The sequence below is a fragment of the Mixophyes fleayi genome, chromosome 12 (assembly GCF_038048845.1).
Source record: "Mixophyes fleayi isolate aMixFle1 chromosome 12, aMixFle1.hap1, whole genome shotgun sequence".
Classification (NCBI taxonomy): domain Eukaryota; kingdom Metazoa; phylum Chordata; class Amphibia; order Anura; family Limnodynastidae; genus Mixophyes; species Mixophyes fleayi.
Window position 1 is genome coordinate 60,014,618 of NC_134413.1, and position 144,179 is coordinate 60,158,796.

At 42.2% G+C, this 144,179-nt stretch overlaps 1 protein-coding gene across 3 annotated transcripts; it reads left to right on the forward strand.

The window, feature by feature from the left end:
- Nucleotides 1-11,817: 11,817 nt before the first annotated feature.
- Nucleotides 11,818-76,335, forward strand: LOC142109019 (uncharacterized). Of its 3 annotated transcripts, none has more exons than XM_075193009.1 (5): nucleotides 11,818-11,955; nucleotides 33,733-33,817; nucleotides 69,273-69,441; nucleotides 70,598-70,708; nucleotides 71,369-76,335. In XM_075193009.1, exons 2-5 carry the CDS (start codon nucleotides 33,749-33,751, stop codon nucleotides 72,295-72,297), a joined length of 1,278 nt encoding a protein of 425 aa, XP_075049110.1. In that variant the 5' UTR covers nucleotides 11,818-11,955; nucleotides 33,733-33,748; the 3' UTR covers nucleotides 72,298-76,335. The 3 variants fall into 3 exon arrangements, with proteins under 3 accessions (XP_075049110.1, XP_075049111.1, XP_075049112.1); XM_075193010.1 differs by having other exon boundaries at nucleotides 69,315-69,441; XM_075193011.1 differs by lacking the exon at nucleotides 33,733-33,817 and having other exon boundaries at nucleotides 69,315-69,441.
- Nucleotides 76,336-144,179: the final 67,844 nt, after the last annotated feature.

Genomic DNA, 144,179 nt, shown 5'->3' on the forward strand with positions numbered 1-144,179 from the left:
TTGTGCTCGTTGCCAGTAAAAATGTGGAGCATGAAGTTTAAACCAGGGTAACCCCAGGATGATAGGGTTAATGGACTGTGGAAGCACAAAAAAACTTATGGACTCGGAATGAAGCGCTCCTACCGCCATCTGGAGCGGAAGAGTAGAAAGAGAGATTGAGCCATTGGAGACTCTATTCCCATCAACTGCCGTGAGCATCAAATGTTGGGTCAATGGTATCGTATCGAGACAGAGTTCAGTCACTAACTTGGAGGAAATAAAGTTTCCTGCGGACCCCGAGTCCACAAAGGCCCAGGTGGGAAATGGGCCATTGGGGGAAACCAAGGTGACAGGCATCAAAAACTCCGATTCCTTCCGAGAGTAGGGAGAAAGGGACTGGGGTCCTAGGTTGACCTCCCTATTATTACCTAGGAGGTGGCGTTTTCCCGCCCTCTTGGGACAAACGGAGAGGAGATGACCTGGTTCACCACAATATAAACAGAGGCGGTTCCTCATTCGTCTTTCACGTTCCTCTAGAGAGAGACGGGAACGACCGATCTGCATGGGCTCCTCCAAGGGTGGAGTAGTAGGGATAACGTTGGGTGCCAACAGAGGGAAAGGTCGGCGAGTGCGATCCCGTTCGAGAGCCCGTTCCCTGTGACGAATGTCCACTTTGATACAGATGGATATGAGGTCGCCCAGGTTGGGAGGGAGGTCACGAGAGGCTAAATCATCCTTTATGCGATCATTAAGGCCTTGCCAGAAGGTAGCGATGAGAGCTTCATCGTTCCATCGGAGTTCGGCTGCTAGAGTCCTAAATTGTACCGCATAATGTCCTGCCGTAAGGGAACCTTGGCGTAACCCTAGGAGACTGGAGGCAGCGCAAGAAACTCTTCCGGGTTCGTCAAATACTTTTCGGAACCTCTCAATGAAGACCACCGAATTTTGAAGCACAGGATCATCCCGTTCCCAAAGAGGAGAAGCCCAGGCTAATGCCTGCCCGGAGTGGAGGGAGATCAAATAAGCCACTTTAGCTCTTTCCGAGGAGAAATTTTCGGGAGCCAATTCAAATTGAATAGAGCACTGGTTAAGGAAACCACGACACTTGAGTGGTTCGCCATCGTGTTTCTCAGGAGGAGGGATGCGGAGGCCTTTGGCGGTGCTAGAAGAGATGGTAGGAGCTGAGGCAGTGGAGGATGAAATGGTCGTGGAAAGAGTAGGTACCAAGGCTTGAAGAGAGTCCAGATGGGAGACAACTCCCTGAACACATTGCAGCGATTGTGCCAGATTGGATTCTTGCCGTTCCACTCTTTGACCCAGGTGCAGTAATAAATCGCGGGCCGAAGGTTCGTCCGGTCCACTCATGGCCAGAGTATTCTGTCACGACTTTCACTAGGAATATCACTGACTGGTGGTAGCGCAACTAAACTGAGAGGAGCGGAGTCTAACACACCACCGGTGTTCGCCAGGGACCCCCGCAAGGAGGTTTGGGCTTTGCTGCGTGTGATGCGCAGGTCGCGGTTCTCCCAGATAGTTACCTGTGCAGTGAATGGAGAGTAGTCAAACAGGCCGAGTCGAAACCAGAGGAGTGCAGTACAACGGAGAGAAGGCAAATCGTAGTCAGGAACAGTTCAAGGGTAAAAACCAGTGCGGGCAGCGAAGAACAAGGGATGATCCGGAAGAGAAGTCAAACTATAGCCAAGGAGTCAATACACAGGAGTAACACAGGAACAACAATGCTGGAGCTGGAAGAACCAATACTCTGGCACTAGACATGTATCAGAGTCTGATATATGTACCATAAGGTGCCTCCTGATTGGGTTAGGGAGATTTTGGCGGTTTAGACATGCTGGCTGCAGACAGGTGAGCAGAGATAGAGTTCTGCTGCTGGGCAACAGGACGTGGATTGCGGAGAGAAGGTGTCCGTCTCCGGCGCCTGTGGAGAGCGCGGAGACTGCACCTGACACCTGTATATTCAAGTTACAGTCATTGGGAATTCAACCATTTGCCATTTTTTAGCCCACGAGCATTTTCTTCAGTTCTAGCACGGTCCTCATCTATAGGAGCTCCGGCGTTGCTCTTGGGGTCACGGACCTGGATCTTGTGCTGAGCGGTGGACTGATAGAAGTGTGCCGATTCAAGTGCTTCCCGGCTCTTGCAGACCATTGTACGGGGTACACACTTGCGACCCAGGTCTGCATTACACACCGCTCATTGTGGACAGCGGGACATTCATTTGTCGTTTGAGCCGAGTGGCGGACTAACGGTAATTATTCATCCATTCATTACTTACCTATAATCTGAGGATCTTTTGACATTATCCCATTGGAGTGGCTATCTGTATTACAACTCAGGAATTCCATTGTTTATGACGTTTGGTGTGGCCACACCGCGATTTCTACTCCCTAAGGATTACGGTTCTTTGAGTCATTGGACGCATTTATTATCTAGTCACCCATAATCGTGACACATAAAATCACTAATGTATTTTATTGTCAACTGTGTTTGATTATTCTATTATCAGCAATATATACGTATATTTATATGTTTTGCAGCAACAGTTTCTAACTTATCTCGCTACTGCAGTTTTTATTTATCCACTGGCCAGTGATTTTTTTTTGATTATTGTTATGTTTTCATGAATAAACAGTTTTTAAGTACCCCACGGATTGATTAGCGAGTGGTGTGTGCGTTAGCAGTCAGCGCTGTAATTGTTTGAGGTTAGGTGATGTACTCAGCTTTATCCAAACAGAACGCTCACCACACTCCAGTACCAGTTACAGTAGCTCTGCAACGCTCGCACTTCTGCCTTACACCACTGACGCCACTTCTGGGTACAGTTTCGATGTTCTCTTCAATGTGTGACTGGCTTAGCTCTGATACTTGGGGGTAAATGTATTATCGTCCGGTTTTGTCAACTCGCGGGAGTTCGGCGAGTTGACAGCTTAAATTTAAAGCGGCGCTGCCTTGTAAAGGGAAGTTTCCCTTTACAAGGCAGCGCCGCTTTAAATTTAAACACAGAAGACGCCGAATTCGCGGGTATTGAAGAACCCGGAGCTTAATACATTTACCCCTTGAACTTAACTTTGGACTATCACTAAAATGACACCTGATTTGGGGAAATTGTAAACTAGCTAGGGCATTTCACCACAGGGCCTACAGATCCCATACCTCTTACAGGGGTGGCTTGTTGGTGGAGGGCACATGTTCCTTTTGGATGACATGCAAACAGCAAATCTAAACCTTTTCTGCTATCGAAATGATGTTCGAAACAAACCATCTTGCTTAAATGTTACTCTTTTAGGATTTTTATATATATTCTCTTTTATCCTTACACCCACATGTTGTGTAATGAGATGAATGAAGACACACACACACCAAGGTTTTTTTTTAAAACAACTTATATATTGTGTCAAGAGTAGAAATTGACAAAATTCTGAAAAAATACAAAATCAAATATTTACCTTAAAACAACAGTAAAAAAAATAATGATTAAAATAACGAAGGCCAATGTCTAAAATGGCCAGAAATTTTACGGGACACGAACAGCATCTCCAGCACTGACCTTTAATTTTTTAAGACATTCTGCACAAGTTTATTGTGTGTAATGCTCCGGTCCCGCAGATAGTACCTGTCTCGTTACCAGCATTCCATTCATCTGGAAACTGCCATGTCCCAGCATCAGACATTCTTCAGTTCATTCATTCAGCTATATTCAGATCTGTGCAGGTGCAAGCCTATTGCACTTGAGGACCTCCTTCCTTAGCACTTCTGGAGCACTATTTAAGCCTCCTGGATTCACCTGTCTGATGCCTGTTCTTCAAGCTCACTTCCTGCAGCCTGTGGTTCCGGTTCCTGTTCTCCTCATGGTTTGCCTGTGTTCCAGTCTGCTCTCAGTTCGTGGCCTGTGCTGAACCATCGCTGTTCCAGTACCTCTATTACCATCTCCAGTGTACTTCATCGTGACAGCCCCGGTTCTCTCATCACTACCACTCAGAGCCGCTATTCCACCTGTGACTCTTCAGCTGCTATCATGAGTTACCTTCGCTACTCCAGCCTGCTCTCAGTCTCTGGCTGTGTTGAACTATCGCTGCTCAAGTGTATGTCATCGTGACAGCTTCAGTTCTCTCATCGCTACCACACAGAGCCGCTACTATACCTGTGACTCATCAGCTGCTTCCACAAGTTACCTCCGCTGCTCTCAGTCTCTGGCCGTGTTGAACTATCGCTGCTCCAGTACTTCCATTACCATCTCTAGAGTACTTCAAAGTGACAGCCTCTATTCTCTCGTTGTTATACTGCAGAGCACCTATTCTCCTAGTGACTCATTGGCTGCTGACCATCAGCCTATATTATTGTTGTGTCTGTATCTATACCATTTGTCTGTGGACTCCATCATCTCCACCTGGCTCCCCCACATCCTTCTGCTGTACACTCACTCACGGGACCGCGACCTCCAGGTTTGGTGCAGCTAAGACCATACCTCCTTGCGGGGGTTCCTGGTGAAAACCACCTGCCTGTTAGACTCCACGCCAGTGGGTGGGCCTTGCCATGTTCAGCAGAGCCTAGGGATCGATTTCCTGTAAGCCAACCGTGACATTGTGTGTGCAAAGCATGGTATGTGTTGAAATTCACCAAGTCGTAATGCACACACAATGTTGGCTCCGTTATCAGCAATGAGTAATCCTGAGGAGAGTCTTAGCGTGGTGAGCCATTTTGCTATCACAATCCTGAGTTTTTCCCACAAGATTTTTTTTTTTGTGAAACCAGCGATACAGAGTAGCTGGTCTGTGAATGACCTGGCATTGAGTGCTAGGTCTAATATGCAGTAAGGATGAGGAGGATGGTGAAGCTACCGGCGCTGCTGCTGATGGCGATAAACCTACCCAGTAGGCTGTCATGGTCATATAGTATTTATTTTGACCAGGACTATCCACATATCCGTAGTTAAGTGGACTGTCGGTACAGTGGCATTTTCTAAGGACTGAATTACTTTTGCTTAGCCTCACAGTGCAGCTGAGGAATTGATGTTCTGGAGAAATTGAATTGAGATGGAATTTGAGAGAGTGGACACATGACCTCAACTAATCGTCTACAACTTGATGCATTGATGGTGGAAATTGGGTGCACATCCAATGCTACCATAGCTGTCATGGCTTTACTGATCTGCTGTGCAACAGAATGCGGACTGTCATACTTGTTTTCCTCTTGCAAATGCTTGCTTCATAGACAATTGTGTAAAATGCTTACTCGTCTTGCTCCCCTACTGTTTAGATTTCTCCTGCTCAGCAGCAGCTGTAGCATGGAAGGATGTATTGGCAATAATGGATTCATTAGAGGAGTTATTTGGATTTTCGATAATTGGATGCTGGACTATGAACTAATAATGAGGAGGAGGATGAAGTTGTTGACACCAGCGAGGATTGCAAGTATCTATCCATTCGGCTGGTAGATGATGCTGAGCTGCTTGCTACTATACACAATTTGCTACGTTTGGGAACTCAATTTGAATGAACTCGCTGTAAATGACGTAACAGGGTGGAGGTGCCTAGATGATCACCGTCCTTACCTCTACTTATTTTGGCTTGACAAAGGCTACAGAGGCCTGACAAATGTTAGCTGGCTTTGGATGAAAATATTTCCAAACACAAGATGTGTTTTTTCTGTTTTATGCTCTGGCATGATAATGTGCTCATCATGGGCATCTGCTGGTGGTAACACTGGTGGCTGACTACTTCAACACAATCATCATCATCCTCCTCATTATCTCATCCATGTACAACACATTCATTTTCAGATACACATTTATCCCCCTCATCCTCTTGCACATTTGCAACTTCCATAGTTTCTAAGGGTAAATTATCATCAACACTAATACTACTACTACCCATCCTCACATTTCCAAATTGTTGAGGAGTTTTGAAAGGAGGCTACTCTATTATTACAGTGTCTGAATATGAAACCTCAGACTTGCATATAGCACTCATGGATACCCTCCTTAGGCTCTCCGTAGGACTCTGTGAGTGCCCAAGTTTCTCTTCAACTTTAGTGTTATCTTCAAGCACTGATTTGGAGGTGTCAGTAACAGATGTACACTCTGAGCGTCAAGGTGGTGCATGTTGGGCACTCTGTTTTGGGATTTGTTTTCTAGTTTGTTTATCAGTACCATCAGTAGCAGGACCCCTACTAGCAAAAGGTGAACATATTCTGAGCCTTGTCTTGCCCCTGCGGTGGTGTATGGGATGTTAGCTATTTTCCTCTTTTTGGACAAATTACCATATTCACCAGAAAATTCCCTCTTAAACCTCCTCCTTACATCAAGAGCTGATGTTTTTTGAGACTGAATTTGACAAATAGTGTTTGGATTTTGAGGATGCTTTCATCAATTTTCTTCTCGCATTACCCTTTCTACTAGGTGCTGAAGCTCTAGGACTGATTTGTCACCACTCCATCGGTAGACACTCGCTGTCTCTGGGGAAATGGTGAGTTTACATTGCTAAGGAGACTGATACCCAGAGTCCCACCAAGGTGTTGGAGAGATGGCCAAGCAGCTGCACACAGGAAGACATATAGACCCACCTATCGGATCAGAGCCCCTGGCCCACTTTGGATTGTCAACTGTGGACTTTGTTGCCTAGAGTTTATGCCTGTGAGGACTCTGATTTGGGGAGTAACCTGCTGGGGACCTTTTTTTTTTACCAACACTGGTGAACTTACTGAAACTTGTTTATATTTGGTGGAGGAAGACGTTTCTCCTTGGGAAAGACGTTTCTCCTTGGGGAGCACTGTTGCACTTTGTGTGTATACTTTGTTTAAATAAAGAGGTTATTATTTCTTCCTTGCTTCCTTACCTGTGTGATCCGTGAACCTAGAGGGCCAGGTAGCTCGAATACTACGGTTCCAACGCCGGTGTCCTCACAAGTTGTATAGAATATTTCACTGCTGACAGGGGGCCAAAGTAGTGTCATGTCCGTCTTTAGTCCGGACATACCGCTCCTTACCTGTTAAGGCAAGCTTCTTAAGGCTTGGCTACCGCTACAAATCTTCAGCCTTCACCTGTCTTGCCCAAGTCACACATCAGGGTTTTAGCCGCACTTACCACATCCACCGCTGTCATATCACGGCTACCCAGGTCCCTTTGGTCGCCTGTAGCATTCCTGTCCATCACATCTTCATTTCAAAACAAACACATACTGTTTGTTCTGCTGCATGGGCATGGCCATCTTTGATGCAGTCAGATGATCATTCCTGACCCACCAGATTCAGCAGCTGTGATCACATAAACTGTGCAGCCAATAGTTGTTTGGAACACACTATTTAAACCTGCTGCTGAGATCTGTTCATTGCCAGAACAACACACTTCTCTCCTGAGGATAGTTCTTGGCTCCAACTTCCAGTTGTTTCTGCACTGGTCCTGATTATCCTGCGTTTACAAAGTAATCATCTTCTGTGAACGTCCTGCACTACTAACTAAACATCTCTTTACAATTATAACAAAAAATGATATACTGAATATACCTGCGCAGATCCACACAGATGCTGCCCTCCGCTGACCAACACACAACCCAACAAATGTGCTAGAATACAATAATGTGATAAAAACAAATTGCAAACAGAGATTGTGCTTCTGATAGAACAAATTTGTAGAAACAATTTGCACTTAAATGTGGATTATGTAGATGGAAGTTCATTTCTCACGTTCAAACACATCTGAATATCCGATTCGCAGAAATTTCTCCAAAATTGAATGTGAAAGAAGGAAAAACAAAATATCATAGCGTAACCAGTGCTAAAAAAAGAGATAACTTTCATATAAATACTCCCATTGCCATAAGTGCCTGTGAACAACAAAAATGTTTCACCACGTAATCCTCTGGTAACCCCTTAGGGGATTCAATTATATTCAATCAGTGGAGAATCAGCGCGGTATATTGCTATGATGTATTGCACTTGTAGAATCTTGCAAACAGCAAAGTAAAACAAATATATAACTCAGGCTCTCGATCGTTCTCAGTAGAGATGAGCGGGCTCGGATTGCGCTAATCCGAGCCCACCTGAACAGTGCGGATCCGACGGGATCCGAGCACTGTTCGGGTATTTCCGGCGGGCAAAAAAAATGAAACCGAGGCTATGACGTCCAAGTCTCGCGTCGGATCTCGCGAGGCTCGGATTGCACAAATTCCCCGCTTGCGGCCGCCATCTTCAGTCGGGCTCAGATCAGGGAAGAGGGAGGTCGTAGTTTGTAGTGGTGCTCCTGTGTCCTGTCACTCTGTCCTGCTTAATCCAGTGGTTACTTTGTCCTGTGCTCTTTCCTGCTGATCAGTCCAGTGGTGCTTTGTCCAGTGCTCTGTCCTGCTGAGTCCAGTGGTGCTGTGTCCTGTGCTCTGTCCTGCTAAGCCCATTGTTATTAAAAAATTATTAAAAAATTATACAAAAAAAAAATTATAAAAAAATTATACAAAATTAATTAAAAAAATAAATAAAAAAATTATACAAAAATAATTAAAAAAATAAATAAAAAAATTATACAAAAAGTATAAAAAAAATTCTCCTGCAATATATAAATACGTTCACTGTTCCTGCAGTCCAGAAATATTAGTACTGCAATATTTTACTACGTTCACTGTTTCTACAGTCCAAAAATATTAGTACTGCAATATATAAATACGTTCACTGTTCCTGCAGTCCAGAAATATTATTACTGCAATATTTTACTACGTTCACTGTTCCTGCAGTCCAGAAATATTAATACTGCAATATATAAATACGTTCACTGTTCCTGCAGTCAAGAAATATTAGTACTGCAATATTACACTACGTTTACTGTTCCTGCAGTCCAGAAATATTAGTACTGCAATATATAAATACGTTCACTGTTCCTGCAGTCCAGAAATATTAGTACCAGAGATTAAACTACGTTCACTGTTCCTGCAGTCCAGAAATATTAGTACCAGAGATTAAACTACGTTCACTGTTCCTGCAGTCCAGAAATATTAGTACCAGAGATTAAACTACATTCACTGTTCCTGCAGTCCAGAAATATTAGTACCACAGATTAAACTACGTTCACTGTTCCTGCAGTCCAGAAATATTAGTACCAGAGATTAAACTACGTTCACTGTTCCTGATTGGTTTGTTAAAGTGCGAATGTCCTATTTCAACAACATCATCCCAAGGACAATTCCATCTTGCACCTCTAGCAAACTCTTGCAAACTGCCATCCTGTCTGCCACTGCAGTGCCACTCCTAGATGGGCCACGTGTTTGTGTCGCCCACTTGTGTCGCTTAGCTTAGACATCCAGCTACCTCGGTGCAACCTTTTGGACTTAAAACAATATTGTGAGGTGTGAGGTGTTCAGAATAGACTGGAAATTAGTGGAAATGAATGTTATTGAGGTTAATAATAGTGTAGGAGTGAAAAAAAACCAAAAATATGGATTTTAGCACTTTTTATGCTTACTTTAAAAAAAAAAATCAGAACCCAAAACCCAAAATCAGAACCAAAACCTTTAGTGGGGTGTTTTAGCAAAACCAATCAGAACCCAAAACCTCAAGCTAATCAGAACCCAAAACCCCAAAAGTGGCCTGTGCACACCCCTAGTTCTCAGCACATAAGGTATAATATGCATGGGAGATAAATGATGTTCATAGTGTAAAACCTTCACAGACATTTATTTATAAATAAAATAACATGTATAAAATAATATGGAGAATATCCAAATAAAACGAACAGTCCTGGTATGACAAACACACGACAGTCCAGTGTAGATAGTAAAGGTGGACTCTTACCCAGCCTCCGTAATAATCAGGTATATAATAGAAACAACATATCTCAAGATGTAAAGTGAGATCGCCGGCTTTTGTTCTGTATAACCATCCGAACAGAGAAGGTAGAAAGCAGTCCACACGCCAGCTCATTCCATAGCCACACCCCCTTGCCGACGGAGACTAACAAACAAACACTTCCTAATAAGTAGCTCTGCGACCAATCACAGTTGCTTTAATTGGCCGCACCTAAAAATGATGAATGAAATATCCATTCATTCTTACTGCATGCAATATTATAATGATGCATCTCAATTACAAACGATACACAATGTTATAAATAAGAATGATTGTGTCAGATCCATATTTAATCCTTTCCTATACCATGTAAGCATTAAAACACGTTTCCTCAAATATATGGAAGTGTTTGTTTGTTAGTCTCCCTAAGCCATGACAAAGATGGTTATATCGAAACACAACGGAAAGGGGGTGTGGCTACGTCAAGAGCTGGTGTGGTGACTGCTTTCTACCTTCTGTCCGTGTCTGTCTGGACATGGACTTTTTTTTTTATTCAAAACATTTATTAGTGTGTTCTTAACGTCCACTGTACAGAACAGACATTTTTACAGTTGCTCCTGATTACAAACACATGTTTTAGCATGCATACTCAGCAGTCATAACTAGTATTCGAGACTTAGACTAGACCTCTAGCTGGAGCAAGCGATACGACAGAAAAACCACCCTACTACCGTGTGCGCCCGAGTTTGACTTGGACATGGCTGCACGAGAACGCCCTTACTGTGCATTGTCTACGTGCGTCCACCATTCCCTCCCCAAAATTATAGCCTGTAGTAAATGTCATTTGTGCTCAAAGCTGACTTGGACGTAGCTGCATTCTGTTGCGTATCGTCCGGTTCTGAACATGCGCAGCGTGATTTTTACGGATGATACACACAAAACTGGCAGATACGTTCCTTAATGACTCAGGCTCAGAAACTCCATACCAATAGTGCCATGGTTGAAATTGAGCCCATGGCTCAAGTGATGTGACACAGCAAAGTGGTCCACTGTACGACCAATTATTATATTACTTTTCTTATCTGTTAGAAGCTTTGTGATAATCTTTACCCAGTTAGTAGTAGCTGCGGTGCCATATTCAGATTAATAAATATTTTAATGGCTCAAATTCATTGGCAAGGGGTCTGACACTAGAAAATATTGTTTCTAGTGTCATCATGCCCAATACTGCTGTTTCTAGCGTTTTCTACCGTAGCAGTAGCATTCCATTTGTGTTCTAGTTTTTGGGAATGTATCATTTTTGCATACTCTGGGTAAACACATTTGGGAAGCCAGTAGCAAATGCACGTCAAATGCATTTGAATTTGAAATGTGTTTTTATTAGTGTTAGAAATGTAAATGCAATGCCAGTGTGTATGTGGCTTAAAGAGGGGACCATCATAACAAAAATATAATGATTAAAAAAAATCTAATAATTCTAAAACCAAAATACATTGCAAAGGCCAGTTATACATATTTTACACATCTTAAACATTTTATTTTTGACATTCCCTTAAAACTACTGTTCAGCTTCATAATGGTGGTTCCTTACTAGCAACGTGGAACTAACTAACTTACAGTAGCACATGGCAACCAGACATTTCCTTTATCTAACATGCACTAGAACGATGAAAACTGATTGCTATGAGATACTATATATCTGCATATTCTTAGCAAAAATCATTTTCTGTTTAATGCTTTTGCATAATGTATATTCAATGAGTATAAAAAAACATGTATCCAGTATAATGCAACGTTTACTGGTATAGATAAATTCATATTTTACGACTGCTGGTACAAAATCTTCTCAAAGCGCCGAGAAATCGTCTCATTCTTTTGGTCGTAAAATGGTACCAATAAAACAAGTACTGTTCCGTATTAAGCTCCACGGAGGTTCTGTTCTGTGTATTGCGTACTAAGTCGCAAGGCATACTGGGAACCGTAGTTCTCTCCTCATAGCACTTTAATAGTCTAAAACTACAAAGCCCAGAAGCTTCAGCTCTCTTTTCCCATGCCCTGACTCAGAGAACAGCTAGCTAGTCACTGGCAGAGATTACGTCCGCTTCCCCAACCTTCCTGCTTATCCCACCTTCTGGGTGCAGAGATCTGAAGACCCCTTGATGTATTGCTGAGCCGCACAAATTAATAAAACAGGTAGAGGGTATTGGGATTAAGAGGCTGACGTTTGTAGAATTTAGATGGTTCGTGTGATTCATGTTATAATGGGAGCTGATGTAGAATTAAATACATTGTACTACATATGGTGGAAACAATGGATTGCTGTTGTAGGATCACCGCTCGAGGGGGTTGGAAGAAATGTAAAACTGCAGGTGTGGGAGAGATATTGGCATTTAAGTGCATAATTTAAAGTGGGGTGTTTCACATTGCAAATAGGAGGCAGGTGCTAGACAGAAATACAATGTTTATGTAGTGTTGGTTTATTGGGAAATGTAGAAAAGGCAAGATAGAGAGTGTATATCCAGTAGTAAAAGCAGAGTAGGTGAGAGGTGCAGAATAGATGAATTCCAGGATAGGCGGTATTGGTGAGCAGGGACGGTAGAATGCAAAAAAGATGAAGGGGCACATTTATCATTAATCGGCAAAAGTGAGAAATAGTTATCAATCCTTATCACAAGGATAAGGATTGAACTATTTCTCACATTTATTAAAAAGGTAACACAGAAACAGCAGTTCCGAAAAACTGGTGTTTCTGTGATAGAAAAAAATCACACTTACCCCCCTCTTCGGATGCGCTGTCTCGGGATCTCCTCTTCGTTCCTCTTCTTCCTTCAAGTGCGCATGTGCAGTGCACATGCGCACAAAGTCCCCACTCTGTCTCTGCAGAGGGAGCGCGCTGAGTGACAGGGAGGGATCATGTGATCCCTCCACACATGCGCGGTACAGCTCTGCTCTTCGTAGCAGAGCTGACAGCAGTGGATGTCTTCAATTCGGATGATGTACGCCAGTACATTATCAAGACAAGTTTTTTTTCGGGACTTGTTAGATTGCGGCCAGAGCAGTCACCATTCTGTTGAATGGTGACTGCTCGCAAAAATGATCAGGAGTGCAAAGCAGCAGATATCCATGATATCTGCTGCGATGCACCTTTAATAAATTTGCGGAAGGCACATCGGGACTTTAATTCCACGGTAAGTGCACTACCGTGATTTGTTAAATATGCCCCGAAGGGAGGTGGGAAGAAATGCTGAATAGGTGAGTCGAGGATTGAGCAGGAATGTGAAATGAGTGATATTGATGATTGAGCAGCATAGGTTAGGGTTGAAGACAGATTGGGTATATGGGGAGAACAGAAAAGCAATTGTTTATAAAACGGGGTGTGGACTTGGAAGAACAGGTATACGGGCCTGAGCAGGGCCGGACTAGGACTAAAAATCAGCCCTGGCATTTAAAGCACACAGGCCCACCTCTGTTGATTAGCAGGAAAAAAAATGTGTGCCGCAGCGCAGTGGCAGTGCCGCCAAAGGTGTAGCTACATTATGTTGGGGGCGTGGTCAAAATGGTGCGTTGATACATACATTATAATAAAACATTACATTTATCAGACCCTCCCCATCCACATTACGCCACCCCCCCAGATACATTATGACACCCCCAGCCCACTGTACTTATCTATGCTTCTGATGCTGCTGACATTCCTGTAGAGTGAGCAGGGAAGCTCTTGGTCTCATGAGATTAATAAATCTCGTGAGACTTAGAGCTCCTCGGCTTGCTCTGCAGGCTGTGCCCTGTCCGGGACGGAGCACAGATCCTCCTGCTGACCAACTGGATTAAGGCTCGGGGGGCCCGGGCACTTAAGTCAGGGGGGCTCCTATGATGTAATTTGGCTATTAGACAAATTTTTGACAAATACAAAGGCAATACTGTGTGCACTACTGTTAGGTGCACACCGTTCTGCCTTAACAAGCAGTACAGTGTGAAGCAGGACATATCTCCCAACTGTCCTTGTAGTCAGACCAAATCCTCACTAAGTGGGACAGTCACCCACCAAATTCAGAACAGTTGGCAGACTGTCCTGGTCTCTCCTACCTGTCTTGTCATGGTCACCACTTGTGGCTGCTGGTGTCTTTAGATCAGTTGCTGCTTGTCTGGATCCTGGAATGTTGGATGCCCTATTTGGAGAAAAAAATGAGCAGTTGAAATTTAGCCCTGGTTTTAAATCAATATAGCATCCATGTTTTAAAATTAGGCCTCACTGCAGCCACAACATTAAAATACTAGTATTCACATTTGATAAATACATCTATTTCCCTCCAACTAGCCCTGACATTAAATAGTATTCCCATTTAATAAATAAAACTATTTCCCTCTCTCCAAAGCACCCCAGCATTAAATTAAAAATGCAATAACCCCATCTGAAATTGATAGGCCCCACTATTAAATTGCCCCCACCATCACCCCACAAATTGAATAGCACCCAATAATTAGCCCCCACCTGCAATTCCCTATTAGATTAACAGCCTACCTCCCATATTATATTAAGAGCTACCCATACACACATTATTGTCATACACCGGCCCTCACACACACACACACATTATGGTCATACGCCGGCCCACACACACATACTATAGTTATATTGTTACACACATACACACTATAATCATACCCTGTCACACACACACATACTATAGTTATACTGTTACACACATACACACTATAATCATAAAGGTCATTCTTTGGATATTTTTTTGGGGGGTTATTTTTTGGGTTATTTGTATTCATTGTCATTCAGAGCTTGATTTATATATTTTTTAACTTTGTCGATCCCTTTTTTTTGGCGCCTGTCAGTAAATTCTGTGTTATTTTTTGTTACACTATAATCATACCCTGTCACACAAATAGCTCCCCTGTCACACAAATAGCTCCCCTGTCACACATATAGGTCCCCTGTCACACATATAGATCCCCTGTCACTCATATAGATACCCTGTCACTTATATAGATCCCCTGTCACACATATAGATCCCCTGTCACACATATAGATCCCCTGTCACACATATAGATCCCCTGTCACACAAATAGCTCCCCTGTCACTCATATAGATCCCCTGTCACGCAAATAGCTCCCCTGTCACACATATATATATCCCCAGTCACACATATAGATCCCCTGTCACTCATATAGATCCCCTGTCACACAAATAGCTCCCCTGTCACACATATAGATCCCCTGTCACACATATAGATCCCCTGTCACTCATATAGATCCCCTGTCACTCATATAGATCCCCTGTCACACAAATAGCTCCCCTGTCACACAAATAGCTCCCCTGTCACACATATAGATCCCCTGTCACACATATAGATCCCCTATCACACAAATAGCTCCCCTGTCACACATATAGATCCCCTGTCACTCATATAGATCCCCTGTGCACATATAGCTCCCCTGTCACACATATATATATCCCCTGTCACATATATAGATCCCCTGTCACTCATATAGATCCCCTGTCACACATATAGATCCCCTGTCACTCATATAGCTCCCCTGTCACTTATATAGATCCCCTGTCACACATATAGATCCCCTGTCACTCATATAGCTCCCCTATCACTCATATAGATCCCCTGTCACTCATATAGATCCCCTGTCACACATATAGCTCCCCTGTCACTTATATAGCTCCCCTGTCACACAAATAGCTCCCCTGTCACACAAATAGCTCCCCTGTCACACAAATAGCTCCCCTGTCACTCATATAGCTCCCCTGTCACGCAAATAGCTCCCCTGTCACACATATATATATCCCCAGTCACACATATAGATCCCCTGTCACTCATATAGATCCCCTGTCACACAAATAGCTCCCCTGTCACACATATAGATCCCCTGTCACACATATAGATCCCCTGTCACTCATATAGCTCCCCTGTCACACAAATAGCTCCCCTGTCACACAAATAGCTCCCCTGTCACACATATAGATCCCCTGTCACTCATATAGATCCCCTGTCACACAAATAGCTCCCCTGTCACACATATAGATCCCCTGTCACTCATATAGATCCCCTGTACACATATAGCTCCCCTGTCACACATATATATATCCCCTGTCACACATATAGATCCCCTGTCACTCATATAGATCCCCTGTCACACATATAGATCCCCTGTCACTCATATAGCTCCCCTGTCACTTATATAGATCCCCTGTCACACATATAGATCCCCTGTCACTCATATAGCTCCCCTGTCACTTATATAGATCCCCTGTCACTCATATAGATCCCCTGTCACTCATATAGATCCCCTGTCACACATATAGCTCCCCTGTCACTTATATAGATCCCCTGTCACACATATAGATCCCCTGTCACACAAACTAACCCCCCCCCTCTTACCTTGTGCCCTCCACGGCGCGCTGTGTAGTCTCTCCTAACACATGGTGCTCGTCCCATGTGACATCTCCAGAGCCATTCATAGAAGAGAGGGGAGGAGTGGAGGCGCGGCCACACCAGGAAGTAAGTGTAGTGCCGACCCCACCGCTCAGCACACAGACTGTCATGCCGAATTTTGGCATGACAGTCTGTGTGCTGAGCGATGGGGCCGGCCAGCTAGTAACCGGCCCATCTGACCATCGGCCCTTCTGGCATTTGCCAGAAGTGCCAGATGGCCAGTCCGGCCCTGGGCCTGAGTCATCAAGGAGAGCAAAGCATAAAAAAGGAGTAACATTTGCACCTGGGCAAAACCATGTTGTATTGGAGGGGGAGGTAAATTTAAAATGTGGGGACAGATTTATAGTTGGGGTAGGACATGTCCTGGATGAGCTTTAAATTTCGGTGTTATAACAAGCTAGCAAGTATTTGTGTGCTATATGAAAAAACAGCAAGTATTTAACTTATGTGCAAAATAATAAACTAATTTTCACCCCTGTATTGTAACATGGTTTGTCCTAGAGAACATTTACTCCTTTTTTGCCTTAATGACTCAGGCCCGTAGTCTTTGAGGGGAGTAGCAAGAATGCATTATTTTGCAGCTGCCCTATCAATACAGACCTGTAAAATCCAGAATAACCAGGTGGAGCAGACTTTTTTTGGAATTAATAATTCAGATCATGTGGCAATGCAGGGATGTAGAATAGTTGACAGTACTACCAATGGGAACAGAAAAAAAGAGTGCTTTCGAGAATGTAGGAAGGGGTAAACATGATATCTAAGATATCCTGAGGGTACAATAAACAAGAACAAAGTGAAAATAAAGTATAGTAACGTAGAAGGAACACACACTTTTCATGACAATTTTTTTATTGAATACAACAATTGTAACCCAGTGACTGACCTATGATTTGGGCAAGACAGCAGGTAGTTTATAAATTCTGGTTATCAGCTAAAATGTTATATGCTGTTGGTGATAAATTATTTTAGTTAAGTGTAACAACTATATATACTTTCATTAAAAAATGCATGCATATAGAGAAAAAGGTTCTCTGTACAGATTGACATATACCTATGTTGTACAGAACATAATAGTTATTTTCTTGTTTTTATGAAATCAGTGGAGTTTATCGATGCATGACACTTCTACTTTGATACCTCCCAACATTTGAGTAGGTGGCCTTGGGACAAGGGGTGTGACCACATCACAATGGAGGGGTGTTATCTCCTCCCCTCTGTCGAATCTATATCAGATTGTCCACCTGTAAGTGTCAGTTTATCAGTTATGAGCTCATCAGCTGGAGAGAATTAAATACACTACATGGTTTGCGTGTGCAATTAGCTCTGCTTTATTAGTTACAAGTCCATATCTATATAGCAAAAATCACGTATTACAGAAAACTACGCCCCAAAAGGTTTTAACCACTCATGCTCCCTTTACACAGATGTTACTACATTCTCTCATTTTCACACAGGAATTCTCCCCAGGGGGAGTTGGCTTATCTCCTGTCTGCTATGTCCAAGGTCATAAGCACAGTCTCCTGCAAACAATGAATTACTCCTACAAACCAGCTGCATCTAATCTGTCGTTAAGCTATAACAAAACAAAAAGACAGTTGTCAGCGCTTATCCTTCACACTGCATATCTGTGAAATAATACCTCATGTTTTCATTTTGCTAGACACACATATTTTGATCAAAAGAGTTAAGCCTGCATCCCAACGTCAAGGGCACCTCATTATATGCAGGTCCTACACCAGGGGCGGATCTAGAAAACTATTGTACCCGGGGCGATTTAGTCCCCGCCCCCTTTTTAACATCTAAGGCTGCCGGTGGCTGCACAGTATGTGCAGGTCCGTTCGGCGGTGACAGGCAGGGAGAGTGTGCTGTCCGGCCGCTCTGAAACACAATCAGAGCGGCCGGGCAGCACACTGTCCCTGCCTGTCACCGCCGAACGGACCTGCACATACTGTGCTGCCGTCGGTAGCAAGTCTCTGCTGGGGGGGCGATTGCTCCGATCGCCCCCTTCCTGGATCCGCCACTGTCCTACACTGACCTATATGCTTTAAACGCCACTGAAATGCAGTTAAAATCAGATGCACTCACCTCCCAGGTACAGGGGTTTACATCTAGCAAGGGCTGGCTTGTGAGCCACACCCAAATGTGCCTTAAATAGGCTTAATGGACAGCTGCTATGACAAAAAGGCAATATTTTGAAACAAAACCAGAAAAAAAAACAAGCCCGCTCTTGGTATATCCCACATTATATATGGTACCAGCTGCTTGGCAATAATCTGTCTTTAAGCTATAACAGAACAAAATGGCTATAAGGCAACAAGATGGCATCAGCTTAGCATAATCACATTTCTCATTTCCCATCTTTTTATTCATTATTTACAGCCGTTAAAACAGATGTGGTAACTTTAATTTTTCTGGAAGAGAAACACTTGGCTTTACTACACTTGCTAATAAGCCACATCATCAGTTTTAGTAGTATATATAATAATAATAATGATTAGTAACAGTCCTTGAAGTACAACATGTATAAAACCTGATAACCATCCTCCTATACCCTTGAACCAATCGGCCAAGTACAGCCATGAAAACTATCCTTCTAGATAAGCATCTCCAGTGTACTCCTTTAAAAAATTTATATTTCATGTCTTAATTTTTTGTGTTTATCCAACATTTTCTCTGGATCATCTGCGTCACTAGTTAAAATTGTGCAACCCTGGGCTTCAATTTAAATATTTAGGGTCAGTCAGTACCCTCCAGACTAAGCTGTCAGGTAGTCCAATATTAACCTATTGTCTTGTGTAAATGTAAAGTGTTGGGCCACAATACTCACAAATACATTTCTGTATTGGGTGTAAACCCCTAGTCATGGGTTGCTCTTTTCTTTATTTGGTTGGGTTAAACTTTCATATTAGAATTTTTCTCATTATTTATAATGATCTCTACAATACTATAGGCATGAGTCTGGTTCTTCCAGACCTAGCTTTCCTTTCTAGACTAGTACACATCCACAGCCTACAGCAAAGGAACATAACATGCAATCAATATTCCTTCTTCTAATATCAATGAACACCACTCACTGGTCTCCCTTGGACCTTTAAAAAAACTTGTAAAATATATTGTGCTCAGACTTCCCTTGTTTGAAGATCTTGCAGTGGGATGCGTATATTCAGGTGTCATTTCCCTGTACTTCCTCTGCCATGGGAGTCGTCAATAAGACCTGGAAAGGACTCTTGTATCTGGGTTCAAGACTTTTCCTGACAAGCTTTTTCACGACCACCCAGTCCCCTGGTTGCAGTTTATGGGTACCTGCATCAAAATTAGGGCCTGGAATGGAAGAGATCACTTGACCATGTATTTAAGTTAGTTGTTTCTATAATAAAGCAACATAGTTCAACAAATCACCATGTACATGCTGTAGTTACTATGGAAAATAACAGCCTGTTCTGTGTGCTGTGCCAAACAGTATTTAATTTGGTGCTAAACCTGTGTCTTTCCTAGCAGTGTTTCTTACTGAGATCCATGGCAGGCCTGTTTCAGCCATTATTTTCTGCATTTTCAATTTGAGCACCATTAGGGCGCTCCACACATCCCGATCTTTTGGGGCTGTAAGGGGTGTGAAGGGCAGATATGATTCCCATGTCTTTTACTGAATTCCTGGAATCCTTGCCCCGTAAAGTGTGTCCCTCTGTCACTTGCAATGACCTCTGGTACCCCATATCAGCAGATTACCTCACTCGTAACTTTCTTGGCTACTGCTTTAGCATTTGCTTTCCTATACAGCCATGTCTCCAGCCAGTGACTAAAGAAGTCGACACAGACTAGCACATTCTCAAAGCCTGAGCATTTGGGAAGTTGTATAAAGTCTATCTGTATCTTCTTATAGGGATATTATTATAATTATCGTTTATTTGTTAGGCGCCACAAGGTATCCGCAGCGCCGTACATGGTACAAACAGTAGACTATACAGGGTAAAACAATACAGAACAATAAACACAAAGTACCAGAACTTCAGAAACTCCAGGCAGGCAAATACTGTAAAGACGGAGCGGAAGAACAGGTCTGGAGACAGGAGGGGAGAGGGCCCTGCTCATACGAGCTTACATCCTAAGGGAGGGTAGACAAAATCAGGCACAAGAGGGAGCCAGTGAAGCAAAGGGGAGAGAAAAAGGAGCCAGTGAGAAACAGAAGAGGTGAGAGGTTAAGTGGATGGTTGGTAGGCCTTAAGGAACAGGTGAGTTTTAAGTGCCCGCTTGAAGGAGCACAGATTGGGTGAGAGACGGATGGAGCGAGGGAGGTCGTTCCAGTGAAGGGGGGCAGCTCGGGAGAAGTCTTGTATTCTAGAGTGGGAAGAAGTAATCAGAGTGGAGGAGAGGCGGCAATCATTGGCTGAGCGCAGGGAGCGGGCGGGAGTGTGGATAGAGAGGGGGTTAGAGATATAAGGGGCAGTAGACTGGGAGAGAGCCTTGTAGGTGGTGGTGAGGAGTTTGAAAAGGATTCTGTAGGGGACGGGGAGCCAGTGTAAGGCAAGACAGAGAGGGGAGGCAGAGGAGGAGCGGCGTGTGAGGAAGATGAGTCTCGCAGCCGCATTAAGTATAGAGCGGAGGGGGGCAAGGTGGGAGCAGGGGAGGCCAGTAAGAAAGAGATTGCAGTAGTCGAGGCGGGAGATGATGAGAGCATGGATGACAGTTTTGTTGGCATCTTGAGAGAGGAAAGGACGGATGCGGGCAATGTTACGGAGTTGGAAGCGACAGGCTTGGGCAAGGGATTGAATGTGGGGGGCAAAAGAGAGAGAGGAGTCAAGAGTGACTCCTAGGCAGCGGAGTTGGGTGACAGAGGAGATAGTAGAGTTGTTAACAGTTATAGAGAGGTCATAGTGGGAAGGGCGTCTGGGTGGGGGAAAGACAATGAGTTCAGTTTTGGAGATGTTAATTTTAAGAAAGCGTGAAGACATCCAGGAGGAGATGGCTGAGAGGCAGTCAGTTACACGAGAGGAGGGAGGAGGAAAGATCAGGAGAAGAGAAGTAGAGTATCGTCAGCATATAGGTGATACTGAAGACCGAACGAAGAGATGAGAGCTCCAAGAGAGGAAGTATAGAGCGAAAAGAGTAAAGGGCCAAGAACAAAGCCCTGAGGGACTCCAACAGGGAGAGGGGAGGGGGTGGAGGAAGAACCAGACGTGGATACAGAGAAGGAGCGGTTAGCAAGGTATGAGGAGAACCAGGCATGAACAGAGCCAGAGAGGCCGAGAGACAGAAGAGTATGCAGCAGGAGGGGGTGGTCCACGGTGTCGAAGGCCGCGGAGAGGTCGAGGAGGATGAGTATGGAGTAGTGACCCTTGGATTTTGCAAGTCCCGGATACTGTGTCTGGGGTATGGTTTTCCATAGGACAGACTTACCCGGGTTATTCTATGCACAGATTAGGCATCCTGCCACTAGCGCCTGTGCTGCTTGGACAAACCCTGGTGCTATCCATAACCTGTTGGTGAGTACAACCATAGCATCTTTCCCCAGATGCACTTTCCCGTGTGCTATATTGGCCATAATGGGATAAAGTGCTTTTGGCAGACACAAATGCTGACCTTTACACCACTCTCCTTGCACTTCTCGTGCTCCATGTCTTGCCCAAGTCTTTTTCTCATTCTCTGTTGCTTGTCTCTGCATAAGTTGGAGTGTGGTACGGTCAAATTTGGGGTCAGGGGGTCACCATGTAAATAGACTCCCTTTGGGGTACCGGGGCTATAGCGGCTTCTCGTGCGGCCTGGTCTACCAGTCTATTTCCCTTAGCTTCGGGGGTAGTGTCTCTGTGTGTGTCTTCATCTTCATCACTCAGTTTGGAGGGCAGCTGGAATGCGGTGAACAGTGCCCTGGTATGTTCCGCATGTTGACTGGTTTGCTTGCTGAACCCATAAGTCCCTACTTTTCCATATAGGGCCATAATCATGCGCAATTCCAAACGCATAACTTGAATCAGTGTAAATGTTTACTTTTTGTCCTTTTGCATATATGCATGCAAATTTCAGGGCCTTTAATTCAGCTTCTTGTGCTGACATGTGACTTGGTAGAGTCTGTTGAATCACTATTTCTGTGTGTGTGGTTACAGCACACCCTGTATAAGAAACACCATCTATGTAGTAGCGTAAGATGTCTGCATGTGGTAGCGGTGTATCTTGAATGTCAGATAGAACCAAAGATCCTTGTCTCATTAGTTCTACACAATCATATTCAGAAAAATGTTGTGTTTGCATTTTTTCTTCCTGTTCAAGCTGGGATGGGATTCCCCCAAATCCCTAGGGGAACCCTGATATATACAGGTACTTCTCCCATCTTTTGAAACTTGCTGCAGTAAGGCAGCAGGATTCAACATTGTGCACCAATTAAGTGTAACGTTACAGGGAGTTAGCAGTGCTACTTCATATTTAGTAAGTCTGGCTGCTGAGAAGTGTATGGCATGTGGCACCATTAGGGTTACTGTGTGCCCTAGCACAATATCTGTACTTTTTACAAACACCATGGCCGCTGCAGCCACTGCTTGTATGACTGGGTCTAATTGTGCAGAGTAGTATGCAAGTGACCTTAGCTTGCAACCATGTATTTGTGTCAGTACTCCTTGTGCGTGTGCACTTACTTTATAACAAACTAATGTGAAAGGCTTGTCATAATCTGGCAAAGTCAGTGCTAGCGCTGAAGTTACTTCAGCTTAAAATTGGTCAAACATTTGGCTCAATGATCAGTTTCCCCGGCGCGGGAAGGTGAGAGGGAAGGAGGGAGGGAACCAACCAACATATAACTGAAAAGCAATGATGGTATTCACCAGGTAGGCCAGCCGGCGTACCTGTGTTTATTGAGAATACAATGTCTGGTATAAATATATCAATAAACACTATTACAAATAGTGTACACATGCAGATGGAAGGTAAATAAACGCAAAATCTTGAGAAGACAGAGTCTTAAACCAACAGTAAATCTCCTGTTGTTAAAGTCATACAATTTTGATCATGCACATGAGAGAAAGGAATCTACCTCGTTGGTAGTGATGCAAAGCAGCTGTTGTATAATATGCAGGAAATAAATCCTCTGTTCCATAGAGCTTCTTTGCTGAGGTGTATAAATAAAACCAAGGAAAAATGCAAACAAAAATAATAGACACGGAGACCTTGTAAAGTCCCGTGCAAAAAACATTTGGCTCTGCTCAGAGGAGAGTATAAATGGCTTGCTATCATCCAGAAGTGCTATTGCAGGAGCACAGATAATGGCTCTTAATGTCTTATGGCTTTTTTCATTTATGTACAAACATTGAATTCCCATCAATGCATTACCATATCCATGATACAAAGAGGTATTTACAGTATATGATGATTATAGCATAGTAAATAAGGGCAGTGAATGTCTTTACAACACTGATTGACTCAAAACTATTATGAGTATAAAAAATAAAAACCTTTTGTTATCTTCCATAATTTGAAATTACATTGCATTACTTTCTTTCATATAAAATGTGGTTAAAAAAAAAAGCAAAAACAAACCCAAACACTATTTCATATTCAACTATGTTAATCCATTTCTCCTTTTCTCTTTAAAAACATACCTTCTGACCTTCTACGACATACAGAAAAACCACCTAGTTCATGCATTTGCTATGCGAATACCCCATAAACTCTAATATCTCTTTCCAAAACAAGGTAATCATTACTCAGCAGAGTCTACGTTCTTTAAAATTCTTCATTAGTTTAGTTTATATTTATGTTTGTTGCGGCTGTAGACCAAAACATATTGCAAACTTCTATTCATTGGAAGTTGGATCAATGCAATCTGGATTGCCTAAAGGGTCTTTGTAGCTGGAGATCTTCTGTGTGTTAGGAACCCCAGCAGCCAGCACCACAAGACCCGGAGTCTACTCCGAAAGTCTGGTTTTCACTGTTGCCCCTAGTGGTGGGGACAGACTTGGCTGCAGACAAACGGAGGGTCGTGAGATGTGTACTGGCTGTGGAGAACCCAGGAACGGAGAGTAATGGCAGACCGTGTTTCCAGAGAACGGGCCGAGGTCAGGGGTCACTAGCAGAAAAGAATAGTCAAACACGCCAAAGGGTCAGGGTCACGAGCAGGTCAGAAGAATCCGTGGTACAGGCCAAAAGATCAGGGACACATGCAAGACGGCAAAATCCAGTAACAGGCAAGGGGTCATGCACGGGTAGTCAAAAATCCAAGGCAATACACCAGCTGAGGCACAGGAGCAGGCTAGGCACAGGATCACTGAGCTATAACCAGCAGGAAGGCTAAGCCCTCCCTGCCTAATAAACAAGCACTGGCCAATAGAAGCACCCGTGTAATCAGCCCTAGAGGCTGTCATAATTAATTTCATGTGCTAAATAGCGCGCGCGCCCGGCTGGACCTAATGCCAGGACGCGGTGCGGTCTTCATAGCGATGGCCGGGACGCAGGAAAGAGGGTCACGGCAGCTGGGCACCGCCGCGGCTCGTGACACTGTGAAGAAAAAAAACTTTTGCATAGAGATTAACATTTATTCACTAGGAATTACAGTAACCATCATGCTTGTCAGTATCAGTACACCATTATCAGGTAACCAGTAAACATTTTTGTGCAGTGAACAGCTGCTAAAAGCTTAACTGTGACGCTATGCATTTCATGCCATGATTTCCTGAAAGGGGCAGTCCCTAATCTCACAAACAGGGAATGGCAAAGTAATGAGACCTGGGCGTTCAAAGCCACTCCTTTGTCATCATCACCTAGTACAGCCCCCTTGAATAACACGAATATGTTTTCCGGGTTTACAAACATTCAATCTGTAATCTTGGTTCCAGGCATTCAGCCATTTGAAAGCAACACTGCTCCTCTCATAAATCAGAGTACTCTTGTTAGACACCTCACATTGTGTCTGTAAATCACTCAACATTTTATCAACAAAATCTCCCGTGACCAAATATTCACACATATTTCCAGATTCTGTGATTTCCATGTTGAAAGTAAAAATATATATTCATTTAAGCAAGTCTCCCTCACAGACATCATTTTCTTTCAGCCCTTTCTTTATGGGCATAACAAACCCTCCTGATTTCTGAGAACGTTCATCAGCGCCATTTTAACACAGATAAAAACAGCTTATAATATATCTGCATGTAAAAGCTCACTCCCACAATTCTCAAATTCAGAAACAAAATTATTTTGTTCAAATACAGAAACGGCTTGTTGGACCCCAGCCAGCTTTCTTCTGACACTAGTAATAATGTACATTATTTACAGTCTTGTCCGTCCACTGAATCATGCAGTGACGGACCAAACATTTCTACACTTGTTTTGCACCTCTTCAAAAGCTTACCATTATAAATGTACAACTTTTTCAACCTTGAAACATGTCTCTTTTAAAACAGTAAAGACAGACAAACGTATCTCCCTCACAACTCACATACAGAGAAGAAAAAATTAACTGTTATCTTCCAGCCTACTGATGTGGAACTACAAGTCCCTGTCACTCGCTGGGGTATCGGGCAGGTCACCCGACCCCCGGCAATCTTGCCTCTCTCCAGCGCTCTGCTTCGTCCCGGGCGCCGCCATCTTGGATTCGGCAGACCCGCGATTCATAAAACCTATGGCTGCCTTCTCATTGGACAGGCAATTGTGGCTCCAATTACAAAAGGCACCTCCTCTATACACTCAGTGCCTGTTCCTCAGTTGCCTTTTGGTGCCTAGATGTGGCTGCTCTCTATCCTGTCTAACTTGTCTGCAGAGCTGACGCTCCAACTAATACTTGCAGACCCATCCTATTGTCTACAGAGCTGACATTCCTTCAACTGTTCCAGTATTTCTTTTACCCTTCATCACTATTGACTGTCCCTTGTCTCCTGATTTCCCCAAAGGGTCTCGCTCAGTACTCTAGCAGGGGCCGCGACCTGCGAGCAGACTCAGCTAAGACCATACTGCTTTGTGGCGGTTCCTGATGAACACCGTCTACTCGTTAGACTCCGCACCCTGTTAGAGTTGCGCTAAACTGTACGATCCCTGGGATTCGCATTGTAAAGACCTGCTATCGCTTGAGACCGTGACTGTAGGAACAGGCCAAACTTTTCTTTACCATGTCGGATCCCAATGTGGAACTCTCGGCGAAAGACATGTTGCAGCATTTGCTCAGCCGAGTGGAGCAACAGGACGTGATTCAGCAGCAGCTTCTACAAGGATTTCAAAGCCTCGCTGCCCGCTTTGATTCTTTTCAAGTACCTCCGGTTGTCCAGGCAGCATATTCTCCGGAACCTGTCGCAGCTTTTCCCTACAATTCTACTTTGCGTATTCCCACTCCTTCTAAGTTCGATGGGGACCCCAAATTATGCTGGGGTTTCCTCAATCAATGTTCAATACAGTTTGAACACCAGCCACAGAACTTTCCCACTCAGCAGTCTAAGGTGGCTTATCTAATATCACTACTATTAGGCCAGGCTTTAGCCCGGGCTTCACCTCTTTGGGAACGCGATGATCCTCTCCTGGCTGATAGTGCTGCTTTCATAGCAGCATTTCGTAGAATATTTGATGAACCTGGAAGAGTCACCTCAGCAGCATCTAGCATCCTCCGCCTTCGTCAAGGTTCCCGCTCGGTGGCCCAATATGTCATCCAATTTCAAACGCTGTCATCCGAACTGCATTGGAACAATGATGCATTGGTGGCTACCTTTTGGCAGGGTCTATCTGACAAAATCAAGGATGCCTTGGCCTCACAGGAATTAACCTCTACACTTGAAGCCATGATTTTGCTTTGCAACAGGGTGGACTTTCACTTCCGTGAGAGATCTTTTGAGAAGGATGCTTCCCGGCGTACCCCGACTAGACTTGCACCTCACCTTTCCCATCCGATGCCGGTGGGTGAGCCCATGCAAATTAGGTGCTACCGCCTAACCCCGGAGGAACGTGACAGGAGACTCAAAAACAAACTGTGCCTATACTGCGCTGATCCAGGACATCTCCTGAACTCCTGATCCAAGAGACCGGGAAATGCAAGAACCTAACCTGCTCCGGAGAGGTCAGATTAGGGCTTTCCAAAACCTCTCCCTCCATTGAAACTCCCACGATCTGTTCCTTTCCTGTTCCCCTCCATGGGCCCTTCGGATCCATTCTTACCTCTGCCCTCCTGGATTCTGGAGCAGCTGGGAATTTTATTTCTTTTTCTTTGGTTTCACAGGCTTCCATACCAACCGTGCCTTTGGGGATCCCTGTTTCCATCACAGCCATAGATGGGTCCCAAATTGCTAATGGTACTGTGGAACTCCGTACCAAACCGATCGTCCTGCAAGTCGGAGCGCTTCATCGCGAAGAAATTACTTTCAATTTGCTCCCCTCTACCACGACTCCCATCATCTTGGGACTACCTTGGCTCCAGCGGCACTCCCCTCAGATAAATTGGTCTACTTCTCAGCTTCTCTCTTGGAGTCCTGTGTGCTTTCAGAAGTGTCTTACTCGAGTTCAACCTCTCCGAGCCATCTCTACTTTACCTAAATCCACGACTCTACCCGAACAATATCATTCCTTCTTGGATGTGTTTGATAAGGTTCACTCTGAACATCTGCCACCCCATCGTCCATGGGACTGTCCCATTGAGCTCCTGCCTGGGAAGATCCCTCCTCGAATTCGAGTATACCCACTATCATTACCTGAGACCTCCTCTATGTCAGAGTATGTTAAGGAGAACCTTCTACACGGTTTTATCAGACCTTCATCATCCCCTGCCGGAGCAGGCTTCTTCTTTGTGAGAAAAAAAAGACGGATCTTTGAGGCCATGCATTGACTATTGTGGATTGAATGCTATAATAATAAAAAAAAGTTATCCCATCCCACTCATCACTGAGCTCTTCGATCGTATCAAGGTTGCATCTGTCTTCACCAAACTGGACCTTAGAGGCGCCTATAATCTTATTCGGATCAGAGCTGGAGACAAGTGGAAGACAGCATTCAAAACACGTGATGGTCATTACGAATATCTTGTAATGCCTTTTGGTCTGTGCAACGCACCTGCTGTATTCCAAAGTTTCGTCAATGAAATATTCAGAGATTTGCTCTGTTTGTGTCGTCGTGTATTTGGACAATATTCTAATCTTCTCTCCAAACATCACATCCCATCGTCTCCACGTGGCAGAGGTCCTCTCCCGGCTACGCCAAAACCACTTGTTCTGTTAATTAGAGAAGTGCTCCTTCAAACTCGACCAAATACCGTTCTTGGGTTACATCATATCCGGATTTAGACTACAAATGGACCCAGACAAGGTGAAGGCAATCTTGGAATGGCCCCTTCCATTGGGCCTGAAACCTATCCAGCGATTCCTTGGCTTCACCAATTATTACAATTATCCTGGGATGCTCCACCATCGTAGCACCCATTATGGCCGTTACATGGAAGGGTTCAAACCCTAAATCCTGGCCATCAACAGCTGTGGAGGCCTTTGACGTCTTTAAAAGTGCCTCTGCTTCTGCACCTATCCTCAGGCAACCAGACTCCTCCTCCCCATTCTTTCTAGAGGTCGATGCTTCTAACATGGGCATTGGAGCAGTATTCTCTCAAAAATTCCCCAAGGTCAATTCCACCCTTGTGCCTTCTATTGAAGGAAGTTCCTTCCAGTAGAGAAGAATTATGCCATAGGGGATAAAGAGTTTCTGGCAATCAAAGTGGCCCTAACGGAATAGCGGTATCTTCTCGAAGGGGCAAGATACCCGGTTACAATCTTCACCGACCATAAGAATCTTCTATACCTCCAAACAGCACAATGCTTAAACCCCAGACAGGCACGCTGGTACTTGTTCTTTTCCCGCTTTGAGCTCCATATTACCTTCAAGCCTGGGAACAGGAATAAAAGAGCTGATGCTCTCTCCCGTGCGTTTCCTGCGCACGTGCTCTCTGAGGTTGAAACATCTCCTATCCTGGACCCTAAATGTCTGGTGTCTGCCACACAGCTCAAGTCTACTGTTTCTCCATCTGGGAAAACCTTTGTGTCTCCTGGACTTCGCCACAAGCTCTTGAAACACTACCACTCCACCATTTTCTCTGGTCACACGGGCATCCGTAAAACCACAGACTTAGTATCCAGAAATTACTGGTGGCCCAGTCTACACTCCGATATCAAGGACTTTGTCTCTTCCTGTAGTACTTGTACACAAAACAAGTCTTCACATCAACTTCCCGCCGGCCAACTGCTTCCTCTGCCGGTCCCTCAGGAACCTTGGACCCATATCAGTATGGACTTTATAACCGATCTTCCACCAAGCAAGAACTGTACAGTCATATGGGTCGTGGTTGATCATTTTTCTAAGATGGCCCACTTCATCCCACTTCCTGGTCTTCCTTCCTCTCCCATCTTAGCATCCCACTTTGTTAAGGAGATATTCCGTCTGCATGGCTGCCCTCTCGAAATAGTCTCAAATTCTGGAGGTCCCTCTGCAAACTATTAGGAATCAAGTTGAATCTATCCTCTGCCTACCACCCGCAATCCAACGGGCAGACTGAACAGGTGAACCAGGATTTAGAGACTTATCTCAGAATGTTCTCCTCTGCTAACCAGGGCAATTGGGTAGATCTCCTACCGTGGGCTGAATTTTCTCACAACAATACCTTTCATGAATCCACCTCTAAGGGGTAAATGTATCAAGCTGAGAGTTTTCCGGCGGGTTTGAAAAGTGGAGATGTTGCCTATAGCAACCAATCGGATTATAGCTATCATTTTGTAGAATGCACTAAATAAATGATAGCTAGAATCTGATTTTTCAAACCCGCCGGAAAACTCTCAGCTTGATACATTTACCCCTAAGTCACCCTTCCCTCCCACCCAACCAGGTTCCTGCAGCAAACCTACTGTACCGCAACTTTCTCTCCATATGGACTCCAGTAAGATCATGTCTCAAAAAGTCCTCTTGGCGCTATAAATTAGCTGCTGATAAGAGACGTCCGGTACTCCCTGTCTTCAAAGTTGGAGATCGGGTGTGGCTCTCTACCAAAAATATACGCCTCAAAGTTCCTTGCATGAAGCTGGCTCCACGGTTTATTGGTCCATACACCATCTCTCAAATCATCAATCCGGTTTGCTTCAGGTTACGCTTACCAACTTCTCTCCGTATTGTCAACTCTTTCCATGTTTCACTGTTGAAACCACTTAAGATCAATCGATTCTCTTCAGCGTCCTCTTCTATCGTTCCTAGAGCCCATCAAGAGGAGGAGTTTGAACTTAAACAAATTCTAGATTCCAAGTATTGTAAAGGCGGCCTGAAATACCTGGTAGACTGGAAGGGCTGCGGTCCTGAGGAGCGCTCCTGGGTTCGTGCTTCTGATGTTCACGTCCCTCGCCTGTTGGAGAAATTGAAAAAAAAATTCCTACGAAACCCCGCAGTAGACGTGCGGTGCCCGTTTTTAAAGGGGGGGGGTATTGTCACTCGCCGTGGTATCGGGCAGCTCACCGGACGCCCGTCAAACTTGCCTCTCTCTGGCTCTCCGCTTCGTCCCGGGCGCCGCCATCTTGGATTCGGGGCCAAGTACCTGCTATTCTACTTGTCTACAGAGCTTACGCTCCAACCAAGTACCTACTAACCTGCCAACTTGTCTTCAGAGCTTACGCTCCAACTAATACCTGGAGACCCATCCTCTTGTCTACAGAGCTGACGTTCCTTCAACTGTGTTGGTGTTTCTTCTACCCTTCATCACTATTGACTGTCCCTTGTCTCCTGATTTCTCCAAAGGATTTCGCTCATTACTCTAGCAGGGGCCGTGACCTGCAAGCAGACGCAGCTAAGACCATACTGCTTTGCGGCGGTTCTTGGTGAACGCCGTCTACTCATTAAGACTCCGCGCCCTGTTGGAGTTGCGCTAAACTGTACGAACCCTGGGATTCGCATCGTAAAGACCAGCTATTGCTTGAGACCGTGACAGTCCCAGCATTAGACTAAATACAAATTAGCTTCAACATTATTATCACTCGGCACTCTGGACATTTTTACTCTTGAAATATTGAAGTATTCTTGAACCTTTTTATCAATGTTACATACATTGCCATATAACAAAATACAGTCGTCCTTATCTCAACACACTGAAATCTTTTACACAGAATAAGGGAGGGGCGCATTTCACTCTTTCATCTGCGCAGCATCAAACATACATTTTTAGTACACAACCTACTTGATTCATTGTTTTAGTCATTATATCATTTAGCTTGTGATACATTTAGCCAATCCACATATATTGCAACTTTCCAGTCCTCAAACTATCTCTTGGGGTTTGGGCTCAATACCCCTTTTATTCTGTTCACATTGCCACTTGCAACACCCTAGTTTCTCCATTAACACATATCAATTCCTTCTTTGGCTATACCCGCTTTCTTGATAAATTACTTGCAGGCCTTCTACTCCCCACACATCCTAGAAATCTGGGCATCATTTCTATGGGGGGGTTGCTGTCATCTATCTGCTTACTGTCTATATTCCCCTATATTGACAGCACTTTTGAGTCTCAATAGTGGACATCCCGTTCTGTGGACACAATGGGGTGGATGTCTGATTCTTTGGACACCCTACACTGGATGTCCGGTTCTTTGGACTCCAGACACTAGATGCCCCTGTGCAGAATAGCCTGACAGTATCTGGGACGAAGGTCTGAAAACTCTTTCTAAACTTCTTGACAAAGTTCTGGGGATGGTGTTGGTGTATGACACATGCACTCAAAATTCACTCCTCTTTCAGCAATCTAATTACAATAAACAAATTGTTAGTAACTGTATAATTCTGAGACTTACAGATCCGCGTGCCTGATACCTTAGACGCACATGAGGAAGCTCTAAACAGAGGAGCTTGACGAGTAGAAAACTACTCACCCGGGTTATAGTCAGGGTCCTGTGTCCAGGGCGACCTCCAGTTCTCTCTGTCCTTGGCTCAGGTCAGCAGTCCCGGTGTGGACCTCCAATGCTGTCGAATCTAAATGAGATTGTTCACCTGTAAGTTTATCAGTTATGAGCTCATCAGCTGGAGAGAATTAAATACACTGCATGGTTTGCGTGTACAATTAGCTCTGCTTTATTAGTTACAAGTCCATATCTATATAGCAAAAATCACGTATTACAGAAAACTACGCCCCAAAAGGTTTTAACCACTCATGCTCCCTTTACACAGATGTTACTACATTCTCTCATTTTCACACAGGAATTCTCCCCAGGGGGAGTTGGCTTATCTCCTGTCTGCTATGTCCAAGGTTATAAGCACAGTCTCCTGCAAACAATGAATTACTCCTACAAACCAGCTGCATCTAATCTGTCTTTAAGCTATAACAGAACAAAATGGCTAAAGGCAACAAGATATCATCAGCTTAGCAAAATCACATTTCTCACCTCCAAACACCTCCATTGATGCAGAGGGCACCTGTGCAGAACGGCAGAGAGTGGGAGATGCAGCCTTACCTTACCACTTGCTGGACAAAGCTGTCCCAATAGGAATGGGCCCTCAAGTCAAGACTGTCCTGCCTAAATTGGGATGGTTGGGAGGTATGCCTTCACACATATTGGCATTTAGAATGGGATATCAGAGATTGATGTAAACATTGCATGTGGCAGTCCCCTAACTTCTGACTATGATGTCAATGACAGCCTTCCGTGCAGTGCTTTGTTTTCTGCACCATGATCTGTACCAAAAGCCTTCAAAGCTTTTCGTGGCGGCAGACGTACCTGTAACCCTAACATCATGTGATCATACATATCCAAGCTACTGCGAGATGGCAGCTTATGATTTCACAGGATGTTTCCCAAGAGCATAGTTAGCATGCCTCTGCTAGTACATGGACTACTCACTCGTAACAAAGACTCATGAATTTTCATAGTTTAGGTGGCACACTTCATGTTGACATGTAAAAAACTACATGGATGTAACAAACAGAAAACATATTTAATTTTGTGTGGTCTGTCCAGGTATCTTTTTAGTATCGAGTTGTCAACTTGAGGTGCCTTTTTTCAAGATCTTGAGAAAGGCCTCCATCCTGACTATGGTTTTACTGGACTACTATGAAGACCTTCCAAATTAGGTGTTCATACAGATACTGAATTGGCAGTAGGAGTAATAAGGGAATAATAAACCTGGCATGGTACCAATAAGAAAATACGTACTCTAAGCCACTTCCATAATGGTTTGTTGTGGAGCCACCCCAACTTCCCACACTTAATAACTTATGACTGTATTTTGTGATGAAAGCGGATTCTAATTGTTTATTAGTATCCTTTTTAATATTGGGTACGAGGAGGGTTTCCATATCCATCTTCCTGATCTCCTCATATGTTTTTTTTTAACTGATGAATATTCTTTAAAGACAACATATCTATCTTTTTGCCTATGTGGACATTTTAATATTTCCCTTTTTAGAAGAGAGCTGCTATAATTATGTCAAATATGAAGAGAATAAATATTTTAGAACCCATAAATTATTATATTATTCTGGGTGTATTGGACTTAAAACACAATGCTATGTTTATGTATTTTATTGTAATTCTTCTATTTTAAGGGTACATCTTGTCCTAATGGAGGAATGTAAGACGGGTTCAGGAGATGCTGTGGATGCCAAACAGATAACCATTGGTGAAATGGAGGTAACTCGGGTTATCTAACACAGGATTACTGATTACTTTGTAAAACTGTGAACTGATTGGGAGATGCCACAAGTGATATAAGATTGCTTCATCTATTGTTCACTCTAACAGCAATAAAAATACAAACATAATATACTAAAATTAATAGAGATTACCGGTTTTGATTCTGAGAAATCCAACAGATCCGAATTTTGGGGTTCTGAGCCATGATTCTAGTTGTTTAGCCAAATTGGGAACTGGAAATGAGGGAAAACGTAATTTCCGGTAAAATGACGGATCTCTTGAATTTTGGATCGATATCTGCTATATATAGCCCTCACTCCTGTTATCTGCTGCCATTTTAGAATGAATAGCATGTGGGTAGGATGTTTGCTGCAATTGTGTGCTCTTGAAGTGGGCTGTAGAGGCTTGGACAAGGTGAAACAGGCAATGTACAGTCATGGCAAAAGTTTTGAGAATCGCACAAATATTATTTTTCACAAAGTCTGCTGCCTCAGTTTTTATGATGGCAATTTGCATATACTCCAGAATGTCATGAAGAGTGATGAGATGAATTTCAATTAATTTCAAAATCCCTCTTTGTCATGACAATGAACTTTATCCCAAAAACATTTCCACTGCATTTCAGCCCTGTCACAAAAGGACCAGCTGACATCGGGTCAGTGATTCTCTCGTTAACACAGGTGAGAGTGTTGACGAGGACAAGGCTGCAGATCACTCTGACATGCTGATTGTTAGAATAACAGACTGGAAGCTTTAAAGGAGGGTGGTGCTTGAAATCATTGTTCTTCCTCTGTTAACCATGGTTAGCTGCAAGGAAACACGTGCAGTCTTCATTGCTTTGCACAAAAAGGGCTTCACAGACAAGGATATTGCTGGTAGTAAGATTGCACCTAAATCAACCATTTATCGGATTATCAAGAACTTCAAGGAGAGAGGTTCAGTAGTTATGAAGAAGGCTTCAGGATGCCCAAGAATGTCCAGCAAGTGCCAGGACTGTCATCTAAAGTTGATTCCGCTGCCGGATTGGGGCACCGCCAGTGCAGAGCTTGCTCAGGAATGGCAGCTGGCAGGTGTGAGTGCATCTGCACGCACAGTGAGGTGAAGACTTTTGGAGGATGGCCTGGTGTTAAGAAAGCCAGCAAAGAAGCCACTTCTCTCCAGGAAAAACATCAGGGACAGAGTGATATTCTGCAAAAGGTATAGGGATTGGACTGCTGAGGACTGGGGTAAAGTCATTTTCTCTGATGAATCCCCTTTCAGATTGTTTTGGGACATCTGGAAAAACGCTTGTCCGGAGAAGGAAAGGTGAGCACTACCATCAGTCTTATGTCATGCCAACAGTAAAGCATCCTGAGACCATGAGTTGCTTCTCAGCCAAGGGAGTGGGCTCACTCACTCACAATTTTGCCTAAGAACACAACCATGAATAAAGAATGGTACCAAAATATCTTCCAAGAGCAACTTCTCCCAACCATCCAAGAACAATTTGGCGATGAACAATGCCTTTTCTAGCATGATGGAGCACCTTGCCATAAGGCAAAAGTCATAACCAGGTGGCTCTGGGATCAAAACATCAAAATTTTGGGTCATGGCCAGAAAACTCCCCAGACCTTAATCCCATTGAGAACTTGTGGTTAATGCTCAAGAGGCGGGTGGACAAACAAAAACCCACAAATTCTGACAAACTCCAAGCATTGATTAGGCAAGAATAGGCGGCCATCAGTCAGTATGTGGCCCAGAAGTTGATTGAGCGCATGTCAGGGTGAATTGCAGAGGTCCTCAAAAAGAAGGGTCAACACTGCAAATATTGACTCTTTGCATAAACTTAATATAGTTGTCAATAAAAGCCTTTGACATTTATGAAATGCTTGTAATTTTACTTCAGTATACCATAGCAACATCTGAGAAAAAGGTCTAAAAACACTGAAGCAGCAAACTCTGTGAAAAACAATATTTGTGTCATTCTCAAAACTTTTGGCCATGACTGTAGACAAGTAATACTAGTCAAATAGAAGACTACATGACCATAACATCCCACAGGTGTATTGCCATCCGCAGCAGCAGTGCCTGTAGCAGCAGCATCATCATCATCCTTCTCCTCCTCATCCTTTCAGCATTGTAGTGCTAGAGCACAATGCCAGTTTATTCACTGGCAAGCTAATCTCTTTTACTGTCTACACAAAGAAACATGTCATTGTCAGTCTGTTGGAATAAACTCAAAAATGTCATAGCAAAATGGCTCACTCCGCTAAGATTCGCTTCAGAATTTCTCATTGCCAATAACGGAGTGAACTTGTGTGTGTGCATTACGACTGGTTGAATTTCAACGCGTACCATGCTTTGCACGCACAATAAGCTTGGTTGTTCATAACTGCTTAAAAAATAAGAAGTCGGTGCTGAAGATGCTGTTCGTGGCCCATAAAATTTCTGAGATTTTCGACATTCAGCGACCACATGTAAATCATTGCAGCAGCTGCAAAGAAAATGTTGTCTGCCATGCCACCAACTGAAGCAAACGTGAGGTCTCTTTGTATTCTGGGAGAAAAGAGAGCCAATTTGTAGCCTCTTATACGAACTAGTTACCCACACTCCAGTGTGTACTCTGAGGTCTTGAGCCATAAAGGCACACATATTGAGCGAAACGTTCATTTGTTTTAGAACGCGGGTAAGTCCCGTGTTCACATGCCTGAAGCCTTCAAGGAGCGGATTAGAAGATACGTGTGGTGATGACTGCGGGTGTAGGTTTACTCTGCTCTACTAGACAAGACACTGCAGGATACATACAATGTCTATATAGAATATTGGCTCTCAAAAGAACGCACACCAAAGAAAAAAATAAACCAATGAAAAACAATTAGACTGTTCTTAATGTTTACTGTACATAGCATACATTTTTAGAGTTGCTCCTGATTGCAAACACATGTTTTAGGATGCATACTCATCATAACAAGTATTCGGGACTTTAACTAGCTCTGTAGCTAATGCAAGAGATACGGTAGAAAACCAGCTCACTTCTGCATGTGTGAAGGTTGACTTGGATGTAGCTGCATGGGAACGCCTTAATATACATTGACTATGTGCATACGCCCATTCCCCTCCTTGTTCCCTCCTTGAACTCACATAGTGTAGTAAGTGTCCTTTGTGCTCCAAGACGACATGAACATGGCTGCGTTCCTTGGCGTATAGTCTGGGTTCTGGGCATGTGCAGAATGAATGTGCGGACTATGCACACAAAATCAGCTGATATGCTCCATAATGACACTCTGGCCCTGAGTATTTAGCATAGCCGGGAACATTGTGAGTGATCGTCGTAGGAGACTACTTCCCAAAAATGTATTGCAACGTGGCGTTCATCAAAATTAACTACATATTGTATGAGGAATACCATTGTTGCTGCCAATTACAAACAATCTGTAACGCTGGATTCTTGGGGGTATGGACTAATATTGTGTGTTAATGATTGACCTCTGTGATGAGGATTATGACATTGTCAACATTGAGGTAGACGACCACTGTTGGCCTAATGCCTATTGGTAAATTGTTAAAATCCCTACTTAATCTGGGTGGGTACGAAATCCTGATGGAAGAAATACCAACACTTGCCCTGCCAACATGAAAATGGTGACGGTAATGGCAACATTTCCATTTGTGCTACACTTAGAACATGTCGACAATGTGATTGGCGACAGTGACAATGCCGACCTTAAATGAGCAATGCCAGAGGCTGCCGTACTCTCCGGTACAAAATGGTGTTAAAATTATTTTTTTAAAAATTAAAATCGTAATAAAACACCTAAAAACTTGTGATGGCACAAAAAGGTTGAAAAAACAAAAACAAACCCTGAGAGCTCCCCAATCAGATTAACCATAGTGCTGCCAGCCTAGTGCTAGTACTAGCAAAATCGGGAGGACAATGTCCTTGCAGCCACCCAATTTTACTAGAATGAGCACTAGACTGTGCCAGTCGGAGCTGGTGGCACTATAGCAGTGGAAGGCCGGTCAGTATAGGGCTGGATTCCCTAGGGAGTTGGGGTTTGCAAAAAAAAAAAAAAAGAGCCCCCCCACTCCCGTAGCAACCAGTCCCTGGGTGGTTGGTGTGTGGTGATAAAAGTGTTAACATTTAGAAAGCCCCTGTTTTGAGTTGGTGCACTACAGGTTCCTGCAAGTTCAGGCTGCCATTAACAGTCTGGGCATGTTCATGCTTGTAGTACTACAAGCAGCAGCATATCTATGGCAGCCATGGCATGTAGTGCACCAACCTATGATTTAAATAAACCACACTACTTGTTTAAACCATAAAATTTATTTTCAGATAAATACTCCAATAATACTTAACAACATCTTCATCTGGAAACAGTTCAAATCTTGTAAGCTTTAATGGATCCAAATCTTGTACGATTTAAGCCCCAAAACAACTTCCAAAAGGTCCTGTAGCTGTCCCAAAAAAAAAAAGAGCCATAATAGTATTTCAAATGTGTTGTAAAAAATCTTATCTTGCAGCTTGAAGCAGCCAAAACACTTCTCTAGAATATTGGTGGCAACAAAACAAACAATAGAGACGACGCATAATGAAAATTTGAAATACGCAAGGTCTATTTATAACCTAGGGCGTCCCCACGCTGTCAGTTCAAGAAGCAACAACCAAAATGTTCTCTTTCGTGGGGGACCAAACAAATCAAGCACTTCAGCCACAAAACTGGAATTCTCTGCCGCTGAAGTTTGGTTTGTTTAAACTTTACATGTCATTTTTAATATATGGGTGGGTGAGGAGGCTCCATCTTGCATTATTTTACATTCTGGTCGTGGTTTATCGTTTTATTTAAAATGTCTATAGATACCGCTGCAATGCGTGTAATGAGCTTTGATTACTGCCTTTTTACATTCTGTTACACATGCTGTCTACTGTAGAAAATATTGTGTCCGTGGGCTCTCAACCACCATTTATGTTCTGGATCAGGCCCACCTATGTCTAATTTCTTTTCTAAAATGACCATCCTATCAGCCAGTGCTCTGCCACTATGTTTCTTAGGGATTGTATCTTTTGTTGAACTGTGATGTATTTGTGCTGCTGCTTTGTCACTAATTTAACCAGCCAGCTCGCTGCGGCTTTTAGCCAATAGTTGTGCAAATATTGACAGTTGTGAGGAGGTCGTTAGAAAATAGTGTAAATTAAAGTTAGTGATAAAAATACTAATGTAGAATCAAAAACATCTCAAAACTATTTTCCTGTTTTTCACAGTTTTTAATGAAATCCAGATTCAAAACCAAAACCTAAATGCGTTTATTGAAACCACATTAAGGGAGATCTGGGCATTATAATTCCCTTATCTCTGGACTTCTTAATGCGTTCTATAGCTTAGGGTGTTCTTGTTTGGTGATCTTAAGACAATAACTACTAAGGGGGCACCTTATTTAAAAAGGATACTCCCCTCTTTCAAACCAGTGTGCCCCTCTATCTCTAGGTCCCAAGATGGGGAGATCTGGGAATTGCAAAACTGCTCTCATCCTTGGCTCCTTAATGTTTCTGTAGTATAGGGTGTTATTGCCTGGTAATCACAAGATAATAACTACTAGATACCCATACCAATTGAAAGAGGTGACTCCCCTGAATTTTTTTTTTTTAAGCTAAAACGGGGGAGAACTGTGCCCTACTGCCCCCATCTCTCGACTTCTTAATTATTTCTGTAGTGTTGGGGGCAATTGTCTGGTGGTCACACAATCACCATACATTAACAAATAAAAGGGCACCTAACTTGAAAGAAGGGACCCCTCCTTTCAAACAAAGGTGCCTCTGAGATTCTGGGTGCCAGGATGGGGATATATGGCACTTTTAGTGCCATATCCAGTCCGCTAGCTCTTCGTTCTTTTTTTTCTAGACAGTGAGTCAGAAGGTGGGGCTTAATGATATTATTATGTGACATTGTGATTAGTTCCTTAAACCCCATTCCCTTCCCTGTCCACCAGCTGCAAATAATAGATATGGGGGTAGAGGTAAGTATAATTTTAACTTCTTTGAACCCCATGTGCGGTCAGGATCTCATGATGGCAATAGCTGGGGGTATTGTAAGGAAAAAAATATCTAATTAGTAAAAAAATTTGTTATAATTAAGAAAAAAAAACAAGACAAATCTGACTTTTTTTTTTAAACCACTTTTCATTTTTATTTTATTGAATCTGAAAGTACAGACTTCCAGTTCCAGTGTGCTTGTGCAAAGGGACCCTGCACTGGCCTATTGAGCGGTAAGATATCTCTTACTGGTCCCAGCCAGTATCGCCAGGAAACTGAACATCACTCAGCTGCGCCCGCAACCTTTTCTTGTTTAATTGGGCGATTAGAAGAAAATTTTCTATATCGCACAATATTGAGAAGAAGGGGGCTGTTATATTGACACACTTTTACTTTATTTTTTATAAGATGGCTGTATATGCTGTCATACATCTATGTCTGTATTATTTGTAAAATGTCTTAATTTGGTCCAGAAGTCCAGTCCAATACAAATACTGATTTTACACCACAATGTCTGTCTGCTTTTTTCCTAAAGGTTGTTTACCACATGAACTGCCAGCACCCTGGCAGTAGTGCAAGGGGGGAAAGGACAAAAAATAAGAAAATAGGAGGGGGGGGGGGGGAATACTGCACCAGTATAATTCACAGATTTGTATATCCTCATAATCATATAGATTTATCTTCCCTATTATGAAAGTAATATTCATTATATATTCATCATGGCAAAAACCTTGAAATAGCATTAAGTGAAATGTACGTTGGCATGTCTGTGGTATGTGACAACTTCTGAATAATATGTGAGATAGCAATGCACCGTAAAGATATAGAACAGGCCTGTCCAACCTGCGGCCCTCCAGATGTTGTGAAACTACAAGTCCCAGCATGCCCTTCCAGCTATCAACAGGTTGTCTACTGGCAAAGCATGCTGGGGCTTGTAGTTTAACAACATCTGGAGGGCCGCAGGTTGGATAGGCCTGATATAGAACCTTCAGTTTTAGGGAGAAAAATGGACCTTATGTAGGGACTTGGCAGCTAGGAGATACTGTTAGTTGACCTGGTTCAAGTAAGCTTTATTGATTACAACAACTACAGCTAGTATGTATATATGAATGATACTATGTCTGAAGCGCATGGCTTGGTATCCAGTGAAATATGAGATAAACAAATAATACATGAAGAAATTATATATATATATATATATATAGATAGATGGATAGATAACTGAGCCATAGGGACTCTTGGTGAATAAGAATCATAGCAAACAATGTCATGCAGCTTCAAGTTTCAGATGTATAGTTTGCGTACTGGAAATTAAAATCTCCACCAATCCAAACGGTGTTACAAATTCCACAAACTAGGTCCTTTTAATTGCTGCCAGGGAGCCAGAATATGTTGAAAACATTAAACTGTTTATTGCATTGAAAACACCGTCCAGGTGATGCAAAGTAAACACAGAGCAGGTAGTGAATAAACAGACTTCCATGTAGTGCAGAACAACAGGTAAATGATAATGGAAACAACTCAGTAGGAACTTAGTTGAAGCAAGATAAACAGCAGGAGCCAGGAATTCTCAGAAATTATAGGTTTGCAGCATGTCCAGGCAAAGGCAGATATCAGGTTTACCTTCAGATGACAAGGTACAGATGAGTGGTAAATAATTACAGAAAAGGAGGAACTGCCTAAAGACAAGGATTTCCACAGGAACAATTTTTTTTTTACCAAGGCAGTTAGTAACAAACATTAATGACCAGCAAAGGTAATTGGGAGAGGCAGGCATATATAGAAAACAATCAGGTGCGACTGATTAACTAGTGCAGCTAGTTAACTCCTGGTAGTGGGAAGAGAAAAGCAGAACAGCAGCACTCCTGGTGGTTCACAGGTACTGCAGGGTAAATACAATAATAAAGTCAATATTGTCCCAGAGGCAGGAGCTGCCGAGATGAAGCACCATCCTGAGGCAATACTGCAGAGGTTGCAAAGCAGATCCTGACACTGTGACAATGATGTTAAGAAGGAAAAAGAACCTAAGGCTAGCCACACACACTGTAGTAATGTAGCCAATATTGGGCCATTTTCACAATATAAAAGTGATTCAGAGAACAGCGCTCCTTGGTAACTTTAGGGGTAGGTGTGGGGATGCAGCCATGATAACTTGCGCAAGGTCGTTTATAACCTTCAATATGAAAATTAAATGATTGAAATCAGTTATGTGGGCGAAGGTGGGAAAGGGGTAGTGGTGAGGGCAGGGTTGGGGGGACGAGGTTCAGGGGTTTATGAGCCCTTTGGGTCATAACTAATCTATAGCCAGACCATGTGGAGCTCGGTGGTGTTAATATAACCACTTGATAACCAGTTTTGTTAAGAACATGTCAGATCAAAGGGTAAGTGGATACGTTTCTTGCCAGCCTTGAAGTTCATTTAAGGAAAGTGTGAGTGGTTTTTTAGTTCAAACTATCATTTTGTTAGAAGATGCTTGTTAGTTCCAAAGTCTTTAAATATTCTTTATCATTTCCTTGGTCCACGTGGCGTGTAAGATGGGAGAAAAGAAAAACATACATAGTGTAGCCCTATGATGTGCACTAGTTAAATTGAATACTCAAAGTACTTGCACAGATGTTTCTTTACAATCAATGTAGAGATGAGTCATGATTTCTTGTGGATGTTTCTTGTTACTTAGCAGTTGTTGAAGATCCGTATCAGCTAGGGCTATTTCTCGATGTTTGAACTAAGAAACCACTCCTAGGCACTCACAATTTCCTTAAATGAACTTCAGGGCTGGCAAGAAACTTACCCATTTTACCCTTTGATCTGACATTATATTAACAAAACTGTTTATTAAATGGTTACATTTTAACACCACCAAGTTGCACATGGTCTGGCTATAGATTAGTTACCACACAACGGGCTCATAAACCCCTGAACCTCGTGCCCTCAACCTTGCCCTCACCACAACCCCTTTCCCACCTTCACCTATGTACCAGATTTTAACCATTTAGTCCTCAATATCAAGCCCAAAGTGACATTTATGCCTATTACTGACTCAATCAAAATTGATTGAATGTGGTTGATAAATTACCATTTCTCTGGCAACCAATTGGAGGACACTGGAACATTGGTGTATTTAGTGGAGCCAGGAGTGAGCACTTTTTAATTCTTTGTATCAAAATCATAGCCCCTTTTAATTCTTTGTATCAAAATCATAGCCCCTTCTCTTTGCCCTGCATATCCCACAGCTGCCGGTACACAATTTTAGTTTTTTTAAAGTGCTCTTCAGTGTGGGCCATGTTTGGAGCTGCTCTAGCAGCTTTTCTTTTATATTTTTAATATTGGCCACATTGGCAGGTCTAGATAGAAGCGGTTTGAATGACCCAATACATCGCACAGCAAGGGTGGCTGTGTGATGCTGGAGCAGGGATCAGAGGTGCAGAGTCATGTCTCTGATGCTGCCTCCCTGCTCCCAATATTGGCAGTGACTGAACTGGTCACTGCCATCGCAGGTAGTGACTGGGGTCCTGTGTAGCAGATGCAGAGAGGCATTCCCTATACCACCACACAGGTATACTTTCTCCAAGCATTGTGCTTTAAGGGAGATTTTAATTAAAGCTGCTGTGAGGCTCCAGGGCTAGGGACTGTATTTTTTAGAAATTGGCAGTCATTTGTTAAACTGAGGCTTAGGACCAAAGCCATGTGTCTCAGAATGCCTGGCTTAAAATCCTAATCAATCCTATTGAAGGCCTTCTCTGCATCAGTAGAGAATAAGATAGATGGGATATCTTTCTATAAGGTAAGATGGATCAAAGTAATTACTTTGGTTGTGTTGTCATGAGTTCACGACCCACCTGATCATCATGTATTATGTTAGGGGAATAAATTTTAAGTGGTTAGCAATTAATTTTGCATAATGTTTAACATCTACATTCAAAAGTGAGATGGGCCTATAACTAGGACACGGGGAGGGATTATTCCCCTCTTTTGGGATAATATTAATGTTGGCTTTTAGCGATTATTTGAACAATTTTATCTAATCGGAAACTGCATTAAATGCCTGTAGAAGTAAAGGAACAAGCTTATCTTCAAAAGTTTTGTAATAGGAAATGGTACAACATCTGATCCCTGACTTTGACCAGAGGGAGATAAGGAGATGGCTTGCTCCAGTTCATGACTTTGGACCTGCAGGAGGTTTGATGTAGAGCAAAGTGTACTTTCTTCCAGATGGACTTTAGCCGAGATGTAAAGGCAAATGTCCCGGCATCACTGACAGAGGAAAGAGAATTCGCCTTAGGATGAAACCTGAGGTTACATAAGAACGGGGATATACCAGTTGCAAAATGACAAGAGTTGTTATACGCAAATTCCGCTCAAGGCAGGAGAGAGGACCAGTTGTCTTGAAACTTAGATACATAAATGCGTAAAAATTGGTCTAGAGTTTGGTTAGTTTTTTCTGTCTGGCCATTTGATTGTGGGTGGTACGCAGATGACAGGCTGACTTTGATTCCAAAAGAAAACACCAGCGCAAATAAACACCAGAATGAAAACTAAAAAATGATAAATGCTTCTATATATGCATATATACATACACACGCATATATAGAAGACTATATGTGATGCAATCACAATTAAAGAAAAAGCAAACCGGCATGCAACAAGTTTATACAAAGACAATATGGGTTTCTTTCCGACCTTTGCTGATCTCCGTGAGCATCTTCATTTCCCGTCCTCTGTGTTCTATCAATATCTACAAATTTGTCACATTTTCTCCACCTTAATAGACCCTCGCGCTCCTCACAATCCCTCCCCCCTAGAATCCTTCTGTAAAAACAAAACGTATTCTAAGGGTTTAATATAGTCTCTCCGACAACCTCTGACCTCTGCTGGCGCAATTGTGGCCAGCGTGGCTCCCTGTCCCACATTTGGTGGAGCTGCCCAAAAATGATCCCCTTCTGGAAGGAGGTAGCTGACCTTATTTATAAAGTAACTAATCTAAGATCTCCATTCCATCTATCTTACTTTCTCCTCCCTCGGCTACCTCCTGACACCCACAAAAAATGTGGTTGCTCCCGGGCCATATCCTGATCGCAGCCAGATGCTTAGTAGCCAAGAAATGGAAACAATCAGAGAGCCCTTCTGTTTCGGAACTAATTCAAAGTGTTTGGCGCATACATAATCTAGAGCACATGAAGCGAGCAGAACGCATAGTACTCCTCATGGATTTTTAAATGACAGACTCTATCACCTGATGTCCTAAACGATACAATAGAGTTTAATGACTGGCATAATTAGCAGGAGTACTATGCGTTCTGCTAGCTTCATTGATAATATGTGTAACAGATTTTGTGTATATCCTGCATCCATTTATGTCATTTGTGCCCTGTATTGGACTTCTAGTTTCCAAAGAGTTGGAGGGTTGTTATGGGAAATTTTATTGGTACTCATGCTACTTGTTGCCTATCTGAGTTACCTAATATTAAGACTAATTTTTTATTTCTTTTATTATCGATACTATTTGTATTCATTATTATTCATTCTTTTTATTGTTTGGCAACGGTTGCAGTTACACACCTGCATTTATTTATTATGTGATTTTGATTATTATCTTGTTTATGCATATGAACATGTATTTTAGCACATGTTTTAAGTGTGCAATGTCTAAAGAGAATAGAGTTGCTTTAAACACATGTAAGAGAAGTCAGATCCATGGTGAAATAAATATATATACATTTTGTATTATTTTTTATCATTTTTTGAAGAATCCAGCCAGCATGCTAAAATAATTGGTGTTATTTGTTGTAATTTATTTATCTTATTTTAATATAATTTGTTATTTTATATATGTTAAGCATTTTTATTTAATTATATGTGGATATGTAGATCTGTGAGTTTAACCAGAAGGGGTTAATAAGGGAGGCATATTATATCCCAAATGCCTCTAATTTAACAATCAGTATTCAGCCAATGGAGAATGATTGCTACAACTATATAATGCCTAACTCTATGGAGATGCTTCATAGCTTTGAAAAAGTCTGTCTGATCAGACGAAACGCTCAGCGAGTACTCCATATGATTGCTAAAGATCCAATACATCTTTATTCATCGTTTTATTCTTACGCCAGCTAGAAACCTTTCTACTAGGAACCACTTTCATCATCAAGTGTTGTTGCAACAGCCTATTTCGGGTGCACACCCGTGGGACACGCGACCGCCGACATCGGGTCTGCCGACTTGTGATTCAGTGGAGTATCTGTGAGTTTATCACCACTGTTTTCTTATGCAGAGTCCCTGAGTGGAGTGTCCCTCAATTTCAAAATACCAGCTTGTGGCTGTCCTATATTCAAGACTGTTTCCATGTGATATATCGGAGTGTTTGTGAGTTCATTGCAGAAATATCTTTTATGCAGAGTCTCTCAGCATATATGCTTCCATCTATATAGCACTTGTTATAGTGCATTGGTACAGAGACTCATACACATTCCTATATTATCCATCCATTGGGATATATTTCCCTTATGATTTCATTTGGTTTGGCGTGTATTTAATTCCAGATCTTTGGTCATTGCAATTTCAAATATGAATGACTCAATATAGTATATTTAACAATCAGCTGAAGCAAAGATCCAATGAGAACCTGGGGATAAATGTATGAAAGTCCGTTTTTTTCAACTCGCCGGAAATCGGCGACTTTCCGGCAAGTTGAAAAAAACGGACTTTCATACATTTACCCCTAGGTTCTCATTGGATCTTTGCTTCAGCTGATTGTTGAATATACTATATTGAGTCATTCATATTTGATTTCCTTTTTATGAATGTGTCATTGACTCTTGAACAGTCACAATTTTTTATGATTGTTTTATGTTTAAATAAAGACCCATATTGTCTTTTTTTAAACTTTTTGCATGCCGGTTTGCTTTTTCTTTAATTGTGATTGCATCACATATAGTTTTATATACCGTATTTGCCGGCGTATAAGACGACTTTTTGGACCTGAAAAACATGCCTCCAAGTGGGGGGGTCGTCTTATATGCCGGGTGCCAAACTCAAAGGTCTCAGGGGTGCCGCGGGCCAGCCATAAAAAAAAAAAAACAGAAACACTTACCAATCGCGCGGCGCCGGGACCCAGCATCCTCCTCTCTCACGCAGCCTGTCATCAGTGACAGGCTGCGTGAGAGAGGAGGATGCTGGGTCCCGGCGCCGCGCGGATTGGTAAGTGTTTCTGTTTTTCTTTTTTTATGGCTGGGGCGCGGCAGAGGGGGCAAAGTGAGAGAGGGAGAGAGGGACATATGAGAGTGACAGGAGGGGGACAGAGGAGAGTGACAGCAGAAGAAGGTAAGTGTTATTAGTATGTGTTATGTTATGTTTGTTTTATGTTATGTCATGTCAATGCAGAGTGTGTGATCAGCATATATGAGTGTGTGTGTGATCAGCATATATGAGTGTGTGTATGTGTGTGGGGGCCAGTGACTTCATGCAGTGTGTGTGTGGGGGCCAGTGACTTAATGCAGTGTGTGTGGGGGCCAGTGACTTCATGCAGTGTGTGTGTGGGGGCCAGTGACTTAATGCAGTGTGTGTGGGGGCCAGTGACTTCATGCAGTGTGTGTGTGGGGGCCAGTGACTTAATGCAGTGTGTGTGGGGGCCAGTGACTTCATGCAGTGTGTGTGTGGGGGCCAGTGACTTAATGCAGTGTGTGTGGGGGCCAGTGACTTCATGCAGTGTGTGTGTGGGGGCCAGTGATTTAATACAGCGTGTGTGGGGGCCAGTGATTTAATACAGTGTGTGTGTGGAAGGTGTGCGGAAGAGGGGGTAGTCTTATACGGCGAGTATATAACAAACTCTATAATTTTGAGTGGAAATGTTGGGGGTCGTCTTATACGCCCAGTCGTCTTATACGCCGGCAAATACGGTATATGCGTGTGTATGTATATATGCATATGCATTTATCATTTTTTAGTTTTCATTCTGGTGTTTATTTTCACTGGTGTTTTCTTTTTCTAATGTTTATATTCTAGTGAGGAGTGTTAGATTTATACTTATTTTTTTAGCACCTGAAGATTCTGTTTTTTGACTTTGATTCCAAGCAAATTGCAGAAGACCCTCCAAAACTGCACAATGAACTGGGACCCTTGATCTGAAACGATGTCATTCGGGAGGCCGTGGAGACGGAAGATGTGCGAAATGAACAATGTGGCCAAGAGTTTTGCGTCCGGCAACTTGGGTAATGGAACAAAGTGGGCCATTTTGCTGAAACGATCAACAACTATCTAGATGGTGTTAGGACCAGAAGACCATGGGAGATCGACTATGAAATCCATCGAGAGATAGGTCCACGGTTTATCTGGGGTAGGTAAGGGCATCAATTGACCAAAAGGACGATTCCTAGAAGACTTGTTTCTAGCACATTCCGGGCAAGCACGGACATAGTTCACTGCATCCGAAAATAAAGTAGGCCACCAAACCCAGCAAGACAGAGCTTCGATGGTCTTATGGATTCCTGGATGACCTGCCGACCGATTGTCATGGCTTTCCATGAGGACTGACTTTCGGAGATGAGCTGGTACAAATAATTTATTAGCAGGTGTCTGAGCTGGAGCAATTTTTTTGAACTGATGAAGAGTAGCACCAAGATCCTGAGTTAGGGCGACATGAATGGAGGATGAGGGAAAAAAAGGTTGCAGATCAGGAGACTGAGGATGACATGCCATGAAACTGCGGGACAATGAATCGGCTTTGATGTTCTTTGAACCTGGATGGAAAGTGGTGAAGAAATTAAACCGGGTAAAAAACAAAGCCCAGCGGCCTGCCTGGGATTCAAGGTTTTCGCAGTCTGGATATACTGGAGATTTTTGTGGTCAGTGAAGAACGTAATGACATGGGTTGCTCCTTCTAACCAGTGCCGCCATTCTTCAAATTCTTCTTGATGGCCAATAACAATGGTTTCCAACATCGTAATTGATTTCAGCGGGCAAATTTTTTTTAGAAAGATAAGCACATGGATGCAGTTTCTTATTCTGAGGATCTCTCTGTGAGAGAATGGCACCTCCCCCAACATCTGAAGTATCTACCTCCACGATCAATGGGACCTCTGGGTCCGGATGTCTGAGGACTAGTGCAGAATTTAAGGTGGCTTTGAGGGCTGAAAAACTTGCCAATGCTTCCGGGGACCATTCGGCTGGGTTAGCGCCTTTCCGGGTGAGGGCAGTGATTGGAGCCACCAATTAGGAGAATGAGCCTATAAATCTTCGATAATAATTAGCGAAGCCAAGGAATCGCTGGATCACCTTAAAATTTGTGGGAAGAACCAAGTCCTATATTGCCTGAACCTTACTGGGATCCATAGCGAAACCAGATGAAGAGATGATGTACCCCAGGAAGGTCACTCTGGAAACCTAGAACTCATACTTTTCCTGTTTTGCATAGAGGCGGTGATCACGTAATTTTTGTAGAACCTTGCGAACATGCTGCCGGTGCTGAGACAAGGCTTGTGAATAGATTAAGATATCCTCTAGATAGACGACCACCGTTTTTCCAAGGAATTCTCGTAACACATCATTGGTTAGGTCTTGGAAGACTGTCGGAGCATTGCATAAACCGAAAGGCATTACAATATATTCATAGTGTCCTGACTGAGCGTTGAATGCTGTTTTCCACTCATCCCCTTTTTTAATACGTATGAGATTGTAGGCACCTCTAAGGTAAATTTTTGAGAAGATGGTGGCTAATTTGAGTTGGTCGAACAACACCTAAATTAATGGTAGAGCATATGTGTTAACGGTGATATTGTTCAGACCACGGAAGTCTATGCAAGGCCTAAGGCTGCCATCTTTTTTGGCTACGAAGAAGCAACCAGCCCTTATGGGAGACTTGGAAGGGCGGATAAACCCTTTTTACAGGTTTTCCTCCACATACTGCTCCATGGCCTGAGTCTCAGGGATAGATAGGGAATATAGACACCCCTTCGGAAAATTAGAACCTGGTACAAGATCAATTGCACAGTCATAATCCCGATGAGGTGGAAGAGAGTCAGCTTTCTTCTTACAGAATACATCCCAGAAATCATGATAGGGTGCAGGTAGCAGTTCTGGGTTAGGCTGGAGAGCTCTAAGAGGAAGTGTCAGACACTCCTCTTAGAGGAAGAACACTCTGGACTCCAATGGATGATCTCTGCTTTTTCCCACTCAATAAGGGGATTATGGCTCTGAAGCCAAGGATACCCCAGAATCAACGGAGCAGAGGGACAGGTAATCAGGAAGAATGAGAGCTCCTCTGTATGGAGGGCCCCTACATATAAGAGAACCAATGGAGGCTTAGCGAGTATTCTACCCCCAGGGCAAGGGGTAGCCATCCAAGCCACAGGTGGTAATTCTCGATTCCAACTTGATATCCGGAATGCCCAGTGTCCGAGCCAAGTGGATATCCAGAAAGTTACCCGCTGCACCACTATTGAGGAAAGTCGAAACATCTGAAGAATGATCTCTGAAGGCTAAGCATGCAGGGACTAGCAGATTATTTGAAAACCTAAATGCACCTCTTCGCCAGCACTTAGGTTTAGGCGTTTCCCGACTTAGTAGGGCAGGTCCGAACTAGGTGGCCGGATTGACCACAGTACATGCAGAGGCCCAGGGAGTGCCGTCTGGAACGTTCTTCGGGAGACAGGCGTTAAGCACCCAACTGCATGGGCTCAGAGGTGTCCAGAAGGGTAGAGCAAGGCTTAGGTGGTGAGCAAGGAGGAATAGATGACCCTCTCTCAATCTTCCTTTCCTTGATTTGACGATCAATTTTAATAACTAATTGCATCAGAGTTTCAAGTGAGGTTGGTGCAGGATACTGGACTAAGGAGTCCTTGATTTCATCCGTAAGACCTAAACGGAGCTGGCTCCAAAGCGCCGGGTCGTTTCACTCACTATCGGTTGCCCACTGTCTGAATTCTGCACAATATTCTGCAGAACGACGTCCTTGCATTAATGCCCGGAGATGTGATTCAGCTGAGGCCACTCTGTCAGGGTCGTCATATAGTAAACCCAAAGCCTGGAAGAAGTCATCCACGGTTTGCAAGGAGATGCTCGCTGGTGGAAGAGAAAAGGCCCAGGACTAGGGATCGCCCTGAAGTAAAGAGATTACCACATCGACTCTCTGCTGTTCAGAACCAGAAGAGTGTGGACTTAAACGGAAAAATAACTTACAGCTTTCTTTAAAGTTGCAGAAGGCGGGTCTGCTTCCAAAGAACCGGTCGGGCAGGTTCAGCTTCGGCTCTGTAATTAATCCCCAGGCTACTGATAGGTCAGAGGGCTCTGATGTGCGCACTCGGCTGATTCATATTGCCGGGGCGCAATCGTAATTAGTTTTGGCGTCCGGCCGTTGCCCTGGCAACGGTCGACCCGAATAGCGGAAATAACGTCTGGGGCATCATGGAGACGGCCAGGACGCCAGAGGGGGCTGGAAGTGAGTCGCGCCGGTGCCCGTGGCCGCCGCTTCTCCTAACAATGAGATCAATCTTTGGTATGCCAATGTAGAACAGAAAAGATCCAGATCCAGTGGAGATCGAATATTCTGAGATGCTTGTAAGTTAAACCCCAGCAGTATTTTAAGTTGTTCTTGTGGAGTTCATTTGTGAGAGGTTTTAGAGTTCTACTCTGTTGTAAAATGTGCCATGACAAGTCCTAAAAGATTTATATTTTATCACCGTTAAAGTCAAGTCCATCAAGTTGATGCACCTTTTGCAGGATGTTTGGGAATATTAATGAAACCAGCAGATCTCATCACAAGGGTTCTCTGTTGGCATTCCCCTCTGTCTCAGCACTCTATGCTCTTTCAAATATGATTTGAAAATTTTGATACTCATTAAAGATCTTAGCACATATATCAAACCAACGTTGGGGATGTTTTCAGGCAGGCCTCTGACACGAATGTTGTTTCACCTCCCCTTATTGTTTAAATCATCCATCCTGGTCTTTAGGGATTGCAGTTTTAAGAGCTTGTGAGGTTCTCTTTGCGACCCATTGTATCCTCTGTATGTAGAAATCCCAGGGAACAGGTATCCTAAGGCTGTGGAGTGGTGATCTTTCAGAAGGCTTGATAGCTGGTAGGCAGGGGTCTGAATTGCTGCCTTTGGTGGAGCAGATTGAAGGCGCTACACAGTATTTGGGAGATGCATCATTAGATGATTGACTGATTGTAGCTAGGATCTCCTCTTCAGAAATTTTGGCTCATTGCTGGCTAATAGTCTGGGATGCTGATGTGGAGTCTACACGTACTTTAGAATCCCTTCCATTCTCTCGTGGTGTATTCATTAATTAGGCCTAAGCGACATAAAATTATAAGTATCAGGGGGAAGGAGTGCATCTTCCTGTTTGTGCTTCAAGAGCTAAAAATTCAAAGTATTGCTCTTTTCTGTTGTCAGGGGAGGTTCCTGCAATGAAAACTAGTAGTCAATACCCCAGAGGGCAAGAATTGTCAATCTTGCGCTGCCAAATGCCCAGCTGCCAGTTCTTCTGACAAGTCACCAGCATGACGGGCATTTTGCCCACACAGAGTCTTCTGTGGAGGGAGCCTGTTTACTACTCTTCTGGGACCAGTAGTTAAAATAAACTACAGATGCCTGAGTGGGAGGGATTGTTGCTCGATGATGCACTATATGGACATAAGTACTCCGACGCTTGACCATTACACCAACAGGAACTGTAATGACATTGTATTCAAATACATATACTTTAACATGAAGTTGGCGCCCCTTTTGCAGTGATAAGAGCTCCACTATTGGAAGGCTTTCCAAAAGATGTTGGAGTGTTTCTGTGGGAATTTGTGCCTATTCATTCTGTAGAGCATTTATGAGGCCAGGCACTGATGCTGGACGAGAAGGCCTGGCTGTCAAGATCTGCTTTCCTTTCTCTGCAGCATCGTCAGGATGCTGCTTCATCTCGGCAGTTCCTGCCTCTGGGATTTATTGGACTTTATAATTGTGTTCATTGAATGTTTTTTCCGCAGTACCTCTTATCTACCAGAGTTGCTGCTAATGTGCTTGTTTCTTTCTACTACTAGGAGTTGCCTTGCTGCACTAATTAATCACCAGCACCTGATTGTCCATCTATTTATACCTGCCACTCCCAGTATACCTTGCTGGTCATTCTTGTTGTATGTTGCTGTGCTGTACCCTGCTGTGCTCCTGGTACACCTATTCCCTGGGATTTCTACATACTATCTGTTCACCTGCATCAGCCATGTTCCTGTTTTTTGCTTTCTCCATATCCCTGCAATCCCCACATCTGACCGAAGAGGAACGGCAGCGCAGAAGAACTAATAAATTATGTCTCTACTGTGCCAATAATATACTCTTTTTACAAGACTGTTCTCTCAGCAGACCACGACACCATACAAAACCGCTCAATCTGGATTTTCTGCGCTTCACTTCCCATTCTCACATTACAGCCTGTTCTGCTCCTTGGAATGAGACCTAGCCAGCCAGTTCCAGCCGCCTGTCCTGAGGCACCAGTTCCAGCCGCCTGTCCTGAGGTGCCAGCACCTGTCGTCAGTTCCGAGGTGCCAGCCTCTTCCTCCGGTCTCGAGTCTCCAGTTCCAACCTGGAAGCCTCTGTCTACGTTCCAGAGACATTGTCTGCACCAGAGGGGGTGCTGCCCTTTGAGTCTCTTCCAGAGACATTGCTAATGATTCAGCCCAAGTTGCCACTTAATGCCGTTCAGCCCGAGTTGCCACTTAATGCGGTTTATGCCCCTTGTTGCCTCTTAATACGGTTCAGCACGAGTTGCTATTTAATAGGGTTCAGCTCGATTTGACTCTCAATACGGTTCAGCCTGAGGCGACAGTGCTGTCCAATCTGAGGCTTCTCACAGTGCTGTCCGGTCCAAGTGTGCCAAGTCCGAGCCGTCTCCTGCCCGAAGGTCTCCAGACTAAACCGTCACCTATCTTTGAGGGGCTACTTTTTCAACTTAGTGCCTTTCTGAGGTTTTGTGCTTCACAATTTCTCTCTGTACCTAGTCTTGTTAATGGCCCAAAGAGACAGGTACTGTTTTTGACATCACATTTTAGAAGGGAAGCATTGGAATTGGTAAAGCCATTTATTGAGACTAAACATCCCATTCTATTGGACTTGAAACTCTTTACCGAGGCAGTAATCGGCAAGTTTGTGACATCACCCACTATGCCATCTTGCGGGGCATCTGTACATTCGGCAATACCACCTGTCACAGTAGGCCAAGAAATACCACTGTGCTCCACCCAGTTGGTTCAGGCAAGGAGAAAAGGCGAAAGAAGAATGGAGGGTCTGCGGTGGCTCAACTTTCCTCTGGCATGAACTGCATCTCCTTTCCGCCCTTGGATGAAGACTTTTATGCCGAGCCCCTTACAGTGGACTATGACTTAGACTGTTTTAACCAGTTTTGGTAATCGGGTGTCTGGAATCCGACCTAACGGCAGAGGTACTGTCAGGATCTGCTTTGCTTCTCCTGCAGCATAGCCAGGAAGCTGCTTCATCTTGGCAGCGCCTGCCTCTGGGATTTTTTGACTTTAAATTTGTGTTCATTGAATGTTTCTCCCACAGTGCCTCTTATTTACCAGAGGTGCTGCTATTGTGCTTGATTCTTCCTACTACTAGGAGTTGCCTTGCTGCACTAATTAATCACCAGCACCTGATTGTCCCTCTATTTATACCTGTCACTCCCAGTATTCCTTGCTGGTCATTGCTGGTTCACCTGTTCCCTGGGATTTCTACATACTACCTGTTCACCTGCATCACCAGTGTTTCTGTTTTTGCTTTCTGCATCTCCCTGCAATCCTTGTTCTATATCTACACCATCCGGTTTGTACCATACTGCATTTTCTGGAACATATCTGCAATAAATATTGTGTTTTCACCATATTCCAGGCTCTTTAGCTGTGATTTTCTCCATTGAAGTGTAACACTGACTCACAATCTCTGTTCCTGTTCTTCCTAAAGGTGTTCGATGGAGTTGAGGTCAGGGCTCTGTGCGGGCCAGTCAAATTCTTCCACACCGAACTCATGAAACCATGTCTTTGTAGTCCTTGCTTTGTGCACTGGGGCACAGTCATGTTGGAATAGAAAAGGGCCATCCCCAAACTGTTGACACAAGGTTGGAAGCACAATATTGTCCAAAATGACTTGGTATGCTGAAGCATTAAGATTGCCCTTCACTGGAGATAAGGGACCTAGCTCAAACCCTGAAAAACAACCCCATACCATTATCCCTCCTCCACCAGACTTCAGAGTTGACATAATGCAGTCAGGCAGATAACGTTCTGCCGGCATCCACCAAACCCAGACTCGCCCTTCTAACTGCCAAACAGAGAAGCGTGCGTGATCACTCTATAGAACACGTTTCCACTGCTCCACAGTCCAGTGTCTGTGTGCTTTACACCACTCCGTCCAACGCTTGGCATTGGTCTTGGTGATGTGAGGCTTGCTTGCAGCTGCTCGGCAATGGAAGCCCATTCCATTAAGCTCCCGCCGCACAGTTTTTGTGCTTACATTAATGCCAGTAGAAGTTCAGAAATCTTCAGCTATGGAATTAGCAGAGCGCTGGCGCATCTAGTGCACCACGCGCCTTAGCAGTCGACCCCGCTCTGTGATTTTACATGGTCTTCCAGTTCCCTAAATGCTTCCACTTTCTAATAATATCACTTATAGTTGACCGTAGAATGTCTAGCAGGGATGAAATTTCATGAACAGTCTTATTGCAAAGGTGGCATCCTATCACAGTACCACGCTTGAAGTCCATGAGCTCTTCAGAATGACCCATTTTGTATCACAAATGTTTGCAAATGGAGACTGCATGGCTAGGTGCTTGATTTGATCTCTGGCAACGGATCTGATTGAAACACCTCAATTCAATAATTAACAGGTGTGGCCAAATAGTGTAGGTCTCCTCCGATCCCCACCTAAGAGATTCTTCACGTGACTTCTCACAGACAAGACAAAATGTCTTGCTATGCAAGGGGTAGTTCAAACTCTCTCTTGCTCACCCTAAAGGAAAAAAAAAGCTTTTGGTTTTTCTCAAACCTTTTCCTAGTTCAAAAACCTGACATTTCATTCAGGCCCATCTTGAATCTGAAAACCTTAAACACAAAGATGGAGTTCCTGAGATCAGTAATGAACGGTGGTGTTCTGAAATATCAAGGACGCTTATCTAAAACATTTCAGTCTGGGACGAACATCATTGTCTTCTCAGGCTTTCTGTTCAGTCAAATCACCACCAGTTCTGGGCTTTTCCTTTTGGCCTGGCCACAGTCCCAAGCATTTTCTCCATGGTCATGGCAGTCATGTCATCATGCCCTGGGGAGTGAAAATCATTCCCTATTTTGACTGTGTTGATCAAAGCAGAATCCCCAGCTGTGCTTCAGGCCCATGTGCAGAAGACTAGGTGGATTCTCAATCTCAAAAAGAGCAAATTGACACTGTCACACTGGATGACTTTTTTTGTGTCTTTGTTTCCACAATTAGAAATTCTTACTACAAAGTTCTGTCCTGCAGAGTATAGTAAAGTCTCTGACACAGACACCTGCACATTTCTGCATGAGAGTACTGGGCAAGATGATTTCGACGTTTGAGGCCGTCCAGTTTGCCCAGTTTCGTGCAAGAGAGTTACAATTAGAACTCTTCTTAAAGTGTAACAAATCCCACGTTTGTGTATCCAGCCAAGTGATCTTCCTTTCCCAAAGGGTGCATCACTCGCTCCTTTGGTGGCTGAAGGAGAACATCAGCAAATATCCCCTGTCCTCCGTTTGGGAGTGGACTCTGGTGACCATGGACGCCGACCTGGGTTGGGGGACTGTTCATTTTCAGGCTCACTTTCAGAAGAAAAAAAGCTCCCAATAAATGTGTCAGAATTACAAGCAGTGTTCTGTGCTCTAGTCAGCGTAGAACATTTTTTGCGTGGAGCATGAATGAAGATACAGTCAGACAATGTCACGCCTGTGGCATACCTCAACCACCAAGGAGGAATAAAAGGTCATCTCGCCATGTCAGAAACCAGCAATATCTTGCAGAATGGAATGTTCAGCCCATTATGGCAGTCTTCATCCCAGGGGTAGAGAACTCTGAGGCAGACTATCTGAGCTGGTGGGGTACTGTAATCCGATGCTGTGGACACCCAGTATACCTACAAAAAAAACACAAACAGTTTAATAATAATATAATGTACTCTTACCTCTACAGCGACGGCCAAGATTACCGAAATTAGTGGTATGCGACTGCTGGTAATGAAGAAGATGCAGTATAGTGGCGCGGACGCGTACCCTAACCGTAACCCTAGCATCTACATATCTCTTTAAATAGATGTCGGTGTCTTCGGTGACGTCAAAATCAGGCAGCGACATCCAGCATCTTCAGATTTAGCAGCGGTGGCATACCACTACTTTCGGTAATCTCCGCCGTTGCTGTAAAGGTAAGGGTACATTTTAATTATTACTGTTTGTGTTTTTTTGTACTTCTACTTAGTGTCAGTATCCCAAGCATCGGGACACCGATTACCACCGATCTGAGAAGCCAGACTGTTCATCCAGGGGAATGGTCTGTTCAACTAGAGGTCTTTCACCATATTGTGTATAGGTGGGGTCCGGATATTGATATGATGGCATCTCTGTTCAATTACAAAGTGGAGCTTTTTTCAAGGGCTAGAGACCAAAAGGTGGCCTTAGTAGAGTAGTAGTGTCAGTCACTTGGCAGTTTCATATAATTTACCTATTTCCCCAGGAAACAATGCTCCACTGAGGAGTCTGAAGAAAGTGAAGAGAGAAGGGGGTTGGGTCATTTTGGTGGCTCCCGATTGGCAAATAAACATGTGAAGGTATTATATCTCCTGGTGCGAGAGGAAGGGATTTCCACTTCTTCTTTTCAAGCGCCCAGACTCCATCTGTCCTTACAGGATGGACAGGATGCTGGGTTGAGCCTTAGCTCCCTGAGAGTTCAGGTGTCGGTTCTTTCTGTTATTTTCCAAAGAAGATTGACTTTGTTGCCAGATGTTATAACATTTTTACAGGATGTACTGCATATATATACTTTCGTGTTTTCGGTGGCACCATGGAAACTAAATTTGATAAATGCTTTGTCGCATTCACTTTTTGAACCTTTGCATGAAATGGACTTAAAATTTCTGATTTGGCAGCTTTGTCTTGCAAGTCTTCAATTATTTTCTATGGGGATAGGGTGTGCCTTTGGACCAGGCCTTCCTTTCAGTCTAAGCTGGACTCTAGATTTCACCTTAACCAAGATTTAGCGATTTTCACCTTGGTCCACGGTAGGAAGAGGGTCCAGAAGAAGAGGGTTTTCTTCAATCTCTGGATGTGGTCAAGGTTTTGAGGATCTATGTTCATAGGACTTTCAATATTTACAAGATTGAGTCTTTTGGTCCTTTTTAAGGCCCATAAGGCAGGGTGGTCGGCTTCCAAGATATTTATTGATGGATTATGTCCATCAGGATTACAGGGGAGAAGGGCAACCTTAACACTCCCCTCTTCCCATTGCAAACACTACCAGAACAGGATTGAGTCTTAACAATCAAGCATTTTAGGTTAAACTAAGAGGCAGATGAATTTTGAAGTGTTCTAGATATTGGCCTTAGTGTCTGGATCCAGTGGCATCTACGAAAAAGACGTAGAAGCTAAGTGCAATATTTCTTCTTGCTAACTTGTGTTGGGACTTCTAGCATTTGCCTGTAAAATCCTCTTAAAAAGGTAATCTATTGTGAGATCTCATCATCTTAATTTAGTGCTGAAACATTCTAATTGATAATCTATTACCGATTGAACGGTTTATAGATTTAACAGCCACATCCATGAACTGACACCACCTTGCCAGAACCAAAGAACTTGATTAAGGTGTAAGTCCACTTTTCACCATCTAAGAGAGCTTTATTTAACCTTGCCAACACACACTATTCTGATAGTACATTGACTTCTCTGATTGATTGATTGATTGATTGTTGTGTCATTTGTTTATTTTTGTGATTTAGTGTAATTTTTAGATGTGTATTTATGTATTAATTTAATACCATTAAATTGTCATGTTTTTAGTTTTCCATAAACTCAATTTTTGCATATTACAGATTATTTTTCCAGCACTGTTATTTAGTCTATTGTTTTTGCAGCTTGGTGATATCCCCAATGTTCATGGTTCCCCTATTTGGATGCAAGAGAAAATAAGATTTTATACTTATGTTAATTCCTTTTCTCTTAGTCCATTGGCCAGCTTTACGTATTTGTTCTTCTCTCTTTGTTTTTGTGTTTCTCCTACTCTGTACTATGGGGCTTAGTTAAAAAGTAACTGATTTGTGCTCCAGCAGGTGCAAAGTATAAAAGGGGAAGAGGGGGAGCTGTAATTTAGATTCAAAGAATTAAAGTGTCGTCGCTCCTGCACTCGATACCCCAATGTTTCAGTGTTCTCCAGTGGACTAAGAGAAAAGGATTTAACGCAAGTATAAAATCTTATTTTTTGGCCCGTGTTTGCAGTCTTTTCTTGACCACACTAATGGACCCTAATGATTCAAGAATGATCCTGTGTTTAGCCCCAGTGTCCAACAGCAAGATCTCCTCAAATTTATCCACTAATGTCAAATTAGACAGTGTACATTGATTTGAACCCCCCCCCCCCCTTCAAAACATCTCTCAGCAGTTCAAATAGTATCTCTGAGTGATGCAACAGGAGTGAAATTCCTCTCCCATACACAGAGCACAACCAACTTGACCTAGCTCTATGCACTTTCATTATACTTCAACTGCAAACATGGTGACTGGTGCACAAAGCTAAAATCATTGAGCTCTTTGTAAGTATGGCCATGAGTTCCTATTATTTAGAGCTCATTATAACAAAGTGCAATTTTTTTACCTCGGGAAAAAATGAAGGACTATTTCTGTCTGGTAAATGTAACTCTCTGTATCTATAAATAATTAAATATGTACAAAGCATTCAAAAGGGAAATAGATCAAATAATTATAAGATATTAACTGTAAAACATTTTAAACTTAAAAGCACCGGATTCATCTTCGGACTTAAGTACATTTACATGGCATATCTTGCATAAATTCGCTTTGCGCATGTGCCAGAACGGGACTTGCGCCAGTGAACCAATTTGCATGCAATTCCTCCGAGAATGCAAATAATATTTACGACTGCCTACGATTTGAAGGGCGGAACGAGTGTGGAAAAGAGCGGATGAACATAGGCAATATACAGTGAGGGTGTGCCATCGTAGATGTGGCCGATTCAAGGTATTGCTTTCTCTTAAGTAAGTATTTTTTAGCCATATAATTTGCACCAGCTACAGGGCAGGTGTAAGTACCGACTGATAGTGATGGCATCATCTTTTTATTGAAAACTACACATATGCATGCCACTAGATAGCACAGAACAGCTTCATGAAAGGAAGAGAAACTAGAAAAATGGATTGTATGTACAGTATGCATAAAGCATAAAGAATATCCTGCCTTATGTATTAATGTAAATATATACAGTATGTGTGTGTGTGTGTATATATATATATATATATATATATATATATATATATATATTTATATATATAATATAAATGTCTAGTGGCGTGTGTTAGTCTGTCTGTGTGTGTAAAAAATAAAACCAAGCTGCAGCGCCACCTGCTGGGCGGAGTTATACACTGACCTACTAAATTCTTAGTGTGTGTGGGAAAAAAAATTCAGAAAGGGCTGAAATTTGGTATACTAAGATGTTTTTAATTTTTTAATTTAATTTGTTAATTGTTAAAAGTGTTTATAAAGATTTAAAAAAAATATATATATATTTCTTGAAGGAGAAGTGACAGTTGGGAGTGGTTGGTGGTTGCCGGGGGTGACAGTGGGGAGTGGTTGGTGGTTGCCGGGGGTGACAGAGTGAGAGGAGTGTGATACTCAGGATCGTTGAGAGAGATCCCTGTGTCTGGATAGACATCTGGATAGATGTGGCGATGAAAATGAAGAATGAGGTGATGGAGAAGAATGATGAGGTGGTGACATGTGGACAAAACCACGTTAAAAAAGGGCGCTTACGTTGGGAAGTAACGCTCTTCCTCTGAGGAGGCCTGGGCTATGGCCCAAATGCATGACAAGAACCTTTTTAACACCTTAAGTAGCTTGATTTGACTAGAATGTATGAGTATCATGCACGGGTTAACTTGTGTGTGTGTATATATATATATATATATATATGAGATGTTCACTGACCCCCGTGTTTTGGTTTTGGCAAAACCGGCCATGCGTGTTTTGGTTTTGGATCCCTGTTGGGTTTTTTTGCTAAAATCACATAATTTTGCTTTTTTTCCCGTACAATATTATTAACCTCAGTAACACTAATTTCAAGTTATTTGCAGTCAATTTTGACCACCTCACATCACAATATTATTTTCATACACTTTCAAACAATGACTGCAGCAACCTGGCTGGATGCTAAGCGACAGAGCAATGACACAAACACACGGCAGCTCATAGCACATCTACAAAACATTGCCACACAGCAGTGGCAGAAAAGAAGAGTGGTGCAAGATGGAATTGTCTTTGGATCATGGAATTAGTTATGGTTCATTTTATTGCTCCACTTGGTCCTTGGATAACTGTAGTAATTCTACAGCTAATACATGGTGACGAGCGCTGAATATCCCCACCTAAGAGATTCTTCACGTGACTTCTCACAGACAAGGGATGCATGCTTTTATCAGACCCAGACCAATCCAGGGTGTCAGACAATGCACTAAAAAGAGCCATTGTAATTCACAGCAAAAAGCAAGTTCATCACTAAGCTTCGAATCAGTCCCAATTCCTCAAAAATTCTAATATAGTTAGGTACCTCTGACGTAAAGTGCAGATTACAAACATTTTGTCCAATACTGATGAAACAGCAGCAAAGTGGAAGTTAATACATATACATGTCTATTTAGACATCCATGCTTACATTACTTATGCAAGCAACGTTCTTTGTTAATAAAACTGTTGTCTTTATACCATTCAAAAAATTTTAAAATAATCCTCCACCATTCTTTGAATGTTGATAGTAGGATCTGGTGGAGTTACAGCAGAGGTGTCACTAATTCTGGTCAATTCTTTTACAGTAGACAAGACCAGGGGATAAATGTATCAAGGTGCAATTTGCAAATCCAGCTATTTTCTCGGGAGAGTTGAAACTCGCTGATGTATGAAGCTGAGATTTCATGTAAAATCGCCAGAGATGTGTTTCTGTCAAAACCACCATTTCCAAAATCGATAGAGATCAAAGTCCCGATTGTTTGCCACTCTAGCTATACAAGTCTCAAATGTATGAAGCTGCGATTAAGCAAACTCTCCTGAGTTTGCTTTAAAAAACACCAGATACAACACGCTGCTTGCTAGCAGCATGATTATTAAACACATCACTGTTACACTGTCTGACTATATAGCCGGAGGTCCTGGCAGCTGTTAAAAGTTTAAAAATAGATAAAAAAAAAAATTAAAAAGCGTTGGGTCCCCCCGCCCGAGCACTATTAACCCTAGTGCTGCCAGCCTACTGCTGGTCATGTGAAAATCATGGACAAGATTTGCGTGGGGTCCCTCCCGATTTTAACATAACCAGCACTAGGCAAACCAGCCTAGGGTGGGTGGCACTATAGCAGGGGGACACGCAGCAGGGGTCCCCCTGCCATAATGGCAAACCAACCCCAGGCTGTTCAGCGCTGGGCTGGATTCCCTAGGGAGTGGGGTCCGCCAAAAAAAACCGAGCGCCGAACCCCCCCCCCCTTCCCCCTCTAGGAATACCGAGTCCAGTTTTGAAAGCAGTAGGGCTCTTCCTACAACCCTGGGCCGGTGGGTGTAGGGTAATAACTGCGAAAGTCCAGACCATGTCCCAAATAAATTTTTAATTCCAACAGTCCAGGCGTGAACCATGTCCCAAATAATTTGCAATTCCAAAGTCCCTGCTTGTAAATATCTTCTGTTCTTATTGGCCAAAAAGGCCCCCTTGTTGCTTGCAGTTTTCTTTTCTTCAGTCCAGGAGGGGCCCCATATTTGTAATCCAAACCCGGAACATGCTTGAAAAAAATAAATAAACCCAGTTTACAGACGACGCAACTTCTGCTTGTACAGTGTACATGCAGACCGTCGCTACTGAATAGAATCCAGCCGCGAGTTCTATTTATATTCTATGGGGATTTCCCACACTGTCATTTGGGACATGGTTCAAGCCTGGACTGTTGGAATTACAAATTTATTTGGAACATGGTTTTCAAGCATTTTTGGATTAAAAGCTGCTGACGAAAGAAGAAGAAAACTGGTTTGTGAGTATTTTGGGGTTTTCTTATTTGTAATAAATTTATGTGGTATGAATGAGGGTGTGTATTGTTTTTTAATGGGGGTTTTATTATTTTTATTAAAATTTGGTGGTTTAAAACCGGGAATGGTGGGTTTTTTTTTGTGGAACTACAGGTCTCAGCCAGCCATGGGTGTCAGGACATGTTGGCACTTGTGGTTCTCCAAGTGCCAGCATGCCCTGGCTGCCATGGGTATGATGGTGCTTGTAGTTATACAAGTATCAGCATGCCCACACTGTTTATGGCAGCCCGGGTTGGCTGGGACTTGTAGTTCCACGAAACAAAATGGCGTATGTTTATTTTTTTTACATTAACTTTCGCCGTTATTACCCTACACTCACCGCTCAGGGGTGTAGGACGAGCCCTAATGCTTTCAGCACTGGGCTGGGTGTCCCTGGAGGGGGGCCCGCTCATTTTTTTCGGCGAACCCCACTCTCTAGGGAATCCAGCCCAGCACTGAACAGCCTGGGGTTGGTTGGTCGGTCATTATGGCAGGGAGACCCCTGCTGCTTGTCCGCCTGCTATAGTGCCACCCACCCCAGGCTGGTTTGCCTAGTGCTGGTTATGTGAAAATCGGGGAGACCCCACACAAATTTTTCCCCCGATTTTCACGTAACCAGCACCAGCCTGGCAGCACTAGGGTTAATAGTGACCAGGCCGGGCGACCCCACACTTTTTTTCTTTTTAAAACTTTTATCTATTTTTACACTTTTAACAGCTGCCGGACCTCCGGCTCCATAGACAGTGTAACAGTGATGTGTTTAGTAATCACGCAAGAAACATAGGAGAGTTAGCTAAAGACGGGAGTGTTTGACATTGCATCAAATCGCCAGAGATCACCAGCGATTTTTAAGATCAGAGTAAAATTCGCAGTTTAAAACATCTCGCAAATTTGTATCACCCGCGATTTACCACGATTTTAAAAGTTGAAAAAAATCGGACCTTGATACATTTACCCCCAGATGTCAAAATGTTCTGCTGAGTCATCTGTATCATCAATGGGTGTTTAAGATTTTTGCAAAGCACACAACAGTATATAGCACATGTAGGTAACAGTGACACACAGCGGTAACTGAAAGGAAGAGTGGTGCAAGATGGAATTGTCCTTGGACCCTCCCACCCACCCTTATGTTGGATCTTAAAAAGGACACGCACACTTTAACAAACCAAGCACTTCAGCGACAAGGAATGCTACTGTTGAGGATGATGTGCTTGGTTTGTTTGGGCCCCCACAAAACAAAAACAAGCTAACAATGGCCTTAAGGTAGCTAAGGTAACAGTGCTGTTAATGCAAGATGTTGTTGTTATCATCCTCACCCTCGTCAGTTTGTACATCATCCTCACACATTATTAATTCATCACCACTCGAATCCACCATTACAGAAGTCTCAGTATTTTGATGTAATTGGTGGGAAAGTACTTCCTCATGGAAATTGAAGTTCATTTTTATGAGCATCATCTTTTCCACATTTTGAGGAAGTAGACTTCTACGCCAATCGCTGACAAGGTTCCCGGCTGTGCTGAAAACTCTTTCCAAGTACACACTGGACGGTGGGCATCTCAGGCAGTGCAAAGCGAGTTGGTACATGGGTCTCCAAATTCCCTTTTATTTCCTCCCAGTATGTAAAGGGACTGTCTGATGTGTCTATTTCTATGCCGTGAAAATATTTCACTATCCTTTGAATGTTGATAGTAGGATCAGGTGGAGTTACGGCGAAAGTGTCACATTTTTTGGTAAATTCTTTTAGACCAGACCAGGGGGTAAATGTATCAAGCTGAGAGTTTTCTGACGGGTTTGAAAAGTGGAGATGTTGCCTATAGCAACCAATCAGATTCTAGCTATCATTTTGTAGAAATCCTAAATAAATGACAGCTAGAATCTGATTGGTTTTTCAAACCCGCCGGAAAACTCTCAGCTTGATACATTTACCCCCAGATGTCAATATGTTGTGCCGAGTCATCTGAATCATCAATGGGTCTCTAGGGAAAGTTTTTTCCTAGCAGCATTTGACTAAGAAACTGAAGGAGGAGACGTGGTCCTGTCACGTAACACTTGAGCTGTCATCTTGCTCACCAGGAGCTCCTTGCATCTCTTCAGATCTGGGTCAGTTGGAAACAAAGAGAAGACATAGGTCTTAATCCGAGGATCAAGCACAGTCGCCAAAATGTAGTGATCCGATTTCAAGATTTTGATAACTCTTGGATCCTGACGAAACGAATAAAGTGCTTAATCTGCAAGTCCGACATATTTAGCATAATTGCTTTGTTTCATATCCTCCTTCAGTTTCTCAAGATGCTTTTCCAAATGTGTAATTAAGGGAATCACTTGACTCAAGCTAGCAGTGTCTGAACTCGCTTCACAGGTGACTACTTCAAATGGTTTCAGCACCTTGCACAACACGGAAAATATTCTCCACTGCGCTTGAGTAAAATGCATTCCCCCTCCTTTCCCAACGTCATGGCTTGTGGAGTAAGCGTGGATGGCTTTTCGCTGTCCCTCCATCTGCAGAAGCATATACAGAGTGGAATTCCACCTTGTCATCACCTCTTGCTTCAGTTGGTGTCAGGAAAATTTAAATTGTTCTTGTAGCTGCTGCAATCTCCTACATGCTGTTGCAAAATGCCGTAAATGTCCAGATATTTTACGGGCAACAGACAGCATCTCCTGCACGTCTTTTAAAAAGCTCTGCACCACCAAGTTTATTGTGTGAGGAAAACAGGGAATGTGATGGAATTCACCCAGCTGTAATGCTCTCACAATATTGGTGGCGTTATCAGTAATGACATATCCTGAAGGGAGTCCAAAAGGGATAAGCCATGTTGCAATGACATCCCTTAGTTTTTGTAACAGATTGTCAGCTATATACCTCTTAGTGAAGCCGGTGATACACAGAGTAGCCTGCCTCTGACAAATGTGACGTACTTGGGTACATGCTGCTGCTGGTTCTGCTGGTGAAGGCGAATCACCAACCCAGTGGGCTGTCACAGTCATATAATGTTTAGTTTGCCCAGTTCCGCTTGTCCACATATCTGTGGTTAAGTGTACAGTGGGTAGAATGGCATTTTGTAGCCCAATAATTACATTTTTGCGAACCTTCTGGTAGAGGTGAGGAATAGCTTTTCTAGTAAAATGGTGTCGTGATGGAATTTGGTAATGGGGACACAAGACCTCAAGTAACTGTCTAAAACCGGCTGCATCAATAGTGGATATTGGACGCAGATCTAATACTTTGCAACTGGGTGACAGCTTTCATTCTTGCTTCCTCTTGCAAACGATTGTTTAACAGTAAATTGTTGTAAATTACTAGTAGTCTGCTTCTGGGATGAAGATTCACCCCCAGCAGCAGCAGTGGGACTAACGCTCAAGAATTCTTCTGAGGAATCCAGGATAGTGGAGGAGTCATCTAGCTTTAGCAACTTGGATGCAGGACTAACTCTGATCGTTACTGAGGATATTGATGAGGACGGTGTTGTGGGTGTAGGTTGCAGGTGTCGGTATCTAGCTGAGAGAAGGGACCTAGTTGATGATGGACTGCTTGTTGTTATGTTTTAAGCATAACTTTCCAATTTTCCCAACAGTTTTGTATGAACTCACTTCAAATGGCGTAACATGGATGAGTTTCCTAGATGGTTAAGTTGCATACCTCTACTGACTGTGGCTTTACAAACGCTACAAATGTCAGGATTTGGGTAAAAATAATTCCATGCATAAGAGGTGGATTTTTTGGTCTTATGCCCAGGTATGACAATGGCCTTCTTCTTATCATGTGCAAGAACTCCTTCCACTGGTGCAGGACTTACAGAAACAACATCATTCTCATCAACATTCTCATTAGTGCCTTCGTCAGCTACACAAATATCCCCCTCATCCTGTTGCAATTCCAAATTGGTATCCTCAATTTGTGTATCATCGGCTACACACAGGCTGTTCATGCACACATCTACAGAAATGCTGAAATGGGCCTTCTTTATGGGTACATTATCAGAAAGGTCAGGCTTACACATAGCACTCGTGGATAGACTCTCCTCAGGGATTTGTCTCATTTCTGCGTCTGAACATACATATTGCTCTAAAGCCTTACTGTTTTCTTCCAGCTCGGCCTTTTACACATAAAAGTATTTGGACACCAATTTTTGAGTCAGAATGACAAGGTCTTGCTTGGACATGACTGACCTTGCAAGAAGATGCCTCAGTGACAGTTGCAGAACTAGCACTCATAGAGAAAGGCGAAGGCCTCATTCTTTTCTTGCCACTGTGTGTGTAAAATGGCATGTTGGCAATTTTATTTTTTTTCTGCAGATAACTTTGCCTGATTACAGGTCTTTTTTTCTTGACCAAGGTAAAAGGTGTTTTTTTTTACATTTTTGTTTCCCTGACTTAAAAATACTATGCACTTTAACATAGGCTTTAGCAGATGACGTAGAGGGATTACTATCATCATGACTGGTGCCAGCAGCTGCTTGGCGCTCCTGATCTTCTGTGTACTGCTGTGAATCCATTTTGATAACACAGTACAATGTGACTGCAGATTTACAAGACCAAGACTGCCAGCTCTATTATTTCTATTTCAGCAATGACAATTAGCAATGGAGCTCTCCTCTTTGTGTGTTGCCTATATAACACAGTACAATGTGACTGCAGATTTACAAGACCAAGACTGCCAGCCCTATTATTTGTATTTCAGCAATGACAATTAGCAATGGAGATCTCCTGAATGTCACTGGAGACTTTGAAGAACACTGCTACCACTCTTCTTTCTTTTCTACCTATGACGCTGCCCAACTGCACTAGAGACTGCCAAGAACCGTGCTACCGCTTCTGTTTCCCTCTATGAAATGGTGCTGGATCGCCGTGGAGGGCGGTACTTAAAGTTTCCAAAACTTGCAAGATCTGACGACGTAACAATGACGTTTTGCCTTGTTTTCAATACTGAGGACATGCGAACGTACTGAGCAAGTGCGGCTCGGTACTCGGATCTATTGCGATCAGGTGTGTTCGGTCCTCTGGGAACCGAGCCTGAGCATCTCAAGATATATATATATATATATATATATATATATATATATATATATATATATATATATATATATATATATAATATAAATGCTTAGTGGCGTCTGTGTGTGAAAAAAAAAAAACAAGTTGCAGCGCCACCTGCTGGGCAGAGTTATACACTGACCTACTAAATTCTTAGTGTGTGTGTGAAAAAAAATTCAAAAAGGGCTGAAATTTGGTAGGGCTCAAACTTATTTTCGTGAGGTAATTTTACCTCATGAACACACATGTGTAGAGGCATGCGTTAGTGTGTGTGTGTGGAAAAAACTATTTTCTCAGAAAGGGCTCATCCAATTGACCTGAAATTTGGTATACTGACATTATTTGACAAAAAAATTAGAATAGTCAAGTCGGTTAACTTCCATCATACCCCCTTCCCCCCGTGGGAGGGGTAGTAAAGGCTAAATTTACGAGTTGAGGGGTCAAACTCATTTTCGTGAGGTAATTTTACCTCATGAACACACATTAAAAAGGCCGCTTGCGTCGGGAAGTAACGCTCTTCCCCTGAGGAGGCCTGGGCTAGGTCCAAATGCATGACAAGAACCTTTTTAACACCTTAAGTAGCTTGATTTGACTAGAATGCATGAGTATCATGCACGGGTTAACTTGTGTGTATATATATTTATATATGAGATGTTCACTGACCCCCGTGTTTTGGTTTTGGCAAAACCGGCCATGCGTGTTTTGGTTTTGGATCCCTGTTTTTTTTGCTAAAATCACATAATTTTGTGTATATATATATATATATATATATATATATATATATATATATATATATATATATCACACACACACAGACACACATATATATATATATATATTTTAGAGCATGGTAGAGGTTCCTTGCACATGTTTCCATGACACTGATATTATGGCTTGTGGGCTGTCCAGACATTGTTGTGGCAATATCTGCATTGATCGTTGTGTTCATTCGAAGCTCTCTGCTTGGTTAAGTTCTGAAGAACTGTGACCTTTACATGCAAAGACAAATTCACAATCCTATAACATTTATAATTCCATTGATGAATTTTAAAAAGGCGACATGAATTAATAAATTGCGGTATCATTATTTGTTTTGTTTTTTTCTACAGCTACACTATGGCATTATATATATGATGTTATCCACTTTTCAGGAAATCACAAAACCTGATGAGGCAACTGTCTGTTTCTCTGTGGAAGAATTGCATTCTTTAGAAGATCGGCAAAGAGAACGTAATAAGAATCTAGAGATGAAAATTCACCAGCGCCCAAACTTAGTGGGTAAGAGAGAGCCTGTCAGTTTATACTGTTGGTACTCTTTCAGTGCTAAACAAGTCAGGCATTGGTGGATATAAAACTGTACTGCACCCACTATTTTGATGTAGTTACAAGTACGTTTTTCAGTAGATTGTTCTACATGCAATTAAATTGGTATTTTATTTACAGAAACTGTCTAAACAATTTTATTGTTTTCTAGTGCTAGTCGGCCCTTATCACTCTTAGCTTTAATTTCTAAAGGCCATTGTGCACCAAGTCCCTCTATATCAAAACCCCCAAAACACACGCATCAACAAGTATTCTACAGATGAAGCTCATTTCTTCATACGCAATTGTTGCACAGAGGGCCCACTGTATCATGCTGCATTAACGCTGCTCATTCCATTATAGTGCAAAGCAGTATGGTGAGATCGGTATCAATAGGTCGTTTGAAAAGCACTTAGTCGATCATGACAAGCGCCAAATCTAAATACTCCAACTTTAGTTACTAGCACTTGTTCAAGGAATAACTTTGTTTGTAAAGCTGCATTTATCCCGAAAAAAAATCAAGAGGTGGAGCTTCTGGGTGTCTTTGTTTTCTCTTACGTTACACTTTTGGACGTATATTTCATACTTGCCAAAATTGGCAAGGACTCCTCTGGGAGATCAGGGTGATATGGGCGTGTTGGGGGCGGGGGCCCGACGGGTCACGTCATTTGGCCCCACCCCAAAAACATCAATGACATCTTCCGGCCAATTACAGCAGGGGGCGGGGCCACGACAACGTAAGATTCACATCCTAAGCCCCGCCCCTACCATTTAACTGTAGTGGTCGATTAGGAACCAGGAAGTTGCCTTGATCTCCCGGGAGTCCGTTCGGACTCCCAGAAATTCGGGAGTCTCCCGAACATTCCGGGAGAGTAGGCAACTATGCTATATTTCATCCCAATGAACAATATCCATCAACTTCTGATATTATATTGTTACAATCAGAACGCAATGATGTAACCAGTCACAAGGGAATGGCAATAACTTACATTACTATTACACATTAAAACCTATTTTAATAGCAATATTACAACACATACAAATTTAAGTCACCTAAGGTTAAGGGGTATATAATTATTAATCATAAATGTTTAAAAGTGCTAGTGTTAAATTACATGTAATCGATTACTAGGTTACCTGTATGTGAAGCCAGAGACTGTACCCAAGGTTCGTCGAGGAGAAGAGCTGTGTGTGAGCAGTAACTTATACACACACAGGAGAAAAAGACATCTACACTCCTCGGGTATGTACAAGTTGATTTAATATGAAAAGTCATCTTGGCATATTTTATTAATATATGAGCATATGTTTTTCATTGTATGAGCAGTAAAGCAGACTGTATGTATATGTTTGTTTACATAATACCATATTTCCAAATATACAGTATTTACTTTACAGTGAAATTAATCAAATGCAATAGACACATAAGAAGTTTGCGTTCTAATTTGGGTAATGCAGAACAAACATGCATGTATAAATCTGGACCACAAATGTCAAGGTGCAAAGTAAATAAACAGGTTGGTATAACAAGCGAGCTTTGTACTCCTGAACCTGTTTTCTTAATGCATTATGCTGCGGGTAGCAAGCACAGAATACTGCAGTTTAAACTACTATTTGTCATCCATACCCTCTGTATATGGACACTAGTCCACAAGAATGGAGTCACATCTACTGTAGTTCAAACTGCAGCTTGGTTCAACAAAGAATCTGCAGTGACAATCCTAAGGAGTGTAGTGATTCATTGGTGTCCCAACAGACTGCTGGGTAAGTCCTACTGTTTCACTCTACTGTATATCCATTAACTCCTTTACAGTATATCTACTGACTACAAGGTGTTCTTTCAAAGAAGTGTCATAAAGTGATAACAACATACTTAACTTTTCTTCATGTTTATTTGAATAAGGTGTCTCTTTAAGTAAAGAGGATGGGTGCCTCTCTTCCCACCAGACAGCTGGAGAAGGACAGATTTCACATGATCTTCATTCAGAAGCCTATAGACCTCCACCAAGGCGGCGCAGGAAACAGGGAAGGTATACAAGTAGCTCACCTGAAGAGTCCATGTCCAGTGAAAGAGTGAGTCCAGAAAATACAGAAGATAAACCTTCCAACGAGGAGCAGATTGATTTGACAGAGACTCTAGAGAGTCAGAGTAAAGTATACACATGCAGCGAATGTGGAGACTGCCTTAATGAGCAGTCACTTTTTTGTATACATCAAAGAACCCATCCTGAAGAAAGAAACTCTATTATAAAACACGATCAAAGCTTTATTTCCACTAGACATCAAGGAGTCCAAACAGGGGAACCTGTTGGCACCTTGCTCAGACATAGAAGGCATAACATAACATTTAGCACAGACACAATCACAGAAAAAAGGATTCAGGCTGAACCTAAATCATATATGTGTAAAGAGTGTGGCAAGAGCTTTACTCAGAATGCTAGTCTTATTGTACATAAAAGGACACATACAGGAGAAAAGCCTCATACCTGTAAAGTGTGCCTGAAAAGCTTTATTAGCGGCTCATACCTGGTCATGCATCAAAGAGTCCACACAGGAGAGAGGCCATATGTCTGCAGCGACTGTGGCAAAAGATTTATTAGTAGCTCAAATCTTATCATACACCAGAGAGTTCACACTGGGGAGAAGCCATATCTCTGCACAGAATGTGGGAAGTGTTTTGGCCACAGCTCACATTTAGTGAGGCACCAAAAGGTCCACACAGGCGAGAGACCTTTCACTTGCGCAGAATGTGGGAAATCTTTCTCTCGAAGTTCACATTTGGTTAGACATCAGACCATTCACATGAGAACTCCAGCAAACCGAATTTTGTGACATCTTGTACACATTAATTAAGGTTTCTTTATGGAATAGGACAACACTTTTAGCATTTAGCTGTCTTAATTGTTCCAGAAACTGCATTGGTCTACAGTTTTCGCTTTAAAAAACTGATATTGTATATTTATCATTGTCTTGGTATAAAAAATTATGTCTAAAATAGTTATATTTATGGCCTTGTTAGAAATTGAGAACTGTCCATTGTTGTCTTAAGTATAAAGTTTGACAAGGCTAATATGGTGAGGTAGAATGTGTTACTGATCTACATCATATTACAATCACTATTTAACCTATTAGTAGCTTTAAAAATGTCCTTATTTTGGATTGTGCCTAAGTGCAACGAACTTGAAGGGGAATACCAGTATGGAAATTTGTCAGAATCTGTGTAGGTGCAAACACATTAAGGATGATTTGTAGAGGTAGATAGTGTGCTTATGAATCCAAATTGTGAAACATGCATATTGTAGATTACATTGCTGTTCCATGCTCCAACCTGCAGAAATAAGACACAAGAAGATATGGTAGATAGATGTATTAGTATAGCTCACAGCGCTAATCGGATATTACACACATGAGATCATCAGAGTCACAGTAAAATTGGATCACTGTAACAAACACAATACAATACATAGAACAGTACTGTTTCATCAAATATATAATGTATAAATATATAATGTCCCAAGGGTATTCCTTTAACAAAGGGTAGTGATTAATACGGCCAGAATGTTATAAACCACGTGAGGGGGTCCCCGCAGGGGATCTGCTTACAAGAATGATTCTTTCACAAGGCATATCAATAGATCTTTGAAAGGTCCTCCTCTGTAAACCAAAAATCAATCATTGTCTGAATGTGCTAAAAATTCTAAAAGGGGCAAAAGGAGGTCAGAATCGGACTTTTCATAGGAAAAGAGTTAGTGCTAATATGCACCCAGTTTTAAACAGTGAAAAAAATGAGAACAAGATGATAGTGCTATTTTCTATCTACAATTTGAGTTCAAAGGAATTATCAGAGGAAGAGTTGGCTGTATTAAACAAAGGGCTCAAGTTTGCTCCCTCTTATCATCCAAATTCCTTTAACATTTTTATAGATGTACAAAAATTTATAAAGAAATTAACAGTTAAAAAATTCTTCAGTATGAACAAGAATAAAGACCTCGATAGATCTAGTCAATCAACAAACACTCCATATAGGAAATCCAAGAAAGGATCGAGTTTTTTTCCCCAACATATAAAAGGAGGTTTTATAGAAACTTTTAGTAAGATGGTCCAAGATGAAATCGAAGGTATTACTGAAGGTTGTAAATATAAGAAACAATGGAATTTGAATTATAAAGAAAGGAAAGCTTTACAGAACCTGAGAGAAAATAAAGACATAATTTTAAAATCCCGCCAATAAGGGAGGTGGGGTTGTTATGGACAGGAGTAAATACGAGGGAGAAATTTTAAGACAACTTGATGAAGGAGAGACATAAGAAACTTAAGAGCGACCCTACAAGTAATATTCAAAAGAAAATGGGTTTGCTGCTTGATAAGTATCTAAATATGGGAACAATAGATCAGGAGCTGTATGATTTCATTAAGTTGGATGACATTACAATTCCTGTCATCTATGTATTACCGAAGGTCCATAAAAACACCCAAGATCCACCAGGCCGACCTATTATTGCCGGCACAGGTTCTGTTACTTCAAATTTGTCAGAAATTATAGATGGATACTTGCAACCTCTGGTACAAAAAACTCCGGCTTATTTGAAGGATACCAAAGATTTCTTGGACAGGCTTTCTCAGATTGAATGGAAATCTAGTTACACTCCAGTGACCGCTGATGTCCGTGCGTTGTACACGATCATTAGACATGATCAGGGAATTCAAGCAATTTCACATTTTTTAAATACCATAGACATGACAGAAGGACTCAAAGAGTTCATTATTGAATCCATCACATTTATCTTGACGAATAATTATTTTCAATTCAAAGATGAATATTATATTCAATGCATAGGTACTGCTATGGGCACCAGATTCGCCCCCAGCTATGCGAACCTCTTTATGGCCCTATGGGAGGAGAATTGGGTGAGGGGTTTGTGTGGCTTTGGGGCGAATCTGGTGCTATGGGTTCGTTTTATAGACAACATCTTTATATGGGATGGCCCTGAGCAATCATTAAGAGATTTTTGTCTTCATCTGAATTCCAATCCATCTCATGTAGAGCTAACATTTGATTGTAATAGTGAAACTGTAAATTTTTTAGATATAACAGTATACATTAAAGAGAATGTTATACATACTAAAACATTTAGGAAACCACAGACAGACCAAGCTATGTTCGCTTTGAAAGTTATCACCACAAAAATTGTCTCTCCAATATACCGTAAGGGTAAATGAAGCGCCTTAAGAGGAATTGTACTGAAGGTTGTGTTTTGGTAGAGCAAATAGAGGAGTTGAAAGAAAGTTTTAAATCTAAAGGTTATGGTGATGAACTATTGAATCGAGCGGAAGAACAAGTACATCTATGGGAAAGAAATGATTTAGAGATTCAATGTAGTAATGCTTTACAGAAAAAGAAGCAAGGGAAGCATGAATGGGCCTTTACATCTCAGTATAACATGGCTCATAAACAAATTGAAAAGATCTTCTGTAAACATTGGTCAATTTCAAAGAATGATCCTGTGATAGGAAAAGATCTCCCGGATACACCTTCATTCATTTACAGAAAGGCACCTTGTATTAAGGACAAAATCGTTAGAAGTGTAACCTTTGATGTATCTATCTCCATTCTACATTAAGAGCATTGGTTTCTATAGATGTGGTAGCTGCATTATGTGTAGCAACACACCGATAGATTGTATGAAACTAGAGACTTTTGACGTTTCAGATCACACTTACCGTATACAGCAGTTTATTACATGCCACATGATCAATGTAGTGTATGCTATTAAATGCACTTGTGATCTTCTGTATATTGGTAGAACGAATAGACCACTTAAAACTAGGTTAAGGGAGCATGTAAATAATATTAAAAAAGGTTTGGAAACGCACACTCTGAGCATTTTAGACAGGTCCACCAATGCAATCCGAAAGATAGTTAACTTTTGGGGTATAGAACGGATTCTACCCCACTGGAGATATGGAAACACCCTCCAGAAGTTAGCACAAGCAGAAATGCGGTGGATCTACAGTTTAAAAACCCTAAAACCTGGCGGGCTCAATGCAGATTTTGAGCTCAAATGGTTCTTATGATCTGTGACTTAATGCAGCTTGACTTTGAATATGTAATTGACAATTATATTCAATATCCTTCACCTTTTGAATGTAGATATTAGTGCTGTGTATTGGATGGATTACGTATATATTTATTGATATACTATATAAGGATATATGATTTTATATGTGGATCTATGAAATTTAAATATGCATCTTTATTTGGGACATCTAGATGTATATGTAGGCTTATATGTATATTGAGTTATAATGATGTATCTTGTATTCTATTTCTCTTTTTCTTTGCCTCGTAATATTTGAAAAACCCCGGATGCCATATCCCTGAATTAACAACACTGCGCATGTGCAATACGCATACAATTCAAGCCTCGATGTAGATTTCATTTCCTCGTATGAACATCTTTACACATGTGCAGTACGCGCACAACTCAAGCCTCGATGTGGACTCAGACCGAAAGTTGCTTGACATTAAGAGCGGTCATGTGATGTTTTCAGTGATGCCGATTCGTGCGGAGACGCACGTGATCGGGTACAACGAGTATATAACATTATCGATTTTGCCCTATGGGATCACCTTGAAAAAGAGTCCGGTGTGACTCGAAACGTGTCGGATGACCTAAGGGCAACCATCTACCATCAGCTAAGACTGCTACATACTACAGTGGAGGAGTGGACCCGGGTAATGCCACCTTCATGCATTGTTTATGTGCTTGCAATTTATGTCTGATGGTACGCTGATAGAAGGACACCACTTCTATTTTTATGCTTTTAATTGTATTGATGTACCATTTAATAAATGGAACTATACTATGATCTTTTATTTTGACTTCATGTTTCCATCGGTGGAATGGTTAACAGAGGAGGACCTTTCAAAGATCTATTGATATGCCTTGTGAAAGAATCATTCTTGTAAGCAGATCCCCTGCGGGGACCCCCGCACGTGGTTTATAACATTCTGGCCATATTAATCACTACACTTTGTTAAAGGAATACCCTTGGGACATTATATATTTATACATTATATATTTGATGAAACAGTACTGTTCTATGTATTGTATTGTGTTTGTTACAGTGATCCAATTTTACTGTGACTCTGATGATCTCATGTGTGTAATATCCGATTAGCGCTGTGAGCTATATTAATACATCTATCTACGTTACCATTGAAAGTAAGTGAGCTTTCTTGTATATCTTTGGCAGCTTTTTGGATATCTATCAGCGCCCATTTTTGATAAAATTTTTGTATACAAGAAGATATGAGTTTTTGTTTCAAGGTAAAACGGTAAATTTAATAGAGAAATGCACCTTCGGACAATATTATCTTTCCGGCAGATTTGTATATTTTCATTTGATATGATAATACATAAATCTATGCCTGTGCATTTGCAACATTTATATCTATACAGCCCTTGAACAATGCTATTTATATTTATTGGGCCTGACCTAATAACCGTGGTTATGTTTTCACTCTTGGGAGTGAGTTATGCCTGATCTAGAGATACTTTTGGCCATTTGTGGAACCAAATTTAAATGGTAAATCTGTCCATAATGTAGATTTGTCAAGCCCACCCAAAACCATTTTGGATTTGTCAAACCTCCATAAAGGCTTGATCTAGCCAACCTAATATTAAAAACAAAGTTTGACAGCTGCTCATTTAACACTACAATTACTGTTAGCTGAATCTGGTTAGTCACTCTCCTGTGACAGGCATTGCTACCGGCATTAAAGTGGCAAATTAGCATTCATGCATACTGAATCCTAAAATGACAACAGTAGTCAGGTGCTCATAGATAGCATGTGTACATTACCCTGTTGCCTTCATCGGTACTTCAATTGTATGGATAGTACAATAAATAGATTCCAAGTGAGGCGGCACTCAAGGAGTTCAGACAAATTGTAGTTTGTATCAAAAGGGTGTATTTAATCCATTCCAAAGTTTCAGCATAGTACTTCCCTCAGGGACATCATGATGTCCCTATGTGTATGTGTAAATATATATATATATATATATACACACACACACAAGTTAACACGTGCATGATACTCATGCATTCTAGTCAAATCAAGATACTTAAGGTCTTAAAAAGGTTCTTGTCATGCATTTGGGCCTAGCCCAGGCCTCCTCAGGGGAAGATCGTTACTTCCCGACGCAAGCGGCCTTTTTAATGTGTGTTCATGAGGTAAAATTACCTCACGAAAATGAGTTTCACCCCTCAACTCGTAAATTTAGCCTTTACTACCCCTCCCACGGGGGGGATGATGGAAGTTAACTGACTTGACTATTCTAATTTTTTTGTCAAATAATGTCAGTATACCAAATTTCAGGTCAATTGGACGAGCCCTTTCTGAGAAAATAGTTTTTTCCACACACACACATACACACACTAACGCACACCTCTACACATGTGTGTTCATGAGGTAAAATTACCTCACGAAAATGAGTTTGAGCCCTACCAAATTTCAGCCCTTTTTGAAATTTTTTCCCCACACACACTAAGAATTTAGTAGGTCAGTGTATAACTCTGCCCAGCAGGTGGCGCTGCAACTTGTTTTTTTTTTTTCCAGACAGACAGACGCCACTAAGCATTTATATATGAGATATAGATTTTATATATATATATATATATATGTATGCATAATATGCCCACCACAGGCGCAAATGATCGTAGCCAATAGAAACATGCTATACAATACTTTCAAAAATATCTACTTACGAAGATTTAAATATAGTTCTTAATCTTTCAATGATGAATAGTCCTTGAGAACCACTGATAGTTGACAGAAGAAATGATGATAATTGTTCTCACTTCTGAAGTACTCACAAAGTATAGTACAGTTCTTTTAATAATTAGTGACCCTTGAGAGCCAGTGATGGTTAATAGAATGCCTAATACTCTTGCAATAAGGACATAGTCTCTTTATCTCTCAGCCACAAGGTAATTTCATAAATACATATGGGAAAAATAGAGAAGGTAAGTGTATTGCAGATCAAAAACCGGAAAAGCACCCAAATAGATGTCAAACGCCCTCGTTCATCTCCAGTGGTTATCTTGTATTAGAATTACCACCATGTGAAATTGATAATTGACATAAACATACAACCCGTACAGGGATGCACTTACATAGGTCAAGGAGAAGCCTTTTAGTTTGAAACGATCTTTAGATGTGATCTCCAAACTTGGTCCAAAATGTCATACATGTGAAAAGACATACATAAAAAAAATCTAAGGTGATACCTTCTTAAAAAAGATTTTAACACTTTATTAAAATATATATGTATTCATAAAGTGGCTTCCTATAATGGAACCACTCTATTCTCCTTCAAATAAAGGATCCTTGTTAGAGAAGCAAGTATACTAATACCAGAGCCTCATGAAGAACTCAGCCGGAGGTTTCTTTTCTGGAGAACTCAATCTGGCTACGGCAGCGTCTTCTGCTCTCTATGCCAGTGAGTCACCGACGCGTTTCAACCCGCCCCGTGGAGTATATATATATATATATATATATATATATATATATATTCATTCCATAGACAAAAAACCTTACGGTTTAACATGTCCGATTAAGGTTCCTTACACACCAACTAAAACATAAAAAAAACTATTGAAACTCTTTCACTCAAACTCCAAAAAGCAATGAAATTGCGACGATTAAGGCAGAAGCCTTAATGGACGTGTTCCTTGAGCAATACAGACATGGTATGCCATCACATCCTGCGGTTAGCTGCAGATTCAGCACTATCATGTAGTGAGATTGCTGTCACTCACAAAATGGTGGATCTGCTAATTCACAGATTTGTGTGTTCACTGGAATATACAGTGCTATTACATTTTCTTACTTTAGCTTTATCGTAGTTTAGGGCCTGGGTGTCTTAGAAAGAGACAGTAAAGCAACTTCATAAAAAAATTAGAACTACAAAATCCCTACAGAGCATTTCTCCCTGCAAGACTGTGCCTGCTTATTAGAGATACCTGCAGAACATAGCTCATCACCAAATAGTATCTGCTCCCGAAAGATCCCTGCAGAGCATTCCTCCACCCAAAACACTTCCTGCAGCTGACAGACCCCTGCAGAACATCCTTACACTCAACATACTACCCCCTCCTGACAGATCCCTGCAGAGCATTCCTCCCACCAACACTGTACCTGCTCCCAGCAGATCTTTACAGAATATCACTCCTTATGTAACACAATACTTGCTCCTGACATACCCCTGCAGAGCATTTCTCCCTGCAAGACTGTGCCTGCTCCTAAAATATACCTGCAGAACTTAGCTCCTCACCAAACAGTATCTGCTCCCGAACGATCCCCACAAAGCATCCCTCCACTCAACATACTACCGCTCCCGACAGATCCTTGTAGAGCATTCCTCCCTCCAATATTGTGCCTAATCCTAAAAGATATCTGCAATACATTCCTCCTCACCAAATATGGTTCCTGTGGCTGATGGATTCCTGAAGAAAATCTCTCTATGCATTTGGATTACACTATTGTGCAATTCACTAAAATAGTCTTGATGGCTTTATGTATCCTTAAAAGTTAGCTTAGGGGTTGTGAAAGAATGTAATGTCAGACATTGCTTACTGAAAACCAAATTAAGTAAAGGCTTATATGTCAATTTAATAGTTATTTTGTAGTTCTAATTTTTTATGAAGTTGCTTTACTGTCTCTTTCTAAGACACCCAGGCCCTAAACTACGATAAAGTTAAACTAAGAAAATGTTATAGTACTGTATGTGTGTATTCCAGTGAACACACATCTGTGAATTAGCAGATCCACCATTTTGTGAGTGACAGCAATCTCACTACATGATCGTGCTGAATCTGCAGCTAACCGCAGGATGTGATGACATACCATGTCTGTATTGCTCAAGGAACACGTCCATTAAGGCTTCTGCCTTAATCGTTGTAATTTCATTGCTTTTTGGAGTTTGAGTGAAAAAGTTTCAATAGTTTTTTTATATTTTAGATGGTGTGTAAAGAACCTTAATCGGACATGTTAAACCGTAAGTTTTTTTGTCTATGGAATTTCATAGCTTTTTGTAAAGTTAAAATATTTATAATTTTCAAATTCTATGGGGCATATTCAATTAGCTTTCGGATTCGCGGTAACGCGCGTTACCGCGAAAAGTGCGCGTTCTTGCGGGTATCACGGTATCCACGTTATTGCGCTACCGTGTATTACGTATCGCGGCTGTTCCGGCGCGTTACCGCGAATCCGAAAGCTAATTGAATATGCCCCTATGTATCTTAATGTGAAATCACCCACCCTTTGCCCACCAACAATTCTCTATCACATGCCACCCTGCCCCCTAAATTATTACAGGCCACTCCCACTGCCAACCAGGTTCTATCACATGACACCCACTTTTCATGCCATCTCCTGCTCATCAGCCTTTCACACATATGGGCCCTTGCTGACCAGCTACTTTTTTTATATTTCACCACCTATCAACTTGATTTTCTCTCACATGCTATTCCCTGACCATAAGCTTCTAATATCTGCCCTGCACACCAGCTTTCACCTCACATGCCACCCAGCTCACCAGCTATTCTCTCACATTCCAACCTCTGCTCCGCCAGTGACAACTTCACAACTCAAAGAGCCTTCTCTGAAATCTGTACAAAATTGAGCTTTTTAGTGAAACCTGCACCACCCACAAAAATCTTCTAGTTACCCCTACACATGATAGAGAATCCCATAATAAAGAATCTTCATCTGACCCTGCACAATAGGTAGCGCCTTCACTTATCCATCTACAACACAGGGAGCCATCCTCTGACCCCTGCGCAACACAGGGAGCCATCCTCTGACCCCTGCGCAACACAGGGAGCCATCCTCTGACCCCTGTGCAACACAGGGAGCCATCCTCTGACCCCTGCGCAACACAGGGAGCCATCCTCTGACCCCTGCGCAACACAGGGAGCCATCCTCTGACCCCTGCGCAACACAGGGAGCCATCCTCTGACCCCTGCGCAACACAGGGAGCCATCCTCTATAATTTCGTTCCGCATCCATATTTATACCATCGGATCATATAGAAAACAAAAAGAACATGGGGAACCCCATAGTGTATTATCCTTCAGTAATATTTATTATAAGCATAAAAGGTTATATAAAAACATAGAAAGCAAAACACGGATCCTGAAAAGGTAAGTAATGGCTGCCTACCAAAAAAGACTGTAGATCTCTGCATAAAATAAAGTGTTTAAACTGGAACACCTCCGCGAAGATGGATAATTTCCACATCAGATATGACAGCCAAGATAACAAATTCAGGTCCCCACCAACGCGTATCAACCCACCAGGGTTCTTTTTCAAGGTGTATAATTAGAAGGGCAGTGGTCTCATATTTATAGTGTCATACAGAGTTCACAGCCAATCAGTAACTAATTAGCATTCACATGGATATGATGTTTCACATAATACAATATTTCTACATATTACAGTTGAAATGTCTAACAGTATAAAATAATGATATTAAAACAGTATCAGAAGTATATTATAATTCCAAAAAAGAGTGACAAAACATTAATTAATTATTAGAGATGGGCGGGTCCGGTTCTCCGAGAACCGAACCCACCCGAACTTTGGGTATCCGAGTACCGAGCTGAGCAGCTCGGTACTCTCCCGCCCATTCCGAATCCAAATCGAGGCCGAACGTCATTGTGACGTTGTCGGATCTCGGGACTCGGTTCTCGCGATACTTCAACTTTATAAATACACGCCTCCACAGCAATCCATCGCCATTTGACAGAGGGAGAGAGCAGGGTGTAGTCATAGGCTAATTAGAGCAGGGACAGAGAATACAATATTGTTCTTGCAATTGCTCTAACCAAAATCGCTAGTGCAGAGAGGAGGATAGAGGTTTATTATTTTTTCTTCATATTTGACACTCCCCAGCGCTTTTGGGGTGTCCCCCATAATTGTGCATTAATATTTCTGGCTGTCAAAAGTCATATCTGTCAGCAGTATCTACTAAATAATTTGTAGCACACCTCAGTGCTTTTGGGTTGTCCTCCCTAATTGTGCATTAATATTTCTGGCTGTCAAAAGTCATATCTGTCAGCAGTATCTACTAAATAATTTGTAGCACTCCTCAGTGCTTTTGGGGTGTCCTCCCTAATTGTGCATTAATATTTCTGGCTGTCAAAAGTCATATCTGTCAGCAGTATCTACTAAATAATTTTTAGCACTCCTCAGTGTTTTTGGGGTGTCCTCCCTAATTGTGCATTAATATTTCTGGCTGTCAAAAGTCATATCTGTCAGCAGTATCTACTAAATAATTTTTAGCACTCCTCAGTGTTTTTGGGGTGTCCTCCCTAATTGTGCATTAATATTTTTGGCTGTCAAAAGTCATATCTGTCAGCAGTATCTACTAAATAATTTTTAGCACTCCTCAGTGTTTTTGGGGTGTCCTCCCTAATTGTGCATTAATATTTCTGGCTGTCAAAAGTCATATCTGTCAGCAGTATCTACTAAATAATTTTTAGCACTCCTCAGTGTTTTTGGGGTGTCCTCCCTAATTGTGCATTAATATTTCTGGCTGTCAAAAGTCATATCTGTCAGCAGTATCTACTAAATAATTTTTAGCACTCCTCAGTGTTTTTGGGGTGTCCTCCCTAATTGTGCATTAATATTTCTGGCTGTCAAAAGTCATATCTGTCAGCAGTATCTACTAAATAATTTTTAGCACTCCTCAGTGTTTTTGGGGTGTCCTCCCTAATTGTGCATTAATATTTCTGGCTGTCAAAAGTCATATCTGTCAGCAGTATCTACTAAATAATTTTTAGCACTCCTCAGTGTTTTTGGGGTGTCCTCCCTAATTGTGCATTAATATTTCTGGCTGTCAAAAGTCATAACTGTCAGCAGAATCTACTAAATAATTTTTAGCACTCCTCAGTGCTTTTGGGGTGTCCTCCCTAATTGTGCATTAATATTTCTGGCTGTCAAAAGTCATAACTGTCAGCAGAATCTACTAAATAATTTTTAGCACTCCCCAGTGGTTTGCGCTCAGAATGGATTCAAAGCAGTCCACATATGATCTAAATGAGCAACCAGGTTCTGTCACCAGTCCTGATGTTAGTGTTCCCAGTACGTCATCTGGCCAAGGCGATGTCAAACAACAGAGTGTTTTCAAATTAGTGCAAAAAACAAAAACCAAAAAAAAATTTACTGTATTGAAGCGAAAAAGAAGTGTAACTGAGCAAAAGTTAAGTGACGATAAAAAAAAAATTGCAAGCATGCCATTCTACACACGCAGTGGCAAAGAGAGAATGAGGCCTTCACCTTTGGCTATTAGTGGCAGATCCCAAAAAGTTACCCAGCCTACAATTGGTGCACAACTACTGTTACGCGTCAAAGCCGAGCTGCAAGATAACAGTGAGGCATTACAGGAGAATATTTGCTCTGATTCACAAATCACAACAATCCCTGTGGAGAGTCCATCCAACAGTGGGATGTCTAATCGTGAGCATTCTGCTGATGTGTGCCTTAATAGCCCGAGTGTAGCCGGTGATACCCAAATTGAGGATGCCACTTTGGAATTAGAAGAGGATGAGGGGGAGATTTGTGTAGGCGACGAGGGCGGTAATGAGGATGTTGATGAGGATGAGGTTGTTTGTGTAAGTCCTGCACCAGTGGCAGCAGTTCTGGCACGTGACAAGAAAAAGGCCATTGTCATGCCTGGGCATAAAACAAAAAAATCCACTTCTTATGTGTGGAATTATTTCTACCCAAATCCAGACAACAATTGTATAGCCATTTGTAGTGTATGTGAAGCCACAGTCAGTCGAGGGAGGGACCTTAACCATCTTGGAACCTCGTCTATGTTACGCCATTTAACGAGAGTTCATGGCAAAGTGTTGGGAAAAGCTGAAAGTTCTTCCCAAAAGAATACAAGCACTCCCTCATCAGCTAAGACCCTCCGCTCACCGACATACCGACGGCTACAAAATACACCCACCACACCATCCTCATCAATATCCTCAGTAGCGCTCGGAGTTAGCCCGGCATCCCACTTAAGGCTGGATGACTCCGGCACTATTATTGATTCCTCTGAAGAAAGCGTTAGTCCTGCTGCTGCTGTTGCTGCTGCTGGGGGTGAATCGTCATCCCAGAGGCAGGTGAATAAAATGAGCAGTCCTACATTTCAGCAATTAACTGTGAAACAATCATTTGCGAGGGGAAGCAAATATGACAGCAGTCACCCAGTCGCCAAGCGAATCACAGACGCCATGGCTGCAATGTTAGTGTTAGATCTGCGTCCAATCTCCACAATAAACGCAGCTGGTTTTTCACAGTTAATTGAGGTTTTGTGTCCGCGTTACAGAATTCCATCACGACACCATTTCTCCCGTAAAGCTATTCCACAACTATACCAAAAAGTGTGTAAAAATGTAGAGATTGCGCTGAAAAATGCCATTCTGCCCACTGTTCACTTAACCACAGATATGTGGACAAGTGGAAGTGGCCAAACCAAAGACTATATGACTGTGACAGCCCACTGGGTTGGTCATTCACCTTCACCAGCAGGAACAGCAGCAGCATGTACACCACTACGTAACATTTGTCACAGGCAGGCCACTCTTTGTATCACCGGCTTCACTAACAGGCATACGGCTGACAATTTGTTACGCAAACTGAGAGATGTGATTGATGCATGGCTTATACCACTCGGACTCTCCCCAGGGTATGTCATTTCAGATAACGCCAACAATATAGTGCGAGCATTACAGCTGGGTGATTTCCAACATATTCCCTGTTTTGCTCACACCATCAACTTGGTGGTGCAGAGCTTCCTACGAAATAACCGTGAGGTGCAGGAGATGCTTTCGGTGGCCCGTAAAATTTCAGGCCATTTCAGGCATTCAGCCACAGCATGTAGGAGATTACAGCAGCTCCAAGAGCAGTTTAACTTGCCCTGCCACCAACTTAAGCAAGAGGTGGTAACTCGGTGGAATTCCACCCTGTACATGCTTCAGAGGATGGAGGAACAGCGCAAAGCCATCCAAGCATATTGCACAAGTCATGACATTGGGAAAGGAGGGGGGATGTATTTCACTCTTGCACAGTGGGAAATCCTTTCAGTGCTGTGCAAGGTGCTGAAACCATTTGAAGTTGTGACATGTGAGGTCAGTGCTGACTCTGCTAGTTTGAGCCAAGTCATTCCTTTAATTAGACTATTGGAAAAGCAGCTTGAGAAAATGAAGGAGGAGCTGAAAGCAAGCAATTCAGCAAAGTATGTTGGCCTTGTCGATCAAGTACTTAATTCGCTTCACAATGATCCTCGAGTTATTAAGATCTTGAACTCGGATTAGTACGTTTTGGCCACTGTGCTTGATCCAAGGTTTAAAACCTACATTGAGTCTTTACTTGTAAATGAGCGAGATGTGAACTTTTGCAAGGAGCTATTGCTCAGCAAGTTGGCCGCTGAACTGGGCCTCGGCTTGACGACGTGTCCTCCTTCACTTTCTCAAGCTGTTGCTCGTAAAAAATTAAATTTCCAAAAAAGAAGCAGGGAAGACACAGGGGGCAGACGAGAACAATTTAACATCTGGGCTGGTTTGAAGGATTTTTCAAAAAAATGTGTCACTTTGCCCATAACTCCATCCAATATGAGTATAAACATGCAAAGGATGGTGGAGGATTACTTTCAAGAGGTAGTTGATATGGAAATGTCAGACAGTCCCTTTCCTTACTGGGAAGAAAAGCAGGCCATTTGGAAACCCATGTACAAACTTGCTTTGCAATACCTAAGCTGCCCACCCTCCAGTGTGTACTCTGAACGAGTGTTCAGCACAGCAGGGAACTTAGTCAGTGATCGCCGTAGAAGGTTACTTCCCAAAAATGTGGAGAAAATGATGTTTATAAAAATGAACTACATCTTCCACGAGGAAGGCCTTCACCATCCAAGACATCCAAGCACTGACTGTTCTCTAATGGCGGATTCAAGCGGCGATGAATTGATAGTCTGTGATGATGACGTACACACTGATGAGGGTGAGGATTAAGCTGAAGATGATGCCGATAACATCTTTTTAAAACTTTCTATGTAAGTGTAGGGTGCAATCTACCCCCAAAGAGGAAAGGGACTTGTGGCATTTCCATATCACATACCATCTTGAAAGGCTGCTGTTAGGGCAATTTATCCTTAAGGGTAGGGTGTCATAGACAGAGTGACCCTAAACTGGCTTTGTCCATTTTTCATAATATTGTACAGTCTATAATGGCTGAATTTTTGAGTATTTTATACAAGTGGAGGGGGGCCTAGAGAGACAGAAACCAAACTGGCTTTTTCCATGTCAATTAATATTGTACAGTCTATAATGGCTGAATTTTTTGGTATTTTATACAAGTGGAGGGGGGCCTAGAGAGACAGAGTGACCCCAAACTGTCTTTCTCCATGTCAATTTATATTGTACAGTCTATAATGGCTGAATTTTTTAGTATTTTATACAAGTGGAGGAGGGCCTAGAGAGACAGAAACCAAACTGGCTTTCTCCATGTCAATTAATATTGTACAGTCTATAATGGCTGAATTTTTTGGTATTTTATACAAGTGGAGGGGGGCCTTGAGAGACAGAAACCAAACTGGCTTTCTCCATGTCAATTAATATTGTACAGTCTATAATGGCTGAATTTTTTGGTATTTTATACAAGTGGAGGGGGGCCTTGAGAGACAGAAACCAAACTGGCTTTCTCCATGTCAATTAATATTGTACAGTCTATAATGGCTGAATTTTTTGGTATTTTATACAAGTGGAGGGGGGCCTTGAGAGACAGAAACCAAACTGGCTTTTTCCATTTCTTTACATATTTAACTATAAGTGTAGGGTGTAATATACATTCAAAGACGATGGCTGCATTGCCAATATGCATAGATGGAGAGGAAGACAATCTGTTTTGTGTGTAGAATAGGCCTACCAACGAAGAATTAAACTGTTTTTTTGGATGATTTATTACCTCAACAATTAGATTACTTGTCTCTAAAACAGTTGGAGCACTAAATTGGGTTAATTTAGGCCCAAAAACATGGATTTTCCCAAAAAATAGCAAAACAAAACCAAACAAAACCAAAACCAAAACACGCAATGGCGGTTTTGCAAAACCAAAACACGACGGTAATCCAGATCCAAAACCAAATCCAAAACCAAAACACGGGGGTCAGTGACCATCTCTATTAATTATATTACCTATAGCGATCATGTGATTGCCATTTATAGAGAAGAAAGACACAGAGCAGTCATGTAATTATCACAAAAGACAGAACAGATAAATAGTATCAATAAAAGCAGTTTAAATGACTTTCTATCTTATAATTATAGACATTCAATTTAAACAAAGCGTGTATTTATATCCATCAGCATTTCAATCTCAACAGGCAATATCAATACAAAGTTAAATTGGACCTTCATCACACTTACTCAGGAAGGAGTCACATCTCACACTTAAAGGATATAGTATATCCATTCCTATTCTCCAAATATGTGAAGGCTCCTACCTGGTATGATAAACACATACTTTCAGAGATCCGTTTAGAGTAACATCCATGGTTTATTAGAATCATCGATATCCACCAGAGGTATGGTCCCTCTATTTCCACAGTTGCTCTAATGGTCAGGAAGTGTGCTTGTAGTAATAAACATTCAAGAACATTTTTTAGAACTTTTTAAATTAAATATTTCGTGCCAAAGCCGACGCCACGCCAAAAGCCAGGTTTGACAATCCTTGCTACAGGGTCCAATGGCAAAACTGCTACGAACAGAGGGCCAGTTACAAAGGTGTCTAATCTGAAGTGCTTCGAATGTGGTGAGCTAGGCCACTTTAAGGCAGAGTGTCCTAAACTACCGGAACCCATGGACTGCTCTGTGGCACATATTGGACCTGCTTTCCCAAGCTGCTTTACCATGAGTCCCACATCAGGAAGTCCATGTTTGTTCCGGGTGACGGTGCTAATGAACCAAAACCTTGTCCTGGCCTTGGTTGACTCATGGAGTGAACTTTCATTGGTGTCCAGCTCTGCCTTACCCGAAACCATAACTTTTCGGTTGCTCAAGGTGATGGTTCTTTGCGTACATGAGATGACAGAGGAGTATGAAAGGACACTACTACCAGTCACACTCAAAGACAAAACCATTATGGTGCCATAGCACCTAAACTCCCATATCCACTCATTTTGGGGCGAGACTTCCCACTGTTTAATGAGGCCCTCGGTGAGCGGATCCGGCCGGACATGCTGGCAACTGATGCAACAGTCGGAAGCCCGGTCTTAAAGGAGCCGCCTAAGTATCCACAACATCTGGACCTCGATATTTGGGAACCGCCAAATCGGAATGCTATCCTGGGAGTCACAGCAGGCGTTCCACAAAAGCATCCACCTGTGGGGAAACATGGACAGTCCAAACTAGAGTTGGCTGGTGATGTCGCGGATGAGCCCACCCCGCCTGTCAGTGAGGATACAGACTGGTCCGCAATATCAATTTTATTTCCTCTTCAGGACTTTGCTCGGGACCAACTTAATGATGCCACTTTGGAACATGCCTTTAAAAGTGTGACTGAGGTGAATGGGGTAGCGAAAGCCACCCAACCTGCAGAAGGTATACAATATTTTATTGTCAAAAATTATTTTCTGTATAGAGTTGCTATTGTACAGGGTGAAAAAGTAGAACAATTAATGGTTCCTCAGGTCCATGTACCCCTAGTGTTAAAAGCAGCACACACACATGTCTGTGGGGAACACCTAGGGGAGGATAAAACACGGGAACGAGTTCTGCTTAGGTTTTACTGGCCCGGTGTACACATGGCAGTGAAAAAGTATTGCCGGCCCTGCCCCATTCGTCAGAGAACCTGTCCCAAACCCATGTACGGGGCACCTCTCATTCCAATACCAATAGTACAAGTTCCCTTTGAACGGATAGCCATGGACCTTGTGGGGCCAGTGGAAAGATCAGCACGTGGGCACCAATATATTCTAGTGGTGCTTGTCCAGGTATCCAGAGGCAATTCCCCTGCGAAACATAAAGTCCAGCACCATAGCTAGGGAACTTGTATTGATGTTTACACGCTTGGGAATACCCAAGGAAATTCTTACCGACCAGGGCACCCCATTCATGTCCAAACTGATGAAGGTCATGTGCCAGTTGTTAAGGGTGATGGCGCTTCACACTTCTGTGTACCATGCACAAACAGATGGCTTGGTGGAACGCTTTAACCGCACATTAAAGCACATGCTCAGGAAAGCCATGGCTCAAGAAAAAAAGATTGGGACACTTATTCCCTATTTGATGTTTGCCATCCGTGAGGTAGCTCAAGCTTTAACAGGGTTTAGTCCCTTTGAGTTATTGTTTGTGAGACAGCCCAGGGGTATCTTGGATATGTTAATAGAAGGGTGGGAGCAGCAAGGTCCAAGGGAGCCAAATCTGGTACAATTTGTGTCCCAAATATATGAGAGGCTAGGAAAGATAGGGCCCATTGTACAACAACATGTAAAAGAGGCTCAGGAACAACAGTAGAAAAGTTATGACAAACGTGCTGTTGTTCGATCTTTCAAGCCTGGGGACAAGGTTCTAGTCCTGGTTCCTACCCAGGAAAGCAAACTTTTCGCCCATTGGCAGGGTCCATTTGAAGTTCTAGAAGCTGTTGGTCCTGTCAATTACAGGGTCCGCCAATTAGGTAGGAGAAGGGAGGAGCAAATATACCATGTTAACCTCCTTAAACCTTGGCATGATGAGGAAACCACTCCTCAGGTAGTGAGTACTGCCATGGAAAAGTCTGAAGTGTCCATAGAGCCAGCTTTGTCTATTAATCAGAGACAACAGACTGAAGAAATGATTCGCCGGAACAGGAATGTCTTCACTTCCATTCCTGGGCGCACTACCTTAATCGAACACAACGTTGTCACTCCGCCAGAAGTCATTGTAAAACGCATTCCCAAGGCCAGACGGGTGGACGTGAGAAAGGAGATCGAGAAAATGCTCCAGTAAGACGTGATTGAAGAGTCCACTAGTGGGGGCGTGGCTAGGTCGCCATTCTGGAATGCTGCGTTTGTGGAGGGCTCCGTCCAGCAGGCTAGATAATACTCTGAAATTGGGTTTTCTTCCTCCTAAAACCCATTTAGCCTGATCATAAGACCCAAGGGAGCACATGGCCAGCGTCCGGCGGTGCAGGGTTCCCGCACTGCTCACCCATGCCGTCTGGGCCATTTCCTGCAGCCCCCTTCTATCGGTGCCTGGATAGTCGGCCGGCACTGCCGCTAATCTCCCCTTGTGGCCTTTGTGGCTGTCCGCTGCCCTCCTCTCACCTGAGGGCTCCATCCGGCCAACGGTCTGAGGGTGCCTCCAGGGACAGGCCAGAGCACCAGACCTCGAGTGACAATGGGGCCGCGGGACATGCACTTCCTGTGGGCGCAGCACTGGCTCCAGTGCTTTAGGTTTCCTGATCTAACTATCCCAGGCAGCCCACCTGCTATATTGAAGCTGCTATTTGTAGCCTTCTGAGCCTCCGCATCGCATCTGCCTACACACTGCCGGCCAACTCCCGATCTGACCGCCTCGCGATCCTGCATCTGAGGCTCTTACCTGCTCAGTGCATGGAGGGTCCACCGCACCTGGCAACATCCCTGGATCCGGGGTCCAATCGGTCCAGAGTTGCCCGTCTCGCCGTTGCCGCTTCAATCCCGGTGAGTCATTGCGGAGGAGAGCAGCCCACCATACAACCCTCGGCTGAGGTAATTTTAGAGGTTGAGATTTCTTGCATTAGCAACTGCCTCAGCATTAGCCTCCTTAGTGTTATCCTGAGTTGTACAACACCTTAGCAGCTCAAGAAATTACATTGAGATTGAAACACACAGTACTACAACTGAGGCTTTGTGGTGATTCTATCAAGCAGTTCACACGCTGAAAGTGAGACTCTGCTGCCACCCTGTGGCGATTTTGTGCTATTACACCTGTAAAGTAAAATTAAAAATTCCTCTTTGAGATTAGTTTCTTTGTGCTTCCAAACACATTGACTGTCCTTGTGAGATCTAAATTTGACTGACGGTGTAAATAATCAGTTATACTGCCTGAGTGCCGTCTTGGAGTCCAATTCCATACGAGCAAAACGCTCCCTACAACTACTACCACCCGTGGTCGGTCGTTTAATATCTGAAACCTATTCTTCAGGTGCACTGATTCGTCTGTACAACATAACACCCTCGGCCAATGTGTAAACTTTATGTTGCCCGACCCTGGGTAGGACCCCTCTCAACTGAGCTGAGATTGGTGTGCGTCCCCCCTTCTAACTCCCTCCCCCCTTTCTTCACTTGACCCTGATCTTATTGCTCCATCCAACTGCCAGACCGGTCCGCTTGACCACGCCATGGCTACCAAACCAAAGAAAGTGACGACAGGAACATCAGCAAATTTCTTTGGATCAAAAGCGAAACCTTCCTCTCCCCAAGCTGATCGCCAGGGGGCATCGGGTTCTTCATCTTCAGAAGTTGAGCTTGACCCTCAGATTTAAGCGGTAATGACTGGCCTCTTGGAAGGGGTGAAAACAACTTTCTATCAGGAGTTGACAAAAGTGGTCAGTGAGTTCAAAACAGAGTTCAACACGTTGGGCAACAGCACGGATACCCTGGAATCAAAAACCGACAATATCTGCCGATCCAACTCTGCAACTGATAAGGAACTCTCCCGCCTCCGTGATGAGGTGGAAATCTTGAAAGAGAAACAAGAGGATTCTGAAAACCGATCCCGCCGCAATAATGTCCGTATCGGTAATGTGTCTGAAGAAATCGGCAACACAGACCTTCAAGCCTTCCTCAAAGCCCTCTTCCTTCACCTCCTCCAGGACATCTCTGAGACCGACTGTCTCATGGATCGGGCTCATTGCGCCTTGAGAGCTTAACTTCCAAGTGGACAACCTTCTCGGGATAACATTGTCCGCCTACATTATTTTCAGACCAGAGACCGCATTCTCACTGCTACCCGGGACCGACCTGTGGTCACATTTCGGAACATGGATATCCAGCTATTCCAGGACCTTGCTCCTTCCATGATACAAAAACGGAAGGACATTCAGACAGTCACCAAGATTCTCCGCCAGCACAACTTCCGATACCGTTAGTGCTTCCCTTTCCAACTCCAAGTATTTGTTGATAACTCCTCCCACTTTGTCAAATCATTGGATCAGGGTCAGAGTCTCTTGGACAGACTGGGCATCCTCCCCGAGTCATCAGTTCCTCAGGCTACTCCTTCCCAGACCCAGCGTCCAACGCTCCCTCAGCCTGAGTGGTCCCGGTCTTCTAAACGACGTCCCTGGGAGACAGATCCTCCCTGATATGTCTATTTTTGTACAAATGGTTCTTCTTTTGTCCGTTTTTGTTTTGTTTTTCTCTTTATTGACTTTTCCTTTTTAAAACCGACGATATCTGCCGATCCAACTCTGCAACTGATAAGGAACTCTCCCGCCTCCGTGATGAGGTGGACTCTCAACGTCAGTTGGTACTTATTTCCCTCCTAAAGTTTCAAGTATTTTGTATAATATGGGTTTTTTTCTCCCCTTTTGATCAATAAGCCTCTCATACCCAATTGCACTATTTAATGTTTTGTTTGCACTGTGGTCTTATTTCAGTCGTTGGAAGAGAGAGCAATTTTTCTTCCTTTCTCCCTCTCCACTATCCTACCCTGCCCCCTCCCCTTAAATTGTTATAAACGATTAATGTACATGTTGAATTTACTCTGCACACCGTTCCACATCTAGATTTTGATTTTTTTATCAAACAAACTCTATTTGTGGGTCTCCTAGGGTTTTTTAATGAGTCCTAACACTGTGTGAATCCAAGGACCACCCCCCCACGCACCCTTTGACATTGTTAATCTTACTGTGTTTTAGATTTTGATAATGTCTTTGAATCCGCACAGGATTGCTTTCATTCAGGGTTTTCACCCCATTGAGTTACTTCTCTCTCTATCTCTTTTCTCCTTCTTTCGTGACTATGATCCACTCTCTTATTGGCTCTTTAAGCTTTTGTCCCACCCACAAACTAATTGTTTTTTTTTCCCCATCTAACTGTCTAGTGTTAGTTTTGGAAACTGGCTCCCCGCTGCTGCCATGGCTTTGAAGATTTTCTCTGTCAACGTGAATGGCCTCAACTCTCGGCATAAACGTACGGTACTCTTGGGTGCCTGTAGGAGAGAAAAAACAGATATTGTATGTCTTCAGGAGACCTTACGGGAGCCCATACACAGCTTCAGGGTAAGCAAGTTTCCCAGACCTTCTTTGCAAGGATTGCAAGAAGCGGGGCATTGCTATCTTAATCCATGGTAAGGTCCCCCTTTCTTCATTCCAAGACCTATGCAGATCCAGAAGGCCGCTTTCTGCTGGTGAACGGCACTCTCCGCTTTGCTCCCGTTTACTGGTCTCAGACTATGCCCCGAATCAGAGGCAAAAGCCTTTTTTCACAAAACTTTTTAAGCAAATTGAGCAGTTGGCGCGGGGCCATGTTATCATGGGTGGTGACTTTAATATCACTCTTGATCCAGCTCTCGACAGGTCTCCCCCTTCCTCCTCTCGGCGGGGTATCTCCTCCTCTTCAGAATCCTCCAGCTTATCCACACTCCTTTTATACCATCGTCTATATGATTCTTGGAGACAATGTAATGCGGATGCTAAGGATTATTCTCACTTTTCAGCCCCGCATCAACTATACACACGCATAGACATGTTACACATTTCGCATTCACTCGCTCATCACGTGACACAGGCAGAAATTACCCCTCTCTCCTGGACAGATCATTCGGGTGTATCTCTCGTATTAGACCTCCTTAAACTGCCTCCCCAGCGCAGAAGATGGCGTCTAGATGATTTGCTTTTACTTAATAGATCTACATGATTAGACATTAAGACCTCCATTACTAACTACTTTTTAGTTGATTCAACCCTTGTGTTTATAACTCCCATTGTCCTATAAATTGTAAGCTTTCGAGCAGGGTTCTCTTACCTCTCTGTCTGTATGTATTACCCAGTATTGTCTTATTAATGTTTGTTCCCAATTGTAAAGCGCTACAGGATTTGCTGGCGCTATATAAATAAATGTTGATGATGATGATGATGACGTAACCCCAGGAATTGTTTAGGAGGCGCATAAGGCTACCATACGAGGTCAACTGATTAGTCAATCAGCGGCTGTCAGAAAGAAAGCGGCCGAGGAAATATATTCTTTGGAACTTAGACTAGCTTCACTTCTTACGCAGCATCAAACTCACCACGACCCGGCCCTACTTCCCAAAATTGCCTCACTGAAGGGTCAACTAAATACCCTCCTCTCCCGTAGAGCAGCTGTCACCATGTAGAAACTCCAACAGCGTTACTATGATAAAGCGGATAAAGCCGATTCTGTATTAGCTAGAAAGCTCAGAAAAAAATAGCTCTGCAACATATCGATAAAATACGTCAGATTCCCTCTAGAGATATAACTTATGATCCAGCGGGGATTGTTAGAGAATTTAGGGATTTTTACTCTTCTCTTTACAATCTTGATGCTCCCCCCCTTCGTCGGGATCCCCTTAACCTCCATTTTGACTGATTACCTTTCATCTACACCCCTCCCTAGAATTACCTCCACACAGCAATCTTTCTTGAATGCAGACATTACTCTGCTGGAGGTCATGGCGGCGGTCCAGTCTCTGAAGTCTTCCTCAGCTCCTGGTCCGGATGGCATCACCCCCCAGTACTATAAAAAGTTTGCTGAGGTCCTCGGCTCTCACCTGACAAAATTTTTCAATGAGGTGCTCGAGTGGGCTTCTTTTGACTCCGCCACTACTAGGGCCAACATAATTGTCATTCCCAAGCCGGGAAAAGACCACTCCCTTTGTGCTAGTTACAGGCCCATCTCGTTACTAAATGTTGACCTGAAAATATTTGCAAAGATTCTGGCCTCTAGATTGAACCCACTCCTCCCAGCACTCATCCATCCTGACCAGGTGGGCTTTATCCCAGGGCGTCAAGCCCCTGATAATACCATAAGGATTATTGACTTAATTCATACAATTAACAATGATAATCTCCCTTCCCTCATCATGATGCTGAAAAGGCGTTCGACCGCATCTTCTGGTCATTTATGGAGAGTGTGTTTCGAGCAATGGGATTCACAGATAGATTTCTGACAGGTATTTTAGCCCTCTATCGATCCCCGTCAGCTACTGTTTCTGCTAATGGCCTGACCTCGATGCCCTTTCCGATCACAAATGGCACTCGCCAGGGATGCCCCCTCTCCCCACTTATATTTGCTCTTGTTGTTGAGCCATTGGCCGCTGGGATTCGAAATAACCACGAGATATTGGGCATACAGGTAGGCCCCTCTATTCATAAGATTGCTCTGTATGCAGACGTTTTATTGTCTATTACTCACCCCAAAACGTCGGTGCCTCCCCTCTTAGATGAGCTAGACTTATATGGCTATTTTTCGGGCTATAAGATCAATCCAGACAAGACAGAGGTTCTGGATTTTAACGTTCCAGCTACAGACAAGCTGTTACTAGAGCGCTCCTTTCCTTTTCAATGGGGTCTCCACAAAATTAAATATTTGGGTGTTTTTATCACAAAGCACTATCAACATCTTTTTCAAGCCAATTTTCCTCATCTACTCGACCAAGTAAAATCAGACCTTACATCGTGGTCTCAGCTTTACATCTCCTGGATTGGTCGCATTATGAAATGAATATCCTTCCCAGGCTGCTTTACTTTTTTCAGACTCTTCCCATTCACATGTTTGCGTGGTTTTCCTCCGGGTGCTCCGGTTTCCTCCCACACTCCAAAAACATAGGTAGGTTAATTGACTGCTATCAAAATTGACTCTAGTCTCTCTCTCCCTGTCTGTGTTTATGTTAGGGAATTTAGACTGTAAGCTCCAATGGAGCAGGGACTATTGTGAGTAAGTTCTCTGTACAGCGCTGCGGAATCAGTGGCGCTATATAAATAAATGATGATGATGATTCACATCCCACTATATGTTTTTAAAGTCCTGCAATTCCACGTCTGTAGATTCGTCTGGTCGGGTAGACGGCCCCGAGTCCGACTTAAGGTTCTTCAGAAATCCCCGCGGGGGGGCTTGGGGATTCCCGACTTCCGAAGATACTACCTCTCCGCCCAACTCGCTCAGTGTGTGCTCAGTGTGTCTTGTGGTCCGGTCCGATAGAAATCAGAGTTTGGTCTAAAATAGAGGCCGAGGGTCTGGGATTGCTCTCTTTGTCTTCTCTCCTATGGCTCCCAAGATCTCGTCGCCCCAAACGCTTGTTACTTCATCTAGTAGTTTCACATTCTCTATCCATTTGGGACTCATCATCTCAGAAATTTGCCTTGTCGCCCCATCCCTCTCCGGTCATACCACTATTCAATTCTCCGGAATTTCTTCCAGGACTTCATCACAGTTCATTCCAGCCGTGGTACTCGCGGGGAGTCATTTACCTCAATCACCTAACCACCTCTGGAACTTTTCCTCAGTTTTCTGAAATTCAATCACATATCCACATTTCCTCTAAGCACTTTTACCAGTTTTTGCAACTTCGCCACTTTCATAGTATTGTTAAAGATCGCCTTTTATCCCGACCTCTCTCTACCTTTGAAGACCTCTGTCTACGCCAATCCTCAAGGTCTAATATCAACGCTTTACTATGAGCTTGCTCCTTCCACTTCAATTCTTAGAGCCCCCCATGAACTAGTTTGGGAACAGGACCTTGGTGAAGAGCTGTTAGATGAGGAGTGGTCTGAAATATATGAGAATGCTGCCTCTAGCTCCATCTGCGTTAGAATTAAAGAGAACGTTTATAAGGTGCTATACCGATGGTACTATGTGCCTTCGCGCCTTTGTAGAATTCTCCCTGACTTGTCTGATCGGTGCTGGCGGGGGTGCTCCCATGAAGGCACATTCCTCCACATATGGTGGTTGTCCCCAAAACTGTCAGGCTTCTGGGTTCAGATTAGAGGCTTGATTAATTCAATCCTTCAGGTGGACATTCCCCTGGAGCCTAAATTTTTTCTTCTCCCCGTGGGGGCTCCCTCAGCATCCCGACATTAGAATAAATTGATCAGGCACATTATCTCGGCAGCTACTTGCCAAATAGCAGCAGACTGGCGTATGCAGAACAACCGGGAGGTAAATGCCAAGGTAACCCGCTGGTTCTTGGCACTGAAACCTTTCAAGTTCTCAGTAGAACATAGAGCTGGGATTCTGCACAAGAATGCAGATGCATTGTCACGGAAATATGCGCTCCTCGCGAAGTTCGCGTCCCCCTACTTGGAGACGTTAGGGATATGTAACAAAGAGAGGCATTTAGCTGACAAGATGCAGAGAAAGCATGCAAGCAGAGTAAATCATTGGTGCAGTTATGCACCTAGATTGATGATAAACCAGGTAAAGACTTTTGTTTGACAAACAATAGTTTAAGTTTTATTAACTCACATGGTTTCAAAGCTCCTTCCTCACAGCAAACAAACGGTGTGTCTGTGCAAACAGAACCATTGATGGGAGCTTCCTCTTAAAGGGAATGTGGGTGTGTCACCTGCCCATCAAGCTAGGGCTGGGGGAGGAGTATCATGTATAAAAGCTTGCTTGTGTCATTTGTTCAGGGAGACCAACGCTGGGGAAGCTGGCTGGTCTTTAGAGAGCTGGTCTTTGTCTAGCTAGCGTTTAGGGTCTCCAGAATCTGTGTGAAATCTGTATGGTGTCAAAGACATTTACCATCCTGACAATAAAACTACATAAAAAGGAAGAAGTTGTTCATATGTACATATTCCCACATATCATCATCATCATCATCATCATCATCATCATCAGTTATTTATATAGCGCCAACATATTCCGTAGCGCTTTACAATTGGGGACAAATGTAATAAACTAATAAACAAACTGGGTAAAACAGACAAAGAGGTGAGAAGGCCCTGCTCGCAAGCTTACAATCTATGGGACAATGGGAGATTGACACATGAGGTTAAGTATACATTTTGCATCTTGGCCCAGCCAGACTGCAAAGGTAGGGTGACTCATAAGCTAAATGATCCTGTCACACAATAATGTTGGTCCGGGGGTAGTTGTCTTGTGTGAAATTGTGTAACAGGCTAAAGGTAGTGAGGTTAAGATGGTGGTTGAGGAATATTATACGCTTGTCTGAATAGGTAGGTTTTCAGAGAACGCTTGAAAGTTTGTAGAACAGAGGAGAGTCTTATTGTGCGAGGGAGAGAGTTCCATAGAGTGGGTGCAGCCCGAAAAAAGTCCTGTAACCGGGAATGGGAGGATGTAATGAGGGTGGATGAGAGACGCAGATCTTTTGCAGAACGGAGTTGCCGAGTTGGGAGATATTTTGAGACAAGAGAGGAGATGTATGTTGGTGCAGCTTTGTTGATGGCCTTGTAGGTTAGTAAAAGTATTTTATATTGGATTCGGTAGAAGACAGGCAGCCAGTGTAGAGACATACAGAGTGATTCAACAGAGGAATAGCTATTTGCAAGGAAAATCAGTCTTGCCGAAGCATGCAAAATAGATTTTAGGGGTTTGAGTCTGTTTTTGGGAAGACCAGTAAGGAGGGAATTGCAATAGTCAATGCGGGAGATGATTAGTGCATGAATTAAGGTTTTAGCAGTGTCTTGTGTGAGATATGTGCGGATTCTGGAAATGTTCTTTAGATGTATGTAACATGATTTAGATATAGAGTCAATGTGGGGAACAAAGGATAGGCGTGAATCAAGGATTACACCTAGGCAGCGAGCTTGTGGGGTAGGATTTATGGTCATGTTATCAACAGAGATAGAAATGTCAGGTATGCTCTTGTTGGCGGGTGGGAATATTATTAACTCTGTTTTAGAAAGATTAAGTTTGAGTTGACGAGAGGACATCCAAGATGAAATGGCAGAAAGACAGTCAGTTACACGGGACAACACAGATGTCGAGATATCAGGAGAGGATAGATAGATTTGGGTATCATCCGCATAGAGATGATACTGAAAGCCAAAGGAACTTATTAGATTTCCAAGAGAAGCGGTATAGATAGAGAACAGCAGAGGACCTAGCACCGAGCCTTGTGGTACTCCAACTGATAGGGGAAGCGGAGCAGATGTGGCTCCAGAGAAATTAACAGTGAAAGAGCGATTAGAGAGGTAAGATGAGAACCAGGATAGAACTGTGTCTTGAAGACCTAGGGATTGCAGCGTTTGTATGAGAAGAGAGTGGTCAACTGTGTCAAATGCAGCCGAGAGATCAAGGAGAATTAGGAGAGAGTAATGGCGTTCAGTCTTAGCAGTGATCAGATCATTAACAACCTTGGTCAGCGCAGTCTCTGTGGAGTGTTGAGAACGAAAGCCTGACTGAAGAGGATCCAACAGGTTGTTTGCGGAAAGAAAGCGTGTGAGGCGAGTGTAGGCAAGTCTCTCTAGAAGCTTGGAGGGGCAAGGGAGCTGAGAGATGGGACGGTAATTTGAGAGAGAGTTTGGGTCGGAGTTTTGTTTTTTTAGAATAGGAGTAATCACTGCATGCTTGTATAGTGATGGAAAGATGCCAGTAGAGAGTGAGAGATTACAGATTTGAGTTAGAGGTGAAATGAGCACAGAAGACAGGGATCTACCAATTTGCGAGGGAATAGGATCAAGAGGACAGGAGGTAGAGTAGGAAGATAAGAAGAGCGTAGAAATTTCCTCTTCATTTGTGGGGTCAAATGAAGAGAGGGTGTCAGAGGGTAGTGGGAAGGAAATGAGCTGATGGCTTGTTGAGGAAGAGGATACCATTTCTAGTCTGATCTTATCAATCTTGTCCTTGAAGTAGGTAGCAAGATCCTGAGCACTGATAGTAGATGGAGGGTTCGGGGTGGGAGGATTGAGAAGATGATTAAATGTATTGAAAAGGCGTTTGGGGTTAGAAGCCTGAGCATAGATAAGAGATTGAAAGTATGTTTGTTTTGCAGTGTCCAGAGCATTTCGATAGGAGTGGTAGACAGAAGTATATGTGAAGAAGTCATTAGAGCTTCGAGATTTACGCCAGTGACGTTCTGCTTTACGGGACAGTTTTTGAAGATTTCGTGTTGCTTTGGTGTGCCACGGTTGACATCGAAGTCGACGTGTAGTATGAAGTGTCGCTGGAGCCACTTGATCAAGGGCCGTTGCTAAGGTTAGGTGAAAATGAGGTACTGCCATCTCAGGGGATGAGAATGTAGAGATAGGGGAGAGAAGGTGTTGGAGAGAGGTGGAAAATTGTTGAAGATTAATAGAATTCAGATTTCTACGAGTATGAGGAGGCTTGGTTGAGTTAGACAGTAGAGAGGTTAGAGCAGTGGGGGTGAGAGTGTAGCTGATAAGGTGATGATCCGAGAGGGGGAAGGGTGTATTAATAAAGTTAGAAACTGAGCATAGTCTAGAGAAAACAAGATCAAGGCAGTGGCCATCCTTATGAGTAGATGATTCAATCCACTGGGAGAGGTCAAGTGAGGATGTTAGAGAGAGTAGTTTGGAAGCAGCTTTGGAAGGTGGGTTATCAATGGGGATGTTGAAGTCACCCATGATGATGGTGGGGATGTCTGAAGATAAGAAGTGAGGGAGCCATGCAGAGAAATCCTCAATAAATTGTTGGTGTGCTCCAGGGGGACGATAGATCACCGCAACACGTAGGGAGAATGGATTAAAAATGCGAATAGCATGTACTTCAAAAGATGTGAACGTGAGTGATGGGACATTTGGTAGAACTGTGTATGTGCACTGTGGGGAGAGAAGTAGTCCAACCCCACCTCCTTGTCTGCCTTCAGGTCTGGAGGTGTGGGTGAGATGGAGGCCACCATGTGAAAGTGCTGCAGGTGAGGCAGTGTCTGATTGCATGAGCCATGTTTCTGTTATTGCCAGAAGATTGAGGTTTTTTGAGAGGAAGAGATCATGAACGGAGGTAAGTTTGTTACAAACAGATCGTGCATTCCAAAGGGCACATTTAAAGGACTTTGGAAGAGAGGGTAGACAGGTGATGTGTTTGAGGTTTGCTATAGAACGGTAGTGTTCTGATGTATGTGTGTGTGAGGAGTGTGGGGGACCTGGATTAGGTGATATATCACCAGCTAATAGAAGCAGAGTGAGCGAAAGATAGGCAAGGGGATTGTAAGATGTGTGGCCTTTTATTTTCTGGCGACAGGTGGAGGCTGTACTTGTTAGAGATAATAAATAGGACAACAGTTCATGGGTGTTAAATAGAGGTGAGTGGAGTAATGCAGGTGCAATATGAACAAATTTGTGTGTTGGTGGAGGGGTGAAAGATGACACAGTCCTAAAGATCATGCCATGAAATGAGACTACGAAAAGCAATTTGTGAAACATTGTGAAAAAAGGGGGTAAAAGCAAAAAGCAAGGGTATTTTAAGAATTACCTCTTAGCAGTCTTCCATATAAATAGACAAGTAGTGCAGAAATAGGCTGTGGCAGATGCTGCTTATTGCTGGGAGTTAAATCAAGTCAAATGTAGTCCAATGTTTGTCTAACTGTGCATTTTCGTCCACTTTGTGAGAAAATCCCACTTAGTGTAGAAATCACACACGTCTAACCCCACATACGTCTCCCCATAGAATGAAGTTAAGATGTAGTCAGTCTAATTTAGGAATACACTACAGATGTGCTAATTGGTCAGCTAATCAAAGGAAAAGAAAACATTTGTGGGAAAGGATAGAGGAGGCCAGATACCTATCATAAATTAGGCAGCAATAAAAGACTGTGCCAACCTAAGTTTAAACAGATAACAGTTTCCTATAACATACTTAAACACAGATTGCAGGGATGAAATTCACAGAATAATGATCAGAGTAGTAGTAGCAGCATGGATGAACATACTTAAACACAGATTGCAGGGATGAAATTCACAGAATAATGATCAGAGTAGTAGTAGCAGCATGGATGAACATACTTAAACACAGATTGCAGGGATGAAATTCACAGAATAATGATCAGAGTAGTAGTAGCAGCATGGATGAACATACCTGAAGATGAAAAGAGAAGAGAAAGATGAGGATTAGTTGCTGTGTTGTCTAACTGTGCATTTTCGTCCACTTTGTGAGAAAATCCCACTTAGTGTAGAAATCACACACGTCTAACCCCACATACGTCTCCCCATAGAATGTATATATATGTATATATGTATATATATATATATGTGTGTACATATATATATATATATATATATATATATATGTACACATATATATATATTATATATATATAGATATATATGTACACATATATATATATATATATATATATATATGTGTGTACATAGTTTTATATATATATATATATATATATATATATGTATCTACATATTTATATATACATGTGTGAATCTGTAGCCATATATATATATATATATATATATATATATATATATATGTTTGTTTTTTTACAGGGCTGGCATCAGAAATTGTGGGGACCATTGCAAATAACACAGGCAGCTTCCCCTTGGCCTCCCCTGCCCGCCTGTTTGGAGCCATAACACCCAGGGCAACTATATGCCCATCAGAATCGGACCTTCTCACATGCCCTTTACAACAGAGAGAGGACTGGTTCTATGATGAATGCCTCACAGATAGTGAGAAGAAGCGTAAGATATCCTGTGTATTGCACTGATTGTGGGGAAGGTTTTATTAGTGTTAGCATCAATCTAGAGACTGACTTTGTACAGGGGAAGTATCCTGGTGCGTACCCTGTGGGTTTCTGCTACACTGGGCATTTTCAAAATTGCCCCACCAGATCCCACATAACATTAATACCTATTATAAATAACATCCCACCCATAACAATAATTCCCACCCTATATATTATAATACCTCCTCACATAACGTTAATCACCCCATGTCCCTTACCTATTTTCCAAAGGAGATGGAAGGAGCCACATGTAGAGAGGGACGGGGTGGAGCAGACCTAAGGAGGAAAAGTAGGATGAGAGTGGATTACTGGGATGAGAGGTGGAGGATAGGAGACAGAGGGGAGGAGCTGGAAAAGAATGGAAGGCAGCTGTCCCAGTGGAGGAGCCATCAACCAGGAAGTACAGCAATGACAGGGCCAGCCTGTTTTAAGACAGGATGATAATGTCAAACAGCCCCTGATGCATTTACAAACTTAGAGCCCCAGTCACAATGAGTGAGGGCCTCAACATATTGAAGAAAAAAAATAACACAGGCCTTGAACTGCAAGCCATCTGGTCCCCATACCCTGGTATGTCCTGGACTCCCACCCCTCGTGTGTATGTGTGTGTATATATATATATATATATATATATATATATATATATATATATAAATAATTACTGATTTTCGTAACTATATGGAAGCTCTGTGTTGAGAGGCAGGCAAGCACAGGTTTCCCAGCTATCATCATCATCTATTGTCTTAAGATCGGATTGGGGATGCAGTCTTCTAGTGTAGACAGCTGTACTTCATACAAATCAGCCAAGGATATCACACCAGTCCAGTGTCCTAGTTCAAATAGCCTCAGCTAGTTTTATTCACTAGCAGCTAAATTAACAAAAGTCCTAGCCTGTCTTGCTTCTAACTGATACATACAGAATACCCTCTCTAAAGTAAAGTATCTTGTGTCCCACACACATCAAAATAACAACACTTACTGGCAACAAAACTGCCTAGCAACTTTTTATCAGAACCTTACAGCTGCAATTCCTGATTAGCCAGTGACTAGCTACCAGATTGGAAAACCGGATATTGTCTATTTGAATGGAGCCCTTCCTTCTCTCTCCATTTATAACCCAGGGACTCTTATACCAGCTTTTTCTAAAACTGAAACAATCTCTGGGAAGCTCTTTCCTACACACAATCCATCTCACTGGGGTTTTAAAACAAATTTGTCACAAATTCGGGACACACATATCTGCCAGTTATCATTTTCTGAATGCTTCTGTCCCCCTCCCCCATTGATTCACCCTGCGGGGCAGAACACTTGTAGTCCCCAAGCAATAGACTCTGGGTAGCGTTTCTGCATTGGCCAGTAGGCTTTTTGGCCTATCCTCTATGCAGAATTTAAAATTTTGTAAAGCCAAAAACTACCTGCCTATTTTGCCATTAATCTCCAGTGAGATAGCTATGACATCCATTTCAACGGAGCGAGGTCCGTGATCAACACCAATTTAATTGCCAGAGCGGTTTTTTCAATAGTCTCATAATATCTCTCATTCTCTTTTAACTTACTGCTTAGATTAGTTGTGCTGAGAGAGTGAGAATCATTGATAAATTCATCTGAGTGCTTATTGAAGGGGATTCGTTTTTCTGTGTGTTTATTAATTGTCTCCTTTTTTTGTTTCATGTTAGAACTAGTGGGTGTGGTTAAATTCTAACAGGTGATACTGCTGAGTATTGCAAGTTCTATTTAACAGGAGGTGGTAAGCAATTTCATTGAGCTTGAGATTTCAACTGTGTTTTGATTTCAAGTGCATTTTGTTTAAAGTAGAGATATATCCAGTAAGGAGTTTAATCCAGGAAGTGGTTGAATCTTACAACACCATAGGATCATCCACACTGGGTCAGGATATACCTCCTTCCTATAATCGTATTATTATATAGGTCAGGGGGTGCTCTTTACCATTAATCACATCTATAGAAGAAGAAGAGGAGAAGCAATGGACTACTCGAGCACTCCTATCCTGTTATAATATTATTAAAAATATTTATGTGTCAAAGGACCTTTATTAAATCATATTGAAATAAAAACATATCTCCATAACCTCATTCCTTGGAAGTGAAATATATAAAAAGTTACTACAGATGTAAAGAGAAAATAAAGAGGTCTATTAAAAGAAAAAACAACCACGGACTAAGGATTATGCTAGATGGCACCATGAACATGTATTTATGCCAAATTCCTATTATCACCCATGGATATAAGGATAGGAATCAGTAATATATACTCTTGTGGGAGAAAATAATTATATATCATGTATTTCCTGTACTTATAATAGTTTATGTACTTATATAAAGGTGATTATGTATCCCATCAGGACTTGGGATTCACTAAATGAGTATAAGATGGACAGGCGTGTTACTTCCAAGAACAGATCTCTTAACCCTATTTCTCCCAATTATTGGATAATGTTGGTTAATTACTAATACGCATGTTCAGAGCATTAGTTGTCACATCTCTATCATATTGTCACGAGCCGCGGCGGTATTTACAGCCGCCGCGGCTCGCTTCCTGCCTGCCCCAGCGTCCCGGTCGTCATGGTGACGGCCGGGACGCTGGGGCAGGCAGGAAGCGAGTCACTTCCCTCCAACTCCCGACCGTTGCCGAGGCAACGGCCGGACGCCCTGCAGTGTAGCGCCGCGTCCCAGCAACAGGGGACAGCCGGGCGCGTGCGCAGAGGGACCTAATAGCCTGCTGGCTATTAGGCTGTAATTATTTTATTAGTCAGCTCCTGGGAGTAAGTTGCAGAGCTAGGCTCTGATTGGCTCACCTGTACATTTAAGGCAGTGAGGTCTGCAGCCTCACTGCCGGTTATAGCTTCTGCTCTCCAGTCTGCTGACCTGCTTGTTCCCGTTCCTGTCTACTGAACTTCTGCTGATTTCCCGTGTATGACCCTTGGCTTGGAATTGGACTTCGCTTGTGTATCGTGTGACCCTGACCTCTGGCCTGTTTACCGTTTCTGCTATCTGCTTGTGACTCCTGACCCCGGCTTGTTAACTGGAATTGCTACCTGCTGCCGGCCCTTGACCTCTGTGTGGACCTCACTCCGCCTGCCTGGGTTTTCCCCAGCCGGTACACACTTCACGACCCTCTTTCAGTCTGCAGCCCAGTCTGTCCCCACCACCAGGGGCTCCAGTGAACACCTGATTGGCAGAGTAGATTCCGGGTTGTGTTGTGCCGGCTGGAGGGGTTCCTAACACATATCGATATAAAACAGATCTCAAAATCCCATTCATCCTCCCTTATGAATGATCTGTCCCCGATCATAAAGTCCTGAGGTATATTCTAAGCATATATATATTCCAATCCCATAGTTTTATCGAAAGTACCACCAATCTTAATCAAATGGAACTAACCATGAATTGCTAGTAGAGAGCTCTCCCGGCACCGCCGCTTGCTGGCTCACATATCCGGGTTGTGACATCAATACAAACGTCAATTACCCATAACCCAACGTACGTTTCACTTAAACTAAGCTTTATCGCGGGAACCGATTGTAGGCACAAACAGTGTCTTTATAGTAAAGGTAACCAATCGGATGTAGAGACTTTGATAGACACTAAATTAAGCCAATCAATATCATAGAAAAGCGGCTTATTAGCTCTTAGAGTGACTATTATAGTGATATATATAATTCATTCAAATGTTAAGAGAAAGAACAGAATAGTCCCAATATATGACACCTAATATCAGTATAGTTCTATTAGAGAGAAATCAGAAATAATTAGTATAAAGTACCATATAATATATATAATTATCCATGAGATCCTATTAATATAGAGGTCCTTATTAGACTTTATATAAGTTAAAATAGAAAATATTTTTTCACTAAATGGACACATCCTCTTAAGACCCTAAATCCCAAGGAGTCACTTATATATTACAGCCAGGTAAGTAATTTAGGGAACATATTCATCAATATATAGATGCCAATGTTAAAAATATAATGTCTATCCATAGGAAATTATACCCAAAAACCATCTATTATCAGTGTGTACTCACACTAATTCATATTAGTGTGAGTAACATTGGTTCATATAAATGTTATTTCAATACAGTAAATTATTGGAGAAGATAAGAAAAGAAAAAAATATAGTTATAAAAAAAATATATAATGACAATATTAAAATTAGCCCAAGAAACATGAGTAATTGATGTTTTCATTGAGACCATTCGACATAAGTGAGTCTAGCAAAAAAATCCATCTGCTTTCCCTCTGAAGCAGATGTCTGTTCATATTGCCTCCTCTTATGCCCAAATGGATTTGTTCTATAGCGAATACTTACAAACCACGAGCTATACCATTGTGTTTGTTAAGAAAATGTCTCGCTACTGAAGTGAGTTGTTTAATTTTTTCTTTATCGGTTTTTGCATTTCTTATGGTCCCTATATGCTCAAAAATACGTTATTTCCTAACTCTGCTAGTCATGCCCATCTTGCATAATAAGACTAATCCCCCAGTGGTTAACAATATCCCGAAGGGGGAATTCTTACGAATTAGACGGAATTGCACGAATATGCAATATTTCCTTACTCGATCGGAAGAGCTTAAAAAGAGTATACATATAGAGTGACTAAATGCCTCATTCAAAATCCACTAGACCCACTAAGGGATCACTACCGTATTGGATTTAGACTCAGGATATTAAAGTCCCTTCTAGGAAAAGGTTATTAGCTATGTATAGTTTAAAATAGTTACGATGGTGAGTAGCGGATGACCGTTTATAGCATTAATAAACCTAAAGGGGGATTGCTAAGTCAGTGTCCTCTCCTCCATATTTAAGTAATTTTAATTATCCCTTAGAACATCCGTGTAAAACAAGTTTTATTATTAGAAACAGTATATTCAATAGACGGACAAAATACAGAGGTATTCTTCGTTGGAATCTTTAATATGTTTTCTACCCACAAACCAAGTATTTCTAGTCAGGATCTCACTGTATAGTTCCCCCGTGAGCCGACTACCTGGATTTCATCCCGTATATCATATCATGCAGAGATTATAATTATGTGCCTGTGTATCGGTACACATTGCCCAGATGAATAATTCTATCTACAAGATGGATCATAAGCACAAGATAACTGGCATTGTCTTTAAGGTGCCATATAATCTATTAGGAATCTAGTCCCTATTAATAATGAATAGATATTTCTAAATTAGACCATATATATTGTGATGGTTAAAAAAGTTCCGCTCAGCTCGTGGAGAGAAACTATACATGCTTCTGACTGAACTAAGTTATAAATTGAGGCTACTATCTAATATAAGTTAGGACATAAGAAGGAGACAATCAGTGAAACCGACGCGCGTTTCGCTGATATAGCTTTTTCACGGCTAACCAGTTTGTCCGTTGAGCGGGGTTTTTTAAAATGTAAATGACCAATCAGATTATTCAAACAGAACGCTCTCTGATTAGTTATTTGTGTTCGGCTTCATTACCTGAAATAACCGATTCTGCAGTCAGAAAGGACAATGTGACAACCAAGTTTATGCTGATTGAATAGAATTGAAGTCGTAAAGCTCAGAATAGATACATAAAATACATTGGATATATTATATCAATTTTGCAGGCTCAAATACAAGATGTCCATTTGGAAAACATATGATTGAATACTCTAACAGTTTCATTTCACGGATCAAGGTACTCAAAGCAGGATTCCATAATACATACTATCCGCTGTTAGAGAGTGCAACTCCAACAGTACCGTTTATAATCAGTGTATAATGATAAATCAATATTATAAAAATTAGTACTGTGCAAAAAGAAAATTTAATTCCAGGAAAAACAATCATACATTTATATATATAAAACATGTATTATATAATTCTAATAATTGATTGCTCCCAAATGCATGATAAACGTTATTATTGAATACAATTACAAAATGGTATAAAAGTGAAGTATATAAGTGTTGATTAAATAAATATATACATTTTTATTTTAAATTTTATGTGTTTATTTTTATTTGACAATGGTGTAATATTCAAAAGAGATTATGATTTTTTGTGGTTAGAAAACCCAAAAACATCAACGTTTTACATCCTACCTAAACTTCATAAGAATTAGAAAAAAAAACATCAGGAAGACCAATAATTTCTGGGATTAACAATTTAACGGAAAAGGCGAGTATATCGATAATCAGCTGAGGGAATTTGTGTATACATTACCCTCTTACATCCGGGATTCCTTGGATATAATTGGTAAAATACAGAATATAATGGTGAAAGATCATACGTGGTTATGCACCTGTGACATTGAGGGACTCTATAGCAGTATTGAACACCATATAGGATTACAAGCGGTTCGCCACTTTTTAGAGATGAGAATTCAATCTGATCATAATAACCTCATCTTGGATCTACTGAAATTCATTTTGGAAAATAACTACTTCACATTTGATAGACGTTTTCTCCTATAAGTACGTGGCACAGCGATGGGGACAACATGTGCCCTTACTTACGCCAATATATATCTTGGCTGGTGGGAAAGAGAAGTAGTATTTGTTGAAGAAAATGAGAGGTTTACGAAGTATATATCCATGTGATTCAGATTTATTGATGATATTTTTATGATTTGGGAAGGAGAAAAAGATCTATTTGTTGAATTCATGAATCATTTAAACATCAGTGCAATAAATTTAAAACTAACCTTCGACATGAATATGGAGAAAATCAAAATTTTGGGGATCTGACCATTTATGTTACGGAAAAAAAGGAACTTACTACTGATATATTTAGAAAAGCAACAGACTTCTCTATGCAACAAGCTCTCACCTACCCTCTACCATCAGGGGTGTTCCAAAAGGGGAATATTTACGAACCAAACGGAACTGTGGTCAGGATGAAACTTTTGAAAGAAGGGCAAAAGAATTAAAAAAGAGATTACAACGAAGAGGTTATAGCCACAAAATCTTAAAGAGAGCATATAAGGAGACAAAGGAGATTAATAGGGACCTATTAATGTTCCCCCAGAGGAAAACTGAATCTTCCAATGACAAACTGAGGTTTGTCAGTAGATTTAATAGCCAATGGTGTGAAATACAAAATATACTGCAAGAGCATAGTCACATTCTGAAACTTGATCCTGATGTATGGGAGGTTTTGGGTGATAGGATATCTATAAGTTGGAGAAGATCCAAGAATCTTAAAGATCTTTTAGTTCAGAGTCTTTTTAATGCAAATGTGAGATTCTCCTAACTACGGAAAAAAATACAGGTTGCTACACCTCCGGTAAAAATGTAAAGCCTGAAAATTTGTCAAAAAGCCCAAAAATTTTGTTGATCGATATAGCAATACCCATTATATACAATCTTTTATAAATTGTGATACAATTACTGTCTGACCTGCACCTGTTGGATAAGATACATAGGTATGACTAGCAGGCCCTTGAAACAGAGACTATTGAAACATATAGGTAACATCAGAAACGCTGAACAGGATGCTAAAAAATTAAGGAAACTAACAACAGTGGCAAGACATTTCCTAAAAATACATCAGAGTAATCCCAACCAATTACCAGAATTTTGTATGGAACAAGTATAACTGGGTATCAGGGGTGGTGATCTCAAACAGGAGTTATTAAAAAGAGAAGCAAGAATGATTTTCTTGATGTACACACTACAACCAAAAGGTTTAAATAAAAATACAAACTATACTGTATTTCTTTAAAGATTGGAATTTATGAGTGGACTCATAATATATCTACAATTTACAATTATAGTGTTTATCACTTGGAATTATATGATGACATGAAATGTGGATAACAGCATGTATAATATAACTGAAGATATACTTATCTTTATAATTGAAGATATACCTGGAGTGTAATCATGCTGATGATCCATGGGAAAGGAATTGGTGGTATTATGAGGAATCCATAAAGGAATAAACATCATGCTTCAATTGACATCCTCAAAAATCCTATGTCTTATATTATTTGGTATTAATAGTTTAGTTAGAATTATATTTCTTATTATATCTTAAATTATTTAAGATTATTTATAATATGTTGTTTTAATATGATTTATATTAACATATATTTTTTTAAGTTATGTGTATGTGTTTAAGTATTAAATATTAAACATGATAATTTAAGGATATGATGTAACAATATGATTTATAGATTGACATATACGCATGTATACAATTACAATACTTTATTACACTAATTTTTATTTCACCTTGGTAATATTTTATTCTATTATAATTCACTAATTTATCTTGGGTATAATAATTTATTATATACCAAATTAACTTTTTCATGCACATTTTTATTAATATTTCACGTTTTCTGTTTTTGTTTGGCACTCTAGTGTTTATTACACAAAACACATTGGATAAAGATGAAGCTAAAGAAGGCAAAATAAATAATAATAAAAATAAACACATAAAATTTTAAATAAAAATGTATATTATATTTATTTAATCAACAATTATATACTTCACTTTTATACCATTTTGTAATTGTATTCAATAATAACGTTTTTCATGCATTTGGGAGCAATCAATTATTATAATTATGATTTAATGTTTTAATATCATATAATTACATGTTTTATAAATATAAATTTATGATTGTTTTTCCTGGAATTAATTTTTCTTTTTGCACAGTACTAATTTTTATAATATTGATTTATCATTATACACTGATTATAAACGGTACTGTTGGAGTTGCACTCTCTAACAGCGGACAGTATGTGTTATGGAATCCTGCTTTGAGTACCTTACTCCATGAAATGAAACTGTTAGATAGAGTATTCAATAATATGTTTTCCAAATGGACATCTTGTATTTGAGCCTGCAAAATTGATATAATATATCCAATGTATTTTATGTATCTATTCTGAGCTTTACGACTTCAATTATATTCAATCAGCATAAACTTGGTTGTCACATTGTCCTTTCTGACTGCAGAATCGGCTATTTCAGGAAATGAAGTCGAGAACAAATAACTAATAAGAGAGCGTTCTGTTTGAATAATCTGATTGGTCATTTACATTTTAAAACCCCTGCTCAACGGACAAACGGGTTAGCCGTGAAAAAGCTATATCAGCGAAACGCGCGTCGATTTCACTGATTGTCTCCTTCTTATGTCCTAACTTATATTAAATAGTAGCCTCAATTTATAACTTAGTTCAGTCAGAAGCATGTATAGTTTCTCTCCACGAGCTGAGCGGAACTTTTTTAACCATCACAATATATATGGTCTAATTTAGAAATATCTATTCATTATTAATAGGGACTAGATTCCTAATAGATTCTATGGCACCTTAAAGACAATGCCAGTTATCTTGTGCTTATGATCCATCTTATAGATAGAATTATTCATCTGGGCAATGTGTCCCGCTACACAGGCACATAATTATAATCTCTGCATGATATGATATACGGGAGGAAATCCAAGTAGTCGGCTCACAGGGAACTATACAGTGAGATCCTGACTAGAAATACTTGGTTTGTGGATAGAAAACATATTAAAGATTCCAACGAAGAATACCTCTGTATTTTGTCCGTCTTTTGAATATACTGTTTCTAATAATAAAACTTGTTTTACACAGATGTTCTGAGGGATAATTAAAATGACTTAATTATGGAGGAGAGGACACTGACTTAGCAATCCCCCTTTAGGTTTATTAATGCTATAAACGGTCATCCGCTACTCACCATCGTAACTATTTTAAACTATACATAGCTACTCTGATAATAACCTTTTCCTAGACGGGACTTTAATATCCTGAGTCTAAATCCAATACGGTAGTGATCCCTTAGTGGGTCTAGTGGATTTCGAATGAGGCATTTAGTCATTCTATATGTATAAGCAGGGAATCATTTCATTACCCGCACTGTATCAGACTCTGGGAGTTTGAGATCGCAAACGGATTCTGTACTAAGTTTTAAGATACTTTATACACATTGGCAGGGAATGATCTCTCTACCCGCCTCTATAATATGTTTTGAGACAAATTCAAGGGACAATCATCTTATTTTAAATCACATGATTTTATTAACATCCACACATTTTTCACTCATATTTCGCTGCAATTTTACATAGAAAAAGTTATGTTTTAATACTTTGACACTTCCGTACATTCCTTAATTGATTCTATATTGTGGATGTGAACAGTGCATCATATTTAACCCCTTCTTTTTCTCCTTCTTGTTACTTTAAACTATTATCTATGGGTTATGATACACCCCTTGTTTCTATTATGAACTAGAGGTCCGAGATGGATATATAATAATAAAATTAATTTAAAGGGTATTTATCACTCCACACATTTGGTGCAGTCTTGTCCACTTCCTCTTACCCTTTATTATTGACTCAAAGTCACTTTTGCAAGATGAGGAAGATACCTTTTGCAACCAAAGGATCATACAAATGTGGAGGCTGCAGAGCCTGTGATTACATGATCAGGACTAAGGCATTTAGGGATAAGTTTGGAGATAATAATGAGATCAAACAATTCCTGAATTCTCCTGAAATGACTCTAGGGGAGTCATTTATGCCCTCAGATGCCCATGTGATAAATATTACGTGGGCATGACTAGCAGAGTTATGAAATGATGGATTCTTGAGCATATATGGACCATAAGAAATGCAAAAATGGATAAAGAAAAATTTAAACAACTCACTTCAGTAGCGAGACATTTTCTTAACAAACACGATGGCATAGCTCATGGTTTGGAAGTATTCGCTAAAGAACTAATCCATTTGGGCATAAGAAGAGGCGATATGAACAGACATCTGCTTCAGAGGAAAAGCAGATGTATTTTTTTGCTAGACTCACTTATGCCGCATGGTCTCAATGAAAACACCAATTACTCATGTTTCTTGGGCTGATTTGAATATTTTCATTATATATTTTTTTTATAACTATATTTTTTCTTTTCTTATCTACTCCAATAATTTACTGTATTGAAATAACATTGGTTGATATTAGTGTGGGTACACACTGATAATAGATGGTTTTTGGGTATAATTTCTTATGGATAGACATCCAGATGGCATACACCCAAGGGTCCTTATGGAATTAAACTCGGAAATAGCTAGACCGCTATTCCTAATTTTCAGAGATTCAATCTCATCAGGCTCAGTACCAAGGGATTGGCGAATAGCAGATGTGGTGCCGTTGTTTAAAAAGGGGACGAGATCACAACCAGAGAATTATAGACCTGTAAGCCTGACATCAATAGTGGGGAAACTACTGGAAGGTATTTTAAAGGACAGTATTCAGGATTACTTGGTACGCAATAAAATTATTAGTGGGAATCAACATGGATTTGTGAGGGATAGGTCATGTCAAACTAATCTAATTAGTTTCTACGAGGAAGTTAGTGGGAACTTAGACCAGGGCAGGACAGTAGATGTGGTCTACTTAGATTTTGCAAAGGCCTTTGATACAGTGCCACACAAGAGGTTGGTTTACAAAATAAGGGAACTGGGTCTAGAAATCAAAATTTGTACTTGGATCGAAAACTGGTTAGAGAATAGGGAACAGAGAGTTGTGATAAATGGAACATTTTCTAATTGGTCAAAGGTCTTAAGTGGAGTTCCTCAAGGTTCCGTGCTGGGACCACTCCTTTTTAATATATTTATTAATGACCTTGGTGATGGTTTAGAGAGTAAAGTTTCTATTTTTGCAGATGACACTAAACTCTGTAAGGTAATAAAATCAGAGCAAGATGTAGCTTCTCTACAGAGGGACTTAAATAAACTGGAGGATTGGGCGGCTAAATGGAATATGAGGTTTAACACAGATAAATGTAAGGTTATGCATTCAGGGATCACAAACAAGAACGCAATCTATAAATTAAATGGAATTAATTTAGGAGAATCTATAATGGAAAAGCATTTGGGAGTGCTCGTAGACAGTAGACTTAGCAATAGTGCTCAATGTCAAGCAGCAGCTGCAAGGGCAAACAAAGTATTGGCATGCATAAAAAGGGGCATAGATGCAAGGGAAGACAGTGTAATTTTGCCACTGTATAAATCATTGGTAAGACCTCATCTTGAATATGCAGTACAGTTCTGGGCACCACTCTATAAAAAAGATAATTTGGAACTAGAAAGGGTTCAGAGAAGGGCGACAAAATTGATAAAGGGTATGGAGTCATTAAGTTATGAGGAAAGGTTAGCCAGTTTAGGCATGTTTACTTTAGAAAAGAGGCGTCTAAGGGGAGATATGATTACTATGTACAAATACATTAGGGGTCAATACAGAGAGCTTTCATGGGAACTTTTTACCCCAAGGACCATACACAGGACACGTGGTCATTCCCTAAGGTTAGAGGAGAGGAAATTTCACAACCAGCAAAGGAAGGGGTTCTTTACAGTAAGGGCAGTCAAGATATGGAATTCATTGCCAGGGAAGGTTGTGATGGCAGATTCAATAGATATGTTTAAGAAAGGGTTAGACAAATTTTTAGCGGAAAGGTGTATCCAGGGATACGACCGTTAATTTAAAATAAAGGATAGTAGTGGATATAGGGTAAAAATTGGATTGCAATATTGAGTCTGGGGGGATTTTCAAAATTGAAACAGATGGGCGGTTGCCTACTCTGGATTAATTTCAAATATAAGTGCAGGATCGCAGGAGATCCAAAATAGGTTGAACTTGATGGACTGGTGTCTTTTTTCAACCTCATCAACTATGTATGTTACATTATATTTTTAACATTGGCTTCTATATATTCATGAATAAGTTCCCTAAATTATTTACCTGGCTGTAATATATAAGTGACTCCTTGGGATTTAGGGTCTCAAGAGGATGTGTCCATTTAATGAAAAAATATTTTCAATTTGAACGTATATAAAGTCTATTAAGGACCTCTATATTAATAGGATCTTATGGATAATTATATATATATTATATGGTACTTTATACTAATTATTTCTCTCTAATAGAACTATACTGATATTAGGTATCGTATATTGGCACTATTCTGTTCTTTCTCTTAACATTTGAATGAATTATATATAACACTATAATAGTCACTCTAAGAGTTAATAAGCCGCTTTTCTCTTCACATCTGTAGTATCTTTTTATATATTTCACTTCTAAGGAATGAGGTTATGGAGATATGTTTTTATTTCAATATGATTTAATAAAGTTCCTTTGACCCATAAATATTTTTTAGTAATACTACAACAGGATAGGAGTGCTCAAGTAGACCATTGCTTCTCCTCTTCTTCTTCTATAGGGGTTGAATCTTGTAATGGGCTAGCAAAGGTTAGTAGTTTCGAGTCCACAATAGGTTATAAGGAGTTAATATAATAAGATCGGTGGTAGCAGAATTGAAGATCTCACTCAATGCATATCTTGTCATATGACCAATTGCTCCAAGTGTGCATACATATGACAAGATATGCATTGAGTGAGATCTTCAATTCTGCTACCACCGATCTTATTATATTAATACAAGCTATATACCTCTGTAAGAAATTTGAGCATTTGGTCTCTTTGAGAGTCCAGGTAACTGATCTAAGGCAGACCATTGCAATATTGAGGGAGATTGCCAATCTGGCGCAGAGTTTACAGTTTACCGTTGAGGTGTTAGCTGAATCGGGTGGAGCAGAGACAAAGGAGGATGCACTGTTAGATAGTTGGTTAAAAGTTACAAGGGTTAGCAGAGGGAGGAAGAGGCAGGCCAGTTCTGAGCTGAGCAATCCACCATATTTGCCAGATTGGATAAAGATACTGTGGAAGACAGTTCAGAATAGGTAGAGTTGGGTGAGACTGCTACTAGCAACCAGGGGAACGATCTCCCCAGCACACAGGGGACCAAAGTTACTCAGAGACCCAGGCAGATTACGGTATTAGGGGATTCAATTATTAGAAAAGTAGATAAGACAATCAGTTAATGGGGCTCTGCATGTCGAACAGTGTGTTGTCTCCCGGGTGCTCGGGCTCGGCATATTGCGGATTGGGTGGACAGATAGTTGGGAGGGGCTGGGAAGGACCCGGTGGTTTTGGTGAATGTTGGCGCCAATGAACAAGTTAGAGGAAGATAGAGTATCCTAAAGAATGATTTCAGGGACCTGGATCGCAAACTTGAGGCAAGGACATCCAACGTAGTATTTTTGAAAATACTACCTGTGCCATGCGCTAGTCCAGGGAGGCAGTGGGAGATTAGGGAAGTTAATGTGTGGCTAAGAGATTGGTGTAGGAAGGAGGGTTTTGGATTTTTAGAGCACTGGGCTGATTTCTCGGTCAGATGCCATCTTTATTGTGAATACGGATTGCACCTGATTGAGGAGGGGGCTGCTGTGCTAGGTGAGAGAATGGTTAAAAAGTTGGAGGAGATTTAAAGCTAGGCTCCGGGGGGAGGGGCAAGCAAGTTTTGACGGGTTAGACATTGAGAGTAATAAGGGGGATTTTAACAAGAGTCAAGGTTAGGGGGGGTAAGGAGAGGCCCTTGTTAAAGCCAATATGAAAAACAGTCATATCAAAGGAAAAAGTATTACCAAAAGGGGCCAATAGACTTAAGTGTATACTTGCAAATGCAAGAAGCCCGACAGGTGAAATGGGGGAGTTAGAACTAGTAGCAATGAACGAGCAATATGATATTCTAGGTATCGCTGAGACATTGTGGGATGGTACACATCACTGGGCAGTCGACTTGGAAGGATACAGTCTCTTCAGGAAGGATAGGGTAAATAAGAGGGAAGAAAGAGCATGTCTTAAGATTAAGCCAGTGTTATAAACAAGTATGCAGGAAGTTTTTTTACAAGAGTATTGGTGATAATATAGAGGTGTTGAGCTGAAAGTCTGAAAATCCTGGCACAGTCCGATGACGTCACATTGAAAGGACATACTGTCATCTGAGCTGTTAAGGTAGTAATTTAAGGAGGCAGCACCTGTAGAATGTACATGGCTTAGTAAAGAATCCTGTACAGGGGGCGCCTCCTTAAATTACTACTTTAACAGCTCGGATGACAGTGCTTCCCATGAATGTGACGTCATCGGACTGTGCCGGGATCTTCAGCTGCCACAATTTCTGCAAGTCTGTGTTACCAGTCAGTCGGTTATGAGGTCTTCAGTGTAATCATGTCGGGGTAAGTACTGTCATAATTTCCAGTGTTGTTATAGTGAGTACCACCGTAAGAGTCAATATAGAGAACTTTCATGGGAACTTTTTACCGCAAGGACTGCAAACAGGACACGTAGTCACCCCCTAAGGTGAGAGGAGAGGAAGTGTCACACGCTGCTCATTCGGCTTCCATAAGCAAAGACTGAGACACTTACCTGCGTCTCATTAGCAGACTTCAAACTCCTAAGTCCTGAACTGCGCATGTGCAGACTGATTACCTGACTACCTCCAGCAAGATTCCTATTGGTTCCTGGTTTAAGCTCCAAACTTGAAAAGGCACTTCCTCCCTTTGTTCTGGGCCTGTTGATCAAGTTACCTGTCTGATTAGGTTCCTACCTATTCTGTTAGATCTGGATCGTCAGTGCCTCTGTGGTGCCACTGTGTTAAGGGCTCTAACCGCTCAAGCTGCATCTGTCTCCGCTGTGTTGCTACTCCAAGGACTTTACTGCTCAAGCTGCACCTGTCTCCGCTGTGTGCTACTCCACGGGCTATACTGCTCAAGCTGCAACTGTCTCCGCTTTGTGCTACTCCACGGGCTATACTGCTCAAGCGGCACCTGTCTCCGCTGTGTGCTACTCCACGGGCTATACTACTCAAGCTGCACCTGTCTCCGTTGCGTGCTACTCCACGGGCTATACTGCTCAAAGCTGCACCTGTCTCCGCTGTGTTGCTACTCCATGGGCTATATCGCTCAAGCTGCACCTGTCTCCACTGTGTTGCTGATCCACAAGCTGGACCGCTTAAACCGCACCTGACTTCGTCAAGCTGCTGCCCCACTGTCTACACTTCTCAAGCTGCACTTGCCTCCGTTGTATTCCTGTTCCACTGGCTGGATCGCTTAATCTATACTTGCCTTTGTGGCATTGCTATTACACGGGCCGTGCTGTTCAACTGACATCTGAACTTACCAAGTCATCTACCTGGGCTATCCTGTTCAAGCTTCGTCTACTCCGCATTTGCCTCTGTGGCTCAGTGGCACTACAGGTCGTATCATCAAGCTGCTTGTTTGTTGCCTTCTCTTTCTGGCTGAACTGTTCCTGTATCTACCAAAGTATAGTAAGGCATTGTATGGTTTCTTCCTCTGGCCGCATCTATTCGTGACTATATTGTTGCCTGGACTGTTACTCTCTCCACCGATGCGTGCTGCCCTATTGTGTTATCATATACCTGCTGCCTTATTATCTCATTCTGCCCATTGTGTTTGTTTGCTTCTGAACACTTGCATGCATACACTTTTCTAGAGGCCAGGTCAGTAGGTTACAGCTTCCCTACAGTAGTTGCTTTAATTAAAGCAATGTCATGGTAATTGAAATTAGGGCCAACCTCATCTAATTTTTATTTAGGTATGTTTGTATTGTTTGATAATACACAGACAGTTACCCATTTAGCAAAAGCCTCAACTATGAAACTATCAACTATAAAGCCTCACAATACCATTAATACATTATCTACAATATCACCCAGACATTAAACAGTCAAAGGACTAATCTGTTCTAGGGCAGACACTCTTGGATAAGATGGGGACCCTAAAGAAAATTGTACATGGGCCCTTAATCTTAAAGCCACTAACATTAAAAAGTTTATAAAATAAGTTTCCTTGCCCAAACCATGTCAAAATGCAAGAGGTGCAAATGAGTAATTGGTTTGGCACATAAATTAAATAATGACTGTTTTAGCATGTAGCACACAAATAGAATCTTTTCTTTTCATTGTACAAATAAAGTATCAAGTATTTTTGTGCCTCGTAAACTACGAGTCAGTATGTAAGTTATATAAGAATAATGTGATGTCTAACACTTTGAAAGTACTGGTGGCTTCCTTACATTTGCTATCATGTTGAAACAGGCATAGTTGTTACTATGCCACAAAGTATCCCTAAAGATTCTTTACACACACACACACACACACTTGAAGAGCAACCCATCCTGAAAGTAGCTTATTTTGGAGACTTGCCCCTTTCAGAGGCCAATAGCAATGTAAATTGTATTGACAAGCAATGACACATTTTTACACCACGATCCAATCTCAAATTTGTACACTAACTATTAGTTCACCATCTTCCAATAACAAACTATTTAGTGCTTTAGCCTTTGTGTTATTCCACTCTTAGGGCTAGATTTACTAAGCTGCGGGTTTGGAAAAGTGGGGATGTTGCCTATAGCAACCAATCAGATTCTAGCTTTCATCTATTTAGTACTTTCTACAAAATGACAGCTAGAATCTGATTGGTTGCTATAGGCAACATCCCCACTTTTCCAAACCCGCAGCTTAGTAAATCTAGCCCTAATTGTGGATAAACTGCTGCTATGGTCGTAATAACAGGTGTGGTTACCTGTAAAAGTTCCTTTGTGGCTTCAGTTTCCCCATTAATAATCGTCTTACTCCATATGCCCCGCTTTGGTGTGTTGGAAGTATGTGAGTGTGATACATTTGTCTTAAGGGTAAATGTGGGATCACTATTTCGTAAAGTGTCAGCAGAACCTGGCATGGTTACCTTTTTAACACCTATAGGATAGTCTTCCGTACATTGACCTTCACTCACCACCACACTTTTATAGCCCTCTAAAAGTCCTAATATATGTAAGCCGTTAGGGAAAATCCTGTTACCAGGACAACGGCCACTGCCAGGTACTCAAGGCTTGAATGATCCAATGGTGATTTCCTCTTCTTCTTTAGGTGACGAGTGTGTATTGAAGCCCCGAACAACCCGATCTTTTTCTGCAGAGTACAGGTCGGTAAAGTTGATTTGTTGGTCTGCATCTTTCCTCACTTCAGTAGTTGAGGTCTTGGCAGGGTCAGCTACCTTCTTACAGTGCGAAGCGTGTATCCAATTGTCCTTTTCAGTGACTTTTAGGGAAGTGATCATTATTAACAACACTTGATGTGGCCCTTCCCATCGATCTACAAGACAACCAGAATGTGAAAAATTTTTGATCATCACATAATCTCCTGGTAAAACTGAGTGGTACGATCTATAAGGTAATCCTTTCAGCAGTTTCACTTGTTCCTTCTGAAGTGAATGTAAATACAATGAAAGCTTTATCACATAGTCAGTGGTTATATCGTGCACTAGAGATCTGTCTATTTGCAGTCTGCACACAATATTGGGCAGTCTTACAAACATGATTTAGAGATTTAGTGGTGGCATTGGGGTTGTGCGCAGACTATATAATGCAGTGAAAAAGTCTCTAATACCAACTCATGCCATTCTCTGCTGCCACTTTAGCTAACTTATTCTTTATGGTCACACATAGCTTAGAACACTTTTCCTGTGAAGGGTGTTCTCCTACCACTCTCTATTATCTGTGGGATACCATACCTTGACACAAACTCTTGCACTATTTTGTTAGCTAAAAATGCAGTTGTGTATGCTGCGGCCAACCAGAGAATACATCTATGCAAGTTCATACATATTGCAAATTTCTGACCTTTGGCATTTGTATGAAATCAATCTGCAGTCTCTAAAATGCACCTGCAGTGGGAGGGAAATGTGATGGCTCTCTCGATATTGACTTACCTGGGTTCATTCTCATACAGATGAGTCAGGACTGTGCTTTCTTTTCTGCATGGGATGAGAATCTGGGTGCATACCAGTAATTCTCAATCGTACTATCATCATCATCATCATCATTTATTTATATAGCGCCAACATATTCCGTAGCGCTTTACAATTGGGGACAAACGTAATAAACTAATAAACAAACTGGGTAAAACAGACAAAGAGGTGAGAAGGCCCTGCTCGCAAGCTTACAATCTATGGGACAATGGGAGATTGACACATGAGGTTAAGTATACATTTTGCATCTTGGCCCAGCCAGACTGCAAAGGTAAGGTGACTCTTAAGTTAAATGATCCTGTCACACAACAATGTTGGTCCGGGGGTAGTTGTCTTGTGTGAAATTGTGTAACAGGCTAAAGGTAGTGAGGTTAAGATGGTGGTTGAGGAATATTATAAGCTTGTCTGAATAGGTAGGTTTTCAGAGAACGCTTGAAAGTTTGTAGAACAGAGGAGAGTCTTATTGTGCGAGGGAGAGAGTTCCATAGAGTGGGTGCAGCCCGAAAAAAAGTCCTGTAACCGGGAATGGGAGGATGTAATGAGGGTGGATGAGAGACGCAGATCTTTTGCAGAACGGAGTTGCCGAGTTGGGAGATATTTTGAGACAAGAGAGGAGATGTATGTTGGTGCAGCTTTGTTGATGGCCTTGTAGGTTAGTAAAAGTATTTTATATTGGATTCGGTAGAAGACAGGCAGCCAGTGTAGAGACATACAGAGTACTACACATACCTTCTTTTCCAACATGGGTTATTCCATGTGTTGCCTCAGCTAGTGCTGGCAGAATTGATTTGGGAGTCACCTGCCTACCTTGTCCATCTTTCTACATACCATTGGTATCGTGCACGCATCCCTTCAACCTCCAACTGACCACTTCCTGTGCAGTACAAAACTTTAGCATGTTTATCAGTTTTTTTTGTTCATAAATTGCTTTAAATACATTCAGTTTTACATTCATTTCATCTTGATCATGGCTCATAATGGCAGCCTGTTTAGCTGCCTCACTGGCTCTCTTATTTCCAAGGGCACTCACAGCTATTTGTTTTGGTAACTGGATTGCATCAAGTATTTTTTTTAAGTTGTTGTGCATGTGATATGGGGTTTCCAGAGGCAGTAAGGTGAGCTCAGGGAGGACAGACACCTGTGGAGCAGAAGGGTTGTAGTGATCATAATTTCACACTCAGGCAAATGAGAGGGACTGAATCTTTTAAACTTGTTCCAATAGCTGCCCGTTCAGCCATGGATTTCAGTGCACTTAGAGGCTCTGGCGCCTTGATCTCTGGCATGGAGCTGAACTGGGGTGGCCCGTTCAGCAGTGGCTGGCTGGCTGGGTTTGGTGTCACTGAAGTTGGGCGTTTGCTCCAAATTGACTAAAATCATGAGCCACCCCAAATGTAAATGTTCACATGTTTGCTTTTTTTATTGCTATTATACAAACTCTTGGAATATAGGATTGCGCTCTAGACCTATTGATTGCAAGGGCTGCACTAACCAAGGGTATCCCATCCTTATAGTAACATGTAAATAACACTCACCCTCCTTATAAGGAAAGTTCAGTCATGCACATCTCAGAGGTTTCAAACAAAAAAAAGGAGAGATACTTGCGGTCTCCATAGTTATTTTGGTATGTAGCAGCAGACAAGAATGTTGTGCCGCACGGCAGTGCAGGATATTTGTGCGTCTCAGCCTGAGACGCACGATCGTGACTTCTGGTTCCGGACAGGAGATCTGATGCATAAGGGGCGTGACCCAAGGCGTTTTGTCCCTATAGGGACTTTCTCAAGAGCATGAATAGTTGTGCATGTGCTATGTGCACCTATATATAGAGAGTGCAGTAACGGAATAATTGCTCTGATAGGCTGGAGGTCTTTTGACACATTACACAAAAATTTAGAAAAACCCTCTGGCAGACAATAATTTCAGGGATAGGTTCAATAAGGTTCAATAACAGCTAATCTGTCACTCTACATAGACACATTTTTACAACCACATGTTAAAAAACAGGAAGCATTTCTTCAAGACACCACACACGTCTTACAATTATTAGAGGGAATTACTTGGAAAACAGGTTACTGGCTAGTAACCTGCGATGTTTCCTCATTATATACGGTCATCAAACATACACTTGGATTGGAAAGTACTAGTAGATAACAACGGAGACCGCAAGTATCTCTCCTTTTTTTTTTTGAAACCTTTGAGATGTGCATGACTGAACTTTCCTTGTAAGGAGGGTGAGTGTTATTCCACCATTTGAACTGCAGTTGTTGTATCTCTCTCCAAAGGACATTTCATTGGCACTTACTATCTGGACCATTATATGAACTGCAGTTGAACGATTTCTATTCTTCTAAGGACATATTTCTGACATCGATTTATCTGGACAATTATTGGTCTGATTATCCTAAACACTTTTGGATAGCACTATTACAAATCCTAACATCTTGGTGGCTGGAGGCCAATATTTTTGTTTATGCTGTTTATGTTTACAAGCAATGTGATATATTATGTATTTATGTTTTTATTTTGTCTGATTCAGCCTATTTTATATGTATTTTATGGTTAGTTTTTTCCATTTGGAACTTTTATTGATCTAGTTATAATAAATTTGCATCTAACAATATGTGTCTACCTTACACACTAACTTTACAACGCAGCATCTCTTATACTTATTTATAACAGATAACAGAAGTCAATGAGCGCCTAACCATTATATTGTATTATACAAACTCTTGTCATGTTTTCCTTTGTCTGAATCCTGTTACTCCTCATCCACCCTCTGGGAATGTGAATTCTCATGAGACATTTTTTTTTTTGGGTGCCAGTTCCCATCTTGTAAATCTGGCACTGGAAATGTGCCTGGCCTGAACAGAGTTTAGTACTGCAGCAATGGTGTGTGGTACGTTCAAAGTGAGTGGGTGCTGCAATACTATGTCCTGTACCCTGTCAACTAGAGCCACAGTGACTGCAACATCTCGACTGCAAACACATTGGCAAGGCAGTGGGCAAAGTATCCAGGATAAAGCTGTGGCTTTTGAGAGTCACCATGTATTTCTTTGTGGACCCCTGCTGCTGTTGCTTCTGGTTTATCGCAGAACAAAGAAAATGGTTTGTTGTAATCTGGTATGCCTAATGTGGATGCTTCTGCTTGTTTCAAAGTTTAAAAGGCAAAATCAGTTTCTGTAGTCTGCATTACCTTTTCTGGCAGAATACCCACACATTCCAAGAAAAGTTCTGACCTGTTTTCTGATTCTGTAGTAAAGGGTGTTGTATGATACATTTTACTGTGTTATGAGTCACTGACCTTGTGTCAAGCAGTGTCCCAAATATGTTACCTTAGTTTGACAAGGTTGCAACTTATCTCTTGATACTTTGTGTCCTGTGGATGCAAGATGCTTTTAGAGTAGAAAGGTATCTGTAAGAGATGCTTAAAAAGATTCAGAAAACAGGTAACAGGTCATCAATGCAGAACTATTATGAGGTAAATACATTTGAATTTCTATGTTTCCTTCTTAAAATGTCGGTAGGTGTATGATAGGCTTGCATGTGTTTCTGCAATTGTAATATTTTTAACTTTATGCATCCTCTGAAGGAGAATGTAAACTTGAGTATAACTGTAAAACTTATTTTCTGCTATCAATTACACACATACAATAGCTGATTTGATTAGAATACAATGATATTAGCATAAATAGACACAGAGGGGGGTATTCAATTGTTGCTCCGGCCGCCGGAAGAACGAGTGCGTTAAAACTATTACCGTTTATATGGTAATTACTCGCTGAATTTCATCTCGCGAGATGAAATTCAGCGAGTAAACTACCGTATTAACGGCTTTTACGCGCAAGTTTACCGTATAAACGGTAATAGTTTTAACGCGCTCGTTTTTTTGCGGTCCAGAGCAACAATTGAATACCCCCCTCTGTGTCTATTTATGCTGACATCATTGTAATTTAATCAAATCAGCTATTGTATGTGTGTAATTGATAGCAGAAAATAAGTTTTACAGTTACACTCAAGTTTACATTCTCCTTCAGCTACAGGAAATATATATATATATATTTGTTCATGAGAAGAAATAAAATAGTAACAATTCATTTAGGTTTTTATTGCTGCAATACTTGTCTGGCTAAAAAGGTCACTAATCACACCCACTAACTAGCATAGGGTGGGTGTCTGATAAAAAAAAAAGTGATGGTGTGGGGGTGGAGGTCACAGATATAAAATACTCAAACCCAAGACAGAACTAGCAAGTCTGAAGAAAATGAAAAAAAAAATATATAGATAGATATACAAAGAACAAAAACCACATGACCTTTATGATTAGACACAAAACAAACATTGTATTTTAAGTTAACTTGATAAAATGTCACAAAGCAGTATATGTAGTTTTATTAACAGTACTGGCAGCATCTCAGCATAAAGAGAGCATTAGAAAAAACAACCATGATGATCTGTTCAAAAGAAACAGTTTATTCTCACTAGTAGAATAGCTCATAAAATAGTAGTAACATTATCATCTTGACCAAAAACCTCACTTTGTAACTAAGGTACACATATATCTAGATTACTTTCTTAAATTTATAGTAAATACTGTAGTGTATACATAATATTACTGGTAATGAAAATAAAACTATGCCACACATTACTATTCTAGTACTAATGGATCTGTTTTATATTTTAAGAGGACATTAATACATTTTATTTAATTCATTAAGCATAAAATCATACTTGCCGACTTTTCAATCAAGCTGTCCGGGAGGAGATCCGTCAAGGTGGGCTCATGCGCATGTCCTATAGTCTTAAATAATTCACAACATGCAGGTAAATCTTTACTAGGGTCAGGATCGTCAGTCAACAACAAACAAATTTTTCTGCTAGACCATAGTGTTGTCCTTATAATTATCTGTCAGTTCCTCTAAAATACATATATTATAGGGCAGCACAGTGGCCTAGTGGTTAGCACGTCTGCCTCACAGCACTGGGGTCATGAGTTCGATTCCCGACCATGGCCTTATCTGTGTGGAGTTTGTATGTTCTCCCTGTGTTTGCGTGGGTTTCCTCCGGGTGCTCCGGTTTCCTCCCACACTCCAAAAACATACTGGTAGGGTAATTGGCTGCAATCAAAAAAATTGACCCTAGTCTCTCCCTCTCTGTCTGTCTGTCTCTGTGTGTGAGTGTGTGTCTATAGTAGGGAATTTAGACTGTAAGCTCCAATGGGGCAGGGACTGATGTGAATGAGTTCTCTGTACAGCGCTGCGGAATTAGTGGCGCTATATAAATAAATGATGATGATGATGATGATGATATTATTAACAAGTTTGTATGTCAGTCTTGTTATACATTGTGACACGTACGCCAACACTGATGGCTGTTTACTGCTACACATACTGGTTTTAAAACTGACACATTCCATTCTCCAAGACATGTTATTTGTCTTAATCTATCTTTATCATTAAGTGATTTGATACTCTGTTGCTCTATATTATGCACTGATAATGTCAAACAAACCAGTGAGTGAGAATGGTTTGGAACAATCTCTAGTCATCTTATATCACAGTACATACCACACACATTCAGGATCATACCTGTTTCTCATAATCTCACTTATAAACCTTTGGACATGTTAGATTCCTCTCCCTCTTTGGTGGTGCTGTGTCCCATTGTTACAACAACTAGATTATGAAATTTGTTCTTTTTCAATTGGTACCAACTTTTAACTTGTAGAAGCTCATCAAAAGTAAACAAACACAATGGGTGCGTCACTCAATTACAGGTTAGGACATCCCTTATCAGTACAGGGAGCCAGAGCTCTACCCGGTTTAATATATCCTTATAACTGCACTTGAGGGCTCTGACACATACAGCATGACACACAAAGGACACTTCTCATCATCATCACCATTTATTTATATAGCGCCACTGATTCCGCAGCGCTGTACAGAGAACTCATTCACATCAGTCCCTGCCCCATTGGAGCTTACAGTCTAAATTCCCTAACATACACACACAGACAGACAGACAGAGAGAGAGACTAGGATCAATTGTATCACTTTATGTGCAAACAGTAATCCTGCAGCATGTAAATGTTTGATATTTCTGCATATTGCAAACAGAAGTCTGAGCATTTTAATGTTTTTTTTTCTCCCTGAATGACAAATATATTAATATCAAACATTTAAAATTTTTGTCCACACAGCCTCCGCCCAAAAGCAAACACCACCAGTGCCAGCAGTCCAACCCAGGAGGAAGATGACTCCTTCGGGGGTAAATGCACCTATATTGTAATAGGGGTAAAACAATGCTATGAAAAATGTGTCTAATGTAAATCATCTGTAACTGCTTTAGTCCCGATAATGGTTATTAATGTTTTTTAACCATTTTTTAAGTAACAGCACAAGGTGCATTGGAGGCAATAGACCTCCAATCAGAGGAGGTCATCACCTTACTGACTGTGGAAACAGACACTGAAGTTGAGGAGACTGTGCATCCACACCCAGCACACCAACTTCCACACCGAGCAGACCTCAACCTGCACTTGTCCCCAATTTGGCTGCATCCATACAACAGTTTAGCAGGGTGCAGGAGAATTTGGCGACAGTGACAGTTGACCAAAGGATTTCCGGTGTCTGCGGAGTATCGGACAATCAGCTACGGATGTCCACGTGCTTAGAAAGGATCGATAATAGCCTGATCCAGTTGAACACTGGACTTAATAATTTGACTGGGGTTGTGCGTGGACTGTCCGGCAATTTTTGCCCCTCTACAGAAAAAAGATGGTTTATTTAAACTTCCATTGTGCCTCTTGTTATATTTACATTGCCCTGCAGTGTAACAGTGAAGTGTTTGCCAATCTCACCTACCTATATAAAGCAGTGTATTGTATGTGGCAATTTTGAATTCAAACTCCGGCGAGTTTGCAAAATTACAGCTTCATACATTTGGTGATTTGCATAGCTAGAGGGGCAAAAAGTCGGGACTGCGATTTGCAGTGATTTTGAGAATGGTGATTTTGAAAGAAAATCTAGCGATATTACATCTAATCGCCATTTAATAATTCAGTGATGTTAATCTCACCCAAGAAAAGCGCTGGAAATGCAAAATCGCAGCTTGATACATTTATCCCCAGATCTCCTTTCAAAGCTTGGAGAGAGGAGTGCAGTGCAGCACATTTTTGGGGGGAATTGAAGCCCTTCACATAATGTGAAATAATATTTACGATCATGAGAAAGTCATTGATTGAGGATCAGCAGAACAAAACTGGTCTAAAAACAGAAAGGACAGGAAGAAAGGTGACAACCAGGGGAGTAGAAGGGCAAGAAAGATGGTGACCAAGTGGAGCAATGGTTGGCTTTGGATGGGGAGTCATGAGCGAATAATCTGGTGGACCAGCAGAGTGCCCAAGGCAATGTGGGGTACGTGGCTGGCAATTACTGGACAGCTAAAGGATAATGAAAACCAGAAGGTAGACAGGGGAAGGGGGTAAAGGTGGGAGAAGGCTCCAAAGTGGCTTATATATGCATTATAACTGTGGTGGAAGGTAGGCATAAGGGTATAATGTTCACTAAATAACATGCATTAACAGTAACAGTACAAAATCGAGACAGGTGAAAACAAGAAACAATACTACTAGATATAAGTCCAGATACTTTGGCAGCATCCGCGTAGCTGTATCAGAGCTCATCTTCTTTGCTGTGGGAAGCAGGTCCTGTAGTTAGGAGAGAGGTACTAACTATAGAGGTGAAAAGGGGAGAAAACAAACACAGGAAAACAATACAATAAACAAGGAACAGGGCCGTGTCAAAGACAATGCCTTCATTGTTCCTACTCTTAGTCAGAAGTAGTGCATGACACTAAAAAAGTAAAATAAGTTTCTTGTCAGGCTATTGAGGGCAGTGTGCATATTGTAGCTATTGAGGCGGCTTGTCATTAGTAGGGTAGTCTGTAAAAGCAGTAATGAAATCGAAGATGGGAGAAATGCTCAGAGGACTGACAGATTCAGGGTGGAAGATGTCAAGAAATCATTTATCTCAGACTTGCAGGGATAGCCAGAAAATAGAACATGAGCAGGCTGCCAAAGACAAAACATGTATCACATCAGACAAGGCTAAGCTGATGGGATTCAGTGGCAAATTCAAGGCAGCGCAATTCCAAGATCAGTAGGTACTTTAGTGAATCACTCAAGGGTATGGAGAACGTGGTTTAGAGAGTTTTGGGACAGCAGTCATCTGTCGCTGGAATAAACAACTGCCTGTCATACTAGGTCCAGTACATATTCCTAGACCTATGGACCCTCAGTAGTCATGCTTCTACAAGATTTCACTTTCACACGTAAAAAAACACACCTAAAACAATACAATTCAACCATGTCTAGCACAGTTAGGTCCACAGCAATATATAAGATGGAACATGCAAAGAAATCACAGAGTAATTCCCACCAAAAGGTTTGTTACTGACACTGCACATATTACAAAGGATTATAAAAGAGAATTTCTAAGTGTCAGTTTGCAAAACACAACTTCTAAACAACAGGCAATTCAGTATTTCAATAACAGTGTAACATATATATATATTAATCTATGAGTTCAACTTCCAGCACAGTGACTTACCCAGGCAGATCTATCTGCAATCGACACAGAGGGGAATGATTTGTAAGTCAGGAATATAAATTTCTGCTTACCATGCAGAGGGCACAGGTCACTCCCCCATTTGTCAATGCAGAAGATCAGCGTCCTTTGTCTGGTCACGATGAAGAAGACCGGACAGCCCCCAGGTGGTTGAAAGAACTGAATGTCCAGAAAAGAAGTCTGAAGTAATGAAGGTTTACTTCAAAATAAAAGATAAATAATAATAGCAAGTAAAACATCCATCTTACAAAATGAGAGTATACATTTTGTTGGCTTCAATCCAAAAGCTTCCCACTCCATTCTTCACAGTTGATATTTATGGGTTACAAGTTACACAACTAATTACATATTCATGATATTCTAACACGTACATTCCCATTTCTAAGAAAACACAAGTTATAATCTCTTAAAGGAGAATCCTTCTATTCTTATAATCCAGATGCATCAGTTATACTCTGGTGCTTGATCTTCATTAGTTGATTCCATTTCAAATTCAAAGAATACCTCATCTTGCTTCATTTGAGTATTAGCATACTGAAAGCTGTTTTTATTGTGTCAGCCCTTGTCCATATCGAAATGTCCATACAGATCAGATACTTAAGGCAGTCCCTCTGGCTGCTATAGGTATACGATTCAGCACAATAGTTAGAACATATAATATTGATAACAAGTTGCTGGTTAAGCTGTGAATCTCAGATTCTAGCATATACAGTGTCATCCTTAATTATAATACACTTTAATACATATACATTTATATTTATTTCTAATACAAATGCCTTATCATATATTGCATCTCATATAATAGCTATGCACACTTATTATATTGATAGTTATTAGCTTCCGATATCAAATTTCTTCTTCTTATAATTGCTTTAACACAGTATATAACCGAGCCTAGAGAATGCATTATGAACCCCTGAGTGGAAGTTGAAGGATATATCATAAGGGTTTAACAATCTCCATGGGCCTGTGAGGCAATGTGTTAATTTTAGATTAGTGATCTGAATCCACAGGTCAGTGTTTTGAGGGATAGGGCTCTTGTCCATAATTGGGTCATCTACCACATTAAAATCCCCCCCCACAATTAGATTCGGTGTATCCCTCGAGGCGAGCAGCTGTGATATAAATTGGAAAAATTCTTCTTGGTTAACATTGGGAGCGTATATGTTTAAAAGTGTGTATCACAGAGCTGGACATGCAGCAATAAATATCTGCCATTCGGATAAACTACCCTATCAGAAATGGTGTAAGGTACATTCTTCCTGAACAACATGGCAACTCCCCTAGATTTATTTTTAAAAGGAGCTGATATGCATTCGGTAATCTATGAAGCTTTAATACTAGAGTCATCCCCCAATTTCCAATGTGTTTCCTGTTGGAAGATGATATCGGGGCTATGGTGTTTGAGTTGTGATATGACTTTTTTCCGTTTTATAGGAGTGTTTAATCCACCAACATTCCATAACACAACATTCAAGGGCGGAGGGGGGAGGAGTAGTGTCTGATTGTGTGTGTGGCATGGTCATGGCAAGGGATTGGTTACTCACAGGCTGAATTTTCATAAGATGCGATCCCATAATCAAAGTAAATGGATACACCCTCAGCCATCTCAGTAAACTCTGGTCTCTTCCGCACCTCGCGTACATTTTCCATGCTGTTACTATTGTACATGTCAGTAAGAGTGAAAACTTTATTATCCGAACATTCCTCATCCACCATTTTTTATTTTTTTCTGTTCCATTAACAAGCTATAATACATCCCAGACAAGTAGTCAGGATCTACCCACATGGGATGAACAGTTCAATACATGGAGTTGGGAAACGTCATAGCTAGAAAAGAAAGAGGAGGGGTAGCAGTGTTCTTCAAAGTCTCCACTGACATTCAGGAGAGCCTCATTGCTACATTGCTAATTGTCATTGCTGAAATAGAAATAATAGGGCTGGCAGTCTTGGTCTGAATCTGCGTCAAATTGTACTGTGTTATATAGCTCACACACAAACAGGAGCGCTCCATTGCTAATTTTCATTGCTGAAATAGAAATAACACGGCTGTCAATCTTGGTCTAAATCTGCAGTCAAACTGTACTGTGTTATATAGCTCACACACTGTTAGGGTTCTGTTCACAACCACTTCCTTAATTACAGCCATGGAGCCAGACACGTGATATAAACATTTAAACTGTTTATTGCAGTAAAGTAAAGTTCAGGTAAGGCAAAAATAAACAGTAACAGTTCAGGCTGAATGGAACAATGGATTTCCAGATCTTGGCAAACAAGCAGTAAATAATAAAGAAATGCAGCAGATGACTTAACTGAAACCAGTTTGTAGTAGCAGCCAGAAACATGCAGGTAATCCAGGAACAGAGAGACACATGAGCAGGCTAGGAACATCAATGACCAGCAAAGGATTCAGGAATAAGCAGACATATATAGGCCACAGACAGGTGAGGATAATTAATTAGCAGGCTAGTTAACCCCTAATAGAGGAATGGCCGGACAGCAGCTCCTCTGGAGAATCACAGATACTGCAGGGTAATGTGCACACAGGGTAACAAGGCATATCATAACACAGGGTAAAATGCATACAAAGAAACAGGGCAGATCCTAACAAAAATACACACAAAGAAACAAGGCAGATCATAACATAGCACCTCCTTTAAGGAGCGGATTCCAGTTGCTCCATACATGCTCCTTTCAAGTTTTTCTCCTCTTCTTTTTCTTTTTATAAGATCTCCCTGGAGACACAATTGGGCTCTTCTCTAATGGAGTACAGAGATGACCCAATTCTTCAGAAGCAGAAGAATTGGCAAGTTCGTCCACTAACTCTCTAGTATCCTCCAAAAATTTGCTTTCAGAGTCTGAGTCCCAGCCTAGAGTCGGAACAGGACTGTTAATTTTATGAGAAGATGGTGAAATGCCCATGAAGCCGGTAACCAAGGTTTGTTGTTTGTGATTGTTCTTTTTATTTTTTGAAGATATAGGCTGACCAATGGAAGCAACAGACATCGATGACTTGTGAATAAGCTTAGGTGCAGAAACACAGGCTGGAATGGAAACAAGAACTATGACCAGGAAACTCAACTGTTGATGGAGAGTACTTCTTGCACACAGCGTTAACAAAGTCCATGGTATTATGGATAATGGGGTTATCGGAATTTAAAAGGGAGAAGGCCCAGGTCTGTGGCTCACCTCTAAAATTCATGATCATAGAACCCACTTGGTTAAATTGGCTGGCAAAGTAATCTGGCGAGTCTTGAAACAGTTTCATGGAAAGCTGAAGAACCGAAATAAACTGTTTGATGTCTCCATCAAAGAAGACTGGAGGAGGATCTGATGACTTGGAAGAGGCATCTGGGCATTCTGGCTTACTAGGAAACTCTGGGGAGTCTTCAACTTGAGCAGCAGTCTCTGGAGAATCCCTCACTGGGACGTCTGAGCATGAGTCCCCCACTGGGACGGCAGAGCATGAGTCCCCCACTGGGACGGCAAGCTGGGCACATTGGATGGATTGCCCAAACTGCGCACACCACTCGGACTGGACAGCACTATGGGGAGCCGCAGAGCAGACAGCACTGTGAGGAGCCGCAGAGCAGACAGCACTGTGAGGAGCCGCAGAGTAGACAGCACCAAGTGGTAACTCGGGCTGAACCGCATGGACTGGCAACTTGGGCTGAACCGCATGGACTGGCAACTCGGGCTGAACTGCATGGACTGGCAACTCGGGCTGAACCGCATGGACTGGCAACTCGGGCTGAACCGCATGGACTGGCAACTCGGGCAGAGCCGCATGGACTGGCAACTCGGGCAGAACCGCATGGAACCGGGCCCCCTCTGGAGCAGACTGGAGGGACAGGGCCCCCTCTGGAGCCGACTGTAAGGGCAGTGCCCCCTCTGGAGCGGACTGTAAGGGCAGCACCCCCTCTGGAGCGGACTGTAAGGGCAGAGCCCCCTCTGGAGCGGACTGTAAGGGCAGCACCCCCTCTGGAGCGGACTGTAAGGGCAGCGCCCCCTCTGGAGCTGACTGTAAGGGCAGCGCCCCCTCTGGAGCGGACTGTAAGGGCAGCGCCCCCTCTGGAGCGGACTGTAAGGGCAGCGCCCCCTCTGGAGCTGACTGTAAGGGCAGCGCCCCCTCTGGAGCTGACTGTAAGGGCTGCGCCCCCTCTGGAGCTGACTGTAGCTCAGGAACAACGACAGCAGCTTGTGACTCGGAACTGGAGGCAGCGGCTGAAGACTCGGAACCGGGCAGCACAGTGGCAGGAGGCTCGGGTGCAACGGCTGCAGCAGGAGACTCAGGACCGGACACAGTGGCAGCAGGCTCAGTACCGGACACAGTGGCAGCAGGCTCAGGACCGGACACTGTGGCAGCAGGCTCAGGACCGGACACAGAGGCAGCAGGCTCAGGACCGGACACAGTGGCAGCAGGCTCAGGACCGGACACAGTGGCAGCAGGCTCAGGACCGGACACAGTGGCAGCAGGCTCCAAGCTGGAGGCAGATGATGTGTCCTCAGAGCTGGAGGCAGATGATCTGACCTCAGAGCTGGAGGCAGATGATGTGACCTCAGAGCTGGAGGCAGATGATGTGACCTCAGAGCTGGAGGCAGATGATGTGACCTCAGAGCTGGAGGCAGATGATGTGACCTCAGAGCTGGAGGCAGATGATGTGACCTCGGAACAGGAGACAGAGGCTGGCACCTCGGAACAGGAGACAGAGGCTGGCACCTCGGAACAGGAGACAGAGGCTGGCACCTCGGAACAGGAGACAGAGGCTGGCACCTCGGAACAGGCAGCTGGAGCTGGCACCTCAGAGCTGGTAACGGGTTGGCAGATTGGGTCTCATGTCAGGGAGCAGAATAGGTGAAGTATAAACAAATCCAGAATGCGGAGAAGTAACAACAGAAGATGGTTTGGTAGGCTGTGGTGGTCTGCGGAGAGGACAGGCTTGTAAGAAGTGTATATTACTTGCACAGTAGAGACACAGTTTGTTGGTTATTCTGCGCCGTCGCTCCGCTTCGGTCAGGTGGGGGCGTGGACCACCTGTGAACCGGGCATCTGTTACACTGTAGTTGTTAGTTAAATGCAAATTTGTCATAGTACTATTAAGATGTGCTGGCAGCACAGTTTCAGCAGCAGACAGAGTTGGCTGAAGCAAATCAACAGTATTGGATTTCAGAGAAACAGATTCTGATAGTCTTCTGAGTGGGTCCAAAAGTATAGCAGAAAATTGAGCCAGCTGAGAGCGTAACAAAATTATATCAGTTTGCAGACACTGAAGCAGAGGCTGTTCAGCCATTTGTAGAGCAGACATGTTTGCAGGGAGAAAACAAATGAAATCAATTGCAATGAGAGTTCCAGGTGAAATCTGAAGCAGGGTTTTTCCACATGACTCCAAGGCTTTCTTTTTGGCTGGTCATTCTGTTAGGGTTCTGTTCACAACCACTTCCTTAATTACAGCCATGGAGCCAGACACGTGATATAAACGTTTAAACTGTTTATTGCAGTAAAGTAAAGTCCAGGTAAGGCAAAAATAAACAGTAACAGTTCAGGCTGAATGGAACAATGGATTTCCAGATCTTGGCAAACAAGCAGTAAATAATAAAGAAATGCAGCAGATGACTTAACTGAAACCAGTTTGTAGTAGCAGCCAGAATCATGCAGGTAATCCAGGAACAGAGAGACACATGAGCAGGCTAGGAACATCAATGACCAGCAAAGGATTCAGGAATAAGCAGGCATATATAGGCCACAGACAGGTGAGGATAATTAATTAGCAGGCTGGTTAACCCCTAATAGAGGAATGGCCGGACAGCAGCTCCTCTGGAGAATCACAGATACTGCAGGGTAATGTGCACACAGGGTAACAAGGCATATAACACAGGGTAAAATGCACACAAAGAAACAGGGCAGATCATAACAAAAATACACACAAAGAAACAAGGCAGATCATAACAAAAATACACACAAAGAAACAAGGCAGATCATAACACGCACCAGCAGGAGAGCTCCATTGCTCCACTGCTAATTGTCATTGCTGAAATAGAAATAATAGGGCTGGCATTCTTAGTCTAAATTGTACTGTGTGATATAGCTCACACACAAACAGGAGAGCTCAATTGCTGCATTGCTAATTGTCATTGCTGAAATAGAAATAATAGGGCTGGAAGTCTTGGTCTAAATCTGCAGTTACATTGTACTGTGTTATATAGCTCACACACAAGCAGGAGAGGTCCATTGTTTCATAACTAATTGTCATTGCTAAAATAGAAATAATAGGGCTGGCAGTCTTGGTCTAAATCTGCTGTCACATTGTAGTGTGTTATATAGCTCACACACAAACACAAGAGCTTCATTTCTCCATTGCTAATTGTCATTGTTAACTCCACTGCACCCTACATCTCCACCCTCCTCTCTATTCACGCTCCATCCCGCCCTCTCCGTTCTACCAATGACCGTCGCCTCTCTTCCCCCCCTGATAACCTCCTCCCACGCACGTATCCAAGACTTCGCCCGCGCTGCCCCCCTGCACTGGAACAAGCTCCCTCCCTCCATCAGCACTTCCCCTAATCTGTCCACTTTCAAACAGGCTTTAAAACCCCACCTTTTTCTTAAAGTCTTCCAGTCTCCCACTTAACTTCCTACCTTATCTTCTACCTCTCCCCCTTCATTCCCCTCCCCTATATCTGCCTCCATTCCTCCTTCTCTCCCTCTCTCCCCTGCGTCTCTGTCTGTCTACCCCACCCCTTAGATTGTACGCTCTTTTGAGCAGGGCCATCTCTCCTCCTGTTTCCACCATTTCTAACTTTGCTCTCCAGCTACTTAGCCCTCCTCCTCGAGGACACTCCAAACCCCGTCCCCTCTCGCTCCCTCCTCTCCCCTCTGGGGGTCTCCCTGTCATCTGCGCCCTCCCTCTTAGGCTCCGTCGTATACAGATCTTCCCTCTCCCCTCCCCTCTCTAGCTGTGCTTTGAGCTTACTGAGTTACTGTGCTTACTGTTTACTGTATTGTGCTGTCTCACCTCGTATTGTAATTTGTTTGTCCCTGTATGGCGCTATGGACACCTAGTGGCGCCCTATAAATAAAAATTAACAATAATAATAATTGCTGAAATAGAAATAATAGTGCTGGCAGTCTTGGTCTGAATCTACAGTCACATGGTACTGTGTTATGTAGCTCACACACAAACAGGAGAGCTCCATTGCTAATTGTCATTGCTGAAATAGAAATAATAGGGCTGGCATTCTTGGTCTAAATCTGCAGTCACATTGTACTGTGTTATATAGCTCACACACAAACAGGAGAGCTCCATTGCTCCATTACTAATTGTCATTGCTGAAATAGAATAGGGCTGGCATTCTTGGTCTAAATTGTACTGTGTTATATAGCTCACACACAAGCAGGAGAGCTCTACTGCTCCATTGCTCATTGTCATTGCTGAAATGGAAATAATAGGGCTGGCAGTCTTGGTCTGAGTCTGCATTCAAATTGTACTGTGTTATATATCTCACATACAAACAGGAGAGCTCCATTGCTAATTATCATTCCTGAAATAGAAATAATAGGGCTGGCATTCTTGGTTTAAATTGTACTGTGTTATATAGCTCACTTACAAACAGGAGCGGTCCATTGCTCCATTGCTAATTGTCATTGCTGAAATAGAAATAGGACTGGCAGTGTTGTTCTTAATCTGCAGTGACATTGTACTGTGTTATCAAAATGGATTTACAGCAGTACACAGAAGTCTAGGAGCACCAAGCAGTTGCTGGCACTAGTCATGATCATAGTAATCCCTTCTCGTCGTCTGCTAAAGCCTATGTTAAAGTGCAGTGTTTTTAAGTCAGGAAAGCAAAAATGTAAAAAAGCACCTTTTATCTTGGTAAAGACCTGTAATCCAGGCAAAGTTATCTTCAGAAAAAAATAAAATTGCCAACATGCCATTCTACACACACAGTGGCAAGGAAAGATTGAGACCTTCGCCTTTCTCTATGAGTGCTAGTTCTGCAACTGTCACTGAGGCATCTTCTTGTAAGGTCAGTGATGGCCAAGAAAGACTTTGTCATTCTGACTCATAAAATGGTGCCCAAATACTTACGTGTTAAAGCCGAGCTGGAAAAAACCAGTAAGGCATTAGAGGAAAATTTATGTTCAGATTCAGAAATTACACAAATCTCTGAGGAGAGTCTATCCACGAGTGCTATGTGTAAGCCTGACCTGTCTGATAGTGTACCCATAAAGAAGGCCTCTTTCAGCATTTCTGCAGATGTGTGCATGAACAGCCCAAGTGTAGCCGGTGATACACAAATTGAGGATGTCACTTTGGAATTGCAACAGGATGAGGGGGATATTTGTGTAGCTGACGAGGGCACTAATGAGGATGTTGATGAGGATGATGTTGTTTGTGTAAGTCCTGCACCAGTAGAAGCAGTTCTTGCACGTGATAAGAAGAATGCTATTGTCATGCCTGGACATAAGATCAAAAAAACCACCTCTTAAGTGTGGATTTATTATTATTATTTTTTTTTAAATAAATTTTTATTGAGATTTTGCAATACAAGATATTTAAAATATAATGGTTTGCATTGATTGCGGTATTAACAACAGCTTATGAAACCATAATACAATACAATATAAAGTACTATATGTACAGAATGCAAAAAAAAGGAAAAAGAAATAAAATGAAGGGGAGAAGGTGGGCAGAAGAAGAGGGTAGGGAAGAACGTATCAGGAGGAACCATCTATAGTCGACATGTATTTAATCAAAGGCTATGGCTCGAAGCCACTTGACTGTTAGTCCCTAGGGGTGAGCAACTGAGTCAAGTGATCCATGTGGGGAAGGGTGGTTTGTATAGTATTCATTTCAGGGAAACCATTTAATCCAGGGGGAGGTTGCTGAGGCAGAGTATTTAAAACCCATTGTCTCCAGGACATAACTACGGTGGATTTTGGCTACAATTTTATGAAGAGGTGGGGCATCTGTAGACTTCCACTTCTGAGCAATCGCTGCCCTGGCAGCAATAAGTATGTGCCCAACAACATATCGGTTGTGATGCAGGATTTGTGGGGGATAATGATGTAGTAAAGGCAAAGCCGGACACACCGAAACTCATATATTAGATCAAACACTGCTACCCACAGTGGACATAACCTCGCACATGACCAAAAGACGTGCATAAAGGAGCCAATTTCACCACACTCCCGCCAACAATATTTAGAAACATTCGGTCAGAACTTATGGAGTTTATCGGGGGTGAGGTACAATCTGTGGATTACCTTAGCCAACTTCTCTGCATGGTTTATACATTTCGACATTTTAAAATGTTTTGGTATATCTATTCCAAATCCTCTTCAGTTAATGAGATCTCCAGGTCATCCTCCCAACGGGCCTGAATCAACAAGGCACGTGACTTGCCAGGTGCCAACAAAATCTAGTACCAAGAGGAGATACCACCCGAATGGGAGGAGGACGAGAAGAGTGTTCCTATATTAAGGGGAACAGGTTTGAGTACTAATGGATGGAGAAAATATGATTGCATCCAATGCTTAACCTGAAGGTACTTATAAAAGTGACGGTGTGAAAGGGTATACCAATCTTGTAGTTGGGAGAAGGACATGATTGCATTATTCTCCCGAAGATCCTGCAACCGAACCGCACCCTGACTATGCCAAAAATCAAGGCAGAGGTTTGGGATTAGGTAGGAGAGTGCCTTTACGGAGAGGTGAGAAGAGGGGAGACATGAATCTTGGGTTGAAGCCATCATTTTATCCCAGACTCTAAGGGAGTCAGAGACACTTCGGAGAGGAGTGAATAAAATCGGTCTACTAACTTTATCCAACCATAGCAAGTCTTTCAGAGGGGAGCTATATGATTCTATAAGGACCCAGGGTTTGTGAGTAAGGGAGCTTGCTGATAAGCTTCCAATTTAGGGGCAGCTATCCCCTCTCTAAGCTTGGAGCGAAACATTTGGTTCCTAGTCATCCTGGGGCGTTTCCTACACCAGACAAAGCTAAAAGCAACAAAGTAAAACTTGTTAATAAGAGACATGGGAGCCAAATAAGGGATAGAATGGAACAGGTACAGGATCTTCGGGAGTAACATCATCTTCAGAAAGGCCACCCTTCCCAACCAAGAAATCTCGTAAGTCACCCAGGACTTGGTAAGAGCAACAAATTGCGCCAGTAAAGGTTGATATTACATTCAGCAAATTGTTGAGGGTCCGAGGGGATGAGTATACCCAAATACTTCATAGCAGATGAACACCAATGGAATCGGTACTCAGCTTGGAGTGACTGGAGGGAGCCCTGCGAAAGGGGAACTCCCAGTGCCTTCGTTTTGAATGGGTTAAGTTTATAATAAGAGGCTGCAGAATAGTCTTCCAAGATTCTATATATAGCAGGGATGGAAGTCTCAGGCTTAGTGACAAATAACAATACATCATCAGCGAAAAGACAGATTTTATGCTGGTGATTGCCAATGTAGGACCCCGTAACCAAGTCAGATGTTCTAATCTTTTCAGCCAGTGGTTCCATAGCTAGTGCAAAAATCAACAGGGATGGGGGGCAACCCTTTCTTGCACCATTGGTTATCTGGAAGGCAGAGGAAAGGAACCCATTGCTAAACACCCTAGCCGAGGGTCTAGAATAGAGGGTACTTATGGCCTGGAGAAAGAACCCAGAGAACCCAAATTTAGATAGAACTGAAGACAGGTAAGCCCAACTGATCCTATCAAACAATTTAATCTGCAGGCACAGGAGATCCCCACACTCGTTCAGGCGTTATTTATTTGCAGCCTCATGTACCAGGATCTTAAAGCAGGAGCCTAGTGTCTGCACACAATACATGTGGGGTATTACATTGCTGGCTCACAGGGGGACCCAGTAGAGCAGGCTGCCCAGGTATCCGGCAGGTCTTTGGGCTCAAGAGTCGGGTCGGTGCTGCTTGGTGGGTTCCGTTGGCCACGCCCACCGGAAGTATGTTTCTGGCAGCCCCGTTGGCATTCGATGTCCGGTATCCTAACCGGAAACAGACCTGTACACGGAGGCACCCTCAGACCGCCGGCAAGATATAGCTCATTGGTGAGGAGAGGGCAACCGCGGAGGCCACAGGTGGGGTTTGGCAGTCGCGCCGGGCGACCCTCCAGGCACTGCTAGAATGAGAGAAAGAGAAAATATGTATAGAGGGGCACTCAATGGGTTTAAATTGTTGAATATAGACTGTCAAATTGAGAAAGATTCATATATATATAAAAAACATAGCTTTATTGGTATTCATTAAAATACTAGAGTTCCCCATATAGTATCTGGGGTTAATGACAAATCACAAAATTAGCGAAAATATTAAAAAATGTGAATGAGTAATAGTGACCAGAATTAAGGATACTGTTAATAAGCAGTGTTACCTGCTATTCTGTGTTGATGTCTGTAATATTAATTGTGGGTAAAATACCCTATATAGTATAAGTCAAAATACCTGTAGTCTAAACCTTACAGTGATAAGAGTATAATCCTTTTAATAATATGTAACGATATAAAGACCGCGTTTATACGCGTAGTCACTCTGAATGGAGTTGAAAGGACAGATCAAGATATACAGTTTCCTGTAATCAGCTTTGCCGTGTTTACATAAGGATTATGCTAATAGGATTATCCACAACACCTATACAGTACTATTGTATTATTCGTTGTTATCTATGTGTATAGAGACTTTATTGATAATATGAGTCTAGTTTCATTATCCAACAATAGTAGAATCAAAAGCCCATAATGAGTGGCTCTGCATGGTGGGGTTAATGCTGCTTTCCCTGTAAAGGACCCTGTATAACAGACGCTGATATACGCGACTATTATGTTAACATATCTATCCTAATACGGAATATAGACGATGTTATAAGTAGCCCCCTAACATGAACCCAGTGATTTATAGGTGATAACACTAAAGGTTAGAGCAGTGGTTCCCAAACTTTTGCAGTTCGCGGCACCCTTAGAGTCTCCAAATTTTTTCAAGGCACCCCTCCAAAATAATTACTGAACAGTCCTGTTTTAGAGGTAGTTGGGTCAAAAAGTTGTAATAAGTATTTAGGTCACGACAGAAATACTTATTTAGTTGTATGCAAAAATGCCCCCTGCATCCAGGCACACTGCCCCCTCTGCATCCAGGCACACTGCCCCCTCTGCAACCAGGCACACTGCCCTCTCTCATGTTGCCCCCTCTGTTACGCTGGCCCCCTCCTCTGCCCTCTGTCACGCTGGCCCCCTCCTCTGCCCTCTGTCACGCTGGCCCCTTCTCTGCCATCTCTCACACTGTCCCCCTCCTCTGCCCTCTCTCCCCCTCCTCTGTCCTCCTCCTCTGCCATATGTCCCCCTCCTCTGCCCTCTGTCCCCCTCCTCTGCCCTCTGTCCCCCTCCTCCTCTGCCATCTGTCCTCCTCTTCTGCTCTCTGTCCCCCTCCTCTGCCCTCCTACTCTGCCCTCTGTCCCCCTCCTCTGTCCTCCTGGTCTGCCATCTGTCCTCCTCCTCTGCTCTCTGTCCTCCTCCTCTGCCCTCTGTCCCCCTCCTCTGCCCTCTGTCCTCCTCCTCTGCCCTCTGTCCTCCTCCTCTGCCATCTGTCCTCCTCTGCTCTCTGTCCTCCTGGTCTGCCATCTGTCCTCCTCCTCTGCTCTCTGTCCTCCTGGTCTGCCATCTGTCCTCCTCCTCTGCTCTCTGTCCTCCTGGTCTGCCCTCTGTCCCCCTCCTCCTCTGCCCTCCTCCTTTGCCATCTGTCCTCCTCCTCCTCTGCCCTCGGTCTGCTCTCTGTCCCCCTCCTCCTCTGCCATCTGTCCTCCTGGTCTGCCCTCTGTCCCCCTCCTCCTCTGCCATCTGTCCTCCTGATCTGCCCTCTGTCCCCCTCCTCCTCTGCCATCTGTTCTCCTGGTCTGCCCTCTGTCCCCCTCCTCCTCTGCCATCTGTCCTCCTGGTCTGCCCTTTGTCCCCCTCCTCCTCTGCCATCTGTCTTCCTGGTCTGCCCTCTGTCCTCCTCCTCCTCTGCCATCTGTCCTCCTGGTCTGCCCTCTGTCCCCCTTCTCCTCTGCCCTCTGTCCTCCTTCTTTGCCATCTGTCCTCCTCCTCCTCTGCCCTCGGTCTGCCCTCTGTCCCCCTCCTCCTCTGCCCTCTGTCCTCCCTCTTTGCCATCTGTCCTCCTCCTCCTCTGCCCTCGGTCTGCTCTCTGTCCCCCTCCTCCTCTGCCATCTGTCCTCCTGGTCTGCCCTCTGTCCCCCTCCTCCTCTGCCATCTGTCCTCCTGGTCTGCCCTCTGTCCCCCTCCTCTGCCCTCTGTCTTCCTTCTTTGCCATCTGTCCTCCTCTGCCCTCGGTCTGCCCTCTGTCCCCCTCCTCCTCTGCCATCTGTCCTCCTGGTCTGCCCTCTGTCCCCCTCCTCCTCTGCCATCTGTCCTCCTCCTCCTCTGCCATCTGTCCTCCTGGTCTGCCCTCTGTCCCCCTTCTCCTCTGCCCTCTGTCCTCCTTCTTTGCCATCTGTCCTCCTCCTCCTCTGCCCTCGGTCTGCCCTCTGTCCCCCTCCTCCTCTGCCCTCTGTCCTCCTTCTTTGCCATCTGTCCTCCTCCTCCTCTGCCCTCGGTCTGCCCTCTGTCCCCCTCCTCCTCTGCCCTCTGTCCTCCCTCTTTGCCATCTGTGTCCTCCTCCTCCTCTGCCCCACGCCAGGCAAAAAAAAAAGAAAGAAA

Excerpts from the sequence above, each read along its gene's own strand:
- LOC142109019 (XM_075193009.1), top strand. The coding sequence starts at position 33,749 with ATGGAGGAATGTAAGACGGGTTCAGGAGATGCTGTGGATGCCAAACAG. Across the intron at positions 33,818-69,272 it reads TAACCATTGGTGAAATGGAG|CTACACTATGGCATTATATA; the intron begins GTAACTCGGGTT and ends TTTTTTCTACAG. Across the intron at positions 69,442-70,597 it reads CCAGCGCCCAAACTTAGTGG|GTTACCTGTATGTGAAGCCA; the intron begins GTAAGAGAGAGC and ends ATCGATTACTAG.